The 144,179-nt window shown below is 34.3% G+C and overlaps 1 pseudogene; it reads left to right on the plus strand.

Moving 5' to 3' along the window:
* The first annotated feature begins 60,959 nt into the window (after positions 1-60,959).
* On the plus strand, positions 60,960-62,069 carry LOC105733106 (hsc70-interacting protein-like; annotated as a pseudogene).
* The last annotated feature ends 82,110 nt before the right edge of the window (positions 62,070-144,179 follow it).

The raw sequence follows: 144,179 nt of genomic DNA on the forward strand, positions 1-144,179 counted from the left end.
GATAAGCTGTACAACAAATTCCCATGGCATACATTTACCAGTGTAACAAACCTGTACTTCCCACATATGTACCCCTGAACTTAAAATAAAAATTTTAAAAAAGAGAATTATTCATTAAATTTAGCGTCTCAGGAGATAATAAAATTTGATTGGGGCAGGATATTTATGTGGTATATAAATTATATGTTGATTCTAAAAGTAAAATTATTTTAATATGTACAAACTATATCATACAGAATCTGGATAATCCCCTAACCATGTAAATAAAACCAACATTACTAGTAAAGTAAAAACGAAGTAAATTGTGTGCCATTGAATGTAATACCTTAAGGATTTGGTATGTCTTATGTCATATTCCAGGCAAAAATACATCACCTGATTGTAATTTTGAGAAAACATCAGACAGATCTCGAATGAGGGACACTATAAAATAAGTTTCCCATATTCAAATATAGCAATGTTATGAAAGATAAAAGCTAAAAAATGTAACAAATTATAGGAGACTAAGAAGATGCATCAACCAAATGTAATAAGAGATCCTGGATTCCTCCTTACCAGAAAACAAATTCCATAAAGGATATTATTAGGATAATTAACAAACTAGAGAATGGCCTGTAAGTTAGATAGAAGAATTGTATCTAAGTTAAATGTTCTGAAATTGAAAAATAATTTAGTTATGTTGTATCTTTAAAGACAAAAGGATATAAAGAAAAATAAGTTAGTTATACTGTATCTTTTTTTAAAATTATACTTTAAGTACATGTGCAAATCGTGCAGGATTGTTACATAGGTATACACATACCATGGTGGTTTCCTCATCCATCCTCCTGTCACCTACATTAAGTATTTCTCCTAATGCTATCCCTCCCCAATCCCCCGACTCCCTGCTATCCCTCCCCAGCTCCCCACCCCCTGACATGCCCTGTCGTGTAATGTTCCCCTCCCTGTATCCATGTGTTCTCATTGTTCAACACCTATTTATGAGTAAGAACATGTGGTATTTGGTTTTCTGTTCTTGTGTCAGTTTGCTGAGGATGATGGTTTCCAGCTTCATCCATGTCCCTGCAAAGGACATGAACTTAGCCTTCTTTTTATGGCTGTATCTTTAAAAAAAAAAGAGACGAGAAACAGTAAAACAAGTGCAAGGTGAAAGTGATTTATAATGTGGAGGTGAGTTAATTCTCACTCTTTTAATATATGCTTTATGAATTTGCAGGTGTTCTGGTTTACTTCAATTTCTTGGTAACTTCCTGCTTAGTAAACTGACAGTTTCCTGCTCCCACATTATGCAAACCTGCAATGTAAAAATATTTTTGAAAGTTCACTCAATCGAAATGTTTATGCTCATCAGCAAAAAGGGAAACTTTGGTTACCAGGCTGTGCCTGTTGGAAATCAGTGTGAACAGTGTGATCTCACAATGTCCTGAGAAGCATCTCTCTACTACAAAACAGGAAATCTGAAACAGAAAACACACCAATCTGCTATAAATCTACAGATATGAATACTTCCTATGTAGTTTGAAATCTCTGTCTTCATTAAGGTTGAAAAAAGATTTCATATATATATATGTATATGTATATACAGACACACACACACATACATACACACAAACATAAAATATGACTCCAAAATTGTAAACATTCTAGCAATATAACATTTGAAACCCAATTGGTGTGTTAATTTTTTATTTTTCATCAAGAAGCATTTATTGAGCTTTTATTATAGGTGTTAGATGCACTGATGGTTTCTGAATATTCTAGCCTTCAATTATTTCTCTTCATTTCTAATGCTAGTTCAATGTCACATGAGTAATGACTCAAGTGCTTCTTTGCAAATAGGACTACTCAAGTTCATTTTTCATACAATCTGTCAAACATGTGACCTTCAGATATATTTTTATTAAACACAAATCTGACCATGCTATACCCTGTTTTAAATTTTTAATACTTTTCTTGATCGGAAGGGAAGTATTGATCTTTATCAAGCAAGCTATCTCAGCATAATTCACATTTCTCTCTCCAAAACTTCCTTCAATTGATGCAGTGCTTTCTGCTTTTGGAGTAAATCGTATCCTTATATACTTTTTCTTAAGCCAATCCTCTTTCTTAGGGTTATTTTCCTTGTGCTTCTGAGGAACATAAAAAAGTTCCTTTCTTCACCCAACAATATTAAGAACTACTAGATCTGAGCTTTCACGCCTATTATGACTGGCCACATTTGTACTTGAGTTTATTTCTATGTATCCGGTTTCCTCCTAGCTATAGGTATGGTGTAGGCACCATATCTTATCCCAGTGCTCTTTTGGAATGTTTGGATCCTTCTGTAGTTTTAGTACATATTGGTCAAATGGAAAAATTATGTTTACTATAAATATATAACTAAGTCAACTAGTGAAGAAAATAAAGTGTTAGGAGAATGGTATATAAAAGAAAAATCCCCCAAAGACTTCAGAAGCAAGAGCACATATTGCACAAATATTCTGAATCCATGTACTGCCCACTGAAATGTTTCAAATTGTACCTAATGATACTCCATTAACAACACCCAAGATGATTTTGAAAGCATTAAAGGTGTTGGACAAAATTAGACATCTGGCTTGAAATAATTCCAGTGAGACATAGACAAGCAATCACTTTGAAGTAAAAATGTTTATGCAGTACAGCAGAATTATCAAATACCCTACGTACTGCCAAAGAGAAGCTATAGCCAAATATTAAGTGATGTGAAAGAAAAAAGGAGCCACAATTCTCTCAATAGGATATAAAGAATGGACTGTGTTTCAGACATGTATTTGGGCACAAACAATGCATGCATTCAATCGTATTATCTTTCACACAAAACAAGTAGAAAATGGGCAGAACATTACAATTTTGTATCTCAAAAATTTAACTCATAATGATACTTTCTTATTCTTGAATAATTATTTAATTTCAATGAAGGGAAATATAAAAAGAATTTATAAAGTGTGTAACAGTTTTGTTTACATTATTTTCATATTTTTTCTTGTATGTACGTCTACATAAATACTTCAAGTGATTCAATTATTAAAAATACTTAAGACTATGAGCAGCATAAGGATTACTTTTCATGGCATAGCTTTCCTTATTTGCATACATAATGACACCTACCTTTACCAAAGAGGCTTTTGAGAGGTAAGGAGTGGATAATGTATAGAATTTATAAACATTACCAGTATATCTTTATCCTTTCATAGGCTCCTGCCTCTACACTATAAAATTTAAGTCAAGATTCCCTTCAAACTACAATCTAAATTTCTCTTACTACATTTTCATCCTATTTTCTTCTATCTGATGGAGAGATGGAGATTACTATTTACAACATTGGCAATAATTATGAAATTATCTTCACTTTTAATTTCTGAGAAAAATATGTATAATATCTGTCTTCCGTCCTGAGATTGTTTAGCCATCATTGCTTCCAGTCCCTTTCCAGCTTCTCCTAGCAGTCATTTCTCAAGAAAGTATGTGTTCCTGCAAAAAAAAAAAAAAAGGGAGGGGGGACTTAGATCTGTAAGTCTTCACTAATTAATATGGTGAGAGTCTATTTCACAAGTCTTGTTCATTGAACTTACTGCATAAGGCCTCATGATTTTATTGAGCAAAGGAGACTTTTACTCCAGTTTCTAGAGAGAACCCCACTGGAAGATATTTTGCTGTCTCACTCTCACTCCATGGAATACTGAATGTTGTATGACTGGTACAGTTTCAGAAAAGTTCTGTGCTTGTATTTGGCCCAACTCTTGATCTAACTCTTTTGTTCCTGCTTGCTTCCAAGAGAAGCACTTTTCCATCTCTCCTGCTGCTCCTCTATGGTAAGTCCATCTGTCTCAGGGCATAGAATCCGTCCTTTTAAGGACCTTCTCTTTGTCTTACTCTTTCTCCCCTGAACTTGACTAGACATGAAACAGACTGTGCTACCCTCTCCACTTGGCTATGTAAGTGTACCTAGCATTTGTTGTATCATCTCAGTTTTTCTTCCAGGAAGGCCCAAAGATTTAATTGGTTAAAAATCGATATTGAACTCTCCAACTCACTTATCCAAAGCCCTGTATTTTGTGGTAACAAAGCTGATACTTAACTAGTATTTTGCAACTGTTCCCAATTGGTCCAGAATAAAGAAGGGATTAAAGATAATAAACTAAATTCACCAACTTTCTTCAAAAGTCAGAAATTTCTTAATGCCACTTGAGAATGTAAAGAACTCATCATGTAAAAATGTATTTTTATAATATTTAGAAAAGCTTCAATTGTAACATTACCATTTATGCCAAAATCCCATTGTATCAATAGATTTGTTTTAAAAAATGTTGTCTTCATAGATCAAATCTAACATTTTAGGTGCAAAAAGTATTTCTCATCAATTAAAGAACATTTTCTAAATGAATACTGACAGATTCAGCATTTATTATCAATGACTGAAAGACAGATAGTGAAGCAGGAGAATGCATGTGTCCTAAATATTCTGCAGGACCAGGCTGAAGAATAGAATCCAATCAGGAAAAGGTGATTCCAACCATCTTTGCAGCAGAATTTTACTTACATGGATCAGCCAATCTTTCTGGCTTGAAAAGAGTTTCGAAAGGACTTTGATATTATGGCAGAATTATGACTTGCTTTATTTGATTAATCATATGAACAGTAACCCACCCACTTATATGAGTTATAATCCAAGTTCTTCAGGGAATAATAATAATAGGGATAACAATATTAAACTTAACAGCAATGTTTAACATTTATTGAACAATTACATTTTGTTGATATTCTTTTAAAAGTTTTACATATATTATCTCACAATTGCTCCATGAAGTGGAAAATATCTATATTTTACACATGAGGAAACAGTATAGGATGATTACTTTTCCAAGATCTACATAAAGAAGAAATAAGATATGATTTGAAGCATAATACCCAGGGCTTGAACTCCTAGGCACCATTTTCTGTTGCTGCTGGAAAAGAATAACTGGAGAGTGTAGGACAAAGAAGATCATCAGCTGTTGATAGGACATAGAAAATTTGACTCAATTTACTAAATGGTGAGTTTGAGCCAGAGTTTAGATAAATCTAATGAGGTCAAAGTGCAACCAGAAAAATGTTAACATAATCTAGAAGGGCAGTGGGAAGGTAGGAATTTTAGACAAATTCAGAGCCACTTGTGAAATACTGAGATATCAAAGGTCAGAAATCCAGGAAATCTTGGCAGTCTGAAAGGATTTGGCAGATAGCAAAGGCTAGAACTGACATATATTCACTGTCCAAGATGGTTAGGTGAATTGAAGGCATTCAGTCACCTAATGTTGACACCAGCCATTAAGGTAGCGTAATGCTTGATCAGGTAGTATTCACCTTTTATACTTACATACTTTTAGAAAGACATCTTGAGAACCTTGGAGCAATTTCTACTTATTCTCTTACAGAGGGATAGTCTGAAGCACATAGATGTGCACTCATTCTGCCTATGTTATTCACTGAGAATACTAAAATGGTATTGTCCTTGCCATCAAAGTATTTATTCACTCTTTTGTGAGATAATCATATACTTATAAATGTAATACTGACAGCTGAAATGTATTGCATGCTCAATATGTGCTAGGCATTATATTAAGCATACTCGAATTGATGGTAAGTTACACACATGGCAAGTATTCACTAAGTATTTGGTAATAGTGCAGAAAAGATAGCACAGAACTTGGGCGGTAATGGCAGGATTCATGAAGACAATGCATGCTAGAGGATAATTCTCCATGAGTTTCATTCATTTCTCATGTTCTATGAGCAGATGCCCTGTTTATATAAACAAGTTTTGTTTAGGAATTTACAAGAATGTTTACATATTCAACAGTCATGGAAGATAGAAATAATGTATCCTTCTCTGCAGAACAAAAGTCTGTCCAATGTGATAAAGATAATGCTTCTCTCTGGGGTAATGTTTGGGAAGGTTTGCTTGTATCCATTATAAAAGATTCAGGTCTCCTAATATGACATACTTTGGCTGTGACACAAGCCCTCTGCATATATAATATCCAACTGGATTGCTTCTTGCTGCATCCATTGGACTTTGGGGAAAGGAGAACCAGTATACCCCTGAAGCTCATAATATCTGCATACAATCAGTAAGAAAGTATTTTGTCTCTGATACAAGAGTCTTATGTCTTCTGCCAACATCCATAAAACTGTGATAGGCTAACGGCTTTCAAGTAGGGAAAATTCTCAGATACTTTACAATGGGTAAAGAAGGGATAAAACAGAAAGTCAGAAAGATGTGGAAAGCCATCTCAAACTAAAACAAAAATATGTGAATTGATTCAGGAACAAAGAACAGATCCATTTGATTAGACTTAAATATTTGAGAATGAAACTAATGGAAACAAAGACTGGAAAGAAAAGTTGGGCTTATATAAGATGTTATGGGACTTAGAGTGATAAGTAGTTTGGAATTTAGGAGAATCTGAAGAGCCATTGGTAAAGATTGAATGTTTATGTTTCCCCAAATTTATATGTTCAAATCCTAACCTCCGATGTGATAGTTTAGGAAGTTGGGCCTTTGGGATATAATTAAGTCATTAGAGCAGAAACCTCATGGATGGGTGTAGTGCCCTATAAAAAAAAGACTTCAAAGAGCTCTCCTGCTCTGCTCTCTGCAATGTGAGGACAAAACTCATCAGCCCTGAAGGGGTCCTCACCAAAATGGGCCTATGCTGGCACCCTGATCATGGAACCAAGACCCAAGAACTGTGAACAGTAAATCTCACGGTTGGCTGTTTAAAATGCACTCAGTCTATGGTAATTCATTAAAGCATCTTGAACTAACTAAGATAGCCATCAAAAGTTTCAGAGCAAAGGGATTCTCTCTTTTTCTGTCTATGATCTCTCTTCAAAGGCCATATCTGATACCTTGATTTTACCTACCTGCTTTAGAGAGATCCTTCTCACAATACGCAGAATCTATCTGTATATATACACAACAATAATCGCATTTTTGAACTTTTATAGACATTATTATTTACACATAATTAAAACTATATGTGATTGCAATGCCTAAGTAGTGACTCCTACCATTAATTTACTACCAATATTCAGGTGAGAGAAACATTTCGTTACCTTTTGGAAATAAATACGACGGAGACCTCTACATTAATTTTAGCTGTAATGAAGTGTAATTTATTACTGAGTTGGATTTACAAAAATAAACTATTTTTGTTATTCCTATGAGAAAGCTATTTATATGATTTATTGGAAATGTGTTCAATTTTTCCTGCTCTTATACATTCCCAAAATTGTTAAATATAGACCCTGTTATTAAAGTTCAATGTTGGGACATGCTTGCATGTATTTATCATTTTAGATTTTGGTGTATCATTTGAATTATCTTTTGAAATGCCTTTCATTTCAAAATGGTTCTCACAAGCCTATAGTTAACCAGGCTCATCTATTCACTACAGAATAAAAAAGAAAGAAAAAAAAGTTGACCTCATCAACTGTGAAGAACATTTTATACTTTATAGTATTATATTTAGAAGGTGATTAATCACAGGTATTGAGAAAGAATGATTTTTGTTAAAACCCTAGCAATCGGTCACACCTATAATCCCAGCACTTTGGGAGGCCGAGGCGGGTGGATCACAAGGTCAAGAGATCGGGACCATCCCGGTCAACATGGTGAAACCCCGTCTCTACTAAAAATACAAAAAATTAGCTGGGCATGGTGGCGCGTGCCTGTAATTCCAGCTACTCAGGAGGCTGAGGCAGGAGAATTGCCTGAACACAGGAGGCGGAGGTTGTGGTGAGCCAAGATCGCGCCATTGCACTCCAGCCTGGGTAACAAGAGCGAAACTCCGTCTCAAAAAAAAAAAAAAAAAAAAAAAAAAATCCCTAGCAATCAATATATCCTTAGTACAGTACTTGTAATCACATTTTAAGCCACGAAAGTTCTTCTGCTCCTCTAGGAAGAGCCGTAATTTCCAAGTAGAAAAAATAAATTCTCTGCACTAAACATTTGATTAGGGAATGAGCTCTGGAGGACCCTTTGAACATTTCTCTGTTCAGAAATCAAATGACATTTTAAGAATATTTATATTTGACCAAGCAGTTGGATAAAGAGAATTACTTTTCCACTCCATCACAAAGTAAGGTGCTCTGAAGCTTATTTCTAAAAAAAAAAAAAGTTATTTCTGCTGAAAAGTGAAGGTATAATAAATCATCATGACTCTCAGCTCACATGTAAACATTAAAGCTAATTTGTCTCAATGATTGGCTCATTATTTTTTTCAGGGGTATAGAAGGAGGATCCTTTGTTTTTAATCACAATATGTAATAAGCTATTTATATCACTAAAGCATTATATATACGTATGAAGTTCTGATACGCTAGTATAGCAGTGACAAATAAATGACAATGTGCTACTGCTCTCACATTCCATGCTTAATGGCAGATATTATTAATTGTAGTATTTCCCACCAAGTTCAGAAATAGCCTCAGATTTCTTCACAAGACAGTTCTCTGGCAAAACACTGCCAAACAATGAAAGTTAGTTCAGGAATCAAATGTGCATTCTTGCTCTAATAATATAATACATGTGCTTTCTAAGCCACATGGTAACTCTGGCTGAGGGTGAAATCCCTGCCCAAGTAATAATGCATGGGCCATCTTTAGTTGAATCCATTGTATGCCTGGCTCATTTATTTGTTCATTTAGTGTTTGCTGTAAAATGATTATTACTAGGCACTGGTTGAAAAATCCATTGAATTTTATATATCCAGAGCTAAAAGACCCCAAGACATTATCTACTTATGCTGCCTTGTATTATGCATGAGAAAATTTGAAAGCATATAGTGAGATATTTACCAAAATTCTACAACTAACACATGGCATAGCCAAATTCTAAAACCTAGAACATGTGAAGAATTTATTTCACTAAAATCTAGTTCTGCCCACACTTTTGTACCTTAAAAAATTCAGAGAGTAAATCTCTGTAGTTGATTGGCATTGGGATTTAATAAACAAGAATTTGAATACTTAGGCTGGTTGATAATAATGACAAAGATTCATAAAAACAGTTACTTAAGTTCTAGCTATGGCAGTTTCTCATGTGTATAATGAGAATAATGTAAATATCTATATGATAGGATTATTGTGAGGATTAAATGACTTGTATGTATGTAAAGTCCTTAATTATAACACTTGAGGAACTCTTAAAATATATTTTCTATTATTTTTATTTAAAAATCTATTCTTAAAAATGGCACCATAGGCTTGGTGTCATGGCTCATGTCTGTAATCCCAGCACTTACAGAGGCCGAGGAGAGCAGATCACTTGAGATCAGGAGTTCAAGATCAGCCTGGCCAACATGGTGAAACCCTGTCTCTACTAAAAATACAAAAATCAGCCTGTCGTGGTGGCACACACCTGTAATCCCAGATACTCAGGAGGCTGAGGCAGGAGAACCACTTGAACCAGGGAGGTGGAGGTTGCAGAGAGTCAAGATCATGCCACTGCACTACAGCCTGGGTAGCAGAGTAAGACTCTGTCTGAAAAATAAAACAAAACAAAATAAAGCAAAACAAAAACCACCATTACCAGTTGTGTAAATAAATTCTAACAATCCTTAAGGAACTTTTCATCTACATTTTATGAAATCTTTTAGCACACAGGATATAATAGCACGTTTAATAAGCCACTTAACAAACTTCAAATAATCTTTAAATCAAAACTATAATAGAAGAATATGAACACATGGATGGGTGAGGGTGTACACATACATATTCATGCACACATGTATACCCAAGACACTTTTGCCTGTAAACCTAAACTTAAAAAAAGTAAGTAGAATGTATCAATGTTTTTAGATGAGTGAATAAGATCAATCTTAGGGATATAAGTTTAGGCAAAAATTACAAAATCTCCTAAGATACTGTGATAAGAAATTAAGGTGAAAAAAATTATATGGCCATCTCATCAGGTATGTACATAATTTAATATCTGTTCTTAACAAAAACACAAGCAAGGTTATATAACCAATATAGAAATATTGGAAAACTTAAAATTTCATTGAATTCACTTATAAGAAACCTAAGACAAATATTACTAAATTTATATATATTTTTTGTTAAATCCAGGAGCAATATAAGGATACCTGCTATCATTACCACTATTTGAATTATATTGAATGCTCAAAATCAAGGTTTCTTTTTTTTAACTCTGTAACTACTAATATTTTAGACCAGATAGTTATTTGTTGTGAGACACTGTCTGATATTGCCAAATGTCGTGTAAGTAGTGGAAACTGTGCCCAGTTTATAACTTCTGCTTTAACTAATGAGAAAAGATAAGGAATAAAAAATACAAAGTACACATATCGGAAAAGAACAAAAGCTATTTTCATATTATATGATTGATATAACAAAAGACAGAAAAAATTATTATCCTGACCAAAACCATAAAATGCTTAAAAATTTACTTCAGAAAAAATTTTTGCTAGGATAAAAATTACAAATCTTTAGCACAAAAAATTTCTGATTGAGCAGAAGAAAAGTTCATGTACATGAATAAGAAAAGTTGATATTATACAGATAACAGTTTCACTCAATTTATAAAATCAAAGCAAATCTTATATTGATATACACATAAAAGAAATGCATAAGTTATAGCTAAGAACATTTTTAGCAACAACAGTAGTGGAGAATTTACCCTACTAGATATCAGAATACTCTATAAAACTATATTAAATACATCAACATAGACTTGGCCTCACAATTCATGTTGCAACATCATTACATTTTGAAAACATACTAAGTGAAAAATACAAATACAAAAGGCCACACACCATAAAATTGTATTTATATGAAAAGTCCAGTATAGCATACTGATAGAGAGATAAAATATATTCATGGTAGACATGGTCTGAAGGTAGGAAGAAATTGGGAATGATTGCTAATATGTTTCTTTTCAGAGTGACTATAGTGTTCTAGTATTAGGTAGGATGATGGTTACACAACCATGTGAATACACTGGAAACTACTGAATTGGAAAAATTAAAGGGCTGAATTTTATGGTATATAAATTATATTGCAATAAAATTTCAAAAAATATGAAATTGGCCCAGAAATAGACAAATTGATGATCAAATATATCCAATAATCTAATAAATATGAATATATTATGTTTATGTTTTATATCATACAAATTACATATGCTATATTTTTATTCTATGGAAATTATATAGAGAGAAAGGGATATAAACAATTGTATTGGTAATTTCAATCCATGAGGGCAAATGCAAACTATTAACAAAGTATGTTGTGATATTTGATTCAGGAAAAAGAAAAAACTGCTTGCTTACCTCTCATCATGCACAAATAAAAGTTCATACTAGATCAAAAGATAAACATTCTAAAACAACCTTTAACTTATTAGAAAAACATAAATGTAAATAAGCTTCTAAAGCAAGAAAGAGTAAGGCTTTCTTATGCCACTGATAAAATTAAAAAGGCATAATAAAAGTAAAAAGTTGAAAGCTTCAAAATTTAAAACTTTGTACAAAAATTTAATGAAAAGACAAAACACTAGAGAATTATTTGCAATCTGAAAATTAGATTACATAGTAGCAAATAAAAATAGCTATAAAAAGCTTATATATTTAAAAACCTGGAGAAAACTTTGAAAGATATTAAAGATGACACAAAGAAAAATTAAAGTAATAATTATTAAAATTGCCTAATGTAAATAGTAACTAAGAAAATGCGAACTATGACAATGTAATATTTTCTTTCATAAATGTGCAAAAAAAATGAAAAATATAGTATGAGTAATTTATGTTGGAAATTGAAACTTCCACATACTGTAAATCATTGTGTACTGCCTTTTGATAAAATATTAGAATTACTAGATAATAAACAGATAAACAGATAGATATGTATAAATTTTGGGAGGTTAGGCCATTCTAATTCATACAGAAATATAGTTAAACACTGTCTCCAAGAGGCATGTGATTATTTATATTGTAATTTTATTCATAAGACTGAAAGATTGGGAAGCAAACTGTGTTATGCTGTAATTTTTAAGATGTCAGTAACAATATTTCTCATTCCACATGATTTTACAGTCTACTCTTTCTCTAAATATATAATCTATGTCCCTTCCCCTTAAACTTGTACTGGAGTTTGCCACTTCAAATAATGGAGTCCTATGGACTCTGCATGAATCAGGTAGGGTGGCTTGAATAATGGCTGTTAATCTGCTCCCGAGGTGTCTCAACCACATGGTTGACAAATTGGTGGGGTGTGAAGTTATTTGATTTCCCAGACTTGGTAACAAAAGGTGAAATAGTTTCTGGCTAATGTTCTTTCTTGGAACAATTGTCCTTGGAATACTACCATCATGCCATGAGGAATTCTAGATAGCAGAGAGAGACCCACATGGAAAAGAACTGTTTTCAACTAATGACAGATGGCATATAGGCAACCCTTGCCACCAAGTCCAATCCAAATTACATATTTGTAAGCTCACAAAATGATTGTTGTTGAGTTAAGCCACTTAGTTTGGGGTAGTTTGTTAGATAATATTAGACAGCAAGACTACAATTTACAGTTTCATTACATGAAAAATAATTACACTACAGTATGTAATATTGTATAGCCTAGTAATTAGTTTTTAAATGTATATGCTTGTGTGATGTGTGCAATGTGGGTGTGATTAATGTACACTTGAACAGATTTTGAAGACATAAATAATAAAAACCAATTGCAGATAGGGTAGAGTGAGGTAACAGAATAGGATTCTCCAGTGATTGTATCTCCAGGATCTCAAAATAGAAAATATTCAAGTTTGTGGAATGTATATTAAAAAATAGCAGAAACTTTCCAAACCTGGAAAAAGATACAAATAACCAGTTAAAAGAAGGTCAAATGTCAACAATTCAATTCAATTCATATAATACTACCCTGCAATGTGTTATAATCAAACTGTAAGAGGATTCTAAAAGCAGCAAGATGAAAGAAATAAATGACCTGCAAGGAAATTCCAATATGATTAGCAGTAGATTTCTTAGTAGAAAACTTACAGCCAGCAGGCAATGAGATGATGTATTTAAAGTACTGAGGGGAAAAATATAAACAACCTGTCAACCAAGAATACTGTACCCAGAAAAGCTCTGCTTCAGAAATTAAGAGATAAAAACTCCTAGCCAAACAAAAGCTGAAGAAATTCATCAACACCAGATCTTTCTTACAAAAAATGCTAAAGGAAATTCTTCAAGCTGAAAGAAAAGGACACAAGTGAGCAACACAGAAACATCTGAAAGTAAAAAACTTATTGGTAAAAGTAAAGAGTCAAATTTAGGTAACTCTAACACTGTAATGATAGTGTAAAAATCACTTATATCTTTGGTATCACGGTTAAAAGACAAAACTTTTAAAATGATAAGAAAGAGGTAGTATAAATATATGTAAATTGTAACATCGAAAAATTCAAAAAGTGAGACAGTGAAATAAAAGGCTAGAGTTTTTTAATAGCAAAGTTAAATTGTTATCAACTTAAAATAATTTGTTATAAATATAAAATTATTTTGTAAGCCTCATGGTAACCACAAAGCAAAAACCTATGCTAGTTACACAATAAATAAAAAGAAAGGAATCAAATTATACTACTATAAAAAATCAGTTACCCAAAAAGAAAGACAAAAAGAGAAGAGAAAAGGAAGAAAAAAAGTCTACAAAATACCTATAAAACAATTAGCAAAATGGGACTAGTAAGTCCTTACCTATCAGTAACTACCTTGAATATAAATTCTGCCATCAAAAGACATAGAGTGACTGAATGGATAAAAATAAGACCTAACTATACACTGCATGTAAGTGACTAATTTCATCTGTAAGGATACACATTGACTGAAGGTGAAGAGATAGAAAGATATTTCATGCAAATGAAAATTAAAAGCGAGCAGGAATAACTATCAAATAAAATAACTAAGTCAAAACATGTAAAAAAGAGATGAAGAAAGTCATTATATGATGATAAAGTGGTCAATTCAGCAAGAGGATATAAAAATTTAAAACATATATGCACCCAGCATCAAAGCACCTAAAGCATAAAGTGAGTATTAATAGACTTTATGGGAGATATAGACAATAATGGTAGGGAACTTCAACACCCTACTTTCAGTAACAAGCAGATTATCCAGATAGAAAATCAACAAGGAAATAATAGACCTAAACTACATTCTAGACCAGATAGTCCAAACAGACATATACAGAACATTCCATTCATCAGAATCCACATTTTTCTCAATTTCACATAAAATATTATCCAGTTTAGGCCACCAAAAAGTCTTAACAAATTTAAGAAGATTGAATTCATATGAAATATCTTTCCTGACCATATGGTATAAAACTAGAAATCAAAAGCAGGATACACTTCAGATTCACAAATATGTGGAAACTAAGCAACATGCTTCTGAGCAATCAATGGATCAATGAAGAAATTAAAAGGAAAATTTTAAAAACGTATTGAGAAAAAATGAAAATGGAAACACAACATAATAAAACGTATGATATACAACAAAAGTAGTCCTAAGAAGGAAGTTTATAGCAATAAATGCCTATATCAAAACAGAAAAATCTCAAACTAATGCTACAGCTCAAGAAACTAGAAAAAAATAGAAATAAATTAATTCCAAAATTAGTAGAAGGAAGGAAATAATAAAAACTAGAGTAGATATAAATGAAACAGAGAATAGAAAAAACAATGAAAAAGATCACCAAACGGACAATGGGTTTTGAAAAGAGAAAAATCAATAAATCTTTAGATAGACTAATTTAAAAAGAGAAAGAGAAAGACTCAAATAAAGAAGACATCACAACAGATACCACAGAAATAAAAGTGATGAGAAGAGACTAGTATGAAAAATTATATTGCAACAAATTGAATAATCAATATGAAATGGATTAATTTCTGGACACATGAAACCTACCAAAATTTATTTTGAAGACAGAGAAAATATAAACATGTCAATAATGAGTAAGAGGAATGAATAAGTAATAAAATGTCTCCCATCAAATTGAGTCACAGGTTTGATGATTTCATTGCTTAATTATAGCAAACATTTAAAAAGAACTGTAACAATTCTTTACAAACTCTTTAAAAATATTGAAAAGAAGGGAAGACTTCCAAACTTATTTTACAAGGCCACCCTTACCCTGTATCAAAACCAGACAATGACACAATAACAATAACCACAGCCAAAAAAACCCACAGGACAGTATCACTGATGGACACAGTGATGGGACATTCATCCCAAGAATACATGGATGGCTCCAAATATACACATCAATAAATGTGATATATCACCTTAATAGAATGGAGGACAAAATACATATGATCATTTAACAGATACAGAAAAATCATTTAAAACACTTAACAACTGTTCATGATAAAAGTTCTTAATAAGCTAGATATAGAATGAGTATATTTATTTATTTTTTTAAAACAAAGTAATACAAATTTTTTTTGTCTAATGCAGACTAGCTTAATAAAATATGCTTTTCAATATAATAGAAAAAGTATATGCATTTTGTATTTATTAAATTGGTGCCAAGTATTTACTGATTGAATTATTTTGTTTTTCTTTTTCTTTTTTTTTTTTTTTGAGAGAGAATAGGAAGGAGGAAAAAGGAAGAGAAAGAGAGAGAGAGAATGGGGAGGAGGGAGAAGGAAAAGAAAGAGGGAGAGAGAATGGGAGTATTGATTTCTTGCCCAGGCTTGAATGCAATTTAGTAATGGGTATTGAAAAGCTCTTTTATACTGATAATTATACTTAATGATGTAGTCAGGAAGGAATAAGGGAAGAAGATAACAAACAAACAGCCAACCAATATTGAATTTAAACCTATGAAATGCTATGCGATTACTGAGGAGTGATTTACTTCCAATTATATAGTCACCTTTGGAATAGGTGTGAGGTGGTAATGTATGTTTTGTGTATTTGAAGTGGAGAGTACTATAAATATTTATTAAGTTTACTTGTTCCGGGTCTGAGTTCAAGTTCTGAATATCCTTGTTAATTTTCTATCTCGTTGATCTATAGAATCATTAGCTCTTCTTGTTGCATTGATCCTTTTGCCATTATGTAATGTCATTCCTCGCCTCTTTTGATCTTTGTTGCTTTAAAGTCTACTTTATCAGAGGCGAGAATTGCATCTCCTACTTTTTGTTTATTAGTTTATTTTTACTCTCTGTTTGATTAGTAAATCTTCCTCCTTCTCTCTGAGTCTTTGTGTATTGTTGCATGTAAGATGGGCCCGGATGCAGCATACCGATGGGTTTTGGCTTTTTATCCAATTAAAATATATATAAGTTTAATACCGGCGTTTGATGCTAGCTGGCTGTTTTGCCCATTAGTTGATGTAAATTTTTTATTGTGTTAAAGTTCTTTGCTTTTTGATATATTTTTGGAAAGGCTGATATTGGTTGTTCCTTTATATGTATAGTGCTTCTTTCAGAAGCTCTTGTAAAGCAGGCCTGGTGGTGGTGAACTCTCTAAGTACTTGTTTGTTTGCAAAAGATTTAATTTTTCCTTCGCTCATAAAGTTTAGTTTGGCTGGATAGGAAATTCTGGGTTGAAAGTTCTTTTCTTTAAGGATGTTAAATATTGGTCCCCACTCTTTTCTGGCTTGTAGGGTTTCTGCTGAGAGATCTGCTGTAAGTCTGATAGGTTTCCCTTTATGGGTAACCTGACCTTTCTCTCTGGCTGCCCTTAGTATTTTCTCCTTCATTTCAACCCTAATAAATCTGGCGATTATGTGCCTTGGGGTTGGTCTTCTTGAAGAATATCTTTGTGGTGTTCTCTGTATTACCTGGAGTTGAATATTACCCTGCCTTTCCAGGTTGGGAAAATTTTCCTGAATGATATCCTGAAGAGTATTTTCCAACTTGGATTCATTCTCTTCATCACATTCAGGTACACCTATCAAACGTAAATTAGGTCTTTTCACATAGTCCCATATTTCCTGGAGACTTTGCTCATTCCTTTTCATCCTTTTTTCTGCATTCTTGTCTTCTCGTTTCATTTCACTGAGCTGGTCCTCGACTTCTGATATCCTTCCTTCTGCTTGATCAATTCGACTGTTTAAACTTGTGCATGCTTCGCAAAGTTCTCGTGTTGTGTTTTTCAGCTCCATCAATTCACTTATATTCTTCTCTAAATTGTCCATTCTCGTTAACAGTTCGTCAAACCTTTTTTCAAGGTTCTTAGTTTCTTTGCATTGGGTTAGAACAAGTTCTTTTAATTCACAGAAGTTTCTTATCACCCACGTTTTGAAACCTGCTTCTGTTATTGGAACACACGTGTAATCTATTAAGCCTTGTTCCGTTACTGATGAGGAATTGCAATCCCCTGTAGAGGGAGAGGCATTCTGATTTTGAGTATTCTCTACCTTTTTACGCTGGTTTCTTCCCTTCATTATATATTTGTCCGTCTGTCGTCTTTATAATTACCGGCTTTCTAACTGGGTCTCTGACGTCCTACTTGTTGATTCCCTGCGCCGAGATCTGAGCAATCCACTGAGCCGGCCAAAACAGTGGTGTTAAGATTGATGGTGCTTTTCTGCCCGGGAATCTCCGGACTCTGCACCAAGAACTGGCGTGCTAAGGCACCAGCAAAACCACCACGCCGGCCACAAGAGTCGCCCTGGCGACCCGTGGGGCTCCTCCACTGGGAATCTCCTGGTCCGTGAGCAACAAATATTCGTCTGAAAGTGTGGCGTCCTCTCGTTCTTTGCGCTTTCACTGGGAGGTACATGCCCGAGCTGCTAATCATCAGCCATCTTGGATCTCTCGAGAATGAGTATATTTAAACACCATAAAGGCCATATGTGACAAGCACAACTGTCATACTAAACAAGGAAAGCTTTTCCTGTAAGATCTGGAATAAGAATGCACACTCTTGCCATGTATATTCACTGTAGTACTGGAAGTCACAGCCTGAGCACGTAGGTAGGAGAAAGAAATAAAAGGTATCCACATCAGAAAGAAAGAAATTAAATTGTTCCTGTTTTCAGAGGACATGATTTTATGTATAGAAAGTCCTAGAGACTCCACCAAAGAACTTTTAGAACTAATAAACAAATCTAATAAATCTGCAGGATAAATAATCAACATACAAAAATTAGTAGCATTTTGATTCAACAACATCAATCTGAAAAATAAGTAAGGAAAACAATTCCATTTACAATAGCTATAAAAAACCTTAAGAATACATTTAAGCAGTGAGGTGAAAGAGCTTTACACTGAAAACTATAAAACACTGATGAATGCAAATGAAGAAGACACAAATCAATAGAAAGATATTCTGTGTTTATAGAAGAGGAGTTAACATTGTTAAAATGTCTATACTACCCAAAGTGATCTATAGACTCAATGGAATTCATAGTAAAATACCAGTGAAATTCTTAACAGAAATAGTAAACAATAATCCTAATATTCACATGGAACTACAAAAGACCCAAATAGCCAAAGCAATCTTGAGCAAAAAGGACAAAGCTAGATGCATCATACTACTAACTTCAAAACATACTACAATGCTGTCATAGCCAAACAGTATGGTCCTGGCATAAAAACAGACCCATTGCCCAGTGCAACAGAAAAGATCCCAGATAGAAATTTACTGCTTTCATGGCTGATTGATTTTCGACAAAAGAATCAAGTACATACAATAGGGGAAGGATAATCTCTTCCATAAATGGTGTTAGGAAAAATGGATATCCACAGGCAGAAGGATGAAATTAAACCTTTATCTCTCACCATGTATAAAAACAACTGAAATGGATAATAACTTAAATGTAAGACCTAAAACCATTAGAAAAAACATAGGGGAAAAGTTCTGTGACATTGGTCTGAACAATGTTTTTTCTAGATATATAGTGGTTTTCTCAAAAGCACAAAAGCAAAAATAGACAATAGAATTATTTAAAACTTAACATCTTCTGTACTTCAGAGGAAACAATTAACCAAATGAACAGACAACCTACAGAATGGAAGAAAATATTTACATCTTATAAGGAACTAATAGCCAAAATATATAAGGAACTCAAACAATAGCAAGAAAATCAAGAACCCAATTTTAAAAAATGGGCAAAAGACTTGAATCAAAAGAATACATATAAATGGCTCACAGGTATATTTTTTAAAAATGCTCATCATCACTATTCATCAGGTACATGCACATCAAAGCCACAATGAGATATCACCTTACTTTGTTGTTGGAATAACTATTATTTTAAAAAGGTAACAAGTGTTGGAAAGGTGGAGAAAAGGAAAGCTCAAACATTGTTGGTAAGAATGTATATTGGTATAGTTATTATTGAAAATAGTATTAGATGCTCCACAAAAAATTAAAAATAGATCTACCATGTAATTCAGCAATCCCACTACTGGGTATATATCCAAAGGAGGTGAAATAAATATATAAGGGAGAAAGGTATCTGCTTCCCCATATTTACTGTAGCATTATTCACAATAGCCAAGATGTGGGATCAACATAAGTGTCTATAAATGGATGAATGGATAAAGAAAATATGTTATATGTGCATAATAGAAAACTATTCAGCTATAAAAAAGAAGGAACTCCTGTCATTTGTGACAACATGGATGAGCCTAGAGGACATTTTGCTAAGTGAAATAAGTCTGAGACAGAAAGATAAATATTGACTTATCTCACTCGTATGTGGTATCTAATAAAGTTGAACTCACAGAGAGTAGAATGGTGTTTACCAGATGTTGGAGTGGTTATAGAAAATAAAAGGTGGAAAAAGTGTAGGTCAAAAGATAACGTATTTATAGCTAGATAGGAGGAAGAAGTTTTTGTAATCTGTTGTATATCATGGTGACTACAGTTAATGATGATGTATTGTAGTCCTGAAAAATGCTGAGAAAGTGGATGGTAAGTGTTCTCACTACAAAAATGGTAACTATGTGAGGTAATGCATTTGTTAATTAGCTAGATTTATTCCACAATGCATATATCCTTCAAAATGATATGTTGTACATGATGAATTCATACAATTATATACCAGTGTTTTAAAGTTAATAAACCAGTTGCTCAGTAACACTTAGAGCATTCATTTCCTCCCCACCCAAACAAACGGATTTCTACTGTGCTTACACGTACAGATCATGTTGTTACCAATGGAAAACAAATCATCAAAGATATTTTCTTTATCTAGTTTTATTAGAATTTTACAGGGAAAATGAATTTTTGCCTTACCTTTATAATTAAAAGTAAATATAGAACAATTTTTAAAATACCAGAAATAAGTGGCAAAAGCCTGTTATATAGTTATATGGTTGCAGTGTGGACACAAGAAAAGAAAGCTTAAATATCTCTAACAGTGTTTTAGGATTTGAGTACTGGGAAATCATTTGACTGATTTCTATTCTAATTGAAGTCAAATTATTATCCAAAATGTTTACAATGCTATCTGAAGCTATGCTTTTATTCTTGATATTTAGAACAATGTGTTTCATAAGTCCTAAAGCAATGTGTGATCAGATATTTGTATTTCTCTCTTTGGTGATTTGTTGATGCATGCTTTACCACAGTTGTCAGAACTTACTTGTTACATGGGCATCCTTCTACCAATCTCTGTCATCCCTTTGCCTTTTCATGGCTTCAAACATACATGGAAAAATTCCTCTTCAATTACATTCAGGAGCAGAAAGCCTTTCTTTTATAATTGGAGACATCACTATTTTCACTAATACTAACCTTGCTGATTTGTTTATCTCTAATTATTTTTAGTATCTCAAATAGACTGTCAATAGCAATATAACAATAAAATAGGCACACCAAAGAGAGCTAAAATTTAAATCATAACTAAGTCATTTGCTCAAATACATGAAACTAGAGAGTGATAGTTTCAGGATTTGAACCCAAATCTCTGACCTCCAAAGCCAGTGTCTCCTTGACCAATATACTATCTCCTTTGATATACTTACACCCTTACATAAAAATGTGTCAGCAACTCTTCCCCATTCTTACCAATTCCTGTACTCTTCATTTCTATCACCATAGCATTTCCCATCTTTGAAAGTTTACCATAGACATCCTGGACTCAAGGGTCCAACAGGCCTCTTTCCCTGCTTTATCCTATTGATGTGGATCTAGCGGATGGTAACAAATACTCTGAGTATCCTTTTGAGTCATTTGATTTTAGTGCTATACATTTAGAATATATGAGGCTCAATACTTAATATAACAAAGTATACCCAATAGATTCAAAATTCTATCCATGTGCCTGATGGATAAGCAGAGTTTACTCAGGTGTATCCGGCATTTTATTTTATGAGTCTTAAAAATCCAAAAATGTGCTCCTACAGAGATGCCAGCATTTTAAATATTTGTTCATATCTTTGACATATACATACAACTTTGTAAACCACATTCTTTATTGGAGTTTTTCTCTATTCTGCGTATTCCTCTTTGAGTAGATTTAAAATCATTTTGAAAGGTATTTTGTTACTATTCACCCAGTTTGCAAAACATTTTTTTAAGACAAAGGATTCTTTGAGTTTATTTTATTTGCAGAAGTATTGTAATATTTTAATAAAACAAACTTCTGTATAGCAAAATCATCCTATATGTAAGCAAACATTTAGCTTTCTACCATTTCCCTGAAACATATAACTTAATGGGTACTTTCCTTGTTTTTAAAAATCTGTTGATTAACTACTTGACTCAAGAGATGTTTCTCTGGATCTATTCCTAATACCTTAGTTGTTGCTTAGCAACTAGTTTTTTTTTCCTTGGCTTTGTGAAGCTATACATGTGGAAAGAGAGAATGAAATTATGGAATGATCTTAAATAAATGTCTTTAATTTTCATAGATATCAAGTGACATCTATAAAGTAATAATAAAATGACATGAATCTTTGAACCTTCTTTCCTTGGTGAACCTGTCATACATTGGAAATACACATAAATAATAATAAAATATTTCTTAGAGATCTTAAATTTACTCTAGTTAAGTATTTTATTCAGTTTTGTTTTATTTATACTTCATAATATAATTTATATTTTACTTAGCAGTTTCTTAATAAAAATACAATAATTATAGTTAATAAAGTACCTTTTGTAAATTGTCCTAATATTCAGAATAAAGCATCAATGGTGAAGGACACATTCAGATTATCTTAGCATTATAATGAGGCATAAATGTCATTCATTGCTTTTATGAAATGGTAAATTATAACAGAATTGTTATTTGTAGACCTGTGTGTTTTTCCTTGTCAAAACCTCTTAATATTCTGGTCAATTAGATAATATGTTATGAGAAAAAAAGAAACAGATCTTAATTATTTGGGTTAGTCCATTGTTTGGCATAGTTCCTTTCGAGGAGGAATATTTAATAACAGTTTCTGGAAGCATAAGTGGATGAATGAAAGGCTGCAGAGAAGGGCCTAAGAATGGGTAAGCAAAAATACAAAAGCAGTCATGGGCATTCAACAACACCCAAATGAAGAAATTTCTAATCATTAATTTTATAACAACCTTAAACTTTAGCCATAGTTGTCACTGTGGTTTGCCAAGGTTCTAGAAGGTCCAAAGCTAAAATGTCAAAAATCAGACTTGATATTTTCACAGGCTCTCTTAATTTGTAAATAATTGATACTAAGAAGTTTATCAATGTAATAAAGAGATCCTCTGAAGTTTCATCAGACTGACTATAATATACGTAAATAAACAATAGACAAAGATGTTTGCATCAATTTTATGAATAAGATAATATTAGAAACTAATATGATAGAAATGAATAAGTCAGATGCTTTCTGTATAGTTAGAGATAGACACATAAAAGCATACACACACTGACATATGTGACTGAAACATGCCTAATAACGTGGAGGTCTACATAATGAAACTTTTATTTTGAAAACATGACTGTTATTCTTTAACAATACAACTTAATAATATGCAAGAGGACTGAGTTTGAATTTATTTGTTCATTTTTGGTATTCTGAAAGCTTACCCAACAATTATCCACATATGTATTGAAATTCTATATACCAGGTATTGTGCTAAGCACTAAGATATCCAGGTAAAAGAAGCAGTTTAGACAATGATTGAATAACATAATAGAAAAATAATTAATGAATATCTTTTTATAGCAACCTCTGTAGAGGCTAGGTCCAGGTAAAGCAGAATCATAACTAGAATCAAAGTCTTGATTTACCCCATAGTCCTTTCTTCTTTCTGCTTAATTGCTATACATATATGTAGTATATATATGGGTGTTTCATATATGTGTGTATCTATCATAGATCATTTATGTCCATATTAAATAACTAGAGTTATTACATGCATATCTTATTAAGCAATAAAATTACAATATAGACAATGAACACTTCTCTAAGGACTTACTTTCCTATTCAATTTTAAGAATTTGGAAAAAATCTTGATTTCCAAGTGATGTTAAACAAGAACAGAAAATCAAACACCACATGTTCTCACTCATAGGTGGGTATTGAACAATGAGAACACATGGACACAGGGAGGGGAGCATCACACACTGGGGTCTGTCGAGGGGAAATAGGGGAGGGACAGTGGGGGGTGGGGAGTTGGGGAGAGATAGCATGGGGAGAAATGCCAGATATAGGTGATGAGGAGGAAGGCAGCAAATCACACTGCCATGTTTGTACCTATGCAACAATCTTGCATGTTCTTCACATGTACCCCAAAACCTAAAATGCAATAATAATAAAAAAATAATGGAGTTGCTTTGTGAGAATCACAGGAATGTCTTTTTTTGGAACAATACAGGTCCTGAACTTTCATAATAGAATCAGATGGATTAGAATCTTATTTCCTCCATGTAATGCCTCAGAGATATTAATCAATTTACCTCTCCTTTCTGAAAGGCTAATATGTGGTACAAGGCAGTAGCTTTCACACCTTGAAATGATCTACTGTAACATATATATTTTACATTAAGATTTAGTACACACACACACAGACACACACAGACACAGACACAGACACACACACAGACACACTCTCTTTCTCTCTCTGAACCAAAAGCTTTTGGAGGCTATATTTACCTTTCCACATATGAGGCACTCTACTAATTTCTATTTTGCTTTGTCTATTTTATGAAAAAAAAATCCTTGGTTCCATTCTACCAAATTAATTTCTAGATTTACTACTGTGTTGCAAACTAGTATGAAAATGTTAAAGTGGGAGTTAGGAAGTCATTATCCTATAATTTGAGATATTTGTGTATGAGGCATGAGAGCATCTCATCCTGCATTAGCATCTACATGAAATTGTTCAACATTCCATATATACTCTGGTGAATTGATTAAAGAACTCAGCACATTAGACAAAATAAGAAAGCAAAAATTACCAACCTATTGCTTTGTTCTTAATGGTAGCATGCCATCATTTCCTGCTTTTCTGGGAATTTTAACAGATTACCATAAATTAGTTCTTTAAAAATCCTAAGTGATATAAGCATTACTCTATATTTTATGAAATTACAGCTTTTGGGTGTTATTGTTTATCTATATAAAGCATAGTACCTTTCTCTATGATATTACAGGTGATTTATTTTTTTTTCTGCTATCCTACAGAAAATAAATATTTTTCTTTGTCCTTCCCATGCATGTGAAGATGAAATAAGTTTTGCATGCTTGAAATAGGTAATTCAATTTTGTGGAGTTATATATTCTTAATGGTTTTTCTGCCTTTAGATTTATTTCCAAGTCAGGTAAGAAACCCAAAACACACGGTAGGAACGAGATAGAAAGGAGTGTCTTATACATACAACCCACTCTGTTAGTCCTGATATATCTGGACTGTGGCTCACCATCCCTCATGCTGAGATGTTTCTAAACAGACATTTCCTAAGTTTAAAACATTTGAATCCAGAAAGTTGTTTTTCCTAAGTTCTCTTTAATTAATTGCTTTTTAAAAACCGTGGATATATCTATACTATATATATGTTTGGATAAAGGAAACAAATCAAAAACCAAGAGATAATATAAAAAAATCAAAGAAAAGCATCATGTCTATTCCCAGCTGCCCAGAACAAAAGATCATATTAGAAATGCAAGGTGTGAACTCCTACCTATATGTCAGGAGTATGGCATACTAAGGTTTACCTACAACGTCTTCAACTGTATTTCCCCACCAGCACAGCATTTGCTGCTCCTGGATGAGAACTGACTACATGAGTATTTCTAAAGCTTGGAACAAAAGGGCCACACTACCTAGCCTATGTGTGCCCAGAGCTGAGATTTTAAAAATTTATTCCCAAGGCCTGCCATCATCTGATTGCATAGAGAATAGAGACTGGTGAGTGAGGCCAACTCACAGACCACAGAAGCTGGCCAAGGATATGTCCCATAGGTAAATCTCAGTTTTTTAAATGCTGCCATTGGGAAGGAAACTGACAGACGTGTGAATCATGCTTCTCCCTCAAAAATCACTTCTTTGGTTGTCCAGTACCAACAACTGCCTTAGATACCTCCACCCTCCAAATGCTTTCTCCTCCCTTTTTATCTCTTTTCATTATATACTTAGTGAATATGTACTTTTTTAATCCTCTTAAAAACAAAACAGAAACAAACAAAAAAGTAGGCAAGTAGGGATGGGGAAGGGCATAGGGAATCTCAGGAGCTCTTAATTCTACATTTTCAAGTTCTGAAAGCTTTTCCAAATCAAAAGATAATTGTCTGTGCTTAATAAGGTTAAACACATATATATATATTTATAGTTACTTTGGGGAGTCACAACGTCTGATGAACAGGAAGTTGATGTAACCACAAGCTGGTGGAATTCTTAGTCAAGGACCTTTGACAAAGTAATGTGTGCAAAATGTTGTTTATAAACAAAACTTTACTACAAAACTTTTTAGTTTATTAGATCAGAGTGACCAGATCACACACTGGCATACAAATATTCAGGTTGAATTAGATGTTATTGTTTTTGTTATTGTTACATTGTTTTTTCACCAAAATTTAGGAGGTAGAGCCAATGGCAATGTAAGAAACTACATTACTGAAGTGAAAGGAGATTTTTTTTTTCTTTTTTAGAACCTCCTTTAATAAGGCTCCTTTCTGTCAGACTTTTCGTAACAATATAACCTTTAAACAGAACCACATATTCCTCTTCTGTATACCTCTCAGATATTTAGAATATCTTAAGTGCAAATGTTAGCTAAGTGAATAAATAAGTGAATAAAAAAACAGATTACCAACAAAATGACATTTGACACATCAGATATTCCTGTTAATTTGATTTTGTTGAATATTATTAATACAAACATTTTATTTTGGCCTAAAGTATCCAGAGATAGAATAAAAAAACTTTGTTTGAATTGAATCACCTAATAATTATGTCCTTTGTTTGATAGCATAAACCTGACATTAGTGCTAAACTTTATCATCAGATTTTTTTATAGATAACTTAGATTTTACAAAAATATTAGCATGTAGTCATAAAAAAGAAAAGAAAAAGCGCAAATAGAAACCCTTAACTTGGAGTTCACCTAAAACAATTAATGGTTTTCTCTGGGAAATCTCACAGTACTCACTACAGTATATCCAAAGATCCAGCACCCATTTTTCTTTCAGAAATAAAAAAGTAACTACTCATGCAAATAACTGGATGTGACTGGAGTAGGGATTGAGAATGTTGTAGGTGTTGTTAATAATTGCATTTTAGGGGGTTAGCAGTCTTTTCTCTTTTGAACATTTGTCAGAGGAAACAATAGAAGCATACATGCAATATGATACAAATTGTGGATTGAGTCTATGATTATCTGTAGAGAGACATAGAAGTTAACTTCCCTAGTGCCAAGAGATCATCTTCCCTACTACCAAGAGTCGACTCAAGCTCTCCCAGCAAGAATGCAAAAAAGTCCTGTGGAAGAGCTCATGGCATGGTTTTCCTAGGGTTCAGAACAAATAATTGCTAATGTGTCTTTCCTTACACTTGAGCTTATTTGAGAGCTTACCATGAGCTAAAGATAAAGTGCATTATTAAAGATGAGACTGAGGAAATGACTTTCATCATTAAATATTATCATGATTGCATGCAAACAGCTTAAAATGAAAAAAAATGAGCTATCATGATAAAAAAGAGACTGATGGCTCTTTTGGAAGAATAAATGCGTTTATTACTAGAGAAAGCTGACATGGGAAAAATTAACTGTCTTGGTAATTCTGCCAAAATACATCTTTAAATTTCAATGCTTATCAATATCAAATAATGTAAATACTAAGGGCTATGTCTCTGTAGCTTATTTCAGGTTTATTTCTAAGGTGTTTTTTATTGTAAAAAATATTGTGAACCTGACTTGGGACTATTTACAGAGATATAATGCAATCACAGTGTGGGCATTTGGACAATGTGGCTTCTAGCTTTTAAATGCCTTTTGTACAATATGTTCATACATGATTTGCATGACTATATTAAACTATATAAATTTGCAAGACTACATTAAACTACATAATTGCTGTTATACTCTCAAAGAAGTTCTAATTATTCCAGTACTAATTATTTCATTTGTGGGCAACTCTTCTTTATTTTTCTTTCTTTTTTTCTTTTACTGTATCTTATGCCACTTCCTAAACAACATCTGAAACATGAATAAGAATGATTCTGAAACATAAATGAGGCATTATTCTTACACTTCTTTGCATCTAGTTCTACTTTCATGATTTTGCTGAAACAAATCTCTGAAAATACTCACTAATGAGAAAATGTAATGGATTCCTTTTAATCTCTATACTTGCTGTCCTTTCTGTAGCTCCTTAGGCATGAGAAACAGTGGAGTAAGAAAACTTTCTCTCTGGATGTGTCTTCCCTGGCTTCTGTGATGTTGTGAAGTTGTACTCCCTTGTCCTCCTGACTGTGTCTTCTGTCTCCTTCCTTGACCCTTCTTTCTCATTGACCCTTTACATAAGCACATATTAGAGTTTGGCATCAATATTTTATTTTTCTGTTGTCACTTTAGTTGGTTACCACATCTTTCAATTTTCCACAGTATAAAAGTGACTGTGAAGTTCACTTCAAATGCCTCAGTTTTCTCTTAAATTTTGAGAAATTATTTTAAAATCTACATGTCAAAAAATTTAGTTTTTATTTTAATTATTTCAATTTCTCACCCTCTGTCTTAGTGTGCCTGGGCTGCTATAACAAAAGACCTTAGACTGAGTAATTTATAAACAACAGAAATTTACTGCTCATAGTTCTGGTGGCTGGGAAGTCCAAGATCAAGATGCCAGCAGATTAGGTGTCTGGTGAGGGCCTGTTCCTCATAAATGTTACAAACAAGCTCCCTTAGACCTCTTTTATAAGGTCACTAATCCTATTCACTGTTCTCTACTCTTAGGTTTAGTTACTTCCCAAATGTCCCACCTCTTAATACCAACACATTGGAGAATTTAACATGAATTTTAGAGGAACCCAAACATTCAGACAATAACATCCATCCATTTCCAAGCCAAATATTATAATTTAATGTATCTCCCAGATTCAAAATTTTCAGTCAATGTTGACTTTGCTTTTTAGCTTACATGTAAGATTCAGTCACTTGCCAGGTCTTACTGAATTTGTAAACTAATAGGAAGTGCTAATTCATATCAGTGCTAAACATTTACTGTATATGACAGATTATATTTAGTATTTTGTATATATTATGTTATATATAATTATATATGTGTGTGTGTGTGTGTGTGTGTGTGTGTGTCTGTGTCTCACTTTGTTGGAGATAGATAGATGTCTCACTTTGAGATGGAGTCTCACTTTGTTGCCCAGGCTGTGTGCAATGATGTGATCATAGCGTACTGCAGCCTCAAACTCCTGGGCTCCTGATCTTTCACCTTCCAAGTAGCTAGTACTACAGGTGTGTGCCACCACACCTGGCTATTTAAAAAAAAAAGTACAGATGGGGTCTCACTATTCTGTTCAAGCTAGTCTCGAACTCCTGTGGTTAGTGATCCTCCTGTGCTGACCTAAATTGCTGGGATTTACAGGTGTGAGCCACCATGTCCAGCCCATATATTATTTTTATGCTCAAAATATGACAATGAGTGGGTTACTACTGTCGACATTATGAAAATATTGAAGTAAGGGTCTAGCGTGTGTAAGTAACTTGCCTAAGCAAGTCAGAAGCTGAAAAGAACCTGAGATTTAAACCCATTGTTTTTTTTTTTTTTTAACTACAAGATCTGGTGCTCATTCCACTGAACTATATCACTTTTATTACCATCTTACATCCACCTACCTCTTTTAAGTCTTAATTTTAGATAACTGTGCACCTCCCCTTGCCTGGACTCTGACTCTAATTCCATGATGCTCCAAAGTTTCCTAAATTCATCTTTATCATATGACTCTTCAATAATTATTTTCCCAACAGTTTACAAATTATATACAAACCCATTAGACAGGTTCATCAGATAGAGGTCTTTGCTATAGTCAACAGAAACTGACTTGGTATAAGCTAACAAAATAAAAAACAAAGCAAAACTATGCACACACACGAAGTTTATTGGCAGGATATTTAGGAGCTCACTAAAGTAAATGAGAAACAGGGCCTCAGGAAGGAGGAGAAAGTGGGTAACTTCTAATAGAGGACTCATGAAACTTGCATGATGATGCTATAATTGACTGACTCAACCCCAACAGCCATTTGGTACATGCACTTCCTTGATCAAGACTCAAATTCTTAGATGACAAAGTGATTGGCCTAGTTTGGGTTACATGTCCACATCTTGGCAGAGTGTAGGTGATAAGAGAGAAAAAGGACCATATTCTTGGTAATTCTAACTGAATTGTATGGTAAGAAAATTACTGTTTACATACAGAGTAGAGAAGAGGCACCCATAGACATAAATGACAGCTGTTCATATACAAGTGCTCCAGTGCAGCTGCAGGAATTGTTACGCGGCAGGCAGTTGTTGATAATACCTTTTTCAGTATTATCACCAACTGCCTCTTCCTATTTGTTTAACACAGGAATTTTCTCCATTTTCCACACATGTAAGTAAGCCTTTTAGGCCACTGCTCCTTTTGGAATCTTTGCTTCTCTTGTGTTTTTATCTAACTAAAGCCTTCATATCTGTGTATGCCCTGCCCAAATACTACTTCGTTATTATAGTTTCAAGATTTCTACAGACAGGTAATTGACCTTTCTCCTTTCCCTTAGCATTTCCTTTTTTTAGAGCGTCCCTTTACTTTCAAAGTCTGTTTTGTCTCTCTTCAGCTGAAATGTGAATGCTTTGATGACATGTGCCATGACTTATTCATCTCAGCATCACCTCTAAAGTTGAACACAAGTTCTGTAAGTTCTAGTGATTAACAAATATAGGCATAATATTTTTCTTATGACAATTTTCTTACTGCTGGTTTAAAGTGCTGGATTTAATCTATAATGTGACAATGTCATTTATCTCCAAGCTGTAATATCCTTGATGGGAAATTACACATAGTATTTACGGTTATTGACTATTACATAGTAGGTAATGAATAAATGTGTTGATTCATTCCTTGATTTAATACTTTTAATAGAAATCTAACAGAAGGAAAAAAATAGTTACTAAAAGGAGAAGGATGATGACTTGAGCTAAAATTGGCCAGACATTTTACACAGAACACAGCTATGAGTGGGCATTATCATTCTTAGTTTACTCATGAGAAAATTGAGGTTTATATGGTATTAATTTCTTACAGGTAATAAAATTTATATCCTAGATTTATCAAGTGTTAAAGACTGCTTTTTATCATAATTGACAAGTTTATAAATCTAAAGTAATGCATATACATGATTTTTTTAGAATCCAATAATCCAATGGGTTTTATAATAAAAATGAGCAGTACTCTGTCCTAACCTTTCATGTTCCCGAGGCAGCCACTCTTCATCATGTCTCTTTGGAGTTACTCTGGTGATTAGCTCAATTTCTCTAGGTAATATGTATATGTTGCTCTCTGTTGATGGATTATAAGCAATAGATGTCCATTTTTATAAGCCATAAGTAGCCATTCCTCTTTGAACAATGAATCAAAAAAAGCTAAGACTAAATTACAGAATGCTGTAACAAATCAACAAGATAAATCTATGTAGCATATAACCCAGTAGGACAACAATCCTTAGAAGAGGAAATACAGTTGTTCAATCAACCTAGGAAAGTACTCTAAGCACAATGACTAATCAAGAAAATGTGAAATCTATCAGCAAAATCTCATTTTCAACCATGAGACTAGAAAACATAAAACCTTTATAATATCAGAATGCAGGAAAATGTACACTCAAATGCAGTTTTGTAAGAAATGGAAATCAGCATACACACACTGAAGTGCAATTTGTGCCCAGCTTACTATCCAGTGTTCCACTGCATTGTATTCTAAGGCTAGGAACTGGTGCATGTGAACACAGAGTTGAGTTTTAGTCTATTTACTACAGCAACGTTTGCACTAGGGAAAACTGGTAACAATTTCAATACTCATCTTTCACAAGTTGCCTGTTTACATTCTTTACTCTTATTTTATTTGCCTATTTACCTTATTGTTTTTAGGAGCCCCAAGACGATTGTGATTATCAATTCATTGCTTCGTGAGTTTTGCAGATGTTTTCAGCTAAGCTCCCACTTATTGCCTAATGTCTCCATGTTCTTTCTCCATTTCAAGGCTTTTCTCTCAGTTCTAATCTTCATTAAAACAACTTTTACTTTCATTTTGTGTTTTAGTTTTAGGATTATCTTTCTCACTTCAAAGCCCTAAACTTATTTTCCTGTATCTTCTGTTACTTTCATGGCCTCATTTATCTTAATTCTTTCAAAATCCTGTTATTCTTATTTTCATGATCTGTTGCCGTAAGAGGAAAGGAGCTTTATGAATTTTTCTTACCTTCTAACAATTTTCTAAATCATATATTCTTTAGCATGACTCATATTTGAACCACAATTTCTTTGACTTTTTTTTCCACCTAGGTTTGCTGGCTGCATTCCTTTTCTTCTCTTAGTCAAAAGGAAAAACAAAGTGGACTTTATAAATTCCTTGGTTTCAGCCTTATTTGACCTTCTCTCGTTGTCCTCTTTGCCCTCCCAGACCTGGAACAATTCAAGAGCCCTGTTGAGCTTATTTTTCTTTCTGGCCTTCTGAATGTTCTATAAGGCATTCTCCTCTGTTCTCGTTCCTATTTGCTCCCAGTGTGCAGAAATTAACAAAATGCCTCGTTTCTTTTTAATAAAGATTTACAATATTTACATTTCTTTAGTATTATTGTAATGGGTATTGTGGGTGGAGGAGTCATGTATAGGGCTCACTATCTTGTAAAAAAATCTGCACAACTGTTATCTCTATATTCTCTGTTAGTATCAACTGTTATCTCTATATTCTCTGTCAATATAATGTTCTTTTTGGGAAAAATAATGAAAGACAAGTTTTATTTATGCATTTAAATGGAGTATCTTCAAGTTTCAACTGTTTAAACTCTAATTGGTCTTCATTAGCAAGATTCAACTATTTTCCTCAATTATAACTGTACATATTTTAATCAGGATTTAGTTATACTCTTTTTATTCAAAATTATTTCAAATTTTTCAGATGCCTTAAAATGGAACCAAGCCATACATCTTTTAATGACCATTCACATGGCTAAAGAAAGATGTCAACTTACTATAAAGGACTCATACAAATTATTCAGGGTGCGTTTTTGAACTACTGTTCTCATCAGTCTTACATGCTTTTCTGCTGCTCCTCTATTCATCTGCCTGGGATGCCTCACTTCCATCCATACCCCTCCTGAGGTTGGTGATACCCCGCTGACAGATAGAACTCTATCACTGTCAGCCTGTGGGACACTGTTCCAACCTAAGGCACCTCAGCTGCCAACCACTTTTTTATTCTCGTTTTCTACTGACTCTCACTATTGTGATCAAGGGCACAAGTGACACCCTGACTAGTCCAAGCAGATGAAAGAAGATGCATAATGCTGCACAAACAGCAGATACCAAGCTTTTGGCAGATTTCAAAGCTATCCACATTGAGGTAAAACAACCTGAATATTACTAAAAGATTCTAGCAAAACCCAATATATCATCTTTCAAACTTTCATTTTTTTCTTCAAACAATAGGTACCAGGTGGTTTTTCCCTTACTTTATTCATTGCAGAATGTATGTATATGAGTTTGGCATGAAAGGAGAGAATGTGGAAGATAGCAACTAGAATGAGAAATGAGAGCTGAAAGACCAGATTTGTGCACAGTGTTAGCCTGGAGATGTCTCTGGTACCTACCTCAGCACTTTTACCTCAATGATCCAATGGAAATAAGAGGAAGAATTTAAAGTGGGAAGAAAATTAGAATATAAACAAATTATTGCCAGCCTGGGTTAGATTGCAAATTAGGGCCACTTATCTCAGAGATGTTCTCTTCTTTTCTGTGGCTTTTTTCATTTTTCAACAATTTTTCTTCTGTATTCCTCAGGGACTGGATCCCCCAGGAGTTCTTCTAATTTCTTCTGTTCTAAGGAAAAGTGAAATAAATACTTCACCTGATGTTGGTAATTATTTTGCTTCTCAGGGGAAGATGCATGTTAACTTAAAAACACATGATTTGATGGAATAAAATAGAAAGGCTAGAAGTAAGCCCTCACATATATGGTAAAATAAATGTTTATAAGGGTGTCATATCTCTGTGGAAAGGGCAGCAAAACTTGTTATCCTCAGAACACAGGTAGGCAACATTCACTGTGGCTGTGTTGAATGATACCAGAAAAAAAGTTTATCCTGGGTGATGGTGTGGAAAATCATGTGGTTTCCCAGAATCATACACTTATACCATTAGAGAACTGTTAATACTGAGGGAAAGAGAAGGGCAGGGACTCCTATCCAAAATCAGCCTCAGGTTAAAAAGACCTATTATTGCCATGAAGAGTTATTATACAAAAGTAAGGGTACAACTGGCAATTAACATTTGACATCATCAGTTTTTATTGGAATCTGTTAAGGAGGTCTTGCACTTTTTTAAAGTTATTTCCAACCCTAAAATTCTGTAATTTATTTCATGTTTGTGCATTTCGTACAAGAAAAAAACAGAACTCTTTAATTCAAGGTTTGCTATCTGTGTTACATTTTGTTGCACTTTTTAAACGTATGCACTAGAGAACTATATATTTAAATCTACTTTCTATCAAATTCAATTGTATGATTGAATTTGATTGGATGATCAGCAGCTGTTAGATAAGGTAGTTAATATGTAAACTCAAGCAATTGTTCTATGTCCACTATTGTATGAATTCTTATACTAGGGATGAGAATGTACTAGCCCACACTCCTAAGAGCTAATTAGTTTAATTGTGACTAGATATAATTTAATTATTTCTTCATATTGTTAAATTTGTCCTTAAAATTTTTATACCAGTTTACTGTTTCAATAGCATTACATGGGTCTATTTTTTTGTGCCTTCCTCAAGTAAGTACCTTCAGATGTTTTAGTTGTTTGATAGGTGTATATTTTCTCTTTGCTTAATTAATATTATTTTTAGATTATTTTTTCTGGCATTTTAAATTTATTATTAGTAAATTATCTAGTGATAATTTTTGTCTGTTGGGAAATATATCTTTAAAAAAATTGTAAGTACTGAGAGTGAAGGAGGATATCAAACTGAGTATAGTTATACAACTTAAAACTGTCCTTCTTGTTCCACTATTATGTACAATTTTCTTACTTGCTTGAGAGAAAATAAGAGCAACATAAATATTACTTGAAGAGAGTTCTGCCATAATGCAGCTATAATGCTCGCTATATATGTAGAAGAATTTTCAGCACCATGGACAGCCTCAGAGTTAATCACTGTTTTCAAGGTTATATTGAGGGAAAAATGAGTGAATTCATTAAATTTCACCAAATTACTTAAATTTTCTAGATTATTTATCCAGTTCTATATTATATTTAATAACACACTGACTAGAAAATTTTACATGTTTTCTTAAAATGGTATTTTTATTAAAAATTATATTGAAAATAGAAAAAGATCATTCTAAGACTATAGTGTTCAAATGGCCATTACCATAAGTGGATAAATGGTCAGGCTACAGAGATATATCTCAAGTAGCAATAATAACATAGCCATAATTTTTCCGAATTACAGATCAATGACTTGGAGGAAATAGCCTTTATCAGAACTTTAAGATCATCTTGTTAAGCCTCTCAGATTATCTAGTTGTACAATCTCAAAGGAGAGTAGGGCCAGAAAATTAGAGGACCAGTACAGCCCTATACCAAAACATGACAACTATATGTCACCTAAATCTCAAAACTAGTATTCAATCCTCCATGCTCTGATGGTACGTATTCTAGTTATTCTTACATCTGTGAGGACTTTTTATTTCAGGTTAGTTGTAGGCATCAGAGCATGCTGCTATGCTGTTCAGCATCTCCTCTAAAAGCAGGTCCAGTTGTTCTGCAACTAGCAGCTGTTCTCCAGATTTGCAATCATAGAAACCAATCTTCATGGGAGATAGTCATGAGTTACAGATTCATTTCCCTTGCAATGAGAACAATGTCATAAACAGCTTTCTTGTAGTTTTGCTTGCCTGTTATAAGCTGTGGCAAGCATGTTAACCATGTTAGTAGAGGTTTCCATTACCTTAAGTGACATCTTGCATCGTTGGTGCCAGCATAACTTGTCACTCAGTACCATAGACCCACACCTGCCTCCCTCCATATCTGTCCTAGTCACTAAAGCAATTTTGCTTTCTGATGAGTGATTTCAGCCTGCAGCAAACCACAGTTTCTTACTCCATGGTTGCTCAAATCACCTCCTCAATCAGAGCAGACAGATTCAGGTAGCAATATTCACTGACTCCTGATAGAGACATAGCTTTCAATCTGTTGAACTGAGAATGTTAAGCAGTATTAGAAAAAAAAATCAAAGCAAATATGCTGAAAATGATCATAAATGCCATGGACAGAGACCAATGTATTACTTCCTATAAATGCCCTTATCCAAATAAACATTCTCAGGTCAAGAGAAAATAGGTATCATCTTTTAATAACCTTATTTTGAATTTATGCTAGAAGTACCAAAGACAAAAAATAAAGTATATGGCAAAAGGAATGTGAAAGATAATACGTGGTGTGGTGTGATTTAAAGATCCTAGTAGTTCAAGTCACAATATGCTGGCTGTGACTCTCTGTGTACTTCTAATTGTGTAACTATAAGCAAATCATATAATCTCTCTAGTCCTCCATTTCCTGATACATAATATTGGAATGAATATGAACTCTTCTAAGACACCTTCTGATCTCATAGTCCTTGATTTTAGTCCTGAGAATAAGACAGCATCTGCCTTGCCAGAGCATCAAGGTCTTTCTTCCCAGAAAAACTATTTCCTTTGTACTTCATTATTTCTAAAAACACCCCAAAACTTTTACAGGTTAGCAGACTAAGACATACACATGTTTTAAATATACTTCTATGATTCATATATATATGTATATATGAATTATCTGTACTGGCAAGCCAAAGGACTTAAATTGGTATCTACAGACACTCAAACACAAAGCAAAAATAATTCCTTCGTACTTTAGTCCAAATTACTAAGCAATGTATCTATTTCTTAACTTTATAGAGTGATGCATAGAAGCACTCCAAGTAGGGGTATAATTTATATCTCTTAATTCACTTTTTAATTTTTCTATTATGCTGTTTCATAATCATGTAATTGGACATGAGGAGTTATTAAAATTATGATGTATGTTTTTATATTATAGATGATGTTAAAAAGATGCTATAGGGAGTTTAGTATAATCCAATTATATTTAGTTATAAATAATCTATTTACATATATTACAAATAATTATAAATGCATACACAAATATTTGGCATAGGAATAGTAATTGGTGATTATCATTAGAAGAGTGTATTTTCACTTTTCATCATTGTTTCAATTTATTATAATGCATGAGCATTATTTTCATAAAAATAATAAAACCCTATATATGATGTAAATATGTGTCAACATTTCAAATAAAAGTCTAAAATAATTACAAGTATGCTTTTTCTAAACCTTAGTAATCATTATATTTAGACCTAAAATATGTAAATTAATTGCAATTATTTCGTATATTTGTGGCACAAGCTAGTTGTATTCCATTTTATGCAACAATATTTTCTACACAAATTGAGGTGTATCTATATAAATAATGTTTCATTTTCAAATTTGAGTAACAATGAAAATTACTCTCAAAAGCCAACTGCATAGCATAATGTTGGCACTTATCTGTTAATTACTCACCTAACAGTTTTTGCTAAATAGTAGATGCCCAATGCATGTTTTTAAATAAATAATATATTTTAATATAATTAAATTATGGTAGATAATATATAGATAAGGTATCTTTAACCTTCAGATCAACATGAAAACTTCAGTGGTAGCCCCTCTTTTTACAGATGAGGAAATGAAGACAGTATTAAATTGCTAAAAGTCTCTGATTGAATACTGTTAGTGAAGAAAGGAACACAAGCTTTTTGTTTGTCTATTTGTTTGTTTCTCATTTCATTTCAAAGGATTTTGGTGATCTGTCTTCAAGGGAAGAATCACCTATTTCTCAGACAAGCTTCATGGTCACTACAAAATCTAAAAAGGTTTGGTTATTAGTTTATTGAAAACTAAATTCATACTTGCTATAAAAAGTTCACTGTAAAATGTTTGAATGCATGTGAAATTTTTATAAAGTATAAGAAATCCCACAACCTTTTGAGTTATGTCATTTACATTCTTTTAGCCCTTATATATGTTTGTGTGATGTATATGTACTTTTTTTTTAAGAAAACTGTATTATTTTAATTATTTTTATGTACGGAAAACTCAACAGTGTACATTTAGCCCAGTTTAGTTGCAAGTTTTTCAGCCTTAGCCTTTTCATGCTTGGTGATACAAGCTATAGACTTTGGATTCAGGACATTGCCTCCCCAGTGACAGGATCTCATCATTTCTGTTGCTGTAATTGGTCCTGATAGCTTCCACCAGCTTAGCCAAAGTGCCTTTGCCTTCCGAGTTAACCTGTGCGAAGGCGACAGTGATGCGGGTCTTCCTGTGGACTAGATGTCCCAGTTTTGCCTTGCCCTTTATAATGCAGTAAGGGACCCCCATTTTACGACACAGGGCAGGCAAGAAGACAACCAGATCAATGGGATCCATGTCATGTCTAAGCCACTGCTCAGCTGTGGAAAGGATTAGCCATGAAAGAATGATAATATATACCATCTATGGGACTTCTTTTCACCCTCACATTCAGCTGTGCATGGGGCAATTCACTGGAAAGGAAGGTGTGGCAGAAAGAGGGAGCCTGTGCAGCTGACTTTGACTTGTGGCTAATCATTTACACTTTAAAGTTGCTAAGAAGAATAAAGTCTCTGCCATTTATTTTTCCTCTCCCCTTTTCAAACCTCCAGTAACTGAGTCAGAAACTTGGGCAATGTGAATTGCCTGGTCTAACTGCCCATCCTGACCTCATTGCTTCAGTGGCAGCAGTGTGATTTGAAAGAAAAAATGCCGTAAATGGGCTGGGTTTCCACAGTCAACGCTAAGCAGAGAATAGAAGCAATTACCCAGACAGCTTAGGGAAAGACAGGTAAGGGTTTCTGGATATATCAGCCAAATAGAAAATTAATTCATGAAAAATTGAAAGCATCAATTCACATCACAGTTCAGTACTTGCTTTGCAGAAGGCTGTAAAAATGATGAACCCAAGTGTTAATGGCAAAGAGATAGGAAATAACTAGATGCCACTCATTTATTCTGCTTGATTCAGACCTCCCAATCTCAAACGTTTTGCCCCAATTACTCTTGGCCTCTACTGAGAAAGCCTAGAGCCACAAAACTCTCAATCATTACCTAATCCAAAGTTTTAGGAATTTAGTCTTTGGGCAACCCAGAGAATGATTGTCAGGTGGTTTTCCACAACTTCTCATCCTCAGTTTAATTGCCTCTCCACCCTGTTCATTCCCCCAGGTTCCTTTCCTTTTCTACACTATCCTACCCAGAGAATATATCCTTCCCTGACCTCCCAAGATTTTATGTTTTTCCTGAACATCTAAGTCTATGAATTATGCTATCTGACCCACAATTCACTGCTATTTCTTTTTTTTTAAACCCAGATGTTTATCTTGTAGCTTCTATTAAATATGATATGTTAATACAATAACAGTTTTAACTCACTATACTACAGGTTAACGTTTTACATTTTAATGGGGATTAAAGTGCAGCTGGGACTGGTATCTTCTAAAATCTAAACCACTGGAGTTATAACAGTGTGGTAATTTCAGGCACTGTAGAGGAATAATGAGGAACCATTGTGGTGTAGGTATATCTGTATTGCCCATTAAGTACACTCCTGCCATTCCATGAATAAAGCTGGATCCTGTTAAATTCAAGCAGTGTTTTATATTTTTCATTCTTAATCTGAAGGTGAAATATGCAGTCATTATGATGTCAGGTATGCTCTTTATATCTTCCTCACCTCTAACATCTTTATTAATCACTTCAGTACTGCTTCCTGTAAAAGTCTGGCAAGGAATGAATTTCTTTTGCTTCTGCTCTACTTAAATTTCTGTCCTTTTCTCTTTTGCCCATCCGAGTTAGCGACCAAAGAAAATGTCCTAAATTCTCCTGCTCATAGATAATGTGAAAAAGAAAATGGCACCACCAATGGGCTACCTTAGTGGCATTTATTTCTTCAATAAATGTCATGAGAGACATATTTGGAGGTAAAAGAGCCTGAGCTCTACTTTAAATAGACTTAGGTCTGCTTTATTTCTGTTCTTTACCAATCATAAGAACGTTCCAAGATTCCTGCTCTGCCTGGGCCTCAGTTTCATCATTTCTAATGTGGACTTAACAACTATTTACCTTGCAATGTTATTGCTGGCATTGGATAAAACATATATAAAGTACTTAATGGTGTAAATACATTGAGTTCAGTGAATGATTAGTATTATTTGAAGGCAACTGTACTACGTGTGTTAGGTGTTGCCGAGGTGAATTAGGGAGACCTGCTTTCCTCAGATGTTCACAGGCTAGTGCTGATGCTGAGACAACTATGATTCTGAATATCAAGAAAACCCTGAAATTATGGATTGAACTGTGACTCCTAAATTTACATGAAGTTTTAGCCCCCGATATAACTATAGGTAGAGCCTTTAGGAGGTAATTAAGATTAAATGAGATGATAAGGGAAGGGGCCTAATGCAATAGAACTGGCATTCTTATAAAAAGAGGAAGAGACACCCAGGATGAGTACATACAGAGAAAAGGTAATATGAGGACACAGTAGGAAGACAGTCATTTGCAAGTCAAGAAGAAAAGTCTTAGGAGACACCACTCTGCCAAGACTTTGATGACTTCCAGCCTGCAGTACTGTAAGAAAACAGAAAGCTGACTTTAGAAGATTAGAGAAGGGAGAAAGATTTTATGCTAGTTTGTTTCTAGATGAAGAAAACCTACATGGAAGCAAGCCTTGGAGAATAGGTGAGAGTTGAGCAAAGGCAGATGGGGGACACATCTGAACCCAAGGAACTGTCTGTAGGCCTGGTAGGGAGATGGAGCCCCAGGAACAGAGCAGAGTAGCTCAGGGGACTCTTCAGGCATAGCATTATTTCTTCACTTTGAGAAGTTAAGCATGTAAAAAATAAATTTGATTGTGTGTAGACATAACTTTTTGACATTAAAATAATCATAATGATAGAAAATTGCTTCCATTCCCAGAAAGGTCTGAAGCAGTTGCGCTCTGTAGTAATGTAATTCATTTCATTCATTGTGTTAGAACTCCATGTGTAAAGGACATGTTTTGAAAAACAGAATTAGGTGTCATTTGACAATGCTTTCTCTCCCAACCAAGAAAATAACAGAACTAAATGTTCTTCTTACATATAAGACCTTTTGAGTCAAACAGGTTGAATTAGATTTCTGGTCTCTCAAACTTACTAGCTGTTTGCCTTTGACAAAATCCTTAATTGATGTGAACCTGTTTCCTCATATATAAACATAATAATAACTCCTACTTTCTACCTCACAGAGCTGTGGTTATGTGAACAAAACAATGTTGTGCATGCAAGCAGTTACTATTGTGCTGGAATACAATTAAGCATTAACTATTATTGTAATTATTATGCTTTAATACTTACCATCAGGGAAAAGGATAAAACAGGTTGTTGCCTTTATAGCAGCCATCAAATCAAAGGGGGTTGTTATTTGATGAAAACCACTTACTTCCCATTTTTATCCTACCTTCCCTTGACATTAATTTCTTTGTTCCTAGAATCAGCATTAGGCATTTATTTTCTGGGCAAAAGCAGTGATGACTCTAGAAGTACTTTTGAAAAATACAGATACTTACGAACTAAATTGTTGGTGGTGTTTACCATACAAACAGATTATTTTTTCAGCCAGCTGAAATTAAACTCTAAGGAAAAATATGTTTTGCTAAGGTTTAGGATGAAGAGACACATTTGTCATGGACTCAGGGGTCTGGTGAAGGGGTTTAGAGTATGGTGCTGGGCAGCCCTGGGTAGCCGTCAGCATCACAGCCTTGGGGAGAGGTGGGTAAACCAGAGGAGGGGAGCAATGTAGATTGCAGTCATCCATGCGTCCCATAAACAAGGTTGGCCTTGCTTGTCACTTTCTTTGTGACTCTTGATCTCCTGAGGAATGCTGCTTATCTTCCAGATATTAACTGATTTAAGCCTCATAGCAACTCTATGATGTAGAAACTATGATTTCCATCTCTCAAACAATGAGGCTGAGACACAGATAAATCAAGCATATAGAAGTTTACAAAGGGGATAAGGGGTAAAGTCAGGACAGTTTGCTTGTTCTTAACCATTCGACTTCTATCAGCAAGTGCTACCAGACACAATAGTACAACACTTGAATTTCCCCCTCCCCTTTTAAAAAATCTATTTCTATCCCAAGGACAAATTCATGGTGCCACGTTAGTACAATACAAAATACTTCCTTGTGAGCTATTTTGCTTTGCTTCTGGCTGCTACTTTGATTACCCTCACTTAGTACAGCAAAGTAGAGCTGGTTGCTGATATTAATCCAGAATTGATAGTATTCTTAAATGAATAATTTTCCAAATATCTCAAACAGTGGCCTTTTCCCTAAGCTCTTTAATCTATCATAGTTTTTCTACAAGTAAAATATAAGTAGGGGGAAAACATATTTGAAATCACAGGGATGTCTTCATTTTTTAAAAAAATCTGAGATCTTTTCTTTTCCTAGAAGAACTGAAGTTCTAATTTTTCTCCCTAAAATTCAAATGTGTGTGTAATGGCAAGGAATATACATATACAAACACACATATGACATATATACATGCATTAATATATACTCCATAGATCTAGGTTTACTCTTATTTTTTAAAATTATTCCTCCAAAAAGCACATATAGATTAAAAACCAAAAGTCAGTGATCTAAGATTCTGATGATGGTCGTCTTCATCCAGACAGCACTGCTGCTTGTCTTCTCTCTAACGTGCCTTGTTAAGTTTCCTTGACCTTGGATGAGCCTTAATTATGTGTCAATAGTACAAGGGTTTTTTCTTTTTCTGTTAGCCTGATAACTGATTTATGAAAATGTAGAGAAGAAAGTGAGAAAGGATGTCAAAACCTGGTACAAAACATTCTTGATCTAAATATCTCTCACAAACCCACTGCTGCTTTGGGATCATTCTCATGAATTTTTATATCCTTAACCCTAGCATAGCTAGGAGAGCATTGTGAATAACAGCACAGCCAAGAACCAACTGGTTCGGGAACTAGGGGAAGAAGCTGTTAGTCTAACTTGGCCTAGTGATCCAATCTCTCTGTGCCTCACCTTTCTCATCTGTAACATGTAGTTAATAATAATAAATACATAAATTTCTACCTTATAGGGAGGCTATGAGTAGCCAATGGGTACACACCTACTTAATTTATATGTTATATATATTAATATTATATAAAATATGTATTAATTAATTATATATACTTATAGTTAATATATGCTGATGTATGTATTTTTAATATGGACACACAGATACCTTTTAAAATGCCTTGCACCAAGGACATATAAGTGCTAAGTTGGTGTCTGCTGTCATTATTTGTTCACTCTTTGTGGCTGCCAATGAGCTTATGATAGGGAAAGATAGGGAACGTATTACATAGTGAGTACATGTGTAGAATCTGAAGTTAGATGGCCTTGGGAAATTTATTTGACCTTTTAAGAGACTATCAGTCATAGTACCTAGTATCGGCTAAAATTTCAATAATTATGATTCTTCTTCTTATAATCATTAATTCATTATTATTACATCAATTAAATAAAAATTGTCCTGTTATTATTAGTATTAGTCTTAATTGTAATATTAAGCCCACATGGAACTGTCCCTAAAATAGAATCTACTTTCCTATATTGCATATTGTATATGATTTGAATCTATTATAAGTTTCAGTATGGTCATAGAAAATTTTTTAACACCCTAACAATGAGAAATCAGTTATTGCAATGGACTGAATGTTTGTGTCTCTCACAAATTCATATGAAGCCTTAATTCTCAAGGTGACAATATTAGGAAGAGGGGTCTTTGAGAGCTAGCTATATCATAAGGATGGAGCCCTCACAATTAGGATTAGCAACTTTTTACGAAGAGATCAGAGAGTTTTTTCCCTTCTCTCTGCTCTCCATCATGTAAGAATATGAGAAGCTCCTCATCTGTAAAGAAGGAAGCTGGTCCTCATCACCCACTGAGTTTGCGAGCACCTTGGTCTCACACTTACCAGTTTACAGAACTATGAGAAATATTTTTTTTTCTTTTTCTTTTTTATTATTATACATTAAGTTCTGGGCTACATGTGAAGATTGTGCAGGACTGTTACATAGGTATACACATGCCATGGTGGTTTGCTGCGTCCATCCCCCTGTCATCTGTATTAGGTATTTCTTCTAATGCTATCCCTCCCCAATCCTCCATCCCCTGCTGTCCCTCCCCTAGCTCCCCCAACCCCCAACAGGCCCCAGTATGTGATGTTCCTCTCCCTGTGTCCATGTGTTTTCATTGTTCAGCACCCAGTTATGAGTGGGAACATACAGCGTTTGGCTTTCTGTTCTTTTGTCAGTTTGCTGAGAATTATGGTTTCCAGATTCATCCAAGTCCCTGCAAAGGACATGAACTCATTCTTTTTTGTGGCTGCATAGTATTCCATTGTGTATATGTGCCACATTTTCTTTATCCAGTCTATCATTGATGGGCATTTGGTTGCTTCCAAGTCTTTGCTATTGTAAACAGTGCCACAATGAACATACGTGTGCATGTGTCTTTATAATAGAATGATTTATAATCCTTTGGGTTTATACCCAGTAATGGGATTGCTGGGTCAGATGGTATTTCTATTTCTAGATCCTTGAGGAATCACCACACTGTCTTGCATAATGGTTGAACTAATTTACACACCCACCAACAGTGTAAAAGCATTCCTATTTCTCCAGCATCTGTTGTCTCCAGATTTTTTAATGATTGCCATTCTAACTGGCATGAGATTTAAACCAACCAGTCTATGGATATTTGTCATAGCAGCCATGGCTGACTATGGTATACATTTACCTAAAAAGTTTCTCTTTGATTATTTTCTGCAATGTTTTTGTTTTTCTCTGGAAATCCTAGGCTTCTGCCTTGTACTGTGTCTCTTATCGAGTTGGACACACATTATTAGCACAATCAAGTTTCTGTGTAGTAACAGAAGATAGCAGTTCTTCGGAAGAGGATTTCCAATTAATTTCCATGCAGCAAGCTGCTGCTGCAATGTCCATCATTGTCAGACACTTCATTCTTCCTACGTGACCAGGAATAACAATGAATGCTTCTAGCAAGAAAACTGCCTGCCAAATTCCACATCTTTAAAAATGGACTCTAAGCAGACACCACGTAATGAGCCTGACCTCATCTCTGATCTCATGAAAGAATCTATTAACCAACCATCAGGATGTTTATTAACTATTCCTTACTCACACCTTAGTGGGGCATAATATGAGATTTGCTTTCTTTAATTCATATTTACAAATAAATCAATTACATTGTTCTGACATATTCTTTTAAAGGACTCTGGTCTTTATCACTGTCAACTTTTGTACAGTTCAATGATATGGTAGTGTAGCCATCTTAAACCATCTATATCCTTATGTTTAACTACAGAGAGATAAATTGGCTATTCTCCATACTTCTACTTAAATCAAAAAGGAACATTTTGCATGTCACTCATTTTTTTCAAATCTTCACACTTCAAAGACAATTTGGTCTGTAGATTCTTGTTTTTACTTTTAATTAAAGAGTAACTGTATGAACTTACTTTTTTTTTAAATGTGGCATTTATCTCCTAGACTCATGTGGCTTGAATTGTTCTCTTTTATCTTATATTGCATTATTTATCTAGTCTTGAATAAATGGGATCTAAAAATTAATTCTCTAAAGCATAATAAGGTTGAAGCATAAGATTATTTGCATTCACATCTCCCTTAAAATTCAGCTTTTTATTTCCTGCATGACCTTTACCACGCATGCAGACCTCCAAACCCCTCAAATTTATCATCAGTGAAACAGGAATAATGATAGTAGTGCCCCACAGGCTTGCTGTTGAGGATGAAATGGAATGACTCGTTAAGTGCATTGCAGTTCTATACACACAGTAAGGGCCCAGAACAGGTTTTCTGTCCGTTTTGTTATTATTACCTTAGAAATGTGACAGGAGATTCCTACACAGAGGATTAAGATAGTTTTTCAGAGCTTCAGAGCCAGAAAATAAAGTATATCATTGTTTTTCCAGGAACCATGTTTAACATAGGGTTATATGCTAATCAATTCACTCAGGCCTTTGCACCTGCTACCCAGACCCAAGGTAAATGTTCAGGCCTGCAATGAGCTGACCATAGTGGAAATGATATATATTAGACCTCCTTAGTGGGGAAATAGTAATTAAAATTTGTATATATTCACACACTGACAAAGTCAGGAGCCTGAGGTAAGAGATTCATAGATGGCCTATGCTGAATACAAGAAGGAAAAGAATGACCTCTGACTTGCTGTGTTCATCTCCAAATATTCTACATAATAAATGATTAGCAGCCATAGAAATAATATCAGCCTTTTCCTTAAAATGTCTAAATAGTAAGAAGTGAGAATAGAATGCAAATGCCTATATATTCAGATAAACAAATATTATACACTAGGTGAAAACATATAATAGATTATCAGATACATAGTGTTATTTAGCGAGGCAGTAATGTAAACCAGGTGGCAAACAGGCATCTCTAGGCTGGTATCAGGCAATAGGCCTGTTTTTCTAGGCCTACACAGTGTTGGATGGATAGTAGCTAAAATATTTTAAATTGTTTATGAGCATTTGCACAACAGAATATTCTATATAAAATTCATATGTACATATACATGCTTTATTAAAAAATACAAGATAACTATAGGCTTACACAAGGGAGCCCTGTGTTGAAAGAACATTTCTTTAGTTTGAATATGGTGATGGTTACACGAAGCTATGCATGTGACAAAAATAAACATGTGCAATTGTTTCACAAAATTGCATAAAACATACACTTAAATGAGTGCTTATAAAATCGATGAGGTCTGAATAAGCTCTGTGGATTGTACTCATGTTAATTTTTATCAGTAGTTGTACCAATGTTTTGATAGTATACTATAGTAATGCAAGCCATTACTATTGGGGAGACTGGGTAAAAGGTGCCTAAGACGTTTTTGCATATTTCTTACAAAAATAACTTCCTGGAAGTTATTATTTCAAAATAAAAAGTTAAAAATTATGTGCAAGTCAAGAGACTCTGGCAACAGAATTCCCATGTGGCAGTAATTGTCTAGAGTTACATGCAAATGCTACTTCATACAAGGCATAGAAGAAAGGAAGTGAGAAATTAAAAAAAGAAAGGGAGGAAGAAAGGGAGGAAATAATGAGAGGACTGAGACAGGAAGGAAGAAGAAATGCCTATTTAAAAGACATGGATATGTTTATAACTATATATATCTATATAGTATATAGAAAACTATAACTATATTGAAATATATAGAAACATCTATATAGAGAAATAAATACATATAATGTACACACATATACATTTGAAATATATATGTATATATAATTCCATATACCTGAAATGAAAAATAATCACTTCCAAAGAAGACAGTAAAGAAGGACAAAATAGCATTGGCTGAGAGTGCAAAAACAGAAAAACCACAATATAATATTAAAATGAATATACTAATATCAATCAAAATTATGCATACTGGTCAAAAAATGTGAGATAAGTATTAATAGAATTGATATAAAAATATAGATACTTGTCATTGATAAGACACATATTTAAAACATAAGAACATGAAAATATTGAGAGTAAAATGAAGGAAAAAATATTTCAGCAGATCCTAACCAAAAGAAAGCTGCTAGACATATATTAATATAGATTTTACAGTAATTACATAAAAATTAATGTTTTAGTTCACTAGATGTTATGTGATGTTAAAATCTTTAGTTTTAGGTATCTAAATTACTTCAACATATATAAAGCAGATTCTGGAGACAGAACAACAAGACCAAATAGAACCTTCCTCTGATTATCCCCCAGGCTGGAAAACCAAATTGAACAATTATCCATACTAGAAATCACCTTCATAACAACAAAAAATTAGGTGAATGATCAAAATATCTGCTTTTAATATACCAAGAAAAGAGGCATAGAAGAGGGTAGGAAGATAGCATTAAATTGCCCCATCGCCTGCAATGGTAGGACATGGACAGAGAAACTGTGTGCTTGGGGGAGAAAGAGTACAGTGACTCTGGGACTTTGCATTGGAACTCAGTGCTGCTGTGGTCACAGCAGAAAACTACACAGGGTGGAATTCAGCCAGCACTCACAGAGGAAACATTTACATCAGTCCTAACTAGAGGAGAATCATCCAACCCAGCAGTTGGAACTAGTAGGTCCTTCCTAGACCTACACCATGGGCTAAGGCACTCTGGAGTGCTAAGTAAAGTTGAAAGGTAGTCTGGGCCACAAGGACTGCAATTCTTGGGCAAGTCTTGGTGCTGTGCTGGGTTTGGAGCCAGCGGACTTGGGGTGCATGCAACCCAGTGAGACACCCACTGGGCAGCCAAGGGAGTGCTTGTGTCACCCCTCGCCCAACCTAAGGCATCACAGCTTGCAGCTCCTGGAGAGACTCCTTTTTTCCCCTCCAGGAAAGAAGAGAAGAGAGTAAAAAGGACTTTGTCTTGCAACTTGGATAACAGCTTAACCACAGTAAGATAAAACACCAAGCAGAGTTCTGAAACTCCCATTCCAGGCCCTAGCTCCCAGACAGTATTTCTAGGCACACCCAGGGCCAGAACGGAATCTGCTGCTTTGAAGTGAAGAACTAGTCCTGGCAGGATTAATCACTTGTTGACCAAAGAGTCCTTAGGCCTTGAATATACATTGGTGGCAGCTAGGCAGTACTCATCATGGACCTTAGGTGACCCAGTATTGTGCTGGCTTCAGGTATGACCCAGCACATTCCCAGCCATGGTGGCCACAGAGAGAGGCTTCTTCTGCTTGAGGAAAGAAAAGGGAAGAGTAAAAATGATTTTATCTTCCAACTTGGGTACCAGCTCAGCCACAGTAAAATAAAGCACCAAATAGATCCCTAAAGTTATCAACTCCAGGATCTAGTTCCTAAATAGCATTTCTAGATCCACTCTGGGTCAGAGGGGAGCCCTCCTCACTAAAGGGAAACATACTTGCCTGTCTGCATTCACCACCTGCTGAATATAGAACCCGTAGGCCTTGAATAAACATAGGCACTAGTCAGACAATAGTCACCACAGGCCTCAGTGAGACCCATTTACTAGGCTGGCTTCAGGTCTGACCCAGTACTTCCTAGTGGTGCTGGCCATGGGAGCTTGTGTTGCCCTTTCCCCAACTCCAGAAAACTCAGCACAGAGAGAGGGAGACACCCTGTGTTTGAAAGAAAATAAGAAAAGAGAATAAGAGACTATGCTGATAATCTTGGTAAGGCTTTGTATAAGTCTTTTCTCATGCTGCTAATAAAGACATATCTGAGCCTGGGTAATTTATAAAGGAAAGAGGTTTAATGGATTGACAGTTGCACATGGCTAGGGAGGCCTCACAATCATGGCGGAAGGTGAATGAGGAGGAAAGTCATGTCTTACATGATGACAGGCAACAGATTGTGGGCAGGGAAACTCCTCTTTATAAAACCATCAGATCTCATGAAATTTATTGACTATCATGAGAAGAGCATGGGAAAGACCTGCCCCCATGATTCATTTATCTCCCTTAACACAGAATTATGGGAACTACAATTCAAGATGAGAATTGGGTGGGGACACAGCCAAACTCTATTAGGCTTCCAGATCTTACCCAAGAACATAAAGGTGGTACCTCTACAAATCTGCAAGAGTCACAGCATTATCAGGCTCAGGTGCCTTCTAATGCAGATACTTCTGCAATGACCAAAGACTTAGATCACAGCCCTCAATTCCCTTTTAATACCTAGGAAACCTTCTCAGGAAGAATGGGTACAAATAAGCCCAAACTGAGAAGATTGCAATAAATACCCAAATTTCAATGCCCAGACATCAGTGAACATCTATGAGTAAGACCATCCAGGAAAACATGACCTCATCAAATGAACTAAATTAGGTGCAAGAGAACAATCGCAGGATGATAGAGACATCTGATCTTTCAGAGAGTTTAAAATAGCAGTTTTGAGGGAACTCAAATTCAAGATAACAGAGAGAAGAAATGCAGAAACCTATTAGATAAATTTAATGGAGTTTGTTAACAAAATCAAGAAGAAATTCTAGAGCTGAAGAATGCATTGGAGCCTCTCTACAGCAGAACCGACAAAACAGAATTAATGAGCTTGAAGACAGGCTATTTGAACATATATAGTTAGAGAATGAAAAATTAAAAAACGGTTTAAAAAAATAAAACATGCTTACAAGACCTAGAAAATTGCGTCAGAAAGACAAATCTAAGAGTTATTGACTGTAAAGAAGTCATACAGAATGAGATTGAGGTAGAAATTTAATTCAATAAGATAACAGCAGAGAACTTTTGAAACCTAGAGAAAGATATCAATATTCAAGTAAAAGAAGGTCATAGAAAACCAACCAGATTTAACCCAAATAAGACTATCTCAAGACATTTAATAAACTCCCAAAGGGCAAGGATAAAGAAAGAACTCTAAAAGCAGCAAGACAGAAGAAACAAAGGAGCAAATGAGCGTCCATACATGCAAAGGAGCTCCAATACACCTGGCGGCAGACTTTTCAGTGTTACTTTACTGGCCAGGAGAGAGTGGCATGACATATTTAAAATACTGGACTTAATCTGCAGTACAGACCAAATGGACTTTATAAATATTTATAGAAGATTTTATCCAATGGCTGCAAAATGCACATTCCTTTCCTCAGTTCATGGAACATTCTCAAGGACAGACGATATGTTAGGCCACAAAACAAGTCTTAAAAATTCAAAAAAGTAGAAATTGTATTGGAATAGAACAGGTAATCAATATCAAGAAGAACTTTGGAAAGTACACAAACACATGGAAGTTAAACAACATGCTCCTGAATGACCAGTGGATCAATGAAGAAATTAAGAAGGAAATTTTAAAAATTATTGAAATAAATAAAAATGGAAACCTAACATACCAAAACCTATGGAATACTGCAAAGGCAGTAGTAAGAGGAAAGTTTATAGCAATAATCAGCGGTATCAAACAAGCAGAAAAATTCCAAATAAACAACCTGAAGTTTAATCTTAAAGAACTAGAAAAGCAAGAGGAAACCAAACCCAAAATCAGTAGAAGAAAAGAAATAACATCAGAGCAGAAATAAATAAAATTGAAATGAAGAAAACAATACAAAATAAAAAAGGTCTTTAACTTGACTAAGAAGAAAGAAAAACACACATAAAATCAGAGATAAAAAATAAGATATTGCAACTTATATTGCAGAAATTCAAAGGATCATTAGAAGCTGCTATATGCAACTATACACTAATAAATTCGAAATCCTATAAGAAATGGATAAATTCCTAGACACATAACCTCCCCCCCCAAGATTGAACCATGTAGTAACCAGAAACCTGAATTGACCAATAAAAGGTGGTAAGATCAAAGACATAATGAAAAGTGTGCCAGTGGCAGGGTGCAGTGGCTCAAGCCTGTAATCCCAGCACTTTTGGGAGGACAGGCGAGTGGATCACTTGAGGTGAGGAGTTTAAGAGCCAGCTGGCCCAAATGGGGAAATGCTGTTTCTACTAAAAATAAAAAAATTCAGGGGGCTGGGGCAGGAGAATTGCTTAGAACCTGAGAGGTGGAGGTTGCAGTGAGCCACAATCATACTTCTGTACTCCAGCCTGGTAATAAAGTGAGACTCTGTCTCAAAAAAAGAAAAAATGTCTCCCAGCAAATAAAAGCCCAGGACCTGATGGCTTCCCTGCTGATTTTTACCAAATATTTAAAGAATGAATATCAATTCTACTCAAACTTTGCCAAAAGATAGAAGAGGAGGGAATGCTTCTAAACTCATTCTGTGAGGCTAGTATTACTCTGATACCAAATGAAACAATGACACAATGAAACAAGAAAACTAAAGAGCAATATCTCTGATGAACACTGATGTAAAGATTGCCAAGAAAATACTAGGAAACTGAATTCAACAACACATTAAAAAGATGATTCATCATGACAAAGTGGGATTTATCCCAGGGATGCAAGGATGATTCAACTCATGCAAATCAATCAATATGATACATTACATCAACAGAATGAAGGAAAAAAACATGTGATCATTACAATTGATGCTGAAAAAGCATTTGGTAAAATTCAATAACCCTTCATGATGATAACCTTCAATAAATGGATATAGAAGGAACATACCTTAACACAATAAAAGCTGTATACATGAGACTCACAAATAGTATCATACTAAATGATGAAAAACTGAGAGCCTTTCTTTTAAGATCTGGAAAAAGACATAGATGCCCACTTTCTCCACTGTTATTCAACACAGTACTGTAAGTCCTATCTAGACAAGAGAAAGAAAAAAAGGGAATCAAAATTGGAAAGGAAGAAGTCAAATTATCACTTTTTTTTTGGCAGATGATATGATCATATATTTGAAAAAACCTAAGGACTCCACCAGAAAACTGTCAGAACAAATAAATTCAGTAAAGTTGCAGGATACAAAATCAACATAAAAAATCAGTATCATATCTGTATGACAACAGTGTACAATCTGGAAATGAAATCAAGAAATTAAGCCTATTTACAGTGGCTGTGAGTACGATAAATACATAAAACTAAACTTCACCAAAAAAGTGATAGACCTCTACAATGAAAACTGTAAAACATTGCTGCAAGGAATTGAAGAGAATACCACAAACTGGAAGGGTCTTCCATGTTTGTGGATTGGAAGAATCAATATTGTTGAAATTCCCATACTACCCAAATCAATCTACAGATTCAACGCAGGATACAAAATCAAATCCGTATCACAATATCAATGGCATTCTTCACAGAAATAGAAAAAATAATCTTAAAATTTATATGGAACCTCAAAAGACCCAGAATAGCCAAAGCAATCCTGAACAAAAAGAGCAAAACTGGAAGAATCATATTATCTGACTTTATACTAGAGAGTTATACTAAACCAAAGAGCATAGTACTGGCATAAACACAGACACAGAGACCAATGGAACTGAGTAGACAATACAGAAATAAATCCATACATCTACAGTGAACTCATTTTTGATAATGGTTCCAAGAACATACATTGGGGAAAGCACAGTCCTCAATAATTGGTGCTGAGTAAACTGGGTATCCATATGCAGAAGAATGACATCATATTTCTGTTGCTCACAGAAATAGGCCAAAATCAAATCAAAATGGATTAAAGACTTAAATCTTCCCCTTCACTTGATCTTAGCCAAAAGGCCGAGAAGCGATAAGGAGGAGTGGCCAGAGGAATGATAAAGGGACACAAGCAACTTTTGGCAGTGATGGATGTGGTCATTATCTTGATTATGGTGATGATTTCACGGGTTTATATGTAAGTCAAAACTGGTCAACTTGTTCATATTTAATGTGTGCAGTATGTTTTATGTCAATTGTACTTCAATAAAACTATTTTTGAAAAAAAAAAAGACAAATCTGAAAATTCAGTCTGTGAAACTTCTAAAACAAGTACTTGAAGGAAGCATTGCACTTGGCAAAGGTTTCTTGAGTATTACACCACAAGTACAGGCAACCAAAGCAAAAATTAACAAATGTTATTTTTGGGGGAAGGGGGCTGGAGTTTCACTCTTGTCACCCAGGCTGGAGTGCAATGGCATAATCTTGGCTCACTGCAACCTCTGCCTCCTGGGTTCAAGCAGTTCTCCTGCCTCATCCTCCCAAGTAGCTGTGATTACAGGCACCCACCACCATGTCCAGTTAATTTTTGTATTTTTAGTAGAGACAGTTTCACCATGATGGCCAGGCTGATCTTGAGCTCCTGACTTCAGGCAATCCATGAGACTTGGCCTCCCAAAGTTCTGGGATTAGAGACGTGAGCCACTGCACCCGGCTAACAAATGCTATTACATCAAATTAAAACCTTTCTGCACATCAAAGGAAACAATCAACAAAGTGAAGAGACAACCCATGAAATAGGAGAACATATTTGCAAACTATTTCTCTGACAAGAGATTAATAGCCAGAATATGTAAGAAACTCAATTCAGTGGGAAAATAATTTAATAGTGCATTTTTTAAGTGGGTAAAAGATCTAAATAGACATTTCTAAAAATAAGACATACAAACAGCAAACAGGTATCTGAAAAAGTGTTCAACATCATTGGTTATCAGACAGATGTAACTCAAAATTACAATGAGGTATCGTCTTACCTCAGTTAAAATGGCTCTTATTAAAAAGACAGAAAATAAAAAATACTGGTGAGGATGTAGAGAAAAGGGTATATTTCTCCACTGCTGTTGGGAATGCAAATTAGTACAACCACTATTGAGAACAGGAGGTTTTCCTATAAAGCTTTGGAGGTTCCTCTAAAACTATAACTAGAGCTATCATATGGTTCAGCAATCCCATTGCTAGTTATATGTCTCAAAGAAAAGAAATCAGTATATTGAAGAGATATCTGCACTCCCATGTTGACTGCAGTATTCAGAATAGCCAAAATTGACCATTCTAGACATTTTAGGCAACCTAAGTGTCTATCAGCAGATGAATGGATAAACAAAATGTGGTCCGTATAGACAATGGACTACAATTCAGCCATTAAAAAAAATGAGATCCTGTCATTTACAACCACTTGGATGGTACCGGAGGTCATTATGTTCAGTGAAATAAGCCAGGAACAAAAAGACAACTACTGCATGTTCACATTCATTTTGGGGAGTTAAAAATTAAAACAGTTGAACTTATGGAGATAGTAGAATGATGTTTCTCAGAGGCTAGGAAGGGTAGTAGGGATTGATGTGGGTAGGCAAGTGGGGATAGTTAATGGGTACAAAAATGTAGATAGAATGAAGACAATGTAGTATTTGATAGCACAACAGGGTGACTACAGTAAAAAATAATCTTTTGTACATTTTAAATACTGAAGAGTGTAATTGGAATGTTTGTAACACAGGTAAATGATAAATGTTTGAAGTGATGTATACTCCACTTTCCCTGATGTGATTATTACTCACTGTATGCCTGTATCATTAATATATCTCTTGTACCCCATAAATAAATCCACCCACTATGGACCCATAAAAATTGGAAATAATTTTTTAAAAAAGAAAAAATATATAAAGAATATTTGGTAAAAATCATAGGATAAAATGCACAAATCTCCTATCGGACTGGAAGTGTTTAGCATATATGTTTTTGTAAGTGATAAATCAAATAGATAAAAATGAAAAAAAGAACATTAGAACAACATAACTAAAATCTGCTTTAATGTACACATGTGAAACTATACCCAGTAAATTAAGAGTACACATTTTTAAAAATGCACCATAGAACATTTACAAAAACAATATGCTAGACTGTAAAGTCTCAACACATTTCCAAGATTGATGTCATCAGATCACTCTCTTACTCCAATACATTTGTCTATGAAATCAATGTCAAAATAGAGATAACAACTTTATTTAAAATTGAAAAATACACTCAAATATGTCAGAGACAAAAGAAAGTCATATTGTAAATTAGAATATTTGTAGAACTAAATAATAGAAATGCTCCATCTCAAAACTTGAAGTATGCCGCTAAAGCAGTAATTCAAGGAAAATATAAAACTTTATAATTTTAATGTTACCAAAAAGAAGGGCTAAAAGGTTTATGACTACAATAAATTCAAAGTAAGCCAATAACCTAAAGAAAGGAAATTAAATAGAATAAAAAGATACAAAAGAGAAGGTAAACAACACAAAGTTGCTTCTTTAGAGAGAGAAAATTGCCAGTCCTTTGGCAAAAGTGATCTGATAGAAAAAAAAAACCTTTCTGTAAAGGTGTGAACAATATTATAAATAAAAAATTAAACAAGAAAATATAGACAGGATATTTATCTAAATAAAATTACTAAATATTTTGATACTTTATTCCAGTAAATAAGGATGCTTAGTTGGATCATAAACAGCAGCAACATAATCTTTCCAAAATCACTAAAACAAAATATAAAACAAAGACTTTTATAATCATTTTTTAAATGGCATAAAGAAGTAAATTTTCCATATTCATAGATTTGAAAGTGCTAAATCTTGTAAAGATGTTGTTTCTAAATGTATTCATAAAGTCAATGCACTACCAATAACAAATAATATTTTTTGCCAAAAAATTATATTTATTCTAAAATACATGTAGAAGAAAAATAATGAAGAATCAAGTTATTTTTGATAATGAGATGGATAGGTATGGGTAGGTATGCCATACCAGCTATTAAGATCTACTATATCTTTATTGTAGCTAAAATACTGTGATATTGGCATAGGCATAGGGAAGTAGAACAATAGAAACCTGATATATACAACTAATGGCATCACAGATCAATGGGATTGAGTTACTTAGTTAACCTTATGAAATAATGAAATTAGATTCTTCCTCTAAACTATATACAAAAATAAATTCTAGATAGCAAATTAAAAATGAATAGAGGAATATCTATGTGAATTCAGAGTAATAAAGTATATCTTCATCAATATACACAAAGAATAAACCATAAATTTAATATATAGGTAAATAAGTGTTGATATGTTTATACAATGGAATATTACACAGCAACAAACAGGAATGGATCTGTTACAGGTATCAATATGGATGAATCTTACAGATATACTTTTGAGTGGAAAGACCATTGATAAATGAATACATATTGTATGATACCATGTACATTAATTTTAAGACATGAAAAGCGATTATATTTGATTTTAAAGATACACATTATATAATAATTACTTACAGAAGTGTATGAAACTACTAAGAACCAAATCAATATAATGAGTATGTCTGAGAGTACGTAGGTAGGGTGCGTAAGAAGCAAACGTTAGGTATTCAAGAATCTCCAGCAGCATTTGTAACATTTTATTTGAATCATGGGTACATAGCTATCTACTGTAGCATTGTTTATATCTTCTAGTGTACTGCAATATTTTACAATGAATTTTAAAACAACATTAACACACACAAGGCTTCTACTTTCCAATTCACCACTGATCCACTATTCCCCACTGTGACACAGTTTGAATGAACAAGCCTAGACTGTTGTGTTTACCTAGATTAGTTCTAAAGAGGAAACAAATATTTATTTTAAAAAATTACAGGCATACAATGTGAAATAAGCACATCATGAGGAATGGGGTATCCATCCCCTCAAGCATGTATCCATTGAATTTCAAACAATCCAATTACATTCTTTAAGTTACTTAAAAATTTCCATGTTATTATTGACTATAATCACCCTGTTGTGCTATCGAATGGTAGGCCTTATTTATTCTTTCTAACGATTTTTTGTACCTGTTAAACATCCCACCTCCCCCCCAAGCCACCCACTAGAAGTTGGAAAGATAAAACACCAAAACCATTTGTTTGGGCTGGGTTATGGATAAAAATGAAACTAGGCTGTCTCAAAGGATAGAATACTTTACCAAAAATACAGTTTATTTTGTAATGGCAACCTAAAACACTCATTTACTTTAGCTGCTAACACCCTGGGTACTTGAGTTTATGAACACTAATCAACATTAATCCAGAGAAGACATTGTGTAGATATTTTTATTATAATAATTAACACAAGATAATTGTCTGCATCTTAGGCTTAGAAACTTGTCTCATCATTTATATAAAACCAGCATAAAAGTAGATGAATGGATAAAGAAATCTATGAAACCAAAGATCAGACATGCAATTTATAATGCTTCTAAGCTGCTTTGAACCCCTTTGTAATGAGAGAACTGCTACTGCTCAAGGAATTGTAATCATTTTGCTTATAATTAACATCACTTTATTAATAATTGTTATACTTTAAATTCTCTCTGGATTGGAAAATTAACAACAGTGTTGAATAAATTAGGATAATATCAAAAGAAAGTATATTTAAAGCAAGCAAATCTTTAGTGAACAGAAAGATTGTACTCAATATAAAATGTATTTACCATGGAGGATCTGCATCTTCTGTGAGACACTAGAGAACAGATTTTGATGACCAGATGGCTTTTCCTGCCTGAGAAGTATGCACATTGGTGAGCTACTTGACTCATTTGTTTTGCTTTCATTTTGTGGCATAGTTTTTTCTCAGTTGCAGGCAACAGTTGAATGGACGTTAAAATCTGAGTTAAAATAGAACTAGAGTTTCTTTGAACAAATCTTTCTACCAATGAAAGATGTTGCCTTTCAGGTGGTCTTCAGATCTCTACTTGAACATTCTGTTGACCAAGAACTTACTGTCTCTGAGATGGATTATTTCATGGCTAAAGTGCTTGTTAGGTAATCTTCCCTTATATGTCTTTCTGGAACTTTCATCCATCGGACCTAGGTCTATTTCTCTTTTCTGTAAAAACTAAATAGTAATTTTTAGAGGTCAATTGAACAAACTCCGCATTTGGGGAGCAGCTACTATCAAGTTAAAGATTAAGAAGATAAGATTTATATGCCTATGGATTTTCAACTATTTAATGCAGAAAGACATATACATAAACATTTACACATATGGGCATTTTTATTGCTACAACCTATTTACAGTTGACGAGAAGGTGAATGCATTTTGTGTAGGAAATTGGAAAGCTTGTTAACCATGCATCATAAGTAACAGCAGCAAATCTCTAGTCTTCATCAGTAAGAGTCCTAACTCTTACTTACTGCAACTTTGATAAATGGATATTATTAACAATATGTGTTGGTTTTGCTACTGTTCAAGGTGGCCAAGTCCATACATTTCTTTCACTTCTCACTCCACATTTTGTGAAATGACACCTAAGTTGTATAAAAAGATGTGAATTAATAACTGCTCTCATAATAAGAGGAGGTTTCATCAGTGGCTTAAAGACCCTCAAACATGTGTGGATATTTGAAGTATAAAGAATAGCAGATGATTCTAGTAGCAAGCCAGAAACATAAAGAGGAGGAAACTCTAGCAGAAATAAAAAGTGTTCTTACCCTACCCACCTTCAAGCTTAGGGACCAGGAGTAGGGTACAAAACAGGTCATTTATTTATGCTTTTATTCATAATATCAAAAGCAGATGACCACATCCTTTCATTCTTCACTTTAGAGAGACTAGCCTCAAGATGAAGACTAGAGATCTGCTGTTTAAAGAAGTTGAAAAATTTAATTTATGGTGGGCAAGGATTCAGAGTCAATATCTTATATTGGTACAAGACAGGAAGTTTGGTGGTTGTAGGAGACCTATATTCTTTCCACCCATGCAAGGGAGAATGAAATCTTCCAGTTGACATATCTTTAACTCTGATATAAAACTCCAAGTTTTTCTACACAGAGAAACAGAAATGCCTACACAATGTCATAGGAGATGAAGGTCAATAACTCATATTTAACATATATGCATTCATAGATGTTAATTGAGAACAAAGTAGCACCAGAAATTTTCAAGAAGAACAAATGTAGAGAAGCATAATGATAACAAATAGAAAAAATTGCCCAAAAAATGGAACTCAAGGTACAGAAAAATGTATTTTGAGATTCCTTAGAGATTCAAGAAGATTCAGCAGTAAATAAAACAAGATCAAGCTTCTATTTTAAAAGATTATCAGAGAATTAGAAAATGTTACTGGAAAGAAAACCATTTAAAAAGTATTAGAAAATAAAAGCAAAAAAAAAAAAAAAAAAAAGATAGAGCAAAAAGTCAAAAAATGAGTAAATTTCCAGAGAACCATCAGAGAGAAACATAGAGATAGAGAGGATAGAATCCAATCATGTGGCTAATGAGCACTTTGGAAAGATCAGAAAAAATAGAGACAAGAAACTAGTCAAAAAACTAATTGGCATTATTTCACAACAAATATCAAATTGGGAGAACCTGAAAAGTTCCTGGAATGATTTAAAAAATCCTATTTCTAAACACATTAATTAAATTTCAGAACATTAAAGATACAGAGATGGTCTTAAAGGTGATTGGGGAAAATTGCCAGTTTATGGATAAATGAAGAGGAATCAGATTGGCATTAAAAAATGCTACTGTGAGACAAGAGAAAATTGTATATTCTTTCCAAGCCATCCATAATCTGTGAGGAGTTTTTTCCTCCAGATTTGTAGGGTTATACTCCAAAGTAAAATGAAAACAAAATTTAAAAATATATACACAGAATTTTAAAATGCACTTAATTTGGAATGCCATAATGAGAACTCTACTGCATAATTAGAGAATAACTAGCTCCAGTAGAAACATGAAGTCAGATGCTTCATTTTAACAAATGTTTTGGTTGAGAACTTGAATGATTTTAGAGTCAGGCCAAAGACGTATGCTTCTTATATAGGCAAGCAAAAAGAAAGGCAATTGAAATCTCCAATAAGACAAAAAAAGTTGTTGAAAGTTGTAATCCAAATTCAAAGCAAACAACTGATCCATGATTTTGAGTAAATGGTGTGGTTTGAGAAAAAGTAAACCATTTAACCCTGACATTATCTTTCAAGGAACTGGAGACAGAAAATTTTAGTTTTTATTTCCTAACTTTCTGTGCTATGTGATTTTTTTAACTATGTATATAATTTAGTTATAGAGGCAATATAATAATAGTGATAGCAGAGTTATTCAAAGGCATTTTGTGAGCAGAGAATCAGCACAGGTAGCTCAGAATAAGAATAGTCAAGAAAGTCTTCTGAGAGGAGATAGATGAGTGATACATTACAAAACAAATTCCGAAGTAATTTCTCAATAAATTGGAAGGATGGCAAGAAGATAGGGTTGGGATAGGGTAGAAGGAATTCTAGCAAGAAGAGAATGAACAAAAAAAGAGAACAATGAACAATATATATCTACTGATGCTGGATTTTCCTGTAGACTAGCTATTGAAGATACAAAGATAAATAAGAAATGCTGCTTCCTAAATGATTTACAGTCAAATGGTGAAGAAAGATAAGCAACGAAGGGCGGCAATACAGTGCTACAATACCGTGCTATTTGGTACTTCGAGAGATGAGATTTTCTATTGGAAAAGGGAGAGCAGGAGCTGGGTTGTGTGACAGCATGAGGAGAGTGATGCGTATTTGGACAGTCATTGAGGGGCATAAGAAAGCAGTTACCCCTCTTCTGTGTGGTCATGCCGAGCCAGCGCCTCGGCCTGGAAGCGGGCCACAGACCCTCAGCTTCGCCCACCACCTCCCGCCCATGGACCCCCACAAAGTGAACGAGCTTCGGGCCTTTGTGAAGATGTGTAAGCAGGATCCAAGCGTTCTACACACCGAGGAAATGCGCTTCCTGAGGGAGTGGGTGGAGAGTATGGGGGGTAAAATACCACCTGCTACTCAGAAAGCTAAATTGGAAGAAAATACCAAGGAAGAAAAACCTGATAGTAAGAAGGTAGAGGAAGACTTAAAGGCAGACGAACCGTCAAGTGAGGAAAGTGATCTAGAAATTGATAATGAAGGTGTGATTGAACCAGACACTGACAGCCCTCAAGAAATGGGAGATGAAAATGCAGAGATAACAGAGGAGATGATGGATCAGGCAAATGATAAGAAAGTGGCCGCTATTGAAGCCCTAAATGATGGTGAATTGCAGAAAGCCATTGACTTATTCACAGATGCCATCAAGCTGAGTCCTCACTTGGCCATTTTGTATGCCAAGAGGGCCAGTGTCTTCGTCAAATTACAGAAGCCAAATGCTGCCATCCGAGACTGCGACAGAGCCGTTGAAATAATTCCTGATTCAGCTCAGCCTTACAAGTGTCAAGGGAAAGCATACAGACTTCTAGACCACTGGGAAGAAGCAGCCCATGATCTTGCCCTTGCCTGTAAATTGGATTATGATGAAGATGTGAGTGCAATGCTGAAAGAAGTTCAACCTAGGGCACAGAAAATTGCAGAACATCGGAGAAAGTATGAGTGAAAACATGAAGAGCGAGAGATCAAAGAAAGAATAGAAAGAGTTAAGAAGGCTCAAGAAGAGAATGAGAGAGCCTAGAGGGAGGAAGAAGCCAGACGACAGTCAGGAGCCCAGTATGGCTCTTTTCCAGGTGGCTTTCCTGGGGGAATGCCTGGTGGTTTTCCCGGAGGAATGACTGGAATGGGAGGGGGCATGCCTGGAATGGCTGGAATGCCTGGACTCAATGAAATTCTTAGTGATCCAGAGGTTCTTGCAGCCATGCAGGATCCAGAAGTTATGGTGGCCTTCCAGGATGTGGCTCAGAACCCAGCAAATATGTCAAAATACCAGAGCAACTCAAAGATTATGAATCTTATCAGCAAATTGTCCGCCAAATTTGGAGGTCAAGCATAATGCCCTTCTGATAAATAAAGCCTTTGCTGAAGGAAAAGCAACCTAGATCACCTTATGGATGTCACAACAATACAAACCAGTGTACCTCTGACCTTCTCATCAAGAGAGCTGGGGTGCTTTGAAGATAATCCCTACTCCTCTCCCCCAAATGCAGCTGAAGGATTTTACAGTGGTTTGCCATTGGGGTATTCATTCAGATAATGTTTTCCTACTAGGAATTACAAACTTTAAACACTTTTTAACTTTAGAAATATTTAAAACAAATTTAAAGCGTCTGTTAATTCTTATATTTTTCTTTACTAATCATTTTGGATTTTTTTTTAATTTGAATTATTGGGCAGGGAAGATACTTAATGTATAGAAGATTTTTGCTCTAATTTGAGTGAAATAAAAGTTTATTAGTGTGAGGCAAACATAACTCATTTGAGGATAAAGTTTGTGTTAGATATGTGGTTCCTGAAGCATTTTGACTTGTCTTTTAAAATGCTTTATCTTTTTCTTTAAAGATTTATTTCAATAAAATTAATTGGGACCAGCAGTATTTCAGTAGAACCTGGGTAGAGACTGGAAGTACTTGGCAGGGCAGCAGCAATCTTGCTGTGTTTTATATAATGTGCATCCTTGGGCAGGTTGTCCTTAAATCTTACACTGTGGTGAAGGGATGGTTTTTTTGTAATGCTGCAGTAGAGTTGGAGTACTTAGTTCTGTTCTTTTCTAGTATATCTAATAAATGTATCATATTATTTCCACATAGGGGAAATAAGGGAGTACTTTTCTTTTTATATTTCTATGCTTAAAATTCTCTTTCCTAGTCAAAAAATGCCCAACTCTGTGTCTGCTTTCTGCTTGTTAAGCTTTTTCTCCCTGACTTTTCTTGGGCTAAAGACAGGCTTTTTCCACCAGTATCATCACCGCTATCATCATTAACAGCATAATTATGCAAGCATATTTAATGCTGAGTTTAATTTAATATGTAATACAAATGATAATTGTAGGGTAATATCCATAACAACTATAGTTTCTTACTTGGCCATGAGAATGCTTATTTAAGTTGTACTCTGGCAAAATCTTGTCATATCAAAAGACATTGGAAAGAGGGATTCCCTTTGGTGTTTGATCTTCTACTTAGAAAATACTTATTGCAGTTAGAGTTTATCTTGTAGTATTCATCTTTGTATTTTGAAGATAATAAGGTTTGAATTAAATTGATATACACAGAGGGGAACCCATTTTTTTTTATCCAATGTAAATTATACATGAGATAATCCACAGTTATTCATTGTGGAATTGTTGAGACTATGAAAGACTCATTGTCTTTGTATTCAGCTCTTCCTTAAATAGTGTAATAATACCCCCACCTCTGCTTGCTTGCTTTCCCTTCCCTCCAATGATAAAGAAAATGAGAAATGTTCTGTTGTGCATTCAATTCTTATTTTAAATAAGACTAAGTATAGGCATTGTACCATTTCAAATAAGACTAAGTATAGGCATTGTACCTGACATTGCCATGTTTCTACCAATGTTTCAACTTAAAATGCTAGTGTTTAAAAACATTTTCAAGGGATAAGACCTTCTGTACTTTGCTTATTTGAAGAATCAATGGTAGGAGCAGTGAAGTAAATTCTATGGAGTACATTTTTAAAATACCACATTTCTGAAATCATAAATAAGTTTATTCAGGTTCTAACCCTTTGCTGTACACAAGCAGACAGAAATGCATCTGTTATGTAAATGAGAAAAAGCTATTATGCTGATGGAGCATGCTTTTTAAATCCTTTAAAAATACTCACCATATAAACTTGCATTTGAGCTAGCGTGTTCTTTTTGTTAATGTGTGTTCTCCTTTTTCAGAATTGCCAGTGTGTACTTGGCTTAACTCAAGAACAGTTTTTTCTGGATTTCTTATTTGATTTATTTAACCTAATTATGTTCTGATATTGCAAGTATTACCATAAGTGGGAAAAAGTAAAATTCCTCTCTGAAAATGTGTCCTGTGCTTTTAGATTTTTAAATTCCACAATATAAAATAGATTATTAATTTTCAACTCAAAAAAAAAAAGAAAAAAGAAAGCGGTTACCAAAGACACATTAAATAATTGTCCAGCAGCTTGGACTCATTTCTGGCACTAAATTGTCACCCAGCTACATAATAGAATAATACTATTTTCTCCAAAGGCACTTAATATCCATTTTGAAGGAATCAACATTTTTGGCTGCTTCAAAGTTGATGCTAATTGTCTCTGGTTGGTTCAGTGGATGCGGCAGAAGTTCAGAAGTTCCCTTGAGATTGAGGAGGCTGGTGAAGGAGTAAACCAGGTAGTTAATATGGCATTCAGGACATGATGCAAATGAAGATACAGAGTATGATACATCAACTGATAAAAGTGGAGGCATTAAAGTTTTGTATGTTTCTTTAAGGGTTAATGAACTCAGTAAATGGGATAAGACAGAGAGGGCTAATGACAGGAAGGGGCATTAAAATAATCCTGTCCTTTTCTCTTTGCATATAATGTTTGTTCCACTCATTTTTGTCTGAAGTAAACACATTGATATTGCAAGACCATTATTGAAATTATTGGGCCAATTAATGAAGTATGACACAGTAGAAATACAGATCGAGTATCCCTTATTCAAAAGGCTTAGGATCAGAAGTGTTTGGGAGTTTGGATTTTCTTTTTTTTTTTAATTTTGGGATATTTGCATTACATTTACCAGTTGAGCTTTCCAAATCTGAAAATCTGAAATCCGAGAGGCTCCAATGAACGTTTTATTTGAGTGTCAAAAATGTTCATATTTTAGAGCCTTTTGGATTTCAGATATTTGGATTTGAGATGCTCAGCCTGTACCATTTATCATGGCTGTTAGGATTTGGTAGAAAGCAGAGAAATGGAGGGCCAAGAGACCTAATGTGGAAATCTGAAAAACACACTTGAACTTTCTAAGTCTCATTTTCTTCTCTCTCTAAAGTATTTGAATTAATCTATAACATCATGTAGTCCTCAAATCATTGTACAAAGATCAAAAATCAAAATTTAAGGGAATATATAAATGAGCTTTTAAAAGATCATCCATATGTAAATAAAAAGAACACACACACTAGGGTTATGTGCCATTACCATTCTCATTCCCCGAGTTGTAATTATCACAGAAAAAAGTTATTCCCAAAGATAACTTGCTCGGTTACATGAACAATTTACAAATTGATTTCTTTTATCAGGTATTTATAACCAATAGTCACACAAATAAATATTTTTTAATTTTACTTTCCCTCTATCTGATAAGTAGAATAAAATTCTAGCATGGTGCTACATTTCAAATAGTACAAAACAAATTAAACTCTTAATGGTCTATAACATGTAGACTTAGTCATTGTAAGAATGTCTGTATCTTCTCTAATATTTTCCTGAAAGTGGATACTCATATCTTTTATGGAAATAAACTGGATGGTATCCTTTGTGTACATTCTACATTCTTCAAGAAAATTATTTAAATGAGAAATTTTATTCTCAAATTTTCATTCTAGTAATGCTGAACACTCAAATTCCAAAAACTTCGTTAAGTCTCTTAATTCTATATGACAAAAGGCTTTCTCTCTTTTTCTCTTAATGTTGTTGGAAAATCTCACCTTTCCTCTGTTTTAATTTTGCTTCTAGCATCTGGAGAGATTACCTTTATCATTGGATCTTGTATTTGTCAGTGTTCGCTACAGAAAGGGAACCAATATATAAATATACAATAGGAGATTTTTCATGGTCTCAAGTAATTATGGAGGCTGAAAAAGCTCATGGTCTGCCATCAGTGAGCTGGAGAATGAGAGTAGGTGGTGTAATTCAGTCTCGGTCTGAAGGCCTGAGAACCAACGGAATGATTTTGATTTTGTTATAGTGTCTTTCACTGATGTGACTCTCAGTCTGAGAAACAGAGGCTTGGATGTTTGGGGATAGGAAAAGATACTTGTCCCAGCTCAAGAAGAGATAATTTGCCCTTCCTCTGCCTTTTTTGTTCTATTAGGGCCCAATCAGTTGGATGATGCCTGAACACATTGGTGAAGGCAGATTTTTATTTCCTCAGTGTACTGATTCAAATGCTAATCTCTTGCACAAACACTATACTGTCACAGACACACCCAGAAATAATGTTTTAGTTGATATCTGGACACCCTTAGTCCATTCAAGTTAATACATAAAATTAACCATCATAGATGTTAAAAAATGATTTTCAGCTTTTTCTGGCTATTAGCTTTATCTGTTTATAATAGTCATATATGGCTACTTGAATATTCTGACAGATTAATTCAAAGCCCTAGGATTGGTGTGATGTTAGTGTGGTCTAGAAGCAAACTGAATGGAAATGTTCTCGGCCACATATATTCACTCTGGGAGAGCTTCGAAGAACAGAACGATTTTGAAATAAGAGTATGTAATATTTACTGTACTAGAACGTATGAAAAAACTCATGTATTATCTACTTCTCAAACCAAAATAATAATTTTTACTTACGTTGTTAAGGATTTACTTGCAACATTTCATTAATTAGCAATTTGTATTGTATCAGGTGGGTCTAATCGTTTTAATAGATTCCAAACTGGCTATTTGGCTATTAAATCTATTTAGTTTTATACTTATTCATGAGAAGAAAATGCCATAGAAAGATTCCCTAAAGGAAAAAGTTTGCTTGGCATTCAGTGTTTCAACAATAAAAAGAAAAGAAAAAGAAAACATAGATATTGCTAACTGTGTCATATGTATGAATGGTGTTCTATGGGGATTCATATCTTTAATTGTTCTGTTATTACTTGTTGGTGTCTTAGAAAATGGGTTCACACAGAGCAGAGATAAAGCTCATTAGCCTACTTTTGTCAAAAGTCAGGAAATGAATGTATTCTTCTTGATGTAGTGTTTGCACAAAGGAGAAAATTCTTTACATTCCTTATGTTTGCCTTTGTGCAAGTTGCTTCTCGTGCTGATGTTTTCAAAATACACCAATTTCAACTTCATCTCCTAATCTCCCTATCAGAATTCACAGGCCAAACCCAAGTTTCTCACCAACCATTAACTGTAAGAATGACTGTCTCCTCTACCTCTCATTTGGGTACTGAGAACCTAAACTGTCTAGAGCTGTCCCATGCTTGCTGGCTGAGTGCTCGAACTACCTTCCTATTTACCCAATTTACTGACTATATCAGTATTTAGCAAAAGATTTTCTGTAAAGGACCAGAGAGTAAATATTGTAGGCCACATAAAATCTCTGTTACATATTCTGTTTTTTATTTTTGTTGTTGTTGTTGTTGTTGTTTTAAACAATCTTGGAAAAGGTTGAAAAATGAGAGAAGCCTTTATAGCTTCTGAATTCAGCCCCTGGGCACAGTTTGCCGGTGCCTGGTCTATATATTATCATGACTTTATTATGCCATTTATTGGCATGACTGCTATTCTAGGATACCCTTTCCCAGGCAGGTAGGTTAATTGCTCATTGCAGGAACTTTCCCCAAAATGCGAGTTGTTCAATGGAAAGCATCAACAGAAAGTTTTCACCTTGAGTTCCTATTAATTTCTTGCCTCAAAATTTTTTTCCTTGGCTTTTTCACCAATCCTAAACTATTATTATTATGATTCTTACCCAATCTGAATTAAGCACACATCATCTTTTCCCCACTCTCCATTTTCCATTGGAAGTTCCTCTCTGAGCCAAACTTTCAATTCTTAATAAATTCTGATCTTGTCTTTTCCAATTTCAGACATTATCAAAGCTCTGTGGATGCAGTGTTCTCTCTCAATTGTGGAAAAATCAGCTTTGCTTATCAATATGTTGTTTTAATGAAGGTGGTTTGGGTGATACTTAGGGATCTAGCACTTTACAGTCAACGGAATGATTTTGATTTTGTTATAGTGTCTTTCATAGTTACCCTTTCATTATAGTTATATAAGTATATGCCTGCCTCTCTACTTGAATTTAAAATTCAGGCTATCAGGAATGATATATTAATTATATTTATTAAGTATTTTGCATATAGTAGGCATTAATCAGATATTTGTTGTACTATAGTAACATAGATCAGTGATCTTTACTGAGCCAAGTTTATTCAATTGAGTCACTTTTGTTGCTCACATAGGGTTTGCTGTATGAAAGCATCTTTCACTTCTATTCATGTATGACACAAAGTGAAAAAGAAAAATGTTCCAAGAGCTATAATTAAGTCTTCTTAAAATGTCCCCAGGAATAATCAATGTCATTTCTCCACAGGATCTTTTCCGTGAAAGTAGCAGTATTTTGTGTCTGGGTTTCTTCGTATCTTCAACTATTCCCAAGACTGCAGATCAGGGCATCCCCACAGTGTAGATCCAGTCAGGGAAACACTGTTTTCTTCAATTTGACAAAATGCAAAGAAAGAAAAGAAACAGAAAACGTGTCTCACTAAAAAGTAACAAGTCTTGTTCTGTGCTGATGGGGTCAAGGGCAGGTGGGGCTGTTCCGTTACTGAAATTAATGCCTAATTACCCAGGTGGGTGCTTTTTACAGCACTCAGATTGCTGGGGAAACAATAGGTCTTTCCTCAGTAAAATATTTAAGAGTTCATTTTCTTTTTCAGTCAAAAAACTTGTCAGAAACCAGCATTTGAACTGTTGGTCTCTTGGGGAACATTTTGTTGGTATGCTGTTATATGTCTGACTGCCAGTATTCTTTTACCTTTCCTCCTTAAGTTGTAAGCAGGTAACCATGCTATGTAACCTACAGACTATGAACATAAAACTAAATATACAGGATCAGAAAAAATGTCTGGAAGTTAATAGGACCAAAAAAGAGAGTGCTTACACATATTGAATCAATATTAATACTTGTTAGGGTATGCTAGACATAAATAGTATGTCATTCACATCAGTAAAAGTAATTAGTCTTTCTTTATCCAAAGCACCTGTTCTGGGACTAAGTATGGGAAAGGTGTTACTGGAAAGAAAGAGAGAGTGTGTTTCAGAGACCCTTCCTGCTTTAGGATGAATAGATCTCCTCTGCTATCAGACCATATTTTAGAGAAGAGTATAACTATGTGTTACATCTCACTAGAATATATTTCCCAGCTTATCCTGTAGCTCTCAAGATACACACACACATACACACACACACACACACAGACACACACACACACAGACACACACACACAGAGCTGCTGTAGAGAGAATACATTTGATTCCATGAAAGGTAGAGATGACAGGTTACACTTCTGACAAATAGGCTCATCTGTTGCAATTTCTCCAAGTTCACAGTCAATAGTTATGCCAATTCATTGCTAGATTCTTTCTCCTGATCTTGGCCTTGCTTGACCTGGCATATCTAGGTAAGGGAGAAGTAGGGGGAGGCAGAAGCAGGATGCAGCAGACTCAGATTATCGTCAAAATGGGATCTTTTATGCCCTGTTCAGCCACTGTCATGTAGGCTTTGTTCTGCTGATCTTCTTAAGATCCAAGTGAAACAAATTAGGCTACCCTAATGAGACTTAAAAGGTGACAGCACTGTCCCTGTTGAGTTTTTGTGTTGTTATATCAATCCTTGATATATTTCACACCTACTTTTTCCAGAACATCATCTGATTTATCAATTCTCACCCTACTAATGTTTTAAAGAAACCAGTCATATAAACAGCAGTTTTGTATGGTTCATTTGCTAATTTCATCAAATATATAGGTTTGTTATAAAACCAAATTTGTAGACATCCTCCATATTTTGAAGAATGAAATTCTGATGGAAATTTATTTTTTGTCTGCATTATTTTTGGAAAGATTATATTTACACATGACAAAGGAAATATTTTCCCTGACTGAGACATTTTAAAGCAGATTATGTATCTGAAATAATGACTTGGTAGCAGACCAATGAATATTTGCCAAAATATTAAAATATTGTGGAGAAAAAACTCAAATCTTCATTGACAAATGAATGAATGGGTAAGTTGTGACATTATATTATAATGGACTACTAACAATAAAAAAAAGACAGAACTACTGATACATATGGCAACATGAGTGAAATTTAAAACAACTATGCTAAGAAAAAGTCAGATCCACCACCATCAAAAAAGAGTGCATACTATATGATTCCATCTTATAACAGTCTAGAAAAAGCAAACAAATATACCGGTACAGAAAGCAGATTAATGGATGACCAGGAGCAGGAAGTGGGTTGGGAGACGGGAGGGATTCAAAAGGATACAAAAAAACTTTGGGGAGCAATGGATATGGTTATTATTTTAACTATCATGATATTTTCACAGGTTTACATATAGGTCAAAACTTACCAAATTGTACTTTTAAATACATGCTGACTATTAATTGTATGTCAGTCATTCACAAATAAATCTGTAAAAACATAACATCTAAATGTCATCAACGAATCTCTCCATTCCTTTGCTATTGCTTATAATGGAATACCTGAAACTGGAGAATTTATAAAGAAAAAAATATTTCTTACAGTTATGGAGGTTGGGAAGTCCATGGTCAAAGAATCACATTTGTTAAGGGCCTTCTTTCTGGGAGAACTCTCTGCAGATTACCTAGGCTATACAAGGTATCATATGGCAAGGGGGCTGAGCCTGGTGGCTTAGGTGTCTTCCTCTTCTGATAAAGCCACCAATCCCACTCCTGTGATAACTCATTACTCTACTAATCCACTTATCCATGAATGGACTAAGCCATTCATGAGAGCTCTGACCTCATGACCCAAACACCTCTTAGGTACCCCACCTCTCAATTCTGCTACTTGGAGATTAAATTTCAACATGAGTTTTGGAGGGGACAAATAGTCAAATGATAGCAAAATTCTATCAGTTAAATTAAATAGAGGAGGGAGGATCTCTCTTTGATAGGCGTGTAGACTTTTGAACTTTTAATATATACAAAAGTAGAAGAATCCTGTGGATGGAGTATTGACAAAATGTTTGTGAGTATGCCGTGAAGAGAAATGTAGGCCTTGTTTTGTATCAGTAATAGTGCAACAATGCAAATAGTCACATAGGTAAAAAGCAACTTACATTTAAGAGACATAAAATGGCCTAAAATATGGTATTTGCAATACTAATAGGTAAGATTTTATTCAAGAAATTAAAAAAATACTTATTTATATTATTCCATAATACATAGACAAAGACAGAAGAAAAAAGGGAAAGGTAAGAATAAAAAAGGAAAGACATGGAAAAATATTTTTGCCTTCTTAACTTTTAAAATTTTATTTCAACTTTTATTTTAGATATAGGGAGCACATGTGCAGATTTTTTACATGGGAATATTGTATAATATTGAGGTCTGGAGTATGTATCCCGTCACCTTAGTGAGTATTGTACTCTATAGGTAATTTTTTTAACCCACCCACCCTCCTTTCTCCACCCTCTAGTAGTCCACAGTGCCTATTATTCCCATATTTAAGTCTATGTATGCTCAATGTTTAGTGCCCACTTATAAGTGGGAATATGCAGTATTAGATTTTTGTTCTTGAGTTAATTTGCTTAGGATTATGGCCTCAATCTTCATCCATGTTGCTGCAAAGGACATGATTTAATTCTTTTTTATGGCTGCATAGTATTTTACCACATATTCTTTATCCAATCTAAGTGAACTTAAATCAACAAGCAAATAAATAAGCTCATTAAAAATGAGCAAAGTACATAAACAGATTGCTTCTGAAAAGAAGTCATACAGATGGCCAAAAAACTCTTCTCATCACTAATCATCAGAGAAATGCAAATCAAAACCACAATGAGATACCGTCTCATACCAGTCAGAATGACTATCATTAAAAAGGCAAAAAAGAACAGATGCTGGTGAGGCTTCAAAGAAAAGGGAATGCGTATACAATGTTGGGGGGAATCTAAATTAGTCCAACTACTATGAAAAACAGTCTCAAATATTTCTCAGATAACTTAAAACGGAGCTACCATTCAACCAAGCAATCGCTTTACTGGGTATCTATCTAAAATACAATAAATCACTCTACCAAAAAGGCACATGCAGTTGTATGTTCATCACAGAGTTATTCACAATGGCAAAGACATGGAATTGACCTAGGTGCCCATTAATGGAAAAAAAATATTTTAAATATTGGTTATAATTCTTTCATTTTAAGAATAGTATTAGGTAGATTATAAGATAAGTAAACAGAGAGTAAATAAAGACTTTCATGGAATATTCCCATCTTTTAAATTCTAAGAAAAACTGTACTTAAAAGACATTCAGGGCCACTCCTTTCCTAAAGCATCAATGCATGCAATCATGTAATAATCAGGGAACGGCCAGGCCCGGTGGTTCACGCCTGGAATGCCAGCACTTTGGGAGGCTGAGGTGGGTGGATCACCTGAAGTCAGGAGTTCAAGACCAGCCTAGCCAATATGGAAAAACCCTATCTCTACTAAAAAAAATACAAAATTAGCTGGACATGGTGGCGCATGCATGTAATCCCAGCTATTTGGGAGGCTGATGCAGAAGAATCGCTTGAACCTGGGAAGCGGAGGTTGTGGTGAAACAAGATTGCCCCATTGCACTCTAGCTTGGGCAACAAGAGTGAAACTCCATCTCAAAAGAAACAAAAAAAAACAAAAAACAAAAAACAAACAAACCAAAAAAACCGTAACAATCAGGGAATGGTTAGCTCATGGGCTGTAATCTCCTCATGTCTATTACTTTGAGGTAAAAAGAATGGAAAAAGGATTTAAAATGTTACTTAGTAGCCTACATGGATTGAATTCAGGCTGTCAATTAATTGGATCATGTTTGAAAATGCCTTTTGATTTTAAAATAAAAGGGGTTGAGAATAGACAATGAACTATATAAAGCAAGATAAATCATTTCTTAACTGAGCAACTTTAGGCATCAGCATGGGAAGTATTTTTAGGCTGAAGTTTCCTTGGTCTCTTATAAATCACACCAGCTAGACCTATGTGTGAGGTAAACTATATTATGAGAATATCTAGAACATTACTTCAGTGCAATACTAATTTAAAAACAAAGTGAACCCTGCCATCAGATGTATAATTAATGAGGAAATGTTTAGGAATTGCTAAACAATTTGTTTACCATCTCATTTTTCCCACCAAGGATATTTAAGAAGAAATAAGGTGGGAATCTGATTGATTTTTTTTTTAAACCTAAATTTTATTGTATGTATTTTAAGATCTACAACAGTATGCCATCAGATACATATATTTAGTTAAAATGGTTACTATATGGAGCAAACTAACATATCCATCACCTCCCACAGTTATCCATTTTTTTTCCCATGGTAAAAGCAAGTATTATCTTTTGTTGCTGTCATCTGTAGTGGTTTTCAAGAACCAAGAATTAGGTTAAAATATACCTAGTGTTTGTAATTAATCTCTAGTGACTACAGACCTATAAAAAGTTGTTCTGCTTATTTTCCTTCTTCAGTAAATTGCTAAGGGATCCTACAGGTTTATGCTTTATGAGGGAATTTTTGCTAATCAAGCCATATAAACATATTTTTCCATTAAATTCTTCTCAATTTCCAATAGCTTGTAGATTATTCAGAACTTACTTTTAAAAGTCAACCTGTGAAGATCAACTAGGTAAAACTCAAATTAGTCACTCTGGAGGTTTCTGGTAGAAACACAAATGATGCTTGGTGAGGTCTTTAGAACATACCAGTTCTTATTGCATGATGCCATGGGATTGAAATTCAAGAGTGGTGAGGGGACTGAGGTAGTAAATCATTATCATCACAATTGGAAAGATGGAGAGATCTGTGTAGAAGAAAAGAGATTGTGACTTTTCGAAGCAGTGACAATATATCATATGAATCTCTGTATTCATAATTTGCGTATAGAAGCTGTTCAATGAATATTTAAGTTAAAACCAAATACAGTCCTTCATGGCAAGGAATTTCATCCCAGTCTCTGCCAACAAGAGGAACTCTTCTATAATGGGCTCTGGGGCAGGCCAGGCTCTCCTTGGTTCTGTGGCTCTGGACTGGGCAGCAGCAACTCTCATCCCTATGTGGAGGTTTCCACTCACTACCTGAGGGGCAGAGAGAAGCCCCGTGACAATGTCTTTAGCACAGTGTGACTGCATATTTTGTGTGCCAGGAAAGAAGGAAATTTGTCACAAATACTTGTAGCAGTATAAGAAATTATCATTAGTGGAATGAGACATTAAATGAAAAATAAATCATACTCCAGAATTTTCTCACATTTGCTAATGAGGATAGACAGGTCAAGTAACTCACCTTAGATTTCTTTGCCACAGGGGACTGCAGGCTGGAAAAACAAGCCCCCACTTGTCTGATGCTTTTGAAAAGTACAAACAAACCTTCTTAAAATTATAATTAAAAAATTAATCCAGATGGATTTTTTATCAAGAAGATAAAGAATAAATGTTTTTGCCTATGAAACGAAAATATGAAAAAAAACCCACAAAACATCATGAAGATAAAATTTCTTTTCCAAAAAAGAGGAAGTTAAAAAAAAATTGGTTTCTAGCAAAAGGTTTTCTAGGTATACTGGAATACTGAATGGAACACAATGGGATGGTCTGAGGAAACCAGAATATTTACTATGTAGAAGTAGGATGTGTTTGTATATGTCAAATATACTTACTTGAGGGAATCTTTTCTTTTTTTCTTAAAAAAAAAAAATAGGATTAAAAAGTGATGTAGAACAACAAAAAGAATAGGCTGATTTTGTTTACAACCTTCACTGAGGTAATTTCCAAAGCTCCTGTTCTCTCAAATGCCTCCACTGATCCGACCACGGTCCTCCATATCACATCACTTTTTAAAAGCCTCAATTACAATGTAGATATCATGTGGAATGGTTAGGCTATACACTTAAAATACTCCATCTTTTAAATGTAAGTAAATAACGAGGCTTTCAGGAAAAGGGACATTACAAGGGGACTGTCGGGTGTGCAGGGAGCAGACAGGGAAAGGGATATCTCGAAAGCAGACATAAATATTAAAGGAAACACAAGTGAACCGAGAGGAACCAGGAATGTCAAGAGCCTGAGAGCCTTGTGAAAGAGAAAGGGAACATTGAGAGGGAAAGGGAGAAATCCCTGATAAGAAAACATGTTGTTTACATATTCACTTTGCTTAGAGAAATGTATCTTCACAAGGCATATTTTAGAATTTTCAAAAGCTCTCTGAAGCTGAATTGTCTGAGGTATTATTTAAAATCTTGGCATTAGTCCCAATCACCGTGGTTATACAGATACCGTGTGTTCCGGCTCTAGATAATGAAGTCAGGCTTGTCTCTTCTGTAAACATGTATCCTGAATTTTCAAATATCTACAAGACTGGGTAGCAACAAAGCTCATAATGAATACATAAATGTGTGCATACATAATTAATATCTGTACATGCAAACAATAAATAAAGCTCCAAAATATTTTGGAACACAGTTACAGTTTGAAACTGGTTAGCAGAAATAATTTTAGTTTCAAAGAAGTCTTATGTGTTATTTCAGAAATGAAAAGTGAGAAGCTTCAGAGACAACAGCTGTCCCTTTTAAACCTGAAGTGTTAGAAGGCAAGCAGAAATTTGTCTAAGTTCACAGATGTCTCCAGTCATCTACAGTAGATGTCACTAAGCATTTTCTAGTATTTGTGTAGATGCTACTCATTCACTATTTGGCTGAATTTTAGAAGGAAAAATAGACCTGTAACCAAAAATCAAGTAAACACACCTGCATCGACACTAGAAGAAAATAATCACATTTCTTAAACTGTAAAGAATTATTATCGTGAGGCTTTATTTTGTTAAAATTTATTTAACATATTTCTTATTCACATTAATATTTTGACAGATGTCAATTAATTTTGGCATGTTTCATATTACTGTTAAACATTCAGCACATTTGAATATGCCAATAATTATGGTATTAGAATACAGCAAATTTTGTTTGCTGTAAGGGAAAAGGGCTTATATTTACCTAAAAGTTCCCATTTAATATTTATATCGAAACGCCTTAGCACTATATTTGCATATGGTATTTCCTCAATAAAGGTTTGTTGGATAAATAAGGTTAAGTCATACGTCACATAAAATATTATTTTCATAGGCTAGAAGCACTATGTATCAAAGGTATAGTTTTTATGGCTTTTAAGTAAAATGTGGAACTTCTCTAAGTACCTGTTTTGAAAATTGTTTCATTTCAAAATGTAAAACATAAAAGTTATTTGAAATCATCTTCCAAACAAACAAGTGACAGAGGCAATGCCACCAAAATGTAGCTCTTTCATAAAGTAATAATATTATAATTCTTCAATCCCTATTCAATCTCTTTTTAAGGCAGAATGTGTGAGTATGTGTGCATACTATGTCTGTTAAATAAGGAATGAGGTGTGGCTAAGCCCAGCATTGACAGGTAATACAGAATATATAATAAATACTATAATTTGAATATATAACATGGAACAACAACCAAAATAAAGACATCATTTGGGAAAAATAATGGTAAGCAATTATTCTCACCACTAAATTAAAGTCTGAATGTTTATTCAAGCAAATGTTTTGAAGATTGCCTAGATGTCTGAATTTCAGGAACTGACATTTTTCCTCTTTTTTTTAAAATTTATCTTTGAATTAAACCATAGATATTTATTATTATTGAAGAATAAAAACAGATGAATGATTGGATTAGTAAATATTATAAAATATGAGAAAATAAAGGCCTTTTCTTCGGAATTCTTATCTCTTGAGAAGTTATAAAACACCAGCATTGGTTCTGTTAATGAAAATAAAATTGCTATAAAGTAAAATATACCTTGAAAACCTTCAGCTTATAATTGAGATAGAGTTACCCATGACAAAGTAAAAAATTTGGTTCAGTGATTCTAGCATTTAGCATCAGTGATAAAATGTAATGAATGTAGCGCAAGTACTGAAGTCTTTCCTGGAAATTTCCCCTTTCCTTCCTCCTTCTATTCCTCCTCTTTCTCCTCCTTCTCTTCCTCCTTCTTTTCTTCCTTTCTCCTTTTTTCATCCTCCTCCCCTCCTCATTTTGCTCATTATTGCCATTAAGGTGAAAAATGATTAACAGAATCTCTAGCAGAGTCAATTTGACAGTAAAGAGTAATTTATATTAACAGAGGGATTTTTTCCTAATCTCAAAAGCATTTATAAATATCTTGCTATGAGGTCATCTTGCTCATTTAACTGAAACCACCTCTGGTGAAACACAAGAGCCATTTAGTAGAATATCAACCTTTTTTAGTGTTTAGGTCTGCAGCTGAAAGACAGAACTGTAGATACTCAATTTTGCTTTGAGAGAGTGTTAAAACATAATTTTTCTTAGTTCCAAATGTAGTTTGTATTGTATTTGAAGTTCCTTAAAGGCTTTTGGCTATTCAGAAATTTCTCTTTGCATTAATTCAAATGTTTACACAGTTGGTAGTAAAGCTCATTTTCCTGTTATAGTGCTTTACAGCTGTTTTACATTTATTTTTGCATTGACACTTAGCAGGATGGCTTCTTGGGTTTTAACCTAGGCAATTACATAAGGCCCCATGCCCAGAGAGTCCTAGTGCTTAGTTTAATGGTCTAATGTCACCATCTTGAAATTTTTGTCATTTTTGAACCAAAGACTACACGCTTTTATTTTGTACTAGGCCCTACTAATGATTCAACAAGTACAGGCACCTTTTAAAAAGGACAGTAAGACTTCAAGGGTCTGGGTGATCCCCAGAGACACAAGTATAAAATCTCTAGTGCTTGAGTACATGTGCCCATTCTGACAAGACAAACGGGGATTATATGTAGAATCAGGCTTCTTAAGAGTGGTGTGTCACAATTCTCTTCACTGAACGAAAAGTAGAGTGATTAAAGTGATCTTTAATAGAAATATGCAATTTTCTATGATACCAGAAATTAAATATCTTTAAAGTCTGTGAGCTAAATGATACTAAACTTCTTTCTTATGTTCTGCTGGGAGTGCACAATCATCTTATAGGCAAATAAAGGGAAAGAAGCCAGTATTATATGTAACCACTATGTCCTGAACATATTCCTGTCCAAACAAAAAACCCCACCCACCATACACTGAAGACACTATTACCATGAAGATAATACTGATTGTACTACTTATATTTATAAAACACCATACAGATTTTCTCACAATGATGATACTATTTGAGGTTTTCAATAACTCCATCAGATTCAGAGAAACTAAGTGATTTATCAAAGCTCTTGAAATGAGTAAGTTGTGATAAACTTCAGACAAGGGCCTTTTAAATCCATGTCCAGAGCCCTTTTTACCTATATGTTCCATTTGTTATAAGTAGTTGAACCTCTTAGAAGATATGTCCACATGATGTGGTTTTATTGAAGTAGTTGAAGTAACCTTTGGTTACCAGTGAGGATCTTAATACTGAAGAATCCTATATCAGGACCATCTTTATTATATGTTTAAATGTTTAAATATGTTAAATATGTTTAAATCCTGAAACATATTTAACATATGTTAAGACATATGTATAAATAGTTCATATGTTTAAATCCTAACCCCCAAGATGATGGTATGAGGAGGTGTGGTCTTTCGGAGGTGATTAAGTGATTAAGGTCTTAGTCCTCATGAATGAAATTAGTATCCTTATATAAGAGGCTAAAATAGACCTCTAGTCTCTTTAGCCATGTGAGAACACAGCAAGAAGGCATCATTTATGAACCAGCAAGTAGGCCTTTAGTAGACAAAGAATCTGCCACCACCTTAATTTTGGAATTCTCACCCTCTAGAAGCATAAGAAAAAAATTTCTATTGTTTATAAGCTACCTTGTTTATGGAATTTTATGTTAGCAGCTAGGATGGACTACTGCAATTTTGTTGATGGGGAAAGGGAATAGGGTACCAAAAATGCTTAGGAAGAGAAGGGCAGAAGGGAGAGACGTGGAAAGAAAACCCCTGAATTTTGGAATTAAACCTCTTTATTTTATTTCATTTTGTTCATATCCACCTCTTTCCCAATCCAACCTGCTGAAAAAGTCCTCTTTATAGCCACTGGAAAGATAAATTTTTACTCAATATTTACAACTGAGTCCTTGCTGTCAAAATACCACATTCCATTCCATTGTTGAAGGACTCTAATTGCTTAAAAGGTCTGGCTCGGTTCAACCAAAATTTAATTCCATGAAAATTTGAATAAAATACAGTCTCTGCTCTCAACTCTAAAGAGGAATACAGCCATAAACACACAATGCCAATGCACATGCAATAAAAATTATAATAGAGAAGTCCACACAAACTGTTTAGAAAATAACCGTTGGCAGAGCACATTCTTGGAATCATTGGAGAGTTCTACATAGTGCTTGCTTTTTGCCATGGTCTCTGAAGAATGGCAAGTTATTCAGACAGATAGGAAGCAGCATGGAAGTTTTCTGATTGCTAATCAACCTGATTTTTAAAAACTGTTTTAAAATTCTATTACATTGTTGCTGCTGCTTTTTGGATGAAATAAGTCACTAAAAGAATTTTTAGATATTGTGTGTAGCATCCACATTTGATCAAAAGGAAAAAAAAAATTCATTCTTTTCTTTACCCTATGATATTGTTAGTCTTTGTGTCCCCACTCAAATCTCATCTTGAATTATAATCACCACAATCCTAATAGTCCCTATATGTCAAGGGAGAGACCAGGTGGAAGTGTTAGGATCATGGGGGCGGTTTCTCCCATGCTGTTCTGGTGATAGTGAGTGAGTTCTCATGAGATCTGATAGTTTTGTAAGGAGCTCTTCCCACTTTGCTTGGCACTTCTGATTTCTGCCACCTTGTGAAGAAGGTGCCTTGCTTCCCCTTTGCCTTCTGCCATGATTGTAAGTTTCCTGAGGCCTCCTAAGCCATGCATAACTGTGAGTCAATTAAACCTCTTTCCTTTATAAATTACCCAGACATGGGCAGTTCTTCATAGCAGTGTGAAAACAGACTAATATACCCTTTGTATGGCTATTCTCCAATTCTTCACTGTTCCTATTAATGTGGACCACCAACATTTAAATCCACTTCACAGGTGTGGTTTGCCCATTGCAACAACAAAGAGACTTCATTCTCTGTGATAGGGCATTTTCTCAAATATTAGTTTGTACCAGTGTTATCATTATTTTCTTGGCTTATGTGGAATGTGTATTTTGACAAGTGCTGTATGTAGCCAATCTCCCACACTAGTATATTCTTGGACATCAAAGAGAAAGCTTGTATGATCTTTCCTAATTCTTGTTTTGACCTAAATAAATGAATGTTGATCTTGTTACCTACTAAATTAGCTTTTCCTCTAGCTGCTTCACTTACAAGTTTGAAAAATCTGCCTTTAATGCTTTTGCATATTGGAAGAAAATAAAACAAACCCAAAATACTCCAGATATCATTAAAAAAAAAAAAACCTTAAACAGAGCTACATGGCATTCCAGCAGCACTTTACCCAGGTTTCAACAGAACTTAATAAGAAAACTGCCTTAAATCACCCGATTATGTTTTTTATCTTATATAGAAACTCCCATGATATCCTGTGTCTTGGTGTTAATACAGTGAATCTACTGCTACCTAAGAGCCTCTGAGCAATTTTATCCAATATATGAATGAGTCAAGTTTGTCATTATGTACTATAGTTGAGTTCAGCTGTATTATAAAGTTTTCCATATACTTAAAAAATCCATTCATATTCTTTGATTATTTAGAGTTTTGCTAAAATAGTTTCTCATCTTCTGACTGTAATTTTCTCAAATGATATCTTTTCTCTACTCATTTTGAAAAATCAGAACATTTGCTTAATCTTCCATTTTCTGAGCTCATTCTTTCTCCCCTATTTTTAAAATTGTTCAGACTATGATACTACATTTGCAGTCTCTTCCTTATCTTTTTATATGCTTCTTCCTGACATGCTCACTGGAAATCTTAATTTTATCATTGTTTTAGATCTCAAATACATTTCTATAATAAAGATTATTTTTCTGACTCTAGAAGAATGAACTAAAATAGGATTTGAGTTGGAGTGTCTTCCCTTTAGGTTGTTGACTTTCTATTTCTCTTCTGCATCATGGACATACTTTTAACAAATATGTATGTGTTTATAGATAGATAGATATACATACAGATTATTAGATAGATATAGATATGGTTTGGCTGTGTCCCCACCCAAATCTCATCTTGAATTGTAGCTCCCATAAGTCCCATGTGTTGTGGGAGGGACCCAGTGTTGGTAATTGAATCATGGGGGCAGTTTCTCCCATACTATTCACATGGTAGTGAGAACGTCACGAGATCTGAGATCTAATGGTTATGTAAGGAGAAACTCCTTTTGCTTGGCCCTCATTCTCTCTTGCCTGCTGCCATGTGAGATGTACCTTTTGCCTTCTGCTGTGATTGTGAGGCCTCTCCAGCCGTGTAGAACTGTGAGTCAGTTAAACCTCTTTTTCTTTATAAATTACCCAGTCTCAGCTATATCTTTGTCAGCAGTGTTAAAATGGACTATTGCATGTACACATATGTTGTATGCATATATGCATATGTGTGTGTGTGTGTGTGTGTGTGTGTATATTCTTTTTATTGGCACGTTCTTGAGACTTCAACTCATTATGGATACTTTTCCTAATTCTCTGTTAATCATGCCATCTTTTAGTATTCATTTGTGATTGTATATTTCTCTTTCCATCTTAAAAATATTTTGTGAATCTGATATTTTCTGTTATAGTGGGTAGTTTCAATAGTTCTGTAGTTGCTAATCACTGATTGCATATTTAGAATATTTTTGAATCTCCAGTTCCTCAAAAGTCATACCCAGGGGGAAGTTACAGATTTTCTGGGACCTGAAACTTACACAATTGGAGAAAGGGTGTCTTCTTTTTTCTTTTTAAGAAAACCACACAAAACACCTTACTTTTTTGAATTTTACAGGACTGTAAATGCAGCCCATGGAAAAGCTTGACATTTATGAGGGTCAGGGTGAGTACACTTCTGGCTATGTCCTTTCAGAGTCTAGCCAAAGAGCTGTAACTGAATTTTGGCTGGTCATTTTAAAGGTGGTATCAAACAGTCTAGCATATGTTATCTGTTCAGTATGGAGGTCTGAGCTGATTCAAAACCACTTCCAACATATAGACATGGTAGAAATAAAATGGAATGCAAGAATTTGGAATGCATCATCAAAATAGAAATGGATAAAGAAATCGTCTCACAGCTCAGATGAGGAGGGAAATCAAGTCAAGAGTCTGTATCAGTTTTTAAAACTGCCTCACTTGAAAAGCAATCAGGGAAAGAAACCACCACTGTGGAATGCCAGTACGTGAAACACACGAGACTATTTGAAGCCTTGTCCTTGAGACAATAGAATGATCTGAATTAAAAGTAAAATGTCAAACTGATTAAAAGGGTGAATAGACTCTAAAAGACAGAAACAGTATATTATGGATTAAAAATAGGAATAATTTTGAAAACAAATAAATATTCTACAAATAAGACAAGCAATATGTAGGGGAAAAATTCAATAGAGAGCATGAAAAAGAGACTAATAAACCATAAAAAAGAATAATTGTGCCTGAAGATAGATTTAAACCTTTCTGCAGTACAAACAGATTTAAAGAGAAAAGAGGAGTGAAAAATGAGGATTAAAGAAAATGACTACATAATGCCAAGTGGCCGCCTATGTCTAGTAGGAGTTTCAGAAGGATGAATAAATATTGGAAAAGCAAAATTTAAAGATACAAGAACAGCAATAAGAGGAGGTATATTTCCTTTATTTCTGCTATTGATGGAAAATGTTCTAAGTACTCACCATTAAGTGTGTTGTCTGCTGTAGAATTTTGGTAAATAAATTTAAGAATTATTTTTCTATTACTAATTTTCAAAGTTTACTTTTTTATTTTCAATGATTGTGAGCAGAATTTATTTGAAGATTTTTCTGTCTCTTTAGAGATGATCATATGCATTCTTCACTCTCTTAATGAATAATGTGTATAACTTTTTCATTCCTAATATGTAAATTATTATACAATGTTGAAGTCAATACACAAATACAATTTAATATATCTAAGGATTTGGCACTATGTTTATAAGTGAAAAATAATCTACAATTTGTTTTGAACTATCCTTGTTTAGTTTTGTCATTTTAATTATATAAATCTAAAATAAGTTGGATAACTTTCCCTCCATTTTGATTCTCTGGAAAAGTTTGTGAAAATCAAAGGTAAACTGGGGAAGTTTGTTAAAATTTGCTTTTATTAGTATCTATACATGGTACTATTGAAGACTAGGAAAAGGGGGAAACTTCTACTACCTGTTTAGTTTACTTAATGCCTATTAATCAATTCAGGGTTCCTATTTTTTCCTTGAGGTAATTTGATCATATACTTATTTATTTTTAGAAAACTGTAATCACATACACATTTTATAATTTATTGACATTAAATCAGTCTTGTATTTGGTTAAAACTTCAAAATTAGTCACTACTTTCTTTATATTTTGTATCTTCCCTTTAATGTCTACTATTGATTATATATACATGTGTGCATTTACATATGTATGTGTATGTGTGCGTGTGTGTATATAGAGAGAGAGAGAGAGAGAAAGGGAGAGAGAGAGATCTGTCTTTGAGCAGTGTTGCTTGAAATTTTTCGATTTCATTCATTTCTGAATATAATGAATATTCATTTATTCACAATATTTGACTTCAAATAGAAGGATATTATGACCTCAAAATTAGTTCTCAACTTGTCCTAGAAAATCATCATCTGGGTCCTTTATTCAGATAATGTAGTTGGAAATGTACTTGCATGAGAATATCACTTGTGAATCTCTATTTACTTCTTTTCCAAAGCCCCCCATGGTGTTTGCACTCACTCCTCTGGGAAGTCCTCCCTGACAGCCCTTCAGCCAGATCTAGAAGTTCCATCCACTATGCTGTCATTACTTCTAGTTCTTATTCCATTACAATAGATGTTAAATTGTTTTGATTTATCTGAATGCAGGTCCCTTTTCTATATTGTAAGTTTTCTGGGAACAAATGCAGTGACTTTTGTTTATGACTTAGAGATCCAAACAATTATCTAGTATTGTGTAGGCACTCAGTAAATCAGTTTGGATTTTTAACATTACTTTTGTTAATTTTCTTCACAAGAAGCACAAGAATTATTAATAGGATATATTTTGACAGATTAGAAGAGGTTGACTCATTCTTCTAAGAAGATAGCACACTTATTTGATAAGTCAGGTCTATTCATTGAGTTACAGTTTATCTTTTTCTAGAAATAATTTCAGTAGCTATGTCACACCTATGTGTGTCTAGCTACTTCCACAGACTTTAGAAGAGATTTCTCAAATATTATCATAAATTTTCTTCTAGGGTGGTGATAGCGTTCCTGCTTTTACCTGTGAATTCATAAATCATACTATATTCTCTGAAGCCTAAAATAGAGCTTCATTGTTTATTGTTTAGACTTGTCATCTCTAAGAATCCATCAAAATAAGTCTCTTGCTCACTTTCTCTCATTAAATTGTCTTCTCTGCTTATACAATTTTTTTTTTTGAGACGGAGTTTCGCTCTTGTTACCCAGGCTGGAGTGCAATGGCACGATCTCGGCTCACCGCAACCTCCGCCTCCTGGATTCAAGCAATTCTCCTGCCTCAGCCTCCTGAGTAGCTGGGATTACAGGCACGTACCACCATGCCCAGCTAATTTTTTTTTTTTGTATTTTTAGTAGAGACGGGGTTTCACCATGTTGACCAGGATGGTCTCGATCTCTTGACCTCGTGATCCACCTGCCTCGGCCTCCCAAAGTGCTGGGATTACAGGCGTGTGCTTATACAATTTTTATAATTTTGACTCATCTCCACTATATTAGTACAGTTTCCCCCAGGTAAGTTTTGATTTAACTAACAAAAAGATCTACAATTGGAAGTCTTGCCTTTTAGGCATTTGTTCAAAATCATGGAAATTTGCAATTTCCCCTATGGACTTGCCACAAATTAAAGTAACAAGACCAATTTCAGTCATTTCAACAAGAGAATATTTAAGATGTTTCAATGATCACTTGTTTCAATGAGCATACATTTTATGATTCTGAAAAAATACTGATTTTCATCATTTGATGGCCTAAGGAGAGTATCAGTACATATTCTTCTTGTTGCTTTTGCTGCAAAATTGACAAGCTGACATCATTCTCCAGAGTGAATCCAAGGAGTGACTCCAAGACATTGGTGTTCCGTGAGGCCATAGCATGTTACCCGTCATCTCTCACCCACAACTCCTAAAGTATTTGTGTCTGCGGCAATTGTACAAATTGCCAATTACTCATCAGTTTATTCATGCAGGTATTAATAATACAATTACTTCTCCAGGTTCTAGCAATTAATAAAGAAGAAAAAGCAAGTTGCCCAAATTTGAACAAAGAAAATATGAGATTTATGACTATTGCTTGTAAAAGTGGTTGCCTTCACAAATAGGCTTAGAGCAGAAGATTAAGAATAACAGGAAATATGCCTGATTTTATATACTTTTGCTGTGTTACCTTATCAGTTTGTATTAGACAACCAGATCTGAGTCCCTTTTCATATGCTCCTCCCTCCATTCAGTACAGCAGATGTTAAACAGTGTGTGTACGTATGCTCATGTGTAGGCCTCCATATGTGAGCATGTGTGCAGTTTCATGTATTCAATGTCTGAAGCAGACTTTGCTGACTACTGTATTACCCTTCCCCTTTTTCTTAAGCCAGGAAGCCAGTTTCAGGAACCAGAATGGTTATCACTTCAGTTAGAAACACATACATAAGATATGCCCTTCAGGTCCCTCCATATGTGGAATGCTTGGTTCCTTCATGCCTCTAGAAAACATTTTGTGAAAACTGCTGAAAAAAACTATTTTTCTCTGACCAAACTTCAGACATGCTCCTCTGAAATCTCTTTTTGAGGAGGGCCTACTTTGAGCTCTGTCCTTGGCCTGTTTAGTTCAGTTTTAGCAAGACTCTTGCTGGATCACTTTAGTGTAAATCCCCTACTCTCGCTATCTAATTAAATTCCTCGTTCCCCATCTATCTCACACACTTGCTTCAGAAAGATTCATTTTGAGTAGATCTGGTAAGTATTCCCTTAGCTTTGATATTTCCTACTAGTCATTTTTCCATCCACTGATGCTCACCCTCCCCAACCTTTATCCTTGGCTATACATTTCTACTTTTTCTCTTTATATGCAAAGTTAAGTCCAATCTCTCCTCCCAAACTAAAAAACTCCATTGTAGTAGCCCCCCTTGAATAGATTCTTTACCATCTTCATTGAATGTCACAAAAATATGTGTGATATATATTACTTATTTTTATTTTTCCGTAAGTTATTGGGTCACAGGTGGTATTTACTTCCATGAGTAAGTTCTTTAGTGGTGATTTGAGAGATTTTGGTGCACCCACCACCTGAGCAGTGTACACTGCACCATATTTGTAGTCTTCTGTTCCTCCCCCCAGCTCCCACTCTTCCCCCAAGTCTCCAAAGTCCATTGCATCATTCTTATGCCTTTGTATCCTCATAGCTTAGCTCCCATATATCAGTGGGATATATGGGAGCTATATGATAAAACCAAACGTATAATATTTGGTTTTCCATTCCTGAGTTACTTCACTTAGAATAATAGTCTCTAGTCTCATCTATGTCACTGCAAATGCTGTTAATTCATTCTTTTTTATGGCTGCATAGTATTCATTGCCACAGTTTGTTTATCCACTCATTGATTGATGGGCATTTGGGTTGGATTCATGATTTTGCAATTGTGGATTGTGCTGCTATAAACATGTGTGTGCAAGTATCTTTTCTGAATAATGACATTTTTTCCTTTGGTTAGATACCCAGTAGTAGGATTGTTGGATCAAACTGTAGTTTTACTTTTAGTTCTTTAAGGAATCCACACTGTTTTTCATAGTGACTGTACTAGTTTACATTCCCACTAGAAATGTAGAAGTGTTCTCTGTTCACTGCATTCATGCCAACATCTACTGTTGTTGTTGTTTTTTTTTTAATTTTGAGTATGGCCATTCTTGCAGGGTGAGGTGGTATTGCATTTTGGTTTTGATTTGCATTTCCCTGATCGTTAGTGATGTTGAGCATTTTTTTCATATTTGTTGGTCATTTGTATATCTTCTTTTGAGAATTGTCTATTCATATTCTTAGCCCACTTTTTGATGGGATTTTTTTTTTAATCTTCCTTATTTGTTTAAATTTGTTATAGATCCCGTATATTAGTCCTTTGTCAGGTGTATAGATTGTGAAGATTTTCTCCCACTCTGTGGGTTGTCTGGTTACTCTGCCGACTGTTCCTTTTGTTGTGCAAAAGCTCTTTAGTTTAATTAGGTGCCAGCTATTTATCTTTGTTTTTATTGCATTTGCTTTTGAGTTCTTATTCATGAAGTCTTTGCCTAAGCTAAAGTCCAGAAGGGTTTTCCAATGTTATCTTCTATAATTTTTATGGTTTAAGGTCTTAGGTTTAAGTCCTATGTCCATCTTCATTTGATTTGTGTATAAGGTAAGAGATGAGGATCCAGTTTTTTTCTCCTTTAAGTGACTAGCCAATTATCCCAGCACCATTTGTTGAAAAGGGTGTCATTTCCCCACTTTATGTTTTTGTTTGCTTTGTTGAAGATCATTTGGCTGTAAGTATTTGGGTTTATTTCTGGTTTCTCTATTCTGTTTCTCTATTCTATTACATGCCTATTTTTGTACCAGTACCATGCTGTTTTTGTGACTATGGCCTTATAGTATAGTTTGAAATCAGGCAGTGTGATGCCTCCAGATTTGTTCTTTTTGCTTAGTCTTGCTTTGGCTATTCAGGCTCTTTTTTGATTAAACATAAATTTTAGGATTTTTTTTTCTAATTCTATGAAGAATGATGGTGGTATTTTGATGGAGATTGCATTGAATTTGTATATTGCTTTTGGCAGTATGGTTATTTTCACAATATTGATTCTACCCATCCATGAGCTTGGGATGTGTTTCCGTTTGTTCACGTCGTCTATGATTTCTTTCAGCAGTGCTATGTAGTTTTCCTTGTAGAGGCCTTTTGACTCCTTGGTTAGATATATTCCTAAGTATTTTATTTCTTTTTCTTGCAGCTATCATTGAGTTATTGATTTAATTCTCTGCTTGATCGCTATTAATGTATACTATTTTGTGTACATTATAGAGCTACTAATTTGTGTACATTAATCTTGTATTCAGAAACTTTGCTGAATTCTTTTATCAGTTCTAGGAGCTTTCTGGAGGAGTCCTTAGGGTTTTCAAGGTAAACCATCATATCAACAGCTAATAATGACAGTTTTACTTCCTATTTACCGATTTGGATGCCTTTTATTTCTTTCTTGTCTGATTGCTCTGGTTAGGTCTTCTAGTACTATGTTAAAGAGGAGTAGTGAGAGTGGACATACTTGTCTTGTTCCAATTCTCAGCTTTTTCTCATTCAGTATTATGTTGGCTGTGGGTTTGTCATAGCTAGCTTTTATTACATTAAAATATGTCCCTTGTATGTCGATTTTGCTGAGAGTTTTAATCATAAAGGGATGCTGGATTTGTTGAATGTTTTTTCTGCATCTATTAAAATGATCATGTGTTTTATTTTTAGTTTTGTTTATGTGGTGTATCACATTTATTGACTTGCATATGTTAAGTCATCCCTGAATCCTGGTATGAAATTCACTTTATCGTGGTGGATTATCTTTTTATAATGTTGGATTCTGTTGGCTAGTATTTTGTTAAGGATTTTAGCATCTGTGTTCATCAAGGATATCAGTTTGTAGTTTTCTGTTTTGGTTATGTCCTTTCCTGGTTTTGGTATTAGGGTGATGCTGGCCTCGTAGAATGAATTAGGGAGGGTTCCTTTTTTCCTTATTTTGTGGAATAGTGTCAAAAGGATCAGTACCAATTTTTCTTTGAATGTCTGGTAGAATTGTGCTGTGATTCCATCTAGTCTTGGCCTTTTTTAATTGGTAATTTTTAAATTACCGTTAACAATCTCACTGCTTGTTATTGGTCTGTTCAGGTTATCTAGTTCTTCTTGATATAAGCTAGGAGAGTTGCATTTTTCCAAGAATTTATTCATCTCTTCTCGGTTTTCTAGTTTATGTGCATAAAGGTGTTCACCTTAAATGATCTTTTGTGTTTCAGTCGTGTCAGTTGTAATATCTCCTGTTTCATTTCTTAGTAAGGTATTTGGATTTTCTTTATTCTTTTCTTGGTTAATCTTGCCAATGGTCTATCAATTTTATTTATCTTTTCAAAGAACCAGGCTTTTGTTTTATTTATCTTTTGTATTTTTTTTGTTGTTTCAATTTCATTTACTTGTACTCTGATCTTGGTTATTTCCTTTCTTCTGCTGAGTTTGGTTTGGGTTTGTTCTTGTTTCTCTAGTTACTTGAGGTATGACTTTAGAGTGTCATTTTGTGCTCTTTCAGTCTTTCTGATGTAGGTTTTTAGGACTATGAATTTCCCTTTTAGCACTGCCTTTGCTGTATCTCAGAGGTTTTGATAGGTTGTGTCATTATTGTCATTCAGTTCGAAGAATGTTTCATTTTCATCTTGATTTTGGTTTTGATTCAGTATTTATTTAGGAGAAGATTATTTAATTTCCCTATATTTGCATGGTTTTGAAGTTTCCATTTGCAGTTGCTTTCCAGTTTTATTTGACTGTGGTCTGACAGAGTGCTTGATATAACTTCAGTTTTCTTAAATTTATTGAGGCTCATTTTATGGCCTGTCATATGGTCTATCTTGGAGAAAGTTTCATGTGCTGTTAAATAGAATGTGTATTCTAAAAATATTGGATAAAAATGTTCTATATATATTAAGTCCATTTGTTTATAAATTATCTTAAAGATGTTGTCAAGTTTGTTATCAGAGTTAAGTAGTCATGATTTCATGATTTCTCCTTCTTTCTGAATGCATGGTGGCCAGGAGTGGTGGCTCACACCTGTAATCCCAGCACTTTAGGAGGCTGAGGTGGGCAGATTGTTTGACCACAGTAGTTTGAGACCAGCCTATTGGCAAGATCCCTATTCCTACAAAAAAAAAAATACAAAAATTGCTGGGTGTGGTGGTGCATGCCTGTAGTCTCAGCTACTCAACTTGGGAGTCTGAGACAGAAGGATCACCTGAGACCCGGAAGGCCAAGGCTTCAGTGAGCCCTGATGGTGCCACTGCACTTGAGCTTGGAGAACATAGATAGAGAGAGACCCTCTCTCAAAAAAAAAAAAAAAAAAAAAGAAGAAAAAGAAAAGAAAAGAAAAAAAAGGAATGCATTGTGACTTTTCACAGCAAACTCTTTCTTAGAGGCTAAAAAGCTTTGGGGATCCCACTATGTGGGTACATTTCTGGAGATAAATTTTTAGACCTCTATAGACATTATTTTAATACATCTTTCTCTTTTTGGTTTGACTGTATATCATACAGCCTTTCTTATTAGAAGTTACCAAACTTCTCCCTAACTCAGGGCCTTGTATATGCTAACCTCTGTTTGACTTACTCCCCTTCTGACCTCCTATTCATCTTTAGGCATCATTTTCATTTTTATCACTACCCTTTAACCCAACCCAGACAAGGTTATAACTCTTATTGTGCACTGAATCATTTTAATATGCCACTTTAAAAATGAATAAGTATTTATATAATTGTGTGTTGAATATATGTCCTCTTTACAAGCATATAAGTCTATGATACAAGGATGCTTGTCTCTTCTAATTCTGATACATCATTTGATGTCAGAACCATGGTAGGCAATCAGTAATGCTGGAGATGATATGATCTCATCGTAGAGAGACTCTCACAGAAGTTTCTAGTTTAGAGATGCTTCACTGCAGTTTATGGCCTCAACTTCCTTGGGTCTTGATTACTATCAACAAATGCAGCGATGGTGGGTAGGTACAAGCCAAAGATATCTACACGTTCTAGACTAGAATCAACAAACTTTTTCTAAAATAGGCCAGATAATAGATATATTAGGTTTTTGACCCATGCAGTCTCTGCTGCAACTACTCAGCTCCACATTTATAGTGTAAAAGCAGTTATAGAGGAAACGTAAAATGAGTAAGGGTGGCTGTGTTCCAAAAAAGCTATTTTCAAAAACAGGCAGTGGGACAGCTTTGGTCCTTAAGCCATAGTTTGCAAAATTTTGTTCTAAACAGTAATTCCTTCACTGGAGATTTTAAAAACAGAGAATACAGGCAGCTATACATGTTCTAGTCTATTCCTGTTCTCTAGTATAACAGCATCTTACAACTATATTACTAACAGAGTACAGGAGTTTGTGTAGGAGGCCTATAGTGATGAATGTTTAATCAGCTTTGTTCATAATAACTTAACGGTATTTGTTTTAGAGAGTCACACGACTCCAAAATGAATTAACACATGCTGCTACAAACCAGCCTTGTTAAGTTTTTATTAAACCTTGATTGTTTTGATCATGTAATTTTCATATTAAATCCTGTGTTATTCATGGTTTTTCTATAAAAGTTTTCTTATTTCAAGTGTTAGGAAGTATGTATAGAACTGATAAAAATTAATTTTGACAGGTATGGGATTAAATAGAATCCATCTAAAGCTGTTGACTTTCCCTATACATTTAAGCAGAAGTGGCTAAATTAGAGGGTTGTTCTTGTCTCCATCATGCACTTTTGTCTTCTACTCCATCCCTTGTATACATTGAGGATATTTTGAGCCAAGTGCTAACATCACTTACACAGTTGATATTTCAGACTAATATGAATGCTGACCATTTGCACTTACAACATGCCCACAACACATGCATTATCCAGAGGAATTAATCGTTAGCAATGAATTCAACATTCAGACTTTAACATTTTTATTCTGCCAGTAAGGCCAGAGAATAAATCTATTCTTTCAAGCAGGCAGTTATTAATCTTTGGCTTTCACAAACGGCAAACAGCCACTGAATCCAGCTGACAGCATATATTCATTTAAAGATTAATAAGGAGAATTACCCGTATTAGTTAAAATATATTCTTCATTATGTTTAACTCTTTCCAGAGCTATGGCAGAAGTTGGATTGGAGTATACAGAACTGATTAACTTACTTTAATTGTTATCTAAAGTAGAAGCGTTGAGCACTGATAAGATTTGGCTGTGTCCTCAACCAAATCTCATCTTGAATTATAGTTCCCATAATCCCCACATGTCAAGGGCGGGACCAGCTGGAGGTAACTGAATCATGGGAACAGTTTTCCCCCATGCTGTTCTCATGATAGTGAGTTCTCACAACATATGATGGATTTGTAAGCATCTGTCATTTCCCCTGCTGTTACTCATTCTCTCTTCTTCTGCCCTCTGGGGAGGTGCTTTTGTCATGATTGTAAGTTTCCTGAGGCTTCCTAGCCATGTGGAACTGTGAGTCAATTAAACTTCTTTTCTTTATAAATTACCCAGTCTTGGGTATTTCTTCATAGCAGTGTGAGAATGGACTAATACAAGCATATTTCTAAAATACATTCTGACAGTTATTTAAGTTTCATTTCAAAAAGACTACAACCTTGCAATATAAATTATCTTACATTTTGCTAAGAAAATACATTTTAAATTTTTCATCCTTTTGTGTGACCAGGTTCAGAGGTGTCTCTTTATTTATCTTGTGTTTATATTACAATTTTGAGTATAATGGGCTCAACTACATGAATTAAAGACAGAAATAGAAAGCAGGTTTCAAAAAACATAATTTAAAAACATATAATGGAGGAGTAATTGTAGGAGTTTATTCTCTATATTCCAGTGTTGTTACTCAGGAACGATTTCCTTACTTCATCACTTTTTAATCATACCAAGAATATTGTCAGTATTTCTCAAATTATTATGCAGATTTAGAAGAATCCACTTTATAGTGCAATTTTGAGTCTCTTAAAGAAAAACAGGAATCTTAAACCAGAGACACTCTATCCCAAATTTTGTAAGTAGCTACTGAATACCTCCAAAGTCTTCTTAGAAATCCCAACAATTTTCAAGCTTTTTATTGGTAGATGCTTTATAATGTTTCTTAAGTTGGTTTGCAAAAATGATCACAGCTTCTGGTTGTGGCATCTGATTTACCTCATGTCGAGTTTAACATCTTCCTTGAGTTCTAACCTTCCATTCACATTATTATGGGAAAGTTATTGAAGAGTTGATGCTTCAGGGACAATTTTGAAATTGGTTTTACCCTTGTCATGTCTGTAAAGCAGAAGCTACAATTGCAGTGCACCTGCAGTTTGTCACCAGGAGGCATATTGGTCCATTTCTAAAATGGAAATAGTTAAAAATGCATTCGCAAGTAGTAATATTTGAGTGTACTTAATTATTTATGAAGTTCTGTGCCTATTGGATACAGGGATGCAAAGTGCTTCAAAAAATTCGTCTAATGTAAGTATGGAGTATAACATTGGAACAGCAGAAGGGCTATGAAGGGAGATTCTCTGTTGACTTTGTCATTCACAGACTCAAACAAAATAGCTTTGATGTGATACTGAATCCTATTTTAGTTCCCTGAGCCTCAACTTTCTGTATTCCACTTGGCTTTGATGACTAATATACATAAACTCCACTAATGCTTACTGGAGCTTTCTTACATTTGTTTGCTTATATGTAGGCAAAAGGAAAATGCAATACTGCAGGTTAAAATCATGAACTAAATTAAGAAACATGGTAAAAAGACTGTGTTTTAAAATGTTCTATTATTATTCAGTTGCAACCTTATTTTTATTGTTTGTATGTCCACTTGTGGATTGTGAGAGAAAAACACACTTAAAAAGTTGAGTCTGTCAGATAGTGGATCATCCTTGGTTATTGTGTGGTTTGGACTCTTAGTCATGGCTCTTTAAGAAGTCCTAGTTCTTCTCTGTTCATTAAAACTCACTTTCTCAAAGTTTCCCCAAGCATTTCATTTTATTTCATGACTCCTTGAATATAGGACTGCTTTATGACAATAATGCATTTTTCTACTTTTCTCCTTTTCCTGTTTATCCTTAAAGATTTGGCTTCTGTGTTACTTTTTAAAAGCAGTTATCCCTGCCTGCCCTCACCGAGCTCGAGGAGTTAGGGGAGGATTGTTTTTACACATTGTGTCCTGTGCTATCCTTTTCCCCAGCACCTACATTTATCATCCTTAAGAACTTGATTTTTCTCAGCATTTACTACACTTGCCTGTGATTTCTTTGAGAAGAGAAACTCCATTCTTACTTCCCTGTAGACAGTAAGTAGACACATAGTAAACATTTATTGTATGGTTGGCTTATGGAGTTTACCACAAGTCTGTTTTGTGGTAAAATTGTTTTAACTTAAAATTGTTAAATTTGTTTCAGAGAAAGAATTGCCCACTTATGAATGGGCCAAAGGTTGGAAATTTTCTTGCATGATTTCAATTTATAACCTCCTGTGGAATTTTCTGGACTTTGATGATAACTTTTAGGTTATGTGGTGATTTTTAATGTACTTTGAGTCAAACTAAAATACATTGTCTTCTTTGGGACATATTAGACAAGAACGAAATTAGTTTCAGAGAGTTCATTACATTCTTCATGGCTTTGGAGGTCAAAACATTTCCTGAAGTTAACTTTACTATAAATAAGTACTTATTTAGATTTTATTTAAAGGATAGGTTTTATAATGTATAAAGATATAATTTGTATTGTAATAATAACACATGGAAGAAAGAAAGTTATAGAGTTAATGAGGAAAAATTATATACTATTGAAACTAAGTTGATATTAATATGAAGTAGATTGTTTTAAGTTAAGCTGCAAATGTAATTCCCAGGGCAATCAATGTGAAATAATCTAAAAATAGAAAGTAAACAAGGAAATAAAAATGGTATAGTAGAATATGTCTATTTAAAGCAAAAGAGGGAAGTAATGGAAGAATGAATGAACCAAACATTTCAATCAAAAGGCAGAGATTGGAAAATTAGCTTAAAAAACATATCCAACTAGATATTGTATAAATGAGACAAAATTTACTTTCAAAGACACAAGTTGAAATAAAAGGATTAAAAAAGACATAATATTCATAAAAGGCCCAAAAGAGTTGGAATGGTTATACTAATATGGTGTGTTTTGTTTTATTTTCAGTGAAAAGAGAAATGAAAATGAAAACAAAGCATATCAAAATTTATAGAATGCTTCTGAAGCAGTGCTCAGAGGGAGATTTTTAAAGGCCTATTTTTAAAGGAGGAAAGATGGCAAATCAATAATGCAGCCATCAATCTTATGAATTTTTTAAAATAAAAAATCCTACTAAACCTAGAGCATGTATTTTTCATAATACATACTAATACATATTAATTCACAAGGAACATGCATTAGGGTTCTTCAGAAAGACAGAAACAATAGGATATATACAGAGAGTTGGATAAATATTTGAGAGGCGATTAATTAGAGAAATTGGCTTACATCAGCTATGGAGGCTAAAAAGTCCCATGGTGGTCTGTCTGCAAGCTGAAGTCCCTGGGCGATCTAGTATGCTTAATACAGTACTAAGAATGGTGTTTGGAGAACGAGTATGTCAACAAATGATTTTACAATTTAACCTACAGAAAAATGGAGCCTGAGTATAGACAGAAGTATTATAAAATGGATTTTTGAACAAGGAATGAATTCCTTTCATTAATATTGTATCATTTGACTCCTGGAAAATTCTGAAAAATATATTTATGAGTATTTCTTAAATATTGGCCTTAGACCATGATTGAGGGTGTTTTTTTCCTCCAGTTCCCACACAGAGTCCTTTGGTTATCACTGACTAGCAGACTCTTCATTAAATTGTTGAGAATCTACTTTCTAGAAGATAAACTGATCATTTGTTGTTTCAAACAATAAGCCTCAAAATATATGAAAGAAAAAGGAAAAGGAGAAAAAGAAAAAAGATCATAGTATTTTTCCAGTTGTTCATATAAAACCTTAGAGTCATCATTGACCGCTTTCTGCCTCTCACACTCCCAGTCCAATCACTCAGATCATCCTGCCCACTTTGTCTTTAAGTTATAAACAAAATTTAACCACTTCTCATCTATACTGCCACCACTACAGGTCAAACTACCTTCATCTCTTACCTGGATTAATAAAAAGCTTAAAAACTGGTCTACCAGCTTTGCTACTTATCTCTGCTCCATGTATTCTCAAAACAGCAGCCAGAGTAATCTTAACAGTTAGACAGATCTTATTTCTTCTCTGCTCAATACACTTCAGGCTTGTCTTCTCCATCGGAATAAAAATCACCACTGACGAAGACCTACAGGGCCATATATGATATTTCTAACATTCATTTTTCACTAGTTTTACCTTCACTCACTGTGCATGAGCTAGCGCTTCCTTCTTGTTCCAGGAATGAGTCATTTGTGTCTGCCTTAGTTTTCATGAATTTGCTTTTTTCTTATCTTTAGAATGCTTGTCTTCAAGAGTCTATCTGGCTCACTCATTCACTTTATGGAATGTCACCTTTTCATGAAATTGTGCTGATTCTTTGGGCCATCCCATCTATTATTCTAAATATGATCCTTCCTTTCCCTCTTCCTTTCATTCTTTCTCCCCTTTCCACTCTCATTATCTAATATACTATACATTTTACTTATTTATTTTTTTAATTGATCTCAATTTCTCCCACTAGAATGAATGTCCTATGGGTCAGGGATTTTTGCCTATGTGTCTAGAGCAGTGCTTGGCACATAGGAAGATTCTATAAATATTAGTACTTCTGGGAGACAGATGTAGAATTGAACTGTTTACACATATTTTTTCACTTTATCTTCCTAATAGCTTTATTATGCAGATATCTGTATTCCCCTGTTTTAAGATGAAGATACTGAAACTGATAGAGGGTAAAATATGTGAATCTAGGTCTTTCTGACTTCAAAGCTATTATTTTTTAAATTATATCTCAGTTACTTTTACTCAGAAAAATGAGTGTTATGTGACAGGCCCTTAGGTCTTTATTTTCCTTTTATCTGGGACTCTATTCAATCTTCCTTTCACTCTCTGACTTTTCATGTTAACACTGCAAAGACCATCCATTGTGAAGCCTGGCTTAGCCACACTGTCACAAGCTCCTTTAAAATCTCACTAGTTGAAGTGGAGCTGTCAGTCTTTTGTGAACAAGGCAAGCCTCTCAGTGAAATAAAAGGCCAATGACATGGTGTACCTTGTAAAAGCTATCATAGTGGAAAAGAACATGCAGCAATGTTCACATCGTGAAGAGAAATGTCACCAGATGCATATAATTTTGAAATTCTTACCTATATTTTTAAACACACTACTTGGGTTAACAGTTCTGAGACAATAAAAGAAAAACACAATCATTGTGTTCAGTTCAGTTGCTTGAAATGTAAAAAAAAAAAAAAAGGCTCTATAAAAGTGAATATCAGATTAGTAGTCTCTGAAATATTGCCTATTGATCTAATCGAAAGAGAACATTCAACATGAATATAGTCCAGGTTTATGTAATATTTAGAACAAGCCAAATGCTTAGTACTTTTGTGGTTAAAGTTTTATGATTCTTGAATACTAATGGGAGAAAAGTCAAGCACTGCAAAGATAAAGTTGAAATAAAAAGTGAAACCAAGTGAAATTGCTAGAATTTGAGTCATTAGGAATGAAGGAAAATCAGAGCTGAAGAACCAAACAGTGTAATGATTTAATGGGAATCTTTTCTTCCTCTGTCAGTCCAAGATTTATGTGAACAAGAGTTCTTGAGAACTCATGATGGAAAGGAGAAAAAGGTTGAGAAGGATTTTAAGCCTTAGCTCATTGATTTTAGATTTGTTTTGAAATTTGTTAAACTTCTCACAGTGAGCAATAAAAAATTCTGTGAATAGAATATCTGTTGAAGAAAGTTATCAAAATATATGTGTGTGCATATGAGTGTGTTTTTGTTATATGTGCATGTATATATATGTATGTGTGAACACATACAAATATATTTACCAAAAAGCTTATTTTGATGATTTCTCTGTATGTCAGAAGGTCTTAGGATAATACTGACTGCTTTTACAGATAAAAGCAGAAAAGCCCTCCGTTTTCATGACTTGCATTCTGGCAAGTTGATTCTCATTCAATGTAGTAGACCCAAGTAGGTGCTCACAGTCACAGCTGTCCTGCAGGAAGAGATTAAAGAATCTAGTTACCCAGGGATCATCTCCGTTCCTTCCAACTGAAAAGGAAACAAACAGAGACGGGCATGCCTGGGGAGGTTTTCACAGGCAAGGACTGGAAATGCGTGTTTCTCTTTTCCTCACATTCCAGTAAGTAGATCTCCATTGTTTGGCTACACGTAATATAGCCATGTGCCCAGGAAGAAGAAAACTTTGATTTTGAGAACAGATAGCAATTTGCCCCATTAGAATGAACATGTTCATTGAACTTTTACTGTGGGCAAGACAGTAATCCAGAAAGTAAAACATACACTTTAAGTATTATGTTTTTTTGAGAATCCAAAAATAGAACACATATAGTTTTTTATAATAATAAGCTGTTCCATTTGGATCATAAAAACATATAATAGTACCTATTTGGGCTCATGTCAGGTGTTTTATTAACATGTACTTTTTGGTTTATATCAACTTACAGAATTTTAGAGTTTCGTAATAATTTGAATTTAGAAAGCTATTACTGTAGATTATGTGGAGCATTAATGGAACCTTGTAATTGAAATGCTGAAAATGTAAATTAATTGGCTTGTAAATGAGACAGGTATAGTAAGTAAATGAGGTCCTGAGGGTATGTTTTTATTCAGCTACTGAGTTACAGGAGAAAGTCAAAATATTTACAGAGGTTAATGGAATAATTATAGAGGATTTATCAATACTATTAAAATTACATTTAAAATATAGAGCTATATTGTTTACTTGAAATTATCAAATGAGCTTTCTCCAAATTCAAAATGCTTGGAATTTAAAAAGAGTCATTTTTGCATTATTGTAAAAAGGTAACTAACTGCTCTTTTACAATTAGGAATGTATTTACAACTTTCTCTTCCAATCCATTTTCTAGTCTTTTAAACAAAAGACTCATCTGTCCTAAGGTTAGTTCATTTAAGTCATAAGGGAGAGAGAAGCAAGTACAAAATGTAACACAGAGCCGCAGCCATCATGCAGATTTCTCAAATACTGTCCCTAACAGAGACTTAACATTAACATTTGGGTCTTCCTGGTTTCTCTCACTCTTTTCCTTTCCTTTTTCTAAAAAAAAATTTTCCCTCCCTCCCTCCTTCCCTCCCTTCCTTCCTTCGTCATTCTGTTTTTTCCTTTTTTCTTCATTTTTTTTAAAGAAAATAATTAAAACTTAAATTTTCATATTAAAAGTAATTACATGCAGTGATAGCCTAATTTTGATGTCACGGTAGTTAACAGACAGCTGCTTTTATTTTAAATGGAATTGTATTTTTTTAAATTGCATTTTAGGTTTTGGGGTACATGTAAATAACATGTAAGATTGTCGCATAGGTACACAAATGGCAGTGTGGTTTGCTGCCTTCCTCCCCATCACCTATATCTGGCATTTCTCCCCATGTTATTCCTCCCTAACTCCCCACTCCCTGCTTTTCCTCCCCTGTTTTCCCCCCACAGACCCCAGTGTGTGATGCTCCCCTCGCTGTGTCCATGTGTTCTCATTGTTCAACACCCACCCATGAGTGAGAACATGCAGTGTTTGATTTTCTGTTCTTGTGTCAGTTTGCTGAGAATGATGGCTTCCAGGTTTATCCATGACCCTACAGAGGACACAAACTCATCGTTTTTTATGGCTGCGTAGTATTCCATGGTGTATATGTGCCACATTTTCCTTGTTCAGTCTATCATTGATTGCCATTTGAGTTGGTTCCAAGTCTTTGCTATTGTAAACAGTGCTGCAGTGAACATTCATGTGCATGTGTCCTTATAATAGAACGATTTATAATCCTTTGAATATATACCCAGTAATGGGATTGCTGGGTCAAATGGAATTTCTATTTCTAGGTCCTTGAGAAATCACCACACTGTCTTCCACAATGGTTGAACTAATTTACACTCCCATCAACAGTGTAAAAGTGTTCTTATTTCTCTATATCTTCTCCAGATCTGTTGTCTCCAGATTTTTTAATGATCACCGTTCTAACTGGCATGAGATGGTATCTCAATGTAGTTTTGATTTGCATTTCTCTAATGACCAGTGATGATGAGCATTTTTTCATGTTTGTTGGCCTCATATATGTCCTCTTTTGAAAAGTGTCTGTTCATATCCTTTGCCCACTTTTGAATGGGCTTGTTTGTTTTTTTCTTGTAAATCTGTTTTAGTTCTTTGTAGATTCTGGATATTAGCCCTTTGTCAGATGGCTAGATTGTAAAAATTTTTCACCATTCTGTTGGTTGCTGTTTTACTCTAATGACTGTTCTTTTGCTGTGCAGAAGCTGTGGTTTGATTAGGTCTCATTTGTCCATTTTGGCTTTTGTTGCCAATGCTTTTGGTGTTTTAGTCATGAAGTCCTTGCCTACGCCTATGTCCTGAATGGTTTTGCCTAGATTTTCTTCTAGGGTTTTTATGGTGTTAGGTCTTATGTTTAAGTCTTTCATCCATCTGGAGTTAATTTTAGTGTAAGGTGTCAGGAAGGAGTCCAGTTTCTGCTTTCTTCACATGGCTAGCCAGTTTTCCCAACACCATTTATTAAACAGGGAATCCTTTCCCCATTGCTTGTTTTTGTGAGGTTTGTCAAAGATCAGATGGTTGTAGATGTTTGGCATTGCCTCCAAGGCCTCTGTTCTGTTCCAAATCTTTAGATTGTTTTTCCAGTAGATTCTTAATTCACTTGTTGAAATGATAAAAGTGGAAGCCAAGCATTTTCTTTTACCTAAGCTACACTCTCTGCTTCTAGGGAATGGTACTGGAGATCATCACCTTTATATCACCTTACATGGGGTAGCTTTTCCAAGAGGAGTTAAAAAACTATTTTACAAAGCATATCAAATTAATCTTCTCAATATCCTTCCAGTGAGCTTATGCCTGGTTGCTTTTCAAATAAAGCTTCAGACATAAATATCACTCATTTCTATTTGCCCAAACTGCTACGTTTTTTAATTGCCTGTTTGAACTTCAGTGATTTAATAAATATTCTCTATTTTAAGAAACAATTTTATTCAAACTCATTACATATTCTGCATTTCCTTAAATAAAATAAAATATGTCATCTAAAAATTGAATGCATCGGAGCAAATATATAAACTATTACTTGTATGTTTATAATCCAAATAAAACATTTTTAACAAGAAGTTTATAACAGAGTTTTTTAAAATCGTGGCATTATTGCCTTTTGTATCAGATAATTCTTTGTTGTGGGGGACTGTCCTTATACTGCAGGATATTTAGGAAGACTCCTGGCTTCTATCCACTAGATGCTACCCAGTTGGAACAACCAAAAATGTCTCCAGATATTGTCAGATGTCCATGAGTGAGGGCATAGAAGGGGTAAAGTATCAGTTGAGAACCATTGGGCATATATTGCAAATAGTCTATTGTTCGCTCTTAACTTTTAATAAAATATCACAGTCCTCCTTAGAGTAATTCACCATCCACAGGGAAAAGTTGTTTACATGTTATGTAGCTGTTAATCAATATGGGCTTTAGGCAAGTCTATGCTGAATAAGACTCTGGGCTAATTCAGTGGTTTTAGGTTTCATAATAACAGAGAAACTAATATGTTTTTGGTACGCTTGAGCCAATTTAGTTACCAAAGAGTCAACAAATTATCTTGATAGAACAAATTGGATCAATAATTCTATAATTCCTTAGTGTTTTGACATAAATTTGGGGATAACACAATAAAAAACAGAAGTGATATAGCTTAGTTATTCTTTAGCCATTTCAATTCTGTTTTCGTTCATTGTTGAAAAAGAAACAATTTTCTGGTGAATTTCAATCCTGTAAAAATTCTTTGGGATGAATTTTGCCTAAAAAGGCATTATATGTTTTCTGTAGTTTTCAGGTTTGTGTTTGTGATGTTTTTGAAAAACACTTTACTTCTGAAACTCTTACAGCCCCTGTTCTGACTAGCCTTGGGGCAACTTCAGTAGTAGCAAAATTCTAAATGCAAATTAAAACATTTTAGGAAGGTAAAGCTATTCAAAATAATGACTCAGTTTGGCAGTCTGAAGGTAATTCTCCTGGAAGCATTCACACTGGGGCATTCACCAGCAATTGAGAAACACTTATTTAGGATATTGAAAGGGAAGAATGAAATTTGTTTCCAATTCTCAGCAGTGTTGACTTCTACCCTTTCTTAACTAGTCAGTTTACAAATTGCTGTGAGAGAAAGTATTTTAGGTTAAATCTTCAAGTCTTACCTGTAATGTTATTTAAGTGATCATGGTATTTGTAATAAACACACAATTGAACAGCTAATTGTTGTAGCATGACTCCAATCCAATTGCACATTCACTTTCAGGTGCCACAGGAGTCTTCTAAGCCCTAGTGAATGCTGTAAAGCAAATACATCTTATTTATCTCTTTGCATATTCTACAAATTTTACCATATAACCTATATGTAGGAGCTCTCATTCCATACTTATCTTTCTCTGTGTATATCGACAGAGTATTGACTGAGAATATAAAAATAAAGCTTGTTAGATTACCTTCGTCAAGCTTATGCTACAGCCTGATGGGGTTCAAGACACACTGTCCCAGAATATAGCTAGACAATGAGTTCCCTGAGAGCAGGATCCACCTATTTGGCTATGATAAAGCAGGTTTTTTTTTTTTTAATTCTATAAATGTTGAATGAGTGAATTGATTTATCAAAATAGTTTGTGAACATAAAAAATTGCCTTAAGCAACCAAGTTTGATAATACTAACATAACCTTGATATTAAACTGAAAAAAGTCATGTTTCAATCTCTACTATTACCACCTCTCCCTCACTATTCTAGCCATTCATGTCTCTAACCAGGCAGAATATTAAATAAGAGGGTTTACCAGGTGATGTTAAGGTATAAAGATAATATTTTTTCCCTGAATTAGAAGAAATAGTCAAAAGGAGAAAGAAGACAGGGAATATAATGAGTATGTAAGTATCCAAGAAATATTGACTGTCTGTTTTGATTTATGTAATGAAATTAAAAAGTTGAAAGTCAATTTTAAAGCATTTCAAAGTAATATCACAGAAATTAATTTGAAGGACACATTTAATGTTTTGAATCAGAATGTGTCAAGCCTGGCATGCATTTTAACTGAGTTTTTTAAAAAAGCATTCTGATGCTTGTTGTATGGATATTAGAGTTTTAAATACAGCAGAACTACCTAAGAAGTAATGACACAATAGAAATCAGTTTCCTGGCTGTAATAAAGTATTTCAGTTGAAATAATGATAAGTGTTAAAGGAAATATTCTGACATATTTAAATAACAAAATCCGTTGTTTGTAAAACCTGGTTATGCCCAATAACTTCTATAACCATATTTCTGATTTTAACTCCATTCTGCTTTTGTTAATTTTATACACACACACACACACACACACGTGCACATAAGTGTAAAGTTTATTAAATTTTCACAAACTGAATACCCCTGTGCAACCAATACTCAGATCTAAAAAGAAACATTGTCAACCTCCCAAAGGCCCTCATTATGCCCTTTTCTTAACTCTACCTGCCCTCTAAAGTAATTACTAATTATTATGAACTTAAATGATAAGGGACGTAGAGAAATGGACAATGGATGGGACACCAAGAGCTTCTGCTACAGTTTACCCCTTGTCCTAACCAGATCCTCACTTGTCTGCTATTAAGTTTAATCTATACTCTCACTGTTTCTTCATGTGGCAGTGGGTCACTGTTTCATTGAAAAAACACATTAGAGGAAGTGGGATAATAGCACTGCTTCATTGATTCTGAAGCTGAAATTTATTATTTCTCTACGTCTATCTTCAGTTTTACATTCCCTTCACTCTCACTGTTATGGATTGCTTTCCCAGTCGATAAATACAGAATTTAATCCTTCAGATGTCTGTGCCAGTGGATAGCATGTCCTTGTAAGACCATGCTTGTCATTATTACTTATTAACAGATATTAGTCAACATGGTAACACCAGGAGATTCCCTAAGGACTATCTTAAAGTTTAGACATAATTCTCCCTAGCCCCATCAGATAACAGCATTCCTAGCTCTTCATGATAATCAATTTCTATTACTCTTGTTAATACAGTCACTTTTTTTTGTTGTGCTTGCTGATCTTCTGGCAGAAGAAGTCTCAGATAATTAGACAGAAGTCCAACAATTAGGTTTTGTGGAACTTTTACTGTGTCATGTATTATTGGAATTCCCACTGAAAACCAGGACCGCCTCCAGCAGAGCTTAAAGTTATAGTCAGAAGAAGTACAAATTCCCTGTGTGAACCCTGGAAGTGTGGTAAGAAGAACCACTGTTTCCAAGATCTATTTATTCTCTTTATCAGGCCTATAAAATCATGTAATGGCCATATGTTCAACTAGATTCCACACCTTGAATCACAGAACTCAATGAATGGCATCAACTACAAGCTGGTATCCTGCTATACATTTAAGAGGCCATTTTAATATTCTGTTAGTCTGGCAGCCTAGAGCGATGAGGTATATGGGGGACTGGAGGATCCTGTGCTCACTTCCTTTTCTGTAAAATGAGTTTCTTGATCCAAGGTGACATGATATGGGATCCAATAACAATAAATCAGTTATTCTGTGAACCCTAATCAAAACTTAACTAAATTGTTGACAGGTTTCTTCCTGATGACACACCCCTCACCTTTCTTTTCTTAGAAAATTTACCTTAGAAAACAGATGAAGATTTTCTCCAGCCTCGTCCAAGTTTTACAGTCTAGGACTTTGAGGTCCCGGGAGTCATCTCATTGAAATGCAATCATTAAAGAAGATAGTGTTCCAATCTCCTAGTCTCTGTGGGAGGGCGGGAACCTACCTTCAATAAACTAAGTACCGATTAGCCAACACAGAAGGCCTGATCACATTGCCCCACTTTCCCTCTGTATTGTCTAGTACTTTTCACCAGCTCATCACAGTGCTTAAAAACCCTCCTGCCTTTTGCAATAGTGTTGAGTAAAGTCTTCCTTGCCTAACTTGTCCTGTGAAATTTTTCTCTGACAGCCTTCAGAGAGTGTTACTGTTCAAGGCACTGAAAAATAAACACATAAATCTTCACCTAGGAAATGTAAGAATTCCGCTAAAGATGAATCATTGTTCTGTCACCATGGAAGGCAACTAATGTAGTCAATTCGCCAAAAAATACCTGGTTGGTTTCCTTGAGGGGATGGTATGTGTATTAATCAGGATCCAATTGGGATGTAGAAATCATATCAGCAATTTAAACAAGAAAAATTAATGTAAGGTATTATTAATACTAACAGGAGTGAAAAAGTGTTGTACATGTAAGACTGAGAAAGAAAGAACAAGGAAGGAAAAAGAACTTAGAAGAGATACCATCTCCCAGGCTGAGATTCAGGTCTTATTAGAAAGAGTGTGGCTACCACAAAAATATGCAAAAGATCAGTGGAGAAGAAATTTGCTGGAAAATGTGGGCTTGGATTGTTGGGTAGGAAATGGCTGTTGGTGGTCAAAAAATTTACTACAGAGTATTTGCCACTAGGTCTCTGGCACACTGATTTCCTGGTAGCTACATCACAGAAAAACAAAAGTACACCAGTACCAAGGAGAGAAGCCCCTTCCTCTTACTATAACCTTGCCATGTCCTTCCATTGCCCCCTATTGCCAAAGCTGCACATTGCACCAGCTGGCAAAGGAGAAATGTTCCTGGGTTTAAGGTCCAGTATCATAGATCAGGGCAAAGAAAGGTGAACTAGGAGCTTATAGACAATAAATTAATAACGAGTGTGATATCAAGGGGTCAGTGTTGGTCTAAATTTATGACTGGTCACACAGTAAGTAGCAATTGTGAATGGCAGTTCACTCTTGATTTGGCTCTCTTTAAGTCTGTTATTGGTGTATAGGAATGCTTGTGATTTCTGCACATTGATTTTGCATCCTGAGACTTTGCTGAAGTTGCTTATCAGTTTCAGGAGACTTTGGGCTGAGATGATGGGGTCTTCTAAATATACAATCATGTCTTCTGCAAATAGAGACAATTTGACTTCCTCCTTTCCTAATTGAATACCCTTCATTTCTTTTTCTTGCCTGGTTGCTCTGGCTAGAACTTCCAATACTATATTGAATAGGAGTGGTGAGAAGAGGGCATCCTTGTCTAGTGCCAGATTTCAAAGGGAATGCTTTAAGTTTGTGCCCATTCAGTATGATATTGGCTGTGGGTTTGTCATAAATAGCTTTCATTATTTTGAGATACGTTCCATCAATACCTAGTTTATTGAGAGTTTTTAGCATAAATGCTGTTAAATTTTGTTGAAGACCTTCTCTGCATCTATTGAGATAATCATGTGGTTTTTGTCTTTGGTTCTGTTTATGTGGTGGATTACGTTTATAGACTTGTGTATGTTGAACCAGCCTTGCATCCCCGGGATGAAGCCTACTTGATCATGGTGGATACGCTTTTTGGTGTGCTGTTGTAATCGGTTTGCCAGTATTTTATTGAAGATTTTTGCATCTATGTTCATCATAGATATTGGCCTGAAGTTTTCTTTTTTTGTTGAGTCTCTGCAGGGTTTTGGTATAAGGATGATGTTGGTCTGGTAAAATGATTTGGGAAGGATTCCCTCTTTTTGGATTGTTTGGAATAGTTTCAGAAGGAATGGTATCAGCTCCTCTTTGTATGTCTGGTAGAATTTGTTTATGAACTCATCTAGACCTGGCCTTTTTTTAGTTTTTAGGCTATTAATTGCTGCCTCAACTTCAGCCCTTGTTATTGGTCTATTTGGAGTTTTGACTTCTTCCTGATTTAGGCTCAGGAGGATGCAAGTGTTCAGGAATGTATCCATTTCTTCCAAGTTTACTGGTTTATGTGCATAGAGTTGTTTGTAGTAATCTCTGATGGTAGTTTGTATTTCTGTGGAATCTGTGGTGACATCCCCTTTATTGTTTTTTATTGCATCTATTTGATTCTTCTCTCTTTTCTTTTTTATTAATCTGACTAGTGGTCTATTTTGTTGATCTTTTCAAAAAACCAGCTCCTGGATTTTTTGAAGGGTTTCTTGTATCTCTGTCTCCTTTAGTTCTGCTCTGATCTTAGTTATTTTTTGTCTTCTGCTAGTTTTGAGTTTTTTTGATCTTGTTCCTCTAGCTCTTTCAATTTCGATGATAGGTTGTCGATTTTAGATCTCTCCTTGCTTTTCATATGGGCATTTATTGCTATAAATTTCCCTCTAGACACTGCTTTAAATGTGTCCCAGAGATTCTGGTATGTGTGTCTTCGTACTTGTTGATTTCAAAGAACATCTTTATTTCTGCTTTCATTTCATTGTTTATCCAGTCTACATTCAAGAGCCAGTTGTTCAGTTTCCATGAAGCTGTGCAGTTCTGAGTTAGTTTCTTATTCCTGAGTTCTAATTTGATTGCACTGTGGTCTGAGAGACTGTTTGTTATGATTTCTGTTTTTTTGCATTTGCTGAGTAGTGATTTACTTCCAATTATGTATGTGGTCAATTTTAGAGTAGGTGTGATGTGGTGCTAAAAAGAATGTATATTCTGCTGATTTGGGATGGAGATTTCTGTAGCTGTCTATTAGGTTTGCTTGTTTCAGATCTGAGTTCAAGTCCTGGATATCCTTGTTAATTTTCTGTCTCGTTGATCTGTCTAATATTGACAGTGGAGTGTTAAAGTCTCCCACTATTATTATGTGGGAGTCTAAGTCTCTTTGTAGGTCATTAAGAACTTGCTTTATGTATCTGGGTGCTCCTGTATTGGGTGCATATATATTTAGGATCATTAGCTGTTCTTGTTGTATTGATCCTTTTACCATTATGTAATACCCTTCTTTATCTCTTTTAATCTTTGTTGGTTTAAAGTCTATTTTATCAGAGACTGGGATTGTAACTCCTGCTTTCTTTTACTCTCCATTTGCTTGGTAAAAATGCCTCCATCCCTTTATTTTGAGCCTATGTGTGTCCTTGGAGGTGAGATGGGTTTCCTGGATACAGCATATCAATGGGTTTTAACTCTTTATCCAACTTGCCAGTCTATGTCTTTTGATTGGGGCATTTAGCCCATTTACATTTAAGGTTAATATTGTTAGGTGTGAATTTGATCCTGCCATTTTGATGCTAGCTGGCTGTCTGGCCCATTAGTTGACACAGTTTCTTCATTGTGTTGATGCTCTTTACCATTTGGTATATTTTTGGAGTGGCTGATACTGGTCGTTTCTTTCTATGTTTAGTGCTTCTTTCAGTAGCTCTTGTAAGGCAGGCCTGGTGATGACAAAAATCTCTCAGCAATTGCGTGTTCGTAAGGGATTTTATTTCTCCTTTGCTTATGAAGCTTAGTTTGGCTGGATATGAAATTCTAGGTTTAAAGTTATTTTCTTTAAGGATGTTGAATATTGGCCCCCAGTCTCTTCTGGCTTGTAGGGTTTCTGCTGAGAGCTCTGCTGTGAGTCTGATGGGTTTCCCTTTGTGGGTAACCTGACCTTTCTCTCTGGCTGCCCTTAGCATTTTTTCCTTCATTTCAACCATGGTGAATCTGACAATTATGTGCCTTGGGGTTGCTCTTTTTGAGGAATATCTTTGTGGTATTCTCTGTATTTCCTGGACTTGAATATTGGCCTGCCTTGCTAGGTTGGGGAAGTTCACCTGGATAATATCATGAAGAGTGTTTTGCAACTTGGATTCATTCTCTCTGTCACATTCAGGTACACCTATGAAACTTAGATTAGGTCTTGACATAATCCCATATTTCTTGGAGGCTTTGTTAATTTCTTTTCACTCTTTTTTATCTGATCTTGCCTTCTCATTTTATTTCATTGAGTTGATCTTCAATCTCTGTTATCCTTTCTTCTGCTTGGTCGATTTGGTTATTGATACTTGTGTATGCATTGAGAAGTTCTTGTGTTGTGTTTTTCAGCCCCATCAGGTCATTTATATTCTTCTCTAAGCTAGTTATTCTCATTAATATTTTGTCAAACCTTTCTTTCAGGTTCTTAGTTTCTTTGTATTGGGTTAGAACATATGCTTTTAGCTCAGAGAAGTTTGTTATTACCCACCTTCTGAAACCTGTTTCTGTCAATTCATTAGACTCATTTTCCTTCCAGCTTTGTTCCCTTGCTGGTGAGAAGTTGTGATCCCTTGGAGGAGGAGAGGCATTCTAGTTTTGGGATTTTTCCTCCTTTTTGTGGTGGTTTCTTTCCATTTTTGTGGATTTATCTACCTGTGGTCTTTGTAGTTGGTGACTTTTGGATGGGGTCTCTTGAGTGGATGTCCTTTTTGCTGATGATGAAGTTATTTCTTTCTGTTTTTTAGTTTTCCTTCTAACAGCAGGCCCTTCCTCTGTAGGACTGCTGGAGGTCCACTCCAGACCCTTCTTGCCTGGGGATCACCTGTGGTGGCTGCAAAACAGTAAGGATTTCTGCCAGTTTCTTCTTCTGTTATCTTTGTCCCAGAAGGATACCTGCCAGATATCAGCCTGAGCTCTCCTTTATGAGGTGTCCATTTGGATATACAAGGGGAGCTGCTTGAGGAGACAGTCTGTCCCTTATAGGAGCTCAAGTGCTAAGCTGTGAGCTCCGTTGTTTCCTTCAGACCTGCTGGGCAGGCACATTTAAGTCTGCCGCAGCAGAACTCATAGCCACCTTTTTTCCCAGGTGCTCTGTCCTGGGAAGGTGGGGCTTTGTTTATAAGTTCCTGATGTGCTGCTGCCTTTTTTCAGAGATGTCCTGCCCAGCAAGGAGGTAGCCTAGTCACAGTCTGCCAGCAGAGTCATTGCTGAGCTGCCGTGGGCTCTGCCCAGCTGCTGTGAACGTCCCTGCAATTTTCTTTATAGAGATATAGTTAGAACTGCCTTGATAATGGTGGGCTGCCTCAGTAATGGTGGACTGCCTCTGTAATGGCAGACTGCCTCGGTAATGGCAGATTGTGTCGGTAATGGTGGACTGCCTCAGTAGTGGCGGACTGCCTCGGTAGTGGTGGACTGCCTCGGTAATGGCGGATGCCCTTACCCCGACAGAGCTGGACCATCCTGGGTCCAGCTGAGCTTGCTGTTAAACTCTCAGTCAAGAGCGTTTCAGATTGCTGGTCTTTGTGGGAGTGGGACCCGCCAAGCCAGATCACCTGGCTCCCTGTTTCAGTCCCCTTTTTTTCTGTTGAATGGTGGCTCTGTCTCCCAGGCATTCCAGGTGCCAGTTGAAACTGTCATCCAGATTTATGTGAGTTTTTGTGTGGAGACCTGCTGTGCTGGCTGAAACAGCCATGTTGGAAACTTGTGGCGCTTTTCAGCCCAGGAAACTCCTGGTCTGTGGGCAGTAATAACTTGTTTGAAAATGTGGTGATCGCTCAGCCTCTGCATTGTTCTTGCTGGGAACTGTACTCCAGAGCTGTTTCTATTCAGCCATCTTCTAAATCTGAATTTTAAGTTGAGTTTTTCTTCCATTCTCTGGACACATTAAATCCAAAGTATTTGGCACTTCCTATTCACCAGATCCAATTAATATGATGCCATTAATATAGAAAATCAACTATATATTCTATATAACTGTCAGATGACTTTCTTTTGACTATATGTGGCTAAGATCAGTGGAGTTAATATCGTTTTGGGGCAAGACTATAAAAACATAGTTCCGTCTATTTCAGATGAATGTAAACTGCTTCAAATCCTCTTTCCTCATTAGCATCGGGGAGGAAAAGCATATTTTCCAGATAAATAACTGTATATCAAATGCCCAAGGCTGTACTGATCTGCTCTAATAAAGTTAAATAGATGGCATAGTGGCTGCAATTGGAAATAACACCTAGTTAAGTTGATACTATTTGCTATTATTTGTTGTGCTCCATCTTTATTTTGTGTATTTTCTTTGTTTTTTTTTTTTTTTGGAAGGTTGAATGGGGCATGCAGACTGGTTCATTAAACAGGGTTAAAATAAAAATTACCACCCATTCATTCTTTGATTCTCTACAATTCTACTATTCTATCTGGGATGCAGTATTAATTTCAATTTACTAACTTGCCTGGAAGCAGGAAGCTTCAGGCGTTTTTACTTGAATGCTCCTACGATTCTTGCACTCTACACAGGTCTAGTTGCAAGTATGAGATCACTATCAATTAAGTGTTTGCATTCTGATTATGCATTTATGGATTGAGAAATGACATCAGGTTTGGGGCTGGGGGTTAGGAGCCACAGTGAGATGACTGAAGGCCAGTATTTAATGTATCATCTGGCCTCTATATGCTTACTCTCTAATTAGAGTCTACAATGACATTTTGGGTTTTCTAGTACTGTGTCGTCTAAGACCCTGTAACCAACATCTTTTAAAAGATAGGAATAGGTCCTGGAAACCTTTTCTAGTTTGTGTTGAGAAAAGATTATGGGATTTACTATTATGCTTACTTGCTTTGTTTTACATAGTATTCCTCAAGAGGATATTGCCTCTTCTGCAATAGGTTCCCTGGAAATTGGTATATGGTTATAAGTTTGCATTGTGGTAGTTGACATCAGCCTATTGTAACCCACTTTTAAGGTTTTTGTTGTGTGTATATGCTTGTGTTGTTTTTATTGCAAAATCCTCAGAAAACCACAGTCCAACACCCCACATGAATTGCTGCCCCAAACTACACGAGTTTAGTAAAAGTTTCTTCCCAAGATAAACATCAGATGAGACTGAAGTTCTGGCTGATACTATGATAGCACCTTTGTGAGATCCCAAAAAGAAACAAAGGATCCAGCTAAATCATATTCAGACTAATCCACAGAAACTATAAGACATGGGTGTTGTTTAAGCTGCTAAATTCATAGTGATTTATTACGAAGTAATAGATAACAAATACTACAAGGATACTACTTCCCCAGTTGGGCTTTGCTGAATAAAACATAGTTCCGTCTATTTCAGATGAATGTAAACTGCTTCAAATCCTCTTTCCTCATTAGCATCGGGGAGGAAAAGCATATTTTCCAGATAAATAACTGTATATCAAATGCCCAAGGCTGTACTGATCTGTCCTAATAAAGTTAAATAGATGGCATAGTGGCTGCAATTGGAAATAACACCTAGTTAAGTTGATACTATTTGCTATTATTTGTTGTGCTCCATCTTTATTTTGTGTATTTTCTTTGTCTGTCTTTGCATGTTCTTCAGGAAAAGGGATGTCATTTTCTGATAAGAAGTATGGGCCACTTTTGCTATCACAGAGAGTTCTGGGAACTCCTGGGGTTCAAGGTTCTCAAACACTCTACCCAGATATTTCATCTAAGGTCTTAAAGTCCCACTCTTTTCTTTTCAGTACTCTGACTTTTGTATAGAAGACTTGCCAGGATATGACTTTAGTCTTCTTTATAACTTTATTATTTTCACACTCAGATTCTAGGTCTGATATTCAACACATTGTGCTCTCTGGTTGCAAGAAATAAGAGTACCTTTAATACTTCCATAGAGACTTGTGGCTTACATGGTCATACTCTAAGTTAAGAATGTCATAAATTGACTTGATATGCAGTTTTTTTTCTTTAGTACTTAATGACCAAGCAATTCCACAGCTCATATAATTATTATCTCCATATTACTAGAGATATTGCATAAGCTACTGCATTTCATTCAATTTGTATTTTAATTCACCACAAGTAAGAATATTGTTTATTGTGTATTTACAGAATTTTAAGAATAATAATTATCCTACTTATTAGCAATAATGGAAACTAAGAATTATCTGGCTATTGAGTAATATAATTTTAGAATTTTATCTTAAGGATATGCTTTTTAAAATCTCTTCTGGTACTAACTGTCTTAATTTAGATTCTCTCATAAGCCACTACTGAGAAAATAATTCAAATGCCAATAGTTGATTTGTGTTGATTTGTAAGTTATTTAAGGAAATATGAGTAATGAAGTAGTACATTGAGACAGGGAGAGGAAAGAACTAATGAAGGGTGCATTATCAAGCAAGTTATCTTTGTGGGCAATTGGAGCTTAAACTACCTAAAGAAATTTCGAAGTCATTTTCCCAAGGGGTAAGAGAGTTGGGGTATTCATACATCAATTAAGATCAATTACTGGTAAAATATTGGTTTGGTGAGTCATTAATTTTCTGTGACATCCAGTCTGCCATGCACAAATGCTATTTGATCTTCAAGAGTCAGAGACTCACTCTCAGGCAAAGAGACTGAGATGTTAGCTGTTGGAAGTCTGAAAAAATGTGCCAAAATGATGAAGCAGAGAGGATAAAAGCTGGGCAACAGCAGCATCTGCTGCAATATACTGTTGTCTTTAGCCATAAAAAAATATTATACTAAGGTAAAAATTTAGGAAAAATAAAAAAATAAATGTACTCCCAACTATACACCATAGTATGTAGTGCTGTTTCTGGGAATTTCCTATCATCAGGCTCGTTGAAAGCTGTTGAGTTAACCAAATACTTCCAGTCAACTTTTTAAAAGTGTGATTATGAAGATAAGCTCCATAAAGAGACAGGCTAAGTCTGTCTCATACAATAAGCCTGGTCATGATGAATATTAAAGTTAGGCACATAGTATGTGTTCAGTAAATGTTTATTGAGTTGATACATCCTAGAATAACTTCATTGAATTCCTTTGATAATCAGAGGTTTAAATCAGTACCATAAGTCAGTCAATAACAGGTAATAATTTTTCAATTAGACAATATAAGCATAGCTCAGAATTCAGGCTGTCCTATTTTGCAGCAGCATCAGATTAAGAGAAGGAAAGGAGGAAGAAAAGAAAAAGGAGAAAGAGGAAGAGGAGAAGATACTATTTTTCTTACCTAAAACTAAGATTTCAACATACCTATTCACAGAGTTCAAAGGGTGATACCAAACACAGTAAGTGTGGGAGAAGGAAAAGTGTGCTTATTATTTTATCTAGATGTCACTGCTATTTTTTATGAATCAACTCTCTACTTTATTAGAATATGAAATATTTCTTTTGTCTTAAATTTATATATGCTGGTACAAAACTTCTTGAGAGTTATAAAATGACTATGACCAATTGTAGTGTCATTTTCAGAATCCATAGCTTCCAATTCCAGAAATGAAATGCTATTAAACATTAGCAATTAAAGATGCAGTTGTCATTATTGACCTAAATTCACCAGTTGTAGTGATATTAGCATAAAGATTTACAACATTTTTATGAAACATTAATAATCTGTGACTATGTCAAGGCGGGGCTGGGAGATAAAAGGCAATACCCTTTCCATTTCACTTGTGAAGTTGCTTTACAAGGTTTCAATTAGATCTTTCTTTTTACCCCTGAGAGAAGCTAACAAATGTATTGCATTAATTATGGTTCCAAGACAGGATCATGACAGCCAAAATGATAAAATTACAGTCATTGCAGTTGTGTAGGCTCTACTTCTCTCATTCTATGTGCCTGCAGAGTTGGAATGTAACTTTACAACTGATGTCTTCAGAGGAAGTTCAAATATAGAAAAAACATGATTTGCAGAGCTAGAGAAAGGGAAGAAATAAACTCAAGAAACATTGCCTGATTAATTGGATATGGCTTATAATATTTAAAATGTGAGATTTTTTTAATCCATTGATTACCATTTGAAGTATATTCATGTTTTTAAAAAACAGAACAAGATCATACTTCAATATATAATTACTGTACTGCCATGAAATAAAACACCACAGTAAGATAAATGGGAAAAACATCGTATTTAAAATGCTTGACAAAATGTTAACATCTTTAATCATAAATGAACTCTTAGAAGTCAGTAACAAAGAGATTAACATTACAAGGGAAGTGAAAATAAAAAGGAAAGAAGAAGATGAAATAGCACAAATGACTTGTAAGGCTATATAAAGATGATATATCTTAATATTAATAGATAAAAAGGCAGTTTCATTATAAATTATATTATCAGTGCTCACAAATATTGATATCTAATGCTTGTACAGATTTAGGAAATGAAGAATTCTCAAATACTGGGAAAACTTACTCCTGTCAGGAGAATTTTATTCAAAATGTGGATTTTGCATATTCTTTGGCCTGGCAGTTTCAATTCACAGGAATCATTCCAACAAAGAAGTTGGATTAATTTATATTTATATATTTATATATAATATATATGAATGTTTATTACATAGAAAATGTATAAGTGATCTATCATCTCCCAAGTAACTACTTAAGTATCAACTGGTTTATAAAATAACAGATTGGGAGGTAGAATTAGAAAGAAAGAAGGCAGTTAAGTAAAGCTACTACATTTCACAAAATTCTATGTCCTTTGAATTCTTAAAAAAGATAATTTTTTAATGAATCAGTTTTATATTTACCCTGCAATAAGTAAACATTGTAAATATATGCATTTTATGCTTAGGAAAGCATCGAGATGAAACTCTTTTAATTCCACCATCCTGATCCTTTGTTCAATAATGTATATTCATGCTTCTATTAAATTTAGTTTAGTTTTTTACATATACGTATATATGCTTGTATATATGCAGGCATACATAGAGTGGGAAAAAGCTATTTCTGAATATATATTATTGCATTTGTGTGTGTTTATGTGTGTCTTTGCATATGTATGTGTGTGCATGTGTGCATGCAGATATAGCTAGAAATAAAGAAATAGAAACTTTTAACTATGAGTCAACAAAACTGTCCCAAATCACAATACAGCTATTTGAAAATAGAAAGGATTAGCATGGTCATTTATTATTTCCCTTAACATTTTTTAATCTAAAAACTATTTGAATGCCTCTGCTGAAAAGTACATTGTACCAATAATACACCTTTAGACTAAGGCAGTCACCAGAGTAAATTTTCACATTATTATTTAAAAAGCTATTGTCTGTAGAAAAGAAAAGTCAGCCATAAAAATCTTATCTCTCTGGATATGGGTAGTTTTTTAAAGAGAGCTGTGATGGTATTTTCTAAATCTAGAAAATAAAATTTGTAAGAAATTTCTGTATTTTAGGATATTGTCTAAACACTAAAATAAAAAAGTGTAATCTATCAAGTGATCCAGATCCACTTAGGTAACAAACTAATGCCATAAATCAAAAGGATTTACAGGCAGAGATAACAAATTGTGAGCTGATTTTTTATGTTCAAAGGAATGATTTTATTTTTGATGAAGTAAAATTTAAAAAATAATGTGCAGTCAATTAAAAATCATAATACACAGGAGACAGATTTAGTAGTATTACATTTAATTTAATAATACAAGGCAATGCTTTCTGAAATACCAAACTTGTAGAATAAATCACATTTATAGCATGAATAAATTAGGAAATAAGTGACTAAAAGAGTAGTTTAATTAAAATTAGTCCATTTTCTGAACTGGGTAAGGAAATATCTTGGTGGGCTAGTATATTAGAGTCTGGCAGTGATTTCAGCTAAAGTAATCAAAGCAGATGGACATTCAGAAATGACCCCCAAAGACTTTATTTTTGTGGTCATATACTGAGCCACAAAGCTTACCATATTATCTTTATTCAAAACATTATTATCACATGATGAATATTTGTGCAGACTAAATATTAATTGAATAACTTTTTGATAAGTAGGCAAGTTATCTATTGCACCTTTCCTTCATCTCATTTTCCTCACTTATGAAATAAAGGTAATAACAATACTCATCTCCTAGTATTTTGCTAAAGATTGAATCAAATAATGTATAAGATAGAACATTGACACAGACTAAAGCTTTCAATAAATGGAAACTAGTACATTTTAAATTGTTACCTGTGCTTTGACAGTTTTGATATAGCCCCCATTAAAGATATTTTTAGATGCAGAACACAATTATGTAAATTTTTGTTTCATTTTATGGTGTTTGGGTTTATAACAGCTTTGCAATCAGTTAAATAGATTACAACTAAGTAGACTATGCTAATCTAATCAAAGAGGCAAGGGAACTAGGCTTCCGTTTCTCTTTTCTTTAGCAGTTTTATCTATGAAGTATCCTCTTCAAGACCTTTCAGGAAAGCTTTTGCACTGTTGGAGCACTTTCAATTAATGGTGTTTTGGCTAAGGGAAGAAAATTAACAAGAGACCTCAAAGAAAATTCACTTCAAAAAGGATATAGACTTTTAGATGACATAGCACCTTACAGGGAGTTCGGAGATGGAGAAGAGTCAGCTGGGAAATAAAAAGGGATGTTTTTATGATTCAGGGACCAAAAATGAAATCTGTAATTGGAAAATGTCTACAAGATGATTATGTCTTTCAAATTGCAAACACCAGATTAACAACTTATGAGAAAGATGTTTTGGAATATGCAGACAACAGGTGATCTAGTGCTTCTATTTGTTCCTATACTATCAGAGGTCTTAGTTCACATTGCTTGTCTAATCAGAAAGAAGATTTTCAATTTATTGGCCTTATTCCTGACTTTTCATTCCATTGAAACTAAAGAATCCCACATGTTGGTATTGCAAAATGAGAAAACTTCTTTCCCAGGTAGAACTGATTTTAATTATTCTATATAGCATATTGTGTTTTAATTTTGTTTTTAGTAGGGGGAGTGGGAGAAGCATGCTGTAACATTCACAGAGATCAAGAATACACCTTATAGACAAACAGGTTTAATTCCTACACATGACACATGCATGTTGTCAATCATAACTGGGAGTTGAACAATGAGAACTGATGGAAACAGGGAGGGGAACATCACACACCCAGGCCTGTTGGTGGGGGCGGGAGGTAGAGGGAGGGATAGCATTAGGAGAAATACCGAATGTAGATGACGGGTTGATGGGTGCAGCAAACCACCATGGCACATGTATACCTATGTAACAAACCTGCACGTTCTTCGTATGTATCCCAGAACTTAAAGTATAAAAAAACTATAAAAAAATTAAAATAATAATAAAAATATTCAACTATATGACAAGATTTTTTTTTATACTGAGAGAACTATTACTGCTTTAAACATCAGGACTGATAGGAATTAATATCATTTACTATTATTTTATTTATAAACATTTTTGTCAATTATTTTGATATCCATTAGAAAAATACATATATATATTTTTTGAGATGGAGTCTCACTCTCTTATGCAGGTGGGAGTGCAGTGGTGCAATCTTGACTCACTACAACCTCCAACTCTCAGGTTCAAGCCATTCTCCTGCCTCAGCCTCCTAAGTAGCTGGGACTACAGGCACCTGCCACCATGCCTAGTTAATTTTTATATTTTTTGGTTTCACCAAAGAGGGAGTTTCACCATATTTGCCAGGTTGGTCTCCAACTCCTATCCTTGTGATTTGCCTGCCTCGGCCTCCCAAGGTGCTGGGATTACAGGTGTGAGCCACTGTGCCCAGCCAGAATATACATTTTTTTTTAATAACTGGATAAGTATGACAGAGTTTTAGGTTAGCATTTTTATAGGTTGAATGGTTAGATTCGATACAGATAAATCTTGGAAACCTAAATTAACTGAAAGAAGTTTAATTCCAGGAAACATTTTTTTGCCTCTTTTGACTTTTCCTTTCTTAAATACAGTGGGAATTTAGATGGAAGTGCCAAATGCAGTTCTGCACATGGGGATAAAATTGCCTGGTAAGAAGTTGTTTTACTTCCTACCAATTGTTTATATGTTTCCTGGATTTTAATCTGAAAGTCACCTAAACTGTCTCTTCTTTTTATTAACATACTGCTTTAATCAAAGTACTGACTAGATTTGATACAGTTTAATTTGAAACCTTAAGCATTGAGTTCATTTCAGTGGCATCTTTTTGATTGTCAACATGTCTTCTAAGTGTCTTTGAGAATTGCACTGGGAAAAGCCAGCCATTTCTGAAGTCTCCTTATAAGACTTTTCTTTATCTGTTTATTATATAATGTGCAATTCATAACTGAACTGTCCTGTATTTCTTTTTCCTGACAGCAGTTCCAGCCAGCGAAACAGTTCAGGACCATGACTTGATCCAATACCCACTGATTATCCAGTACAGGATCATGATTTTTAGCTCCAAATCAGCACTAACTCCCTGCTGACTCTAATTCAAGTAATAGCAATATTGCTTAACAAAAAAAGAAAGGACCACCTGAGACCTTCCACATTTATTCTTATACGTTAGCTTATCCTGAATTGTTCAAAAACCTTTGGTGAAGGAAAATGAAAGGGATAGAATTTTGTTTTTTATTAAACTAAAGTTATATTCAGAGGCACTCCTGTTGGCTTCATGGAAAAGGATATGACTCATTAAAAGCCTTTGTCATTGGTAATTTTGGATACCCGTAGAGGAACAGTATAACTTCTATTCTCTGGGAGCAGAAGTTGATCTATGCTCCTTTTGCCAAGAGAATTGCACCCAGGGAGTAATGACTTTTCTACCATGCCTGTTGGCATTATTTCTCTGTCAATACAGACCTACTTTCTCCACATAGCCTCTAATAGCTCTGAACTTAGAGATCTGATAGCTAGGTTCTATCACCTGAGACAACCTTGGATCTTTTAATCTTCTGAGCCCACAATCCTAAAGAAAAAAATATTATTCTAGGGAAAAATTTGGTCTGGTCCATTGGGTCTGTCAGTTTTAGCTAAGATAATGTGATTATATAAGATCACAATATCTCCAATAGGAGCCAGGTGAATGAATGTACAGGGGAAAGGAATCTTTTTGCAGTTTGTTATGTCTTATACAACGTCTCACTTCCACACCCTCTCTTCCCAATTAGAATTGTCAGTTTCTGCATAGAATCATAAAATAATCTATTTTGGACTACCAGAAACTATCATCACACCTCAGCTTGACCTTGCTTGTTAATGTCCCCTTATTGAGTCTAGAAAGTGTTATCTGAGTCCTTAATCATTCGAATTTCTCTTCTGTGTATTAAATCGCAGAACTTACAAAAGATATCAATTAGTTTTCAAATCCTGATACAGTGAATTTCTGGTATTGATTCTAGGTTTAAAATTGCACTCTGTTTCTCTAGATCCCATTTTATAATTGATCTTTAAGTGACAATTTGATATATAGTAGCACTTTGTATAATCTATGTTCATATTACTGCCTATTCTTTTGTAACTATGGTAGGAGAAATCATTGCCAACCATTCCAATGAACTATAAAGAAATAGATATACAGAAAAAGTTCTGTATATCTGTGTATCTCTGGTAAATAGATATACAGAACTTTTTCTGTATATCTATTTACCAGAGAAAACATACCAGAAATCTTCCACTAAAAAAGAGGCATGTGAATCTGTACAAGATTGTGGTACAAAACTAGCATGAACATTGGGAATCCTAAATTAAAGCTCTTAAGTTGTTGAGACTTACCACTATTTAGACTTGAAATTCCTTAAAAATTTGGTATAGCATAAAAACCAGATTTGTAGGAAGACTTGTCAAAAATATCTAAGAAACTGAATCAGAAACCTATTGGATTATTTTCTCTTAAGTAGAATACATTATTTTCATTTCATAAATAGACAACATAAACACCACCTGTGAACAGTGATTCAGTTGATTCAGACTTGCTTTTTAAGGATCAAAACTAAGCCAAAACAAAACGAAGCTCAGAACAATATTTTCCCACAATAACAGAATATTTGCACCTTAGCTTGTTATAAACATACTAAAAGTAACATGGCACATTAATTAGTCTATGAAGTCACAATTTTTTTAAAAAAATTTTATTATTTTAATTTTCATTTGTTTTTAAAATCTTTTTAAATTGTACTTTAAGTTCTGGGGTACATGTGCAGATCGTGCAGGATTGTTGCGTAGGTATACACATGCCATGGTGATTTGCTGCATCCATCACCCCGTCATCTACATTAGGTATTTCTCCTAATGTTATCCCTCCCCAATCACCCCACCCCCTGCTATCCCTCCCCTAGCTCTCCCAACTCTCAGCAGGCCCTGGTGGTGTGTGATGTTCCCCTTCCTGTGTCCATGTGTTCTCACTGTTCAACATCCACTTATGAGTGAGAACATGCAGTGTTTCGTTTTCTGTTTTTTTGTCAGTTAGAAGTCACCATTTTTGATGACTCATTCCTTTTTAATTTTTTTTTTTTTTTCACTTTAGCCTCATCTTCATTATTGTAAGTCTAAAACTCAAAAATAGTAAGACAGTGGTAATTCAATGATAAAAAGTCCAACAATGTAATTGTTTCTTACGTCATATACAAAAATCAACTCAAGATGGATTTAAGACTTAAATGTAAAGCCTAAGCTGTAAAAACCCTGGATGATAACCTAGGGTATTCTGGACATAGGACCTGGCAAACATTTCATGATGAAAGTGCCAAAAGCAGCTGCAATGGAAACAAAAAATTGACAAATGGGACCTAATTAGAGAGCTACTGCATCACAAAAGTAACCCTTAAGAGAGTAAACAGACAACCTACAGAATGAGAAAAATATTTTCAAACGATGTGTTTAACAAACATCTAATATACAGGATCTATAAGGAACTTAAATCTACAAGCAAAAACAACCCCCATAAAAAGTGAGCAAGGACATGAACAGACACTTTTCAAAAGAAAACACTTTTCAAAAGAAGACACTTCTCAAATGAAGACTTTTTAAAAGTGGCCAACAAACATATGAAAAGAGGAGTTTAACATCACTTATCATTAGAGAAATGCAAATCAAAACCACAAGGAGATACTGTCTCATACTAGTCACGATGGCTATTATTAAAAAGTCAAAAAAGAACAGATGCTGGAGAGGTTGGGAGAAAAGGGAATGCTTTACATACTGCTTTAAAAATTTTTTTTAAAAACATTAAAAAGGAATGAGTAATAAAAAACTATGACTTCTAACTGCCACAAAAATAGACTGAAATGTAAATTAGTTCAGTCACTTTGGAAAGCAGTTTAGCAATTTCTCAAAAAACTAAAACAACTACCATTTGACCCAGCAATCCCATTATAGAGAAATACAGATCTTTCTACCATAAAGTCACATGCATGTATACATTCACCATAGCACTATTCACGATAACAAAATCATGGAATTAACCTAAATATCTATCAATAATAGACTGGACAAAGAAAATAATATGGTACATATACATCATGGAATACTATACAGCCGTAAAAAATGAGAAAATAAGATGGTGTCTTTTGTGGAAACATGGATGAAGCTGGAGGCTGTTATTGTATACAAACTAATGCAGGGACAGAAAACTAAATACTGTATATAATATTTCTTATTTATAAGTGGGAGCTAAACGATGAGTACATATGAACACAAAGAAGTGAACAACAGACATCAAGGCCTACTTGAAGGTGAAGGGTGGGATAAGAGTGAGGAACAAAAACTATGTATCAGGTACGGCCTACCTGGGTGACAAAATCTGTATGCTAAACCACTGCAAAATGCAATTTACCTATACAAAAACATGCACACATATCCCTGAACCTAAAATAATAGTAAAGGAAAAGAAAATAGTTACAATAAATTCCATAATATTACTTTACTTCAAGTCTCTAGGTATTAAATATAAATTAGTTAAGTGGATTCTTTACCTATAGGTTCTATTATGTCTGCTTAATTATTTTCTTGTATGACAGTTTATTAGAATCATGATTAATTTTGAATAAAAAAATCCCTGAAACTTTCTAAATAAAAAGAATAATATTGTAGGGTTTCTAGAAGTATTTAAATAAACTTTTTATTTATTTATTTATTTAGAGACAGGGTCTTGCTTTCTCATCCAAGCTGGAGTGCAATGGCGTGATCATTGTCCGCTGCAGCCTCAAATTCCTAGGCTCAAGCAATCCTTCCACTTCGGCCTCCCAAGTAGCTGAGACCAAAAGAGTGTACCACCATATCTGGCCAATTATTATTATTATTTGCAGAGACAGGGTCTTGCTATGTCACCCAGGCTGGTAACTCTTGGCCTCAAATGATCCTTCTGCCTTGACCTCCCAAAATGCTGCTACTACAGGAATGAGCCACAACATCCACCCTAAACAAACTTAAAAAGCAATACTTACAGATTCAAGAGATGAGACTGATTATCTCAAAAGTTCCACCATGACAAAAGTGAGATTGATTATCTCAAAAGTTCCACCATGACAAAGCCCCCATGGGGACTAGTATTTTAGTCTGTTGATTTCTATGTTGTATGCCTACTGTCCCAAACAGAACCTTGGGGCATCATTGCTTATCTCTCATTTTAAAAAGAGGATGCTTCTAAATCTTCACAGTACACTTTATGTTTGCTGGAGGTTTCTAGAAGCTTCCCTTTGTTTATATGGGGATGCAGGTCTTGTTTTTTGCATATTAAGCCTTTCTTTCTTTAATATACCTTCTCTCACTCTGTCAGCCCGCCACATCTACAATGTCTTCTGTGTCTTTTATTGACAAGCAGTCGCTATTTTCATGTAATTGCATTCATTAATTTTTTGTCTTTGATTTTGAAGTTTTTGTTTTACAAGCACCTTTCTGCCTATATATGATACTTGATTTCTTTTTGTCCTATTATCTTGTAGTTTATCTTTCACATTTAAATCTTTAATTCATCAAGCTACATTTGAATGTGCTGTTAAGGAGGCATCCATTTTTATTTTCTTTTTTGAATAATTTACCTATGCCTATAAACTAATTTGTTCTTTTCCCGTTACTTTTGACTCTCCCATTATCATATATAGGTTCCCATACAAACTAACAAATTTGAAAATCTAGAGAAAAATTATAATTTCCTAAAAATAGATAATGCCAATATTTCTTCAGTAACTATAAGTTATAAACAAAATTAAAATTATAGCCACAATTTATTAACAACAAAAAAAAAGCCAGGGACAAAAGATTTTGAAGTTAGTTGACACAAAATTTCAAATAATATTAAATTCCTGTTTTATACAAATTGTCTGACAAAATACAATTAAAGACAAAGATGCCTAGTTCATTTTATGAAGCTAGTGTGCTTTTGATTGCCATAAAGGTAATGACAATATAAGGAAAGTATAGGCTTAAATTACATATGAATACACACACACACATACACACAAACATTTAGGAATATATGTGTAGCATTAAATATTAAAATATATATAGGATTAGATCTCAAAATATATACATGTAGCATTGAATCTTAATATATAAACTTATCAAATCTCAAGTTTTCTCTTATAATCACAAAGTTAGATACAAATATAAGACTGATTAAGTATCAGAAAAATTCATCAATGACAGTCAACCCATTAAAATAAAAAAAATTTTTTTAGTTATCTCTATAAAAAACATATTTTAGTTATCTCTAAAAAACCACTCTTAAATGAAGACTAGAAGAAATCTTTAACTTGATAAAAATTGTACACTAAAACTAATAGTAAACAGTATACTTGACAAGGAAATTTTAGACATACTTCTTTTAATATTGGGAACAAAGAAATATTTAACATAGTAGTGGAAGTCCTGCTGAACTGTAACAGAAAGAAAAATAATTAAGAAGTGCAAGGATTAGAAATGAAAATATATTATATGCAGATATTTATTTATCTACCTAAGGAAAACAAAACAAAAAGAAACATTCAAACAAAAAGAATAAATGAGAGCCCTGTGAGTTTTCCGGACACAAGATATGCCTATAAAAGGCAGCAACATTTCTCTACACTTTTTCCAAACAATTACCAACTGAAGGAATATCATTGCCTACAACATTTTCCTACACTTATCGAGGATGTTGGTGTCCAGAGTAAGAAAATGATTTGCCAGCTTTTGATTATGAAAGGTTTGATGTCTCTAAGCTGAGGTTTTATCTCCTGAAAGCTCCCTTTTCCCCCACTGAATGTGCAGGGATCATCTAGCCTTCTTCACATTTCCTCATGGAAACTAGGCTTCAAAATGAGTGAAAAAAACTGTTATTCTGGCTAATATTATCCCTGTGGGTAATGAATTGTCTTTTGTCTCTGAACTGAGAGTCATGTGTCTTCTGCCAGCATCCATGAAACTGTGATAGGCTAACTTATTAGCTTGCATGTCAGGAAAGAATCTCAGACCCTGTACAGTTCTTGTCATCACCTAGAAAATATACAAAATAGGACACTATCACACTAGCAACTAAAACTTTAACTCTTATAATAACTTAGCTTATCATACATACATTATGGGAGAAAAGCTATAAAATTAAGGGCATAAAAGAAGATCCTAATTTTTAAGAGACATTTCATGTTTTTAAAAGGGACGGTTTACTATTATAAATGAATCTGTTGTTCATAAATTAATCTGTAACCTTGATGCAATCCAATGACATTTCAAATTTTATATTTAGATAAGCTTAAAAAACTTAATCTACAACTTATATGGAAGAACAATTCATGAATAAACTGATCTCAAATAATAGGAGTAAAGCAGAGGTATTTGGCCTAATAGAACTAAGAAATATAAGAAAATATGCATACTGTGTGATATTGGCTTAATAACATTAACTCAAATATGTTGACAAATATATATTATATATATGATATAATGCATATGTATGTTCTATGGAGCAGAGTAGAATACTCAGAGATATAATCTCATCCTAAAAATTGAAGTTTAGTGTTCCTGTAAAACATTAGATCGTAAGTTTTATCTAAAACATTCAAAATTTTCCCAGCAGATTAAACTTAAAAGCAAAATTTAACAGAAGTACCCTTGGATTTATTTTTGATTGGAGTGTTTCCCAATCCAGTGTTGATAAGGCAGGCTCAAGGTTTAATAGCTTAAGCTAGGTAGAAAGGTATCGTGGAAAATGTTCAAGGACTGACAAAGGGAAGCCTATAAATCAGTCTGAACACAATTGAAGTAAACATAGTTAACTTTCAAATTGCTGTGCCTGTGCTAAACTTTATAAATTTGTAATTGTCATTTTTCAGAGTGTATTTTAGTGTCCACTGGTCTGTCGAAACATGAGTGGCAAATTAGTCTTCCATGAGTTGAATTATATCCATATAATTTGTCTAGTCCAGAATTTAAGAAACTTGTGAAGGGGAATTTCATTAGAGAGAGAATGTTCGCAACAACGCTACCACTTCATACCATCTTATGTAAAGTCACTCATTTATCTTACCTACCTAAGCTCATGTGTGTAAGCAAGATTGTAATTTGAGTTCTAAATCTGAAATGATGGAAGCTTTAATTGGTGCAAAAAATCCTCTACCCAGACTCAGTTTTAGGATCATCTCTGTTTTGGGATTCTGAGATGGGTCTTAGATACTTGGTTGATTTTTGTCATTTCAGAAATCAAATTTAACATGGAGAAGAAAATGAGTAATTTGCTTCCCTCTGAGCTTCATCCTTTTTCATATGAATCCTGCTCACCAGAAACTTCACAATATATTTTGCCCCAACTAACCTTATTTTAGGCTTGGCTGTTCAAGTTCACTGGATGGAGAAATTCTACCCACAAGTTATTGATCAATGTGTTTTATGAGGCAGATCCATGTTTTTGAAATGGTGTCAGAATAATCTGGCCCTTTTTGCTCTGATTAAAGTTGCAGTAGACAACATATTATTTTTTGTATGCCAAATAACTCTAAAAACATTGGTTTACATTAATAAGTTAAAATAATAGATAAAACAAACAAAAATTCACTGACAATTTCATGGATATAATAAAATTCAGAAACAGCATAAGGAGCCTCAATGGATTTATTATATTTCCATTTAATCAGTGACGCCAATGCCAGTTTATTTTAATAGTATAAGATGAATAGAAATAATAAAATACCTTTAAAAAAGGGATTCTTTGTGAGTAAAGGAACATGCAAATTATAAAACACTGGCTCTGTTATAAAAGTGGATCTCACGCTGAGTGTGCATTTAAGTTGAATTCACTGCTCTGAAGGACAAACAGCTGATTTACTCCAAAGAGTGTCCTTTAAATCTCTGAGGTTAACATGAAACTTGGTAAATTGATAGTGTAGAACCTAGTGAATGATTTGAATATAAATAGAGGTCCTCAAACTTTACTGCTGACTTTGAGATTTGGAAATATTTGTCATATTATTAGAAAGTGATCGCTTTTTGGATGACAAATTATTTGTCATGTGCGATTGTAATCATTAGACCACATGTTTTATTGTATTGATTGTTTGTGCAAACATGAGATCTAGTCAGAGTTTTATTATACATTTTTTTCCCCAACCTCTTCTGCTAGATTCTATGGTGCTTTACATATCTTTTATTTTGGACAATTGCAAAGGAAAAACAGTCACGTAGAGTTTCTTTGTTTTGATGTACAGAATGTAACATTTGAAGTTTAATTACATTATCATGGCTTTTTGTTTCCATTTTAATTACCCTCTATAGATTTTATGTCAAATGTGCTTTTTTTAAATATAGTTCATTGACAAGAAAGAGAAAATCATCTGATAAAATCCACTTGCTTGACCTTTATAGATAGGCCTTTTTTGGTATTTTTAAGAGCTCTGCCAGCACCTTCAGTAAGTCATGGTTTGCCCCTGTTAAACATGAGCAATTTCACAAAATGTCTGTTTCAGACAGTGTCACTCTGTGACTATAATGAAGTGGGACAAAACCCAACAGCAATTCATGATGTTGACTAAGGAAAGTGAAAAACCACATTACTGTACAAACCCTAAAATATCAAACATCCTCCCTTTCCAACTAAAATGAGTGACTGCTCTTTACCAATTACAGCTTTAAAGTTGCTCTAATCTTCTCTTCTTCCAATAAAGTTTATTGTTACTTGATCTTAAAATCATGTACATTTCCTGATAACATTCAATGCATACAAAAGCCTTACATGTTTGAATCCTCCCCCAAATCACCTAACAAAAGGCAGAATGTGTAAGTCATTTCTGATACCCTCTTACCAACACATTCCATTATCCCCCATGGTGTACATTCTCCTTCCCTATAGTGCCCAATAAGTTTAACTTGTTTTACTGATGTGTTTCTGGTTATCACTTTCTAGAGGACATTCTGACCCATTCACTATAACTTTGGTTTATGTTCATAAAGCACACACATGTGCACACATACACACACACAGCAAAATAACTTAATAAAATCTATCAAGATATAATTATATACCAATTACATATCAAGATATAATATCTATCAAGGAATAATTATCTCTCTTGATAGATTTATCAAGAGCTCATACCTAGTTATTATCTTGAGTCTCAATCTGTGAATTGTTTCTAGCATACTTCAGCATTCTATATATTTGGGGAGCAGAAAATTGAAGTTGAAAACAGAAAGTAATTCTAGTTATAGTCTTCAAAACTACTTTCTAAAACTGTTAAAAAGAAATCAAAAGAGAGACCAAGATTACAAATAAAAATGTTGGTATTTTTATTCTATCAAGAGAGAAACTTGTCAAAAACAATTTCCCAAACTCTATTTCATAAAATATTGATTCTCAATTAATTATAAATTAATAATGATTCTTCACAAAATCCTGCAAAATATATGAGTGGAGGCACTTTCTAACTCATTTTATAGGGTCAGTGTTACCTTGAAATGAAAACCAGACAAAGATATCACAGGATAAGAAGACTATAGACTGATACTTTTTATGAATATACATGTGAAAATACTCAACAAAATACTACAAACCCAAACCAGCAACATATAATAATTATACATTATGACCAATTGTTATTTATTCCAGGAAGGTAATATTAGTTTAACATCTGAAAATCAATTGACATAATACATTATCTCTATAGAATAAAAGACAACATTTACATGATCATCTAAATAGAGAATTTAACAAATCTACAATGCTTTCATGATAATGCACACTGAATAAACTAGGAACAGAAGGAAACATTCTCAATTTCATAAAAGCTGCCTACAACTAACATTCCACAGCTAACATATTTAATGGTGAGAGATTGTATGCTTTCCTCCTAAGATTAAGAACAAGACAAGAATGTGCACTCTCAATGCTTCTATTAGTACAGGATATTTTAGCTTGAGCGAATAGACAAGAGAAATAAACTAAAGGTATCTGGATTGAAAAGAAAAAAAATTCTATTTGCAAGTAACATAAATTTGTATATAGAAAATCCTAAAAGATCCAGTAAGTAGCTATTAAACTAATAAATAGGTTCAGCATGGTATCAGAATACAAAATTATTATACAAAAATCAATTGTACTTTCACAAGAAACAATCTAAAAATAAAATTGAGGAAACAATTCTATTTACTATAGCAATTTAAAAATAGCATAGAAATAAATATAACAAAAGAAGTGCAAAGTTTATACTCTGAAGATTACAAGCCATTGTTGAACTACATTAAAGAAGATCTAAATAAATGGAAAATAATCTATGTGCATGAATTTGAAGGCTTAACCTTGTTAAGATAATACTCACCAAATTGATCTACAAAGTCAGCAGAATCCCTATCAGAATTCTAGATGACTTCTTTGTACAAATTGATAAGATGATTCTAAATTTCATATGGAATTACAAAAAATCCAAAATTGTCAAAATAAACTTGAAAAAGAAAAAGTTAGAAGGACTTAAACTTATTGATTTCACTACAAAGCAATGGTAGTCAAGAGAGTGGAGTACTTGATGAAGAATAGACATATAGATTAATGGAGTAAAATTGAGTCCAGATATAAACACATGCATGCATCTATTCAAATAATTTTTAACAGTTGTGCCAAGACAATTCATTAGAGAGAAAAATAGTATTTTCAACAAATAGTACTGATACAACTGGGTAGCCATATGCAAATAAATGAAGTTGGACCTTACCTCACACCATATATACATATTAACTCAAAATAGTCAAAGACATAAATGTAGGAACTAAAATTATAAAAATCTGATAATAAAATATAGGAGTAAATCATTGTGTCCTTGGATTTAGCAAAAGGCTCTGAAATATGACTCCAAAAACTTGAGCAACAACAAAAAAGACAGAAAATAAAAATACATAAATTGACATCATCAAAATTTAAGTTTTTTGTCCAAAGGATACCATCAAAAAAGTTAAAAGACAACTTACATTATGGGAGATAATATTTGCAAATCTTTTTAATGGAAAAAATGACACATGAGAAAATTCTTTACTGCTTTTTAGAAAATTATATCTAGAATATACAAAGAATTCAAAAAAAAATCTAAAAACAGAAAGACAAATAACCCAATTTAAAAATTGGCAAATTAGCTATATAGTAATTTTTTTCAAGGAATTTATGAATATTATCATGAGTTTACATACTGAAGGAGGTTTAAACATAATCACGTAAATAAACATTTGAATGAAATAAGTCACAAAAGAATACGTATGTTATGATTACACTTTATAATATATGAAAACAGGTTTACTTGATGTACTATGATAGAAGTCAGGACAGCTCATTCTATTGGTAGGATAGAAACTGAAGACAGCACAGAAGTGCTTTTCATGGTGCTGGTAATGTCTTTTTTTCTTGATATTGATGCTGTTACAGAGATGTCTATTTCATAAAAAGTCATTGAGCTGTAGACTTAGGTATATGTGTCTGCATATATACTTACATCAATGAAAGTATTGCCAGTAGATGCTAATAGATGCTTTGTAAAAGTTTTCTGAATTACATTAAGCTTAAGAAACCCAACACATATTAACAGTGTGTTTTTCAATTTGATTATATGTGGTTTTTTTTGTTTTCTTATTTTAAATGTGTAATACGCTGTATTCTGGAAGAGACTGGTGCATTTCAGTGGATAAACCAAAGTATAGCAAGACAGATGAAAAGAAAGAAAAGGAGAGCTAGAAAATAGAACCATATTGATCACAGTTATTACTGGTTTTTATATATTATTTGAATTTTTCTACCAGCTTTTGTCTTTTTTTGTATGTATCATTAAGTATTCCTTTCTTTTCTTCAGCTCAGTGTATAGATACTTAATAACTAGGAAAATAAAGGGAGCATCCGTAGTCTGTTCACTGTTAGAATTTTGCCTATTTTGTATTTCCCAAGTAAAATCTAAAGTATCTCCTTAAACTCTTTAGTAGATTTCTTCTACTTGTCACTTTGTTATACTACCATGATTTAAAAATAATATGCTATTAAGAAAAACCTCATCAAAACACTGTTGGTATCTTAGACTGCTAAACTGTGATTCTTTTCTTTCCAGGCTATAAGTTCAGAGTTTCTGCTGCTGCAACTTTACAACTGAGTCAGCTTGAAAAAGATTAAAAATATGGCCGAGGCTCATTTTTAAGTGACATCTATTATTCAGATTTTAAAAAATGAAAGAAGATAACTTAAAGTACCTCCATCATAGGCTGAGTGCAGGGAGAATTCAGCTGTCATTTTGCATAAAGCTGGCTCATCATTGCATTTAATCTTCATTTATCCTTGTACCTTTTGTTAGTCTATCTGTAGATTTTACTACTGAAAGGTAGTATTGCTACAATATCAAATGAAGAAATACATTTACACATGCTTGCTGTTAATAGTCTTAGGAACCATATTTCAATTCAATTAAACTATGTTAGTTTTCTTTTCTTCTTCTTTTTTTAAAATCTCTTCACTTAATTCTATTCTAGAAAATATGAGAAGGTTTTTAAGACTCTTGCCTTTAGATAACTTGTATTTTTTGGATTACTTATGGTACCCATATAAAACTATCAAATATGACAAAGTTCATTACAATCCTTGCCCTACCAGTAGCAGCTCTAGCATCAGGGACTGCTTTATTTGAAAGCTATAAGTTAAGACAGCACAATCAGTTTGACAGCTTCGTTGTCTTGGTCAAATGGGCCATGTGATTGGCTTAGGGATTTTTCTGATGGACAAGTAAGCCAAAGTTGAAGGTTTTCTTGCTTTCAGAGTTTACTTTATATTTGCTTGGGATTGTTTTTATATTTTATAATATTTTATGGTTCTCCTGACCTGTTAGTTCTTGAATTTACTTCAAGCCATGACTGCTGTCAAACATACAAATAAGCAGACATCTTAACTCTGCAAAGCAAGAAAAATGATTCCTCTGTGAATTTATTGCCTCAAAAACACAAAATTTGGGATTTTGCTTGCTATTTCTTATTTTTTTCAAGGCAATTTATTTATTATCAACATTTGATAGAAGAGACATTTTTACAATTTACTTACAAATAGTTATACATACAAGACTAAAAAGATATTCCAGTGACAGTCACCATCAGTAAACGCATCTTTAAACAGAGGAAAATGATTAAAATATTTTGATAATAATTTCTTTTTAATGGAAGAAATGACACATGAGATAAAATTCTTTACTACTTTTTGGTTCTAAGAACCCTAGAAGGATTCAGAGGCCTGGCTGCCACTCATCATTCTGACACTGACAAAATGATATAAAATCAGTCACTTAGCCCTTTTAGAATTCAGTTTTCTCATCTTCCTTTTAAAATTAAGGACTTAGAGTAGATTACTTTTAAAGTACAGTTTATGTTGTTCTTCTTCAGTTATTACTTGTTCATTACTTAATATGCAAGAAAGTAGACTTTACTTGCACCGTCTCACTTGAGCCTTCTAATGATCCTAGGGAAATGGCTTTACCAGCATCTCCATTTTACAGATGAATAAACCATGGCAGAAATGAGGTAAACATCTTGCTCAGGGTAACACAGCTGGGCAGCAATGGAGCTAGGAATCCACTTGACTGTGTGACTCCAGTTCCTCTCCATGATATAATCCTACTCTTGTAGGAGATAGTATAGTTTCTTCCTTAAATGCATATATTCTGGAGCCAGCCTGCCTGGAGACAGCCTGTCTTACTATGCAATCCTTAAGAAGTTATTCTAGTCTAGGCCCTATGTCTCAGTTTCTCAGTTTTATGGCATAAAGGGAAAATAATTGTTTCTTCTTCATATGGTTATTGTAAGGTTTCAAAAAATTAATATACATAAGTTGCTTAGAATAATGCCTGATATAAAAGCATTCCTTCAGTGTTATTCACTGCTATTATTCTTAACTTTATTCTTACTTGAAAAAGAGAGTCCTATTGGTGACAATGTTCACTATTTGGGTGATGGGTACACTAAAACTCTAGACTTCACCGCTATGCTATATATGCATATAGGAAACCTGTACTTGTACCCTCTAAATATATAAAAATATTTTTTTAAAAAAAAAAGAGAGCCATGAGATTAAAATCACCTCATATATAGACATGGTTTGATTGCATCAAATATGTCTTTTTACTACTGTTTACAAAGTAGTCCAGTTCTTGTTTTAAAGGGAATTCTGCAAATCAAATGTAATTTCAGTCTTCCCATAATAGCCTTGCAGATTTGATCCAAAAATTAAAATACAAAATCTCTTTAAGCTAAAATAACTTTACCTGGGCTTCTAACCCTTATCAATTGCATAACAATGTTTATTGTAATGCTGAATCATTTATGAGTAGTAGACATTCAATTGAATAACACCATATAATGAGGCTTGTTTCAAAGAAGAGTGTATAGTATGCCCATGTGCATACAACTGGAATCAAATTCAGTGCGCCTGTTTGCCAATCTAACCCTGCCCTTCTAATAAATAGAAAAAAAACCCCACCTCTCATTCTTTATAGGGTTAAATTTCTTTGTCTTTAAATTAAATATAATATCTATTTTTTATTGGGGCTATTTTGAAGTTTAAAAAAGATAACATCTATATATAGTGTTCTATAAAGTGTAAATTTCTCTTCAAAACTGAACTACATTTTTACTGAAACAGTCCTTAATTTTAAAAACTCTGTTTTAAATTCAGCCTGATTTTACAAAGGCGTTTCATAATACATCAGTTTCTGAATCTGGATGCTTATATTGCTGTGCTTGTCTCTTATAAGAAATCAAGGACATTAATGTTTCTAGGGGTTACATAGATTATCTTCTGCAGTGGAGGCTTAGTGCAAGAACCCACATATATAAGGGCAAAGGGGCACCACCTCACAAATTACATTGTTCCCTCATACTTCCAGAATGTGTAATGAACTTAGAATAATACAATAAGACCCAGGAGCCTGCCTTTTCCCTGCTCACTGAGCTTTCCAAAAGAGCTTGTTAATGGGTTGCCACTCTGTGCAGAGCAACTCAGGCAGAATTTGCTCCTTAGCCACCCTCTGTCCAGCTTGCAATAGGGCAAGCTGTAACAATGATAGCTGCTGTATGTATAATAGAAACTGGTGGCCATTTTCTCTTAATTGAGTATGTGACCAAGGCTTAAGGTGGATGAATTACTTCTTCACTTTCTCTGGTACATCCTCTTAGAGGTTTATTTTTTCTAATTCTCATTTCTTAATCTTAGCCCCCAATTCTATTAGTCTTTCTTCAATACTGTATATTAAACAAGTGTACATGCCAAAATTGATTGAGTGATTGAAAACAATTCAGCCATACTTTCTCTTGATGCTGAATTAGCAAGATATCTAAAGGAACTTCTGGAGTTATTAAGCTTCATGCCTGATAACCAATTCCAAGAACCGAAAGTGTGCTAGAATGTCCTGGACCTAGGTTTTTGATCCCCCTGCCTGCCACAAAGTTAGATTGGAGTATTTTGAGGCATCGAATGTCTATGCTCTGGACTAAATATAATTACTCAGTTTGGAATATAGCCAGATACATTTGCTATTGAAATGTTAATGTCAAGTGGCAAGAGATTTCCATCTACTTTCATTTGAAAAGTTGTTGGGCATGTGTGAATCATCTTATCTGTTTCTGGAAATAACACTACTGTGTTTAAATTTTGTTTTTCAATTAATTATTTTCCATCATATTCTCTACATAATTCTATTGCAAATATATTGTTTAAAATCAAATCTGGAAATAACCTCTATTCAAGAGCTGTTTCTTGTTTTACTGAGAGTTTCTGGAGGAAGAGATGTAGTTTAATTGAATTTTAATCCAATATAATAACATCATGCTGGTAATTGTCAGAGATTCCAAGACTGGGTTAAATAAGCACATTTTATGAACTAAAAAAAAAGTCTATGGACCATTAACTTTTATAATCGAGTTTCAAAATCACACATGTACAATCAAAAGTGTTGTTTCACTTTTTATTTATGGGTTATTTTATTACTACATGATTTTGGAAAATAATAGAAACCACTGGAGAAATCATATGCCTAAAAACAGAAATAATATATTAATACATTTAGTGTCATAATGCATATTCTAATGCCTTTATAAAATTAATTTAAAGACCAACCCCTGAGAAGCCAATAAGTAATAAGAACTTGATTATAGAAATGCATATTTTATCTGGTAAACGTTAGAATTAACTATCATTGTTTTGACTATTGCAGTTGAGTAACTAATATGTAAACACTAAATTAAGTTTTTACCAACATTGAACCCCGATGTAGGGAAGTAAATATCTCTAGATTACATAACTGAGATTGCCTCAACCATCATCTCTTGAGTAATTCAGATTTGTTGCTCCTCAGATGACACTGAAAATCTTTGTCCGGTGACTATATCCTGGCCCTCAACCTGGACACATGGATCCTTTTTAGCCTTGCCACTTACAAAGTCTCTGTTTCCACAGTGCTTATTTCAAAGCCCACCTCTCATTGCTGACCCTGAATGCTTTCTCTTAGTATCTTAGTCTTGACTTTTTGCTCTTGTGGCCACACCCATCCCTGCTTCCAGTGTCTTGATAGGCTTATAGAGGAAAAGACAAGGCATTATGGAGATTGATTTTGAGAGGGCCTGCCCCATCAGTTTTCTAGGCATACTCAGATGTATATGAATTATAATTTAGACCTGAGCAAAGGCACGTTACTGTTTCCAGAGAATTATTAACCAATTCAATAGCATGCAGTGTTATATTACATACCACATGGGTAGATAATGTTCTTTACCAGCCCTGTTTGAAATTATTCTTAATGCCTTCCATAGTATACTGTTAGTATGTAATAAATAAACCTATGCTATTTAATAAAGGTCATTTTGAAACTGTTAAGGCCAACACTGAAATGTACATCATCATATAAGTCATATATTTATTCAACAGGCATTTGATAAGGACACAATTCATGTCAGCTGATATATACACATCATGTCATTGAATCACTACAATGTGACTTAAAGAGGTTAGAACACTAACCTAAAGTCACACAGCAAATAAGGTATGAGTCAGGTCAATATTTCAGGACTGTTTAACTTAAAACCTCATCCTTATTTTGCTCTATCTCATTTCATTTTACATTGCTTAAAGAGATGCAAAAACAGCAGAATAATAACATGATTGAGAATGAGAATAGTTAACACATATTAAATTCTTTCAATGCATTATTTTAATGTATTTGTTTTACATTATTTATGTTATACAATATTTATAAGAATACCTTGAAATTAATATTATTGTTTATTTAATACACATGCATAAGTTAAGCCTCAAAGAATCAAGTCATATGCTCAGAAAACATTAGTGGCAAAACTAAATTATATCCCCTGGCGGCCTTACTTCAAACTCACATGTTTAACCATAGGGGTAATACGAATGGGACAAAAGACTATCAAAATAAAACTGGAGATGGATTCTTTACAAGGGAAGATTTTAATCAAGGTAAGTCCATAAACTGAGAAAGTTCATAGAGTTTAGCTACAAATGTGCTGTATCTATATATGATGAGAAGTACTCCATCCTATCTTGATAAATATGAGAGAGGTTTTCTTAAGGGAAGATTACATTTTGAAATCATTTATGAAAATCTAACTCTTGGGAGGGAATTGAGTCAACTTATATAACCAATTCTATGTAAATGCTCTTACACAGAAATGAATGGATAAAAGCATTTGGGATATTTGACCTTTGTCAGATAGATAAATTGTAAACATTTTCTCCCATTCTGTGTAGGTTGCCCATTCACTCTGATGCTAGTTCTTTTGCTGTGCAGAAGCTCTTTAGTTTAACTAGATCTGATTTGTCAATTTTGGCTTTTGTTGCAATTACTTTTGGTGTTTTAGTCATGAAGTCTTTGCCCATGCCTAGGTCCTGAATGGTATTGCCTAGGTTTTCTTCCAGGTTTTTTATAGTTTTAGGTTTACGTTTAAGTCTTTAATCCATCTTGAGTTAATTTTTGTATATGGTATAAGGAAGGGGTTCAATTTCTGTTTTCTGCATATGGCTAGTCAGTTTTCCTAGCACCGTTTGTTAAATAAGGAATCATTTTCCTGTTACTTGTTTTTGTAAAATTTGTTGAAGATCAGATGGTTGTAGAATCTACAAGGAACTTAAACAAATTTAAAAGAGAAAAACAAACAATCGCATCAAAAAGTGGGCAAAGGAAATGAACAGACACTTTTCATAAGATAACATTTATCAGGCCAACAAACATATGAAAAAAGCTCATCATCACTGATCATTTAAGAAATGCAAATCAAAACCACAATGAGATACCGTCTCACACCAGATAGAATGGCAATCATTCAGAAGTCTGGAAACAACAGATGCTGGGCGAGGACGCAGAGAAATAGAATTGCTTTTACACTGTTGGTGGGAATGTAAATTAGTTCAACCATTGCAGAAGACAGTGTGGCAATTCCTCAAGGATCTAGAACCAGAAATACCATTTGACCCAACAATCCCGTTAGTTGGTATATACCCAAAGGATTATAAATCATTCTACTACAAAGACATATGCACATATATGTTTATTGTAGCACTATTTACAATAACAAACACATGGAACCAACCTAAATGCCCATTAATGATAGACTGTATAAGACAAATGTGGCACATATACACCATGGAATATTATGCAGCCATAAAAAATAATGAGTTCATGTTGTTTGCAGAGACATGGATGAAGCTGGAATCCATCGTCCTAAGCAAACTAACACAGAACAGAAAACCAAACACTGCATGTTCTCACTTATAAGTGGGAACTGAACAATGAGAACACATGGACACAGGGAGGGGAACATCACACACCAGGGCCTACTAGGGGGTGAGGGGAAAGGGGAAGGAGAGCATTAGGACAAATACCTAATGCATGCAGAGTATAAAACCTAGATGATGGGTCGATGGGTGCAGCAAACCACCATGGCACATGTATACCTATGTAATAAACCTGCACGTTCAGCACATGTATTCCACAACTTAAAGTTAAAAAACAAAAAACAAACAAATAAAAAAACATTTGGGATTACTTTGGATAAAGGAATTTTCTAGAACCACAGTGAAAAATGGGAAACTTTAATGAAGGAATCTAAATATAGATTAAGATTTTTGAGGGTTTTTAAGAGCATTAGGGTTCTATAGTATGCTTCTAAGATAAAAGTATCTGCCTTAGCTAATACCTTCACCTGTTTTCATATAATAGAATTCCATTATTATGATCAATACAAGAGATTCAAACATTTCCTATGATTATTTTTCCAGAATGTAACTTAAAGGCAAAGGTACAAAGGATAAAATGAAGCAGCTTTGACCAATATAACTTAATTTAGATTTCTTTATTTGATTAGTATTTCCGACTTAAGTTCACATTAAAGTAGAGAACATTTTTATTTATGCATAAAAATATATATCTCATTGTAAAGGTTAACAACTTAGAAATATGGCAGCAGTTTTCTTCAGTATTGGTGTGTGTTATATGGAGGAATATTCCGCTACTGCCAACTTTCAAGTTTATCGCTATTGCCTTTTGAGTGTTATTGAACTAAATGAAAAGGCTCTAGAAAATTTTTAATGAGAATTTTCTTATGCATGTTACTTACACTTGGATGAAGTGATTTTACCTATCTTTACTCATAAAATGGTAATGTTTGAGTAGTCTTCTTTTGAGAAGTCCTTTGTAGATATAAACTTTTTTTTAAGAGAAGGGAGAATGGCTTTTCTAAGGATCCTCATGTTTTAATCACTCATTGAAACTTTCACAGAAATTATACTAGCTATGCCAACTTTGAAATACCTCCAACATCATCAGCTATGTTAGGATCTGAGGAATGAGTAGAATAAATAACATTGTTTAATTGAAAGAGTTCTGAAATTTCAATTTTTATTTTAGATTCTAGGGGTAGATATGCAGGTTTGCTACACAGCTACATTGCCTGATTGTGAAATTTAGGGTGGGTTGATCCTGTTGCCCTGGTAGTAAGAATAGTACCCAGTAGTTAGTTTTCAACCCTTGCCCCTCTCTCTCCTTCCATCCCCTAGTTGTCCCCAGTGTTGATTTTTGTTATCTTCATGTCCATGAGTATGCAATGTCTAGCTCCCACTTACAAGTGATATAATAGGTGGTATTTGGTTTTCTCTTCTGTGCTAATTCACTTAAGATTATTGCCTTCGGCTGCATCCATGTTGCTGCTAAGGACATGATTTGTTATTTTTTATGGCTGTGTAGTATTCCATGGTATATATGTACCACATTTTCTTTATTCAATCTACTATTGATGGAAAACTAGGTTGATTCCATGTCTTTGATATTTTGAATAATGCCGTGATGAATATATAAGTGCATGTGTCTTTTTGGTTGAATGATTTCTTTTAGTTAAACAACTTTTTTATGTACTCAGTAATGGGATATCTGGGTCAAATGGTAGTTCTGTTTTAAGTTGTTTGAGAAACCTCCAAACTCCCTTCCACAGTGGCTGAGCTAATTTACATTCCCGCTAAAGGTATAAGCATTCCCTTTTCTTTGTAGCCTCACCAGCATCTGTTGTTTTTTGATTTTTAAAAAATAATGGTCATTTGACTGGTTAAGCTACACTATTTTAAATCATTGATTACTATTTTTATCTTTGTTCATCTTTTTTAAATATATATATGTACATTGGAGCTTTGATTACAGAAACTACAGCAGGCAGTATTGTAAGACATTTTGAAAGAGTATCATACTAGTATTCACCTTCTAAGGAAGACTTCATTTAAATGGGTAATTATACCTGTAACAAATAGAAATATACAATAACCTGTTTTGGGTCCCTTATTAAAATCAGTGTCAATTTATTCAGGAAAAACAAGTAAAGTAACATGATTTCACATGTCTAATAGGTACCAAGAGCTAGAAATGAGATAAAATCAAGTGCTTGTATTAATAGAAATACAACTCCCAAAATGTTATTTAACTTTGTGTTTCAACTGGACTGCTACTATAACCCTCTCTTACATAGAAAGCGTCAATTTTCTGCCTGCATGTGTGTGTATGTATGCACATGCATATATATATATATATATATATATATATATATATATATATATATGATGTATCCCATAAATATATACACTTACTATGTATGTGCATATCTACACATGCATATATATACCTATTATTTATACACATATATAGATACACACAAATATATATATGTGTGTACACATACACACACAGGCAGAAAATTCATACACACACACACGCATATATGTATAATATTAAACACTTTATTTTTATTTTTCTGGGCACATAGTAGGTGTACATATTCATGGGGTTCATGACATATTTTGATACAGGCATAGAACGCATAATAATTACATCAGGGTAAATGGGATATCTATCACCTCAATCATTTATCCTTTTTTGTGTTACAAACAATCCGATTATACTTTCAGTTATTTTAAAATGTACAGTGAACGATTGGCTGTAGTTACCCTGTTATGCTATCACATACTAGTTTTTATTCATTCTAATTATATTTTTGTATCTATTAACCATCTCTATCCTCCCATCTTCACTAGCTTTCCCAGCCTCTGGTAACCATCATTCTACTCTTTATCTCCATGAGTTCAATTGTTTATAATTTTAGCTCCCACAAATAAGTGACAACATGCAAAGTCTGTCTTTCTGTGCCTGGCTTATTTCATTTAACGTAATTATCTCCAGTTTCATCCATGTTGTTGCAAACCATCGGATCTCATTCTTTCTATGGCTCAGTAATACTCCGTTGTGTATATGTACCAAATTTTTATTATCCATGAATCTTTTTATGAACAATTAGGTTGCTTCCAAATCTCAGCTAATCTGAATAGTTTTGCAGTAAACATGGGAGTGCAAATATTTCTTTGATTTCTGGATTACTGATTTCCTTTCTATATTACTAGCAGTGGGGTTGCTGCATCATATTGGTAGTTCTAATTTTAGTTTCTTGAAGAACCTCCAAACTGTTTTCAATAGTGGTTGTACTAATTTGCATTCCTACAAACAGTGCAGGAAGGTACCCTTTTCTCCACATCCTCACAGCATTTGTTATTGCCTGTCTTTTGGATATAAGCCATTTTAACTGGGATAAATTGATATCTCATCAGTTTTGATTTGAATTTCTCTAATGATCAATGATGTTGAGCACCTTATTATAAACATGCTTGCCATTTGTATATCTTCTTTTTAGAAATACCTAGTCAGAAATTTTGCCCTATTTAAAATGAGAATATTAGATTTTTTTCTTATTGAGTTGAGCTCCTTATATATTCTGGTTAATTCCTTGTTAGTTGGATAGTTTGTAAATATTTCTCTCCAATTCTGTGGGTTGTCTTTCCACTTTGTTGATTGCTTTATTTGCTGTGCATAAGCTTTTTAACTTGAGGTGATCCCATTTGTCCATTTTTGCTTTGGTTGCTTATGCTTATGGGATATTACTAAAAAAAAAATCTGCCCAGTCTAATGTTCTGGAAAGCTTCCCCAACATTTTTTGTAGTGGTTTCATGGCTTGAGCACTCAGATTTGATTATTTAATCCATTTTGATTTGATTTTTGTCTATGGCAAGAAGTAGTGGTCTAGTGTCATTATTTTGCATATGAATATCCAGTTATTTCAGCCCTATTTACTGAAGACGGTCCTTTCCTCAAAGTGTGTTCTTGGCACCTTTGTAAAGAGTGAGTTCACTGTAGATGTATGGATTTGTGTCTGGGTTTTCTATTCTGATCCATTGGTCTGTAAGTCTGCTTTTATGCCAGTGTAATGCTGTTTGGTTTAGTGTAGCTCTGTAGTGTAATTTGAAGTCAGATAATGTAATTCTTCCAGTTTTATTCTTTTTGCTCAGGATGGCTTTGGCTATTCTTTGCTTTTGTGGTCCCATGTAAATTTTATAATTATTTTTTCTATTTCCGTGAATAATCATTTGCATTTTAATAGATATTGATTTGAATCTCTAGATTACTTTGTGCAGTATGGATATTTTAACTGTATTGCTTCTTCCAATCCATAAACACAGAATATTTTTCCATTTTTTTTTGGCTATTACACATACTACTTTCCTCTGGCTGTCGTTTCTTTTTATTTTATTTTTTTATTGCATTTTAGGTTTTGGGGTACATGTGAAGAACATGCAAGATTGTTGCATAGGTGCATATGTGGCAGTGTGATTTGCTGCCTTCCTCCCCTTCACCTATATGTGGCATTTCTCCCCATGCTATCTCTCCCCAACTCCCCACCCCCCACTGTCCCTCCCCTTTTCCCCCCAACAGACCCCAGTGTATAGTGCTCCCCTCTCTATGTCCATGTGTTCTCATTGTTCAGCACCCGTCTATGAGTGAGAGCATGCGGTGTTTGATTTTGTGTTCTTGTGCCAGTTTGCTGAGAATGATGGTTTCCAGGTTCATCCATGTCCCTACAAAGGACGCAAACTCATCGTTTTTGATGGCTGCACAATATTCCATGGTGTATATGTGCCACATTTTCCCTGTCCAGTCTATCATCGATGGGCATTTGGGTTGGTTCCAGGTCTTTGCTATTGTAAACTGTGCTGCAATGAACATTCGTGTTTATGTGTCCTTATAGTAGAACGATTTATAATCCTTTGAATATATACCCAGTAATGGGATTGCTGGGTCAAATGGAATTTCTATTTCTAGATCCTTGAAGAATCGTCACACTGTCTTCCACAATGGTTGAACTAATTTACACTCCCACCAACAGTGTAAAAGTGTTCCTATTTCTCCACATCCTCTCCAGCATCTGTTGTCTCCAGATATTTTAATGATCGCCGTTCTAACTGACGTGAGATGGTATCTCAATGTAGTTTTGATTTGCATTTCTCTAATGACCAGTGATGATGAGCATTTTTTCATATGTTTGTTGGCCTCATGTATGTCTTCTTTTGTAAAGTATCTGTTCATATCCTTCGCCCACTTTTGAATGTTTTTTTTTTTTTCTTGTAAATCTGTTTTAGTTCTTTGTAAATTCTGATATCAGCCCTTTGTCAGATGGGTAAGCTGCAAAAATTTTTTCCCATTCTGTTGGTTGCCGATTCACTCTAATGACTGTTTCTTTTGCCGTGCAGAAGCTGTGGAGTTTGATTAGGTCCCATGTGTCTATTTTTGCTTTTGTTGCCAATGCTTTTGGTGTTTTGGTCATGAAGTCCTTGTCTATGCCTATGTCCTGAATGGTTTTGCCTAGATTTTCTTCTAGGCTTTTTACGGTGTTAGGTCTTATGTTTAAGTCTTTAATCCATCTGGAGTTAATTTTAGTGTAAGGTGACAGGAAGGGGTCCAGTTTCTGCTTTCTGCATATGGCTAGCCAGTTTTCCCAACACCACTTACTAAACAGGGAATCCTTTCCCCATTGCTTGTTTTTGTCAGGTTTGTCAAAGATCGGATGGTTGTATGGCTGTCGTTTCTAAAGATTGTAAAGACTATCCAGGTAGCTTAAACATATCCAAAAGTATCGTCTGGCCCTTCTTAGTGATTTCATTCCATCCTCACTAGACAGATTAAGATACTGTTGCAGATTATGGCAATTCTATCAACTTAATCACAAAAAAGTTACTACTAAACTCTTTAATCTGTTCAGCCTCTCTTCTCTAGAGCTTGCTTTATGTTTCTTTCTTCTTTAGTTTTTGTGGGACCTTACTTTTGTGTCCCTTGCCTGATTTCCTTTACCTTTCATTTTTTAAAATTTAACATTTATCGATATTTTTCAATTTCTCCTCTCTTTTAAATTCATAATTTCTTCAAAATACCTTTATTCAGTCTTCAACTACTGTATGTTTGCTAATCAAATAACAACTGACCTATTTCTCATATAATCCAGACCTCTGTCTCCAGTGTTCTGTCAGACATCTTTGCTTTCATGTTAAAATGAAACAATGTGGGCCGGGCGCGGTGGCTCAAGCCTGTAATCCCAGCACTTTGGGAGGCCGAGGCGGGTGGATCACGAGGTCAAGAGATCGAGACCATCCTGGTCAACATGGTGAAACCCCGTCTCTACTAATACAAAAAATTAGCTGGGCACGGTGGCGCGTGCCTGTAATCCCAGCTACTCAGGAGGCTGAGGCAGGAGAATTGCCTGA

The sequence above is a fragment of the Aotus nancymaae genome, unplaced genomic scaffold, assembly GCF_030222135.1.
Source record: "Aotus nancymaae isolate 86718 unplaced genomic scaffold, 86718_ANA_hifiasm-v0.15.2.pri h1tg000057l, whole genome shotgun sequence".
NCBI lineage: Eukaryota > Metazoa > Chordata > Mammalia > Primates > Aotidae > Aotus > Aotus nancymaae.